Source organism: Oncorhynchus gorbuscha, linkage group LG10, assembly GCF_021184085.1.
Source record: "Oncorhynchus gorbuscha isolate QuinsamMale2020 ecotype Even-year linkage group LG10, OgorEven_v1.0, whole genome shotgun sequence".
NCBI lineage: Eukaryota > Metazoa > Chordata > Actinopteri > Salmoniformes > Salmonidae > Oncorhynchus > Oncorhynchus gorbuscha.
The window spans coordinates 30489516-30606399 of record NC_060182.1 but is presented as its reverse complement, the minus strand read 5'-3'; the positions used below and the strand labels follow the sequence as shown (position 1 = coordinate 30606399).

General features: G+C 42.9%; 3 protein-coding genes and 1 pseudogene across 8 annotated transcripts; 1 reads left to right on the top strand and 3 right to left on the bottom strand.

Moving 5' to 3' along the window:
- Positions 1-36640: 36640 nt before the first annotated feature.
- On the bottom strand, positions 36641-54150 carry LOC124046867 (annotated as a pseudogene).
- On the bottom strand, positions 52975-59237 carry LOC124045852 (transcription factor E2F1-like). The gene is made up of 7 exons (XM_046365576.1): positions 57773-59237; positions 57510-57612; positions 57160-57379; positions 56696-56848; positions 56495-56609; positions 56124-56352; positions 52975-56009 (listed from the first exon to the last, which is right to left on the bottom strand). Exons 1-7 carry the CDS (start codon positions 58016-58018, stop codon positions 55774-55776), a joined length of 1302 nt encoding a protein of 433 aa, XP_046221532.1. The 5' UTR covers positions 58019-59237; the 3' UTR covers positions 52975-55773.
- Positions 59238-59613: 376 nt separating this feature from the next.
- Positions 59614-67779, top strand: LOC124045851 (zinc finger protein 341-like). Its single transcript, XM_046365575.1, has 15 exons — positions 59614-59725; positions 60185-60295; positions 60464-60654; positions 60871-61020; positions 62706-62921; positions 63144-63327; positions 63465-63558; positions 63681-63907; positions 64086-64294; positions 65960-66168; positions 66343-66439; positions 66526-66658; positions 66751-66862; positions 67017-67087; positions 67221-67779. The coding sequence occupies exons 1-15, from the start codon at positions 59695-59697 to the stop codon at positions 67595-67597; spliced, it is 2412 nt and encodes an 803-aa protein (XP_046221531.1). The 5' UTR covers positions 59614-59694; the 3' UTR covers positions 67598-67779.
- Positions 67780-67966: 187 nt separating this feature from the next.
- Positions 67967-90707, bottom strand: LOC124045849 (E3 ubiquitin-protein ligase Itchy-like). Of its 6 annotated transcripts, none has more exons than XM_046365570.1 (24): positions 90587-90707; positions 90194-90339; positions 84028-84114; positions 83527-83668; positions 82352-82476; positions 79018-79155; positions 78830-78872; positions 78517-78719; positions 78130-78340; positions 77723-77818; positions 77384-77567; positions 76574-76643; positions 76368-76452; positions 76013-76141; positions 75321-75393; positions 75065-75136; positions 74900-74988; positions 70755-70914; positions 70509-70642; positions 70002-70332; positions 69771-69875; positions 69553-69649; positions 69376-69448; positions 67967-69293 (listed from the first exon to the last, which is right to left on the bottom strand). In XM_046365570.1, the coding sequence occupies exons 3-24, from the start codon at positions 84095-84097 to the stop codon at positions 69194-69196; spliced, it is 2730 nt and encodes a 909-aa protein (XP_046221526.1). In that variant the 5' UTR covers positions 84098-84114; positions 90194-90339; positions 90587-90707; the 3' UTR covers positions 67967-69193. The 6 variants fall into 6 exon arrangements, with proteins under 6 accessions (XP_046221526.1, XP_046221527.1, XP_046221530.1 ...); XM_046365571.1 differs by adding an exon at positions 89263-89366 and having other exon boundaries at positions 90194-90640; XM_046365574.1 differs by having other exon boundaries at positions 70002-70122; positions 70192-70332; positions 90194-90633.
- Between the last annotated feature and the right edge of the window lie 26177 nt (positions 90708-116884).

The window sequence follows — 116884 nt, the reverse complement described above, 5'->3', positions numbered from 1 at the left end:
TTTTACAGGACTTCTTTATTTTATTTTCAGGATTTGCAGCATTAATCATAATCATAATACTGTTATTAATTCAAAAATAATTACAGAGCAACTATGGCACGATGCAACACACGCACACACACAGTCACACACAAATACACTCTATACAGCCTTGTAGGTCCTCTAACAGAGTGTCTGTAAAATAAAAAAATAAAAGAGAAATCAAGATTCAGCGTGTGAGACAAGCAGAAAACCACCTTTTCAATCTGCATCATTCGGGATTTATGAGTGTTGTCTGGCGGGGGCCTCCATGTTGTCACTCTTCACTATGACCAGCGATCTGTGACAGTAGTGCAATAGCAACAATATCCAAACAGGAGGCCATTGTAAACCAGTCAAGCTTGCGATGCTAGCAACACAAGGGAAAAGAGAGGAGACGGGCAGTAAAATTCTAAGTTAGAAAACACAAGCACTTTGGCAAGGCAAAATTCTCACACTTCATGACGCTGTTACAATTGATGGACAATATGGTTGTTCTTGCCAATCCAGTGAAGATGACCCTACTATATAAAAGCCAAGCCGGGTGTTGATAAACAGGTGTTGATAAACAAAGAAGGAGAAAAGTGGCTATGGTCAACGGTCAGCAGTGTCTCCAAAACCCCCTGCTATGTAGGTAATTAAAATCTGTCTTACCTCACACTACACATGCTGTGTTTGAGATGGAAAATATACCATAAAGGCTCCAAGAAACGCTGCTGGAGGTGACATCTCTCATAACCTTGGCGGCCGTGAATGATGAGCAGTGTGTGGTAATGCTAAATTTAATGTAGGCTTTTTCCATTTCAAGGAGTCCACAATTGTTATTTTAATGTTCTCCATGGCTATATTACTTTGTCCTGTCTGGGTGTTTTGCTTGGTTGAAACTTTCCTGCGAAGACATAAGAGAACATTGCTACTGTTATTATGAAGACTTAAAGTCGGAGAAAGAACCCATGATTAATGGTACTGCATTACAAACCAGGCCCAAGGCACTTGGCCCTGGAAACCATTGGAACATCTATTAAACCTGTAAAATTAATGTTTGGCTGAAAATAATTACCCAGAGACTTAATTACCAACGATTTTTATGGCCCTCTTGTTGTTGTAGTTTTTCTATTACCTCCCTCCTAAAGCAATAAAACAAGGCCAGCTGTGGTGCTATTAAAAACTCTCTATCCTCCTCCAGACTTAAAACTTGATTAACTGCAGTCAAAACCTTGTTTAATCTTTAATACACAGATACAACATCAACTATTGTTTTAACGACGTTAACCTGTTCCTTAACACAAAGATGGTCAAGGAAAGGGTATAGGAAAGCCTATAACTGAGCTGTATTATATTAAAGGTACACTCAGTGAAAATTAAATTGCCACAAGCAGCACCGCAGATATTGAGATGAGCGAGATGCAAGTCTTCACTCTTGCACAGTCACACATCTGTGCATGTGCATGGGTTCGCTTCACACTGTTACAGCGTGGGAGCCACAGGACAAAACAGGAGAAGTTAAGTCTTGCGTTTCAATGCTCTTAGTTGATATGGAAATTGGCCCACTATGCGGTTTACTTTCTGCATCTACGTCATATCACTGAGTCTTCCTTTAATCAACATAAGATGTGGTTACTGGTTACAGTTTCCTCTACTTTGTCCTTATGGCATTCAAATCAACATGCAGGAGCATATTCCTAACAGTGGCTTTGACAACAATGTTAATCAACAACCATCTGCAAAGGGATCCCCTGACAGAAGGAAAGCCTTATCAGAACGTGATGTCTGCCTCAAAAAAAAATCATATTCAGCTCCTCTATACAACAAAGACATGACGCACATTGGATGTGAATACAAGTACTAGTAAAGGAGGCTGGTGAAGGAAGGACATTTCATAAAAAGGAAAGGAATAAAGTGAATGGAATGGTATCAAACACATGGAAGCCAGGTGTTTGATGTGTTTGAGACCATTCCATTAATTCTGTTCCAGACAATATTTGCCTGTCCTCCCCATTTAAAGTGCCACCTGCCACCACTGCAAGTATTATATAGGAATATGTAAACTTAAGGTAAAAAAAGACCTTGTCAGTACCATTAGGGATGCATGCCTGAGGAGTCAGTGAAAGGCAGGTACTGTAAAACATAAAACAGAAGATGTCACAGGTGACAGGTTTCCTCATGTCTGTTCAGCTGCAGTGCAGTCATCATGTGAGCAATGACTTTCAAGGACCATTTGCCAAAAAGTTTTTTTCAAAAATCTTTAAATCAATCAACTCTTGTTTCCTCCTGCTGAACCCCAATCCCACCATGAATCTCCACTGTTCAACAGAATTAAATTAACTTGTACCATGATCCCTGAAGATGCTGGGCTTTTCACACAGTGTCTGCTCACTGTGTTAATGACATCTCTTCCCCCCAATGTATTTGGGCTGTGCCGCTGGATCCTTTCCATTGAATTCCATCCGTTTCCTTTCATTCGGAGCAATATAATTTCACACAAGCTGTGAGAGCTGATTACACTAATCTGCAGAGGTCGCCAGTGATTGCATCGCAGCAGAGCAGCTACGCTGAGTGTGCCGGGCTCCACACTGTGACTTCATTATTTAACATCAGGGGGATATGGTGGCCTGACTTTGTGAAATACAAAGCATTGTTTGGCCCATGAGTCAGATGGTGCAATCAAATTAATTGCATAATTTCTTCTGAGATATTTCCACCACACACATGTTTCCCTCCACAAAACAATTGGTGATCATAATTGTTGTACCTACTTAAATAAAGGTTAAAACATATATCTTCTTTAATAATAAATGTGGACCTATACAGGTGTAGGATCTTAATTTGATAACTTTCCTGCAATGCATTTGAGGTTTAAAAAGGCTTCTGAAATTAGTAATTTGCACATAAAATTTCAGACTTGATTTTTCCCTCACAAAAAATGTTTCAGCCCATACATACAGTGCCTTGCAAAGTATTCACCTGCCTTGGCGTTTTTCCTATTTTGTTGCATTACAACCTGTCATTTAAATAGATTATTATTTGGACTTTATGTAATGGATAGACACAAAATAGTCCAAACTGGTGAAGTGAAAAAAAAAATGAAAAAAAAAAACTTGTTTCAAAAAATTCAAAAAAATAAAAACCAGAAAAGTGTTGAGTACATATGTATTCACCCCTTTGCTATGAAGCCCCTAAATAAGATTTGGTGCAACAAATTAACTTCAGAAGTTACCTAATTAGTTCAATAAAGTCCAACTGTTTGCAATCTGTGTCACATGATCTGTAACATGATCTCAGTATATATACAGCTGTTCTGAAAGGCCTCAGAGTCTGCAACACCACTAAGCAAGGGGCACTATGAAGACCAAGGAAATCTCCAAACAGGCCAGGGACAAAGTTGTGGAGAAGTACAGATCAGGGTTGGCTTATATAAAAATATCAGACACTTTGAACATTCCACAGAGCACCATTAAATCCAGTAATAAAAAATGGAAAGAATATGGCACCACAACAAACCTGCCAAGAAAGGGCTGTCCACCAAAACTCACAGACCAGGCAAGGAGGGCATTAATCGGAGAGGCAACAAAGAGACCAAAGATAACCCTGAAGGACCTGCAAAGCTCTACATGGGAGACTGGAGTATCTGTCCATAGGACCACTTTAAGCCACACACTCCACAGAGCTGGGCTTTACGGAAGAGTGTCCAGAAAAAAATAAGCAAACATATTTGGTGTTCGCCAAAAGGCATGTGGGAGATTCTCCAAACATATGGAAGAAGGTACTCTGGTCAGATGAGACTAAAATTGAGCTTTTTGGCCATCAAGGAAAACGCTATGTCTGGTGAAAACCCAACACTTCTCGTCACCCCCAGAACACCATCCCAGTGACGCATGGTGGTGGCAGAATCATGCTGTGGGGATCATTTTTCATCATCAGGGACTGGGAAACTGGTCAGAATTTAACGAATGATGGATGGAGCTTAATGCAGGGAAATTCTTGAGGGAAACATGTTTCAGTCTTCCAGAGATTTGAGACTGGGACGGAGGTTCACCTTCCAGCAGGACAATGACCCTAAGCATACTGCTAAAGCAACATTGAGTGGTTTAAGGGGAAACATTTAAATGTCTTGTCTAGTCAAAACCCGACCTCAATCCAATTGAGAATCTGTAGTATGACTTAAAGATTGCTGTACACAAGCAGAACCCATCCAACTTGAAGGAGCTGGAGCAGTTTTGCCTTGAAGAATGGGCAAAAATCTCAGTGGCTAGATGTGCCAAGCTTATAGAGACATACCCAAAGAGACTTGCAGCTGTAATTGCTGCAAAAGGTGGCTCTACATAGTACTGACTTTGGGGGGGTGAATAGTTATGCATGCTCAAGTTATCAGTTGTTTTGTCTTATTTCTTGTTGGTTCACAATAAGAAATATTTTGCATCTTCTAGTGGTAGGCATGTTGTGTAAATCAAATTATAAAAAATACAAATAAATCTATTTTAATTCCAGGTTGTAAGGCAACAAAACAGGAAAAAATGCCAAGGGGGTGTCACGTTCGGACCTTTATTTCCTTTGTTTTGTCTTTATTTTGTATTGTCAGGGCGTGAGTTGGGGTAGGCAGTCTATGTTTGTTTTTCTATGTTTGGTTTCTGTTTCGGCCTAGTATGGTTCTCAATCAGAGGCAGGTGTCGTTAGTTGTCTGAGAATCATACTTAGGTAGCCTGGGTTTCACTTTTGAGTTGTGGGTGTTTGTGGTTAGCATTTCTGGTTAGCATTTCTGCTAACCATGTGTATGTAACAAATAAAATTGTATTCGATTTGATTGGATTTGATTTTGTATAGCTGGCAAACATATTTCTGTTAGTTTGTGACATTATTCAGGGTGTGTGAATCGAGGGATCAAGGGGTCTTAAACCATAGGGAACAAAGTGTATCAATGATACAGAATCAATAAATACAGACAAGACTAGACCTTGTGGCCTTGTGCTGAAATATGTTTGCCAGCTATACTGTAAACATACAGAGGTTGGATATTTAAATGAGGTGTATAAGGACAGGGGGTTTGCCGTAATAAAACAATCTTAATCTGGAGCCTATGTTGAATGTAGGAATCTCCTTATCATCTCAGTGGTTGCAAAAAGTCTGAAATAAATCTACATTGAGAGCAAATCAGTCTCATCAAATTTGAATAAGTGAAACTTCCTGTCCATTCACATTTGTTTTGATGAACATGGATGAATCGGAAGTGACAGATGCATGCTTGTGTGGTGCTTTCTAGATAAGGATAGACAAGCCTTAATCGTCACCACACAACATTTTCTTTGCGATCCAGAGCAGGTTAGGAGCTGCAGGATTCCTGTGTCTAACACAGCAGTGTTGGCTGGTTTGCGGTAACACAGGGGAAAGCTAATGAATTTTATATTGGAACGAATATGTTTACTGCGATGCTACGGAGGCCTGTGCTTTGGTTGATCACTAAAGGACCAGGTGCAGTGCTTGGGGCAGCCAATGTGCACACACACACACACACACTCACATACTCACTCACTCACATACTCATTCACATACAGGCACCTAAAGACATATACAGGATACAAAACTTGTGTGTACAAAACATTTCAGAACCTCTTGCATAAAGATACATTCACACACACACTTCGGTTTTGTGGTAATTTCAGGCACAAGTGATGCTTATAAATCACATTTTCTTAGTCTTCAATATTCCCTATGAATAATTCTGAATAATCTCCTATGATGAACCCAAAGCATTCAGGGACTGAGCGGAAGACATGAGAGGAAGTCTGTATCCATTAGTGCCTCTCAGAACCAGAACTTGCATACCTCACCATAAATTTTGATAGAGGGATACGTACTGTAACATGCTTTGAAAAAGCATAAAGGTAGAGCAGCACCACAGATATTGAGATATGCGAGATGCAATACTTTTCTCTCACATATTCACATACAGTATCTGCGCATGTGCATGGGTTCCCATCATGCTGTTCACAGGCCACCAAAACAGCAGAGAAGTTGAGCCTCACACTTCTGCGCTCTTAGTGGTTGTGGAAATTGACCCACTATACAGTTTAGCCTACTTTCTGCCATGTCATTATGCTCAGCCTACCTTTTATTAACCTTGACTTCTCATTCACTATTACATTCACTATTACAATATAGAGGTAAGGTACCATCTATTGAAAATACCTATGATAGCCTGAATACCTTATGTATTTCAAATTATTACTCCATACATTGTCCCTGACTTCCAAAAGTACTAGTTCAATTTTGAATGCCCTGCAGGACAGACAAATGTGCCAATTCACACACTTATCAAGAGAACATACCTGGTCATCCCTACTACCTCTGATCTGGCGGACTCATTAAACACAAATGCTTTGTTTGTGAATTATGTCTGAGTGTTGGAGTGTGCCCCTGGCTATTGCTTAATATAAGGAATGCGAAATTATTTATACTTTTACTTTTTATTTTGATACTTACATTTACTTTTGATACTTAAGTATATTTAAAACTAAATACTTTTAGACTTTTACTCAAGTAGTATTTTACTGGGTGACTTTCCCTTTTACTTGAGTCATTTTCTATTAAGGTATGCAAAAAAATATATATACTGAACAAAAAAATAAACGCAACATGCAACAATTTCAAAGATTTTATTGCGTTACAGTTCATATAAAGAAATCAGTCAATTGAAATAAATTCATTAGGCCCTAATCTATGGATTTCACATGACTGGGAATACAGATATGCATCTTTTAGTCACATATACCTTAAATAAAAGGTAGGGGCGTGGATCAGTATCTGGTGTGACCACCATTTGCCTCGTGCAGCGCGACACATCTCCTTCACATAGAGTTGACCAGGCTGTGGATTGTGGCCTGTGGAATGTTGTCCCACTCCTCTTCAATGGCTGTGCGAAGTTTCTGGTTGGGAACTGGAACATGCTGTTGTACTCGTCGATCCAGAGAATTCCAAACATGCTCAATCAATGACATGTCTGTTGAGAATGCAGGCCATAGAAGAACTTGGACATTTTCAGCTTCCAGGAATTGTGTACACGCTTAGTTAAATAAATAAAAGGTTACATATTATGGTGGCGAACTAATGGCACGACAATGAGCCTCAGGATCTTGCCACAATATCTCTATGCATCAGCGGAGGCTGCTGAGAGGGGGGACGGCTCATAATAATGTCTGGAACGAAGTGTTTGATGTATTTGATACCATTCCACTGGTTCCGCTCCAGTCATTACCACGAGCCCATTTTCCCCAATTAATGTGCCACCAGCCTCCTGTTCTGTGCATTCAAATTGCCATAGATAAAATGCAATTGTGTTTGTTGTCTGTAGTTTATGCCTGCCCATACCATAATCCCACTGTCACCAATCTGTTTACAACCTTGATATCAGCATACACACAATGCCATACACGTGGTCTGCGGTTCTCAGGCCGGTTGAACGTACTGCCAAATTCTCTAAAACTACTTTTGTAAAGAAATTAACATTAAACTCTCTGGCATCAGCTCTGGTGAACATTCCTGCAGTCAGCATGCTAATTGCACTCTCCCTCAAAACTTGAGACATCTGTGGCATTATGTTGTATGACAAAACTGCACATTTTAGAGTGGCCTTGTTCCCAGTACAAGGTGCACCTGTGTGATGATAATGATGTTTAATCTGCTTCTTGATATGCCATATCTGTCAGGTGGATGGATTATCTTGGCAAATGAGAAATTCTCACTAACACGGATAGAAACAAATGTGTGCACAAATTTTGAGAGAAATAAGCTTTTTGTGCGTATGGAACATTTCTGGGATATTTTATTTCAGCTCATGAAACATGGAACCAACACTTCACGTTTATATTTTTGTTCAGTGTATATAAAACATGTTTCTACTGTTACATACACTGGATAGGTGCAGTGGAATGTGTTGTTTTACAGGGTCAGGCAGAGTAGCACAGCGCCTCTGGAGCAAATTAGGGTTAAGTGCCTTGTTCAAGGGCACATAGACAGATTTGTCAGATTCTCTACTCGGGTATTCAAACCAGCGACCTTTCTGTTCCTGACCCAATGCTCTAACTACTTAACTACCTGCCACCCTATTAATCTAACAGTAAAATTATTGTGTTGAGACTGAAAGCACTCCCTTATATAGAAAGGAAGCTAATTCAACAGATGCGAGAGGTCAGGGGTGAACACAGTGCTAACAGCTGCAGGGCCCAGGGAGCAGGTTTGAGGTGGATGGTAGGCTTGGATACATGGGAATCACACAGGAGCAGAGCTGAGAAAGTCAGGTGTGAGACCTTGATAAGAGCCAGAATTACATTTTAATTCAAAGTAACACAAATGGAGGCAGATAACACAAAAAGTCTAAAATACATGTTCACTTAAAAGTTCAGATTTTATGCCATTTTTAAAGCATCACCGGCATTATATATTAAACAACATGAGTCTTTGGTGAATCTAAACAAAGTCAGCAAGGTGCCCTCTTTGTTGATGTGAGCCTTGAGGTGACCTCCCCTCCTCTGAGAGCACGATCCAGGCACCTTGAAATCAAATGTTGACAGAGAATTGCAGACCCTATCAGAATGCTGAATTGAGGGCCATGGTGACCAGACCACTGTGGTTTACTGCCTGCCGTCATGGGGCTTTGAAGAGTGCATGACCTTCATGTAAATTAGCCCACATCTCATTAGCTCTCCACAGGCGTATGGAGGGAAGAAAAGCAGGTGTAGGTGGACATATTAGGACATACAGTACCAGTCAAAAGTTTGGACACAACTACACATTTAATGATTTTTCTTAATTTTTTACTATTTCCTACATTATAGAATAATAGTGAAGACATCACAACTATGAAATAACACAAATGGAATCAAAATATATTTTATCTTTTAGATTCTTCAAAGTAGTCACCCTTTGCTTTGATGACAGTTTTGCACACTCTTGGCATTCTCTCAACCAGCGTCACCTGGAACGCTTTTCCATCAGTCTTGAAGGAGTTCCCACATATGCTGAGCACTTGTTGACTGCTTTTCCTTCACTCTGCAGTCCAAGTCATCTCAAACCATCTCAATTGGGTTGAGGTCGGGTGATTGGGGAGACCAGGTCATCTGATGCAGCACTCCATCACTCTCCTTATTGGTCAAATAACGCTTACACAGCCTGGATGTGTGTTGGGTCATTGTGCTGTTGAAAAACAAATGATAGTCCCACTAAGCCCAAACCAGATGGGATGGCGTATTGCTGCAGAATGCTGTGGTAGCCATGCTGGTTAAGTGTGCCTTGAATTCTAAATCAAATTTTATTGGTCACCTACACATGGTTAGCAGATGTTATTGCGAGTGTAGTGAAATGCTTATTCTTCTAGATCTGACAGTGCAGCAGTATCTAACAGGTAATATCTAACAATTCCACAATAAAACCTAATATCTAACAAATTCCACAACAAAACCTAATACACACAATCTAGTAAAGGAATGGGATAAGAATATATAAACATAAAATATATGGATGTGCAGTGACAGAGCGGCTAAGATGCAATAGATAGTGTAGTATACAGTATATACATGTGAGATAAGTAACGCAACATTCTTAAACTGGCATTATTTTAGTGACTAGTGTTTCATTTATTAAAGTTTCCAATGATTTCAAGTCTGTAGGTAGGCAGCTGCCTCTCTGTGCTAGTGATGGCTGTTTAACTATCTGATGGCCTTGACATAGAAACTGTTTTTCAATCTCTCTGTCACAGCTTTGACGCACCTGTATTGACCTCGCCTTCTGGACGGAAGCAGGGTGAACAGGCAGTGGCTCGGGTGGTTAAAGTCCTTGATGGTCTTTTTTTCCTTCCTGTGACATTGGGTGTTGTAGGTGTCCTAGAGGGCAGGTAGTTTGCCCCTTGTGATGTGTTGTTCAGACAGCACCACCCTCTGGAGAGCCTTGCGGTTTTGGGCGGTGCAGTTGCCGTACCAGGCGATGATACAGCCCGACAGGATGCTCTCGATTGTGCACCTATAAAGTTAGTAAGTGTTTTCGGTGACAAGCCACATTTTTTCAGCCTCCTTAGGTCGAAGAGGCACTGTTGCGCCTTCTTTACCACACTGTCTGTGTGAGTTGACCATTTCAGTTTGTCGGTGATATGTACACAGAGGAACTTAAAACTTTCCACCTTCTCCACTGCTGTCCCGTCGATGTGGATAGGGGGGTGCTACCTTTGCTGTTTCCTGAAGTCCACCATCATCTCTTTGTTTTGCTGACATTGAGTGAGAGGTTATTTTCCTGACACCACACTCTGAGGGCCCTCACCTCCTCCCTGTAGGCCGACTCGTCATGGTTGGTAATAAAGGCTACCTCTGCTGTGTCGTCTGCAAACTTGATAATTAAGTTGGAGGCGTGCATGGCCACGCAGTTGTGGGGGAACAGGGAGTACAGGTGAGGGCTGAGAACGCACCCTTGTGGGGTCCCAGTGTTGAGGTGCAGCGGAGTGGAGATGTTGTTTCCTACCCTAACCACCTGGGGGCGACCCATCAGGAAGTCCAGGACCCATTTGCACTGGGCGGGGTCAAGACCCAGGGATTCAAGCTTAATGACGAGTTTGGAGGGTACTATGGTGATGAATGCTGTAGTCAATGAACAGCATTCTTACATATATATTCCTCTTGTCCAGATGGGTTAGGGCAGTGTGCAGTGTGATGGCGATTGCATCGTGTGGGGACCTCTTGGGGCGGTAAGCAAATTGAAGTGGGTCTAGGGTGACAGGTAGGGTGGAGGTGAAATGATCCTTCACTAGTCTTGACTAGCAATTCATGATTACATAAGTGAGTGCTACGGGGTGATAGTCATTTAGTTCAGCTACCTTGGCTTTCTTGGGAACAGGAACAATGGTGGCAATCTTGCACATGGGGACAGCAGACTGGGATAAGGATTGATTGAATATGTCTGTAAACACAGCTACCAGCTGGTCTGCACATGCTCTGAGGACGCGGCTAGGGATGCCGTCTGGGCTGGCAGCCTTGCAAGGGTTAACATGTTTAAATGTTTTACTCAAGTCGGCCACGGAGAAGGAGAGCCCACAGTCTTTGGTAGCGGGCCGTGTCGGTGGCACTGTATTGTCCTCAAAGCGTGCAAAGAAGTTGTTTAATTTGTCTGGAAGCAAGATGTCGATGTCCACGACGGGCCTGTTTTTCTTTTTGTAATCTGTGATTGTCTGTAGACTCTGCCACATACATCTCGTGTTTGAGCCTTGAATTGTGACTCCACTTTGTCTCTATACTGACACTTTGCTTGTTTGATTGCTTTACGGAGGGAATAACTACACTGTTTGTATTTGGCCATATTCCCAGTTGCCTTGCCATGATTAAATGTGGTGGTACGTGCTTTCAGTTTTGCGCGAATGCTGTAATCAATCCAAGGTTTCTGGTTAGGGAAGGTTTTAATAGTCACAGTGGGTACAACATCTCCTATACACTTCTTTAAAAACTCGCTCACAGAGTCAGCGTATACGTCAATGTTGTTCTCTGAGGCTCCCCGAAACATAACCCAGTCCATGTGATCGAAGTAATCTTGAAGCGTGGAATCCGATTGGTCAGACCAGCATTGGATAGACCTAAGCACGGCACTTCCTGTTTTAGTTTTTATCTATAGTAGGGAAGCTTCAAGATGGAGTCATGGTCAGATTTGCCAAAAGGAGGGCGGGGTAGGGCATTGTATGCATCGCGGAAGTGAGCGTATGTAACAGTACTCTTCTGGCGTTGTGTACAATCAGTCATCGACACGGAACTCCAATATGTAGCACCAGTCATGTAGCTTTATTCTGTTTTTGTTTTACCTCACGACAAAATCTAACCTATATCTAGTACACTGGTAAAACTCACCCTACTTATATCAGATATACATCAGAATTGCAAATAAACAAGTAACACAAAAGTTATCCTTTGTCTGTGAAGAGCCTCAGTCAGAGAAATCATCAATTGCAATAATAAAACGTTCTAGTGGCGCCATCTTGTGGCGAAATGCGATATCGCCAAACTGCACCAGCAACGTCTGATCTGATTCTTCAACAGCAACCACGGCGAAGTTCTGGTATGGAAATCCAGCGAAGGATGATCCGATCCAGAAGAACGGTCACGGCACCACTGTAACAGTATGACTTTACGTCCGTACCCTCGCCCATACCCGGGCGCGAACCAGGGACCCTCTGCACACATCGACAACAGTCACCCTCGAAGCATCGTTACCCATCGCTCCACAAAAGCCGCGGCCGTTGCAGAGCAAGGGGAACTACTACTTCAAGGTCTCAGAGCAAGTGACGTAACCGATTGAAAAGCTATTTAGCGCACACCGCTAACTAAGCTAGCCATTTCACATACGTTACACTCACCCCCCTTTTGACCTTCCTCCTTTTTCCGCAGCAACCAGTAATCCGGGTCAACAGCATCAATGTAACAGAATAACTTTACGTCCGTCCCCCTCGCCCATACCCGGGCGCGAACCAGGGACCCTCTGCACACATCGACAACAGTCACCCTCGAAGCATCGTTACCCATCGCTCCACAAAAGCCGCGGCCCTTGCAGAGCAAGGGGAACTACTACTTCAAGGTCTCAGAGCTAGTGACGTAACCGATTGAAACGCTATTTAGCGTGCACCGCTAACTAAGCTAGCCGTTTCACATCCGTTACACGTAGCAATGGTCGAGCATGTTGCTCGCTCGTATACTGCAATCGATATGCTGATAGAAATTAGGTAGCCTTGTTCTCAAATTAGCTTTGTTAAATCCCCAGTTACAATAAATGCAGCCTCGGGATATATGGTTTCCAGTTTGCATAAAGTCCAGTGAAGTTCCTTGATGGCCATCTTGGTTTCCAATTGCGGGAGGATATACACGGCTGTGACGATAACCAAAGAGAGTTCTCTTGGGAGATAATATTGTCAGCATTTGATTGTGAGGAATTCTAGGTCAGGTGAAGAAAAGGACTTGAGTTCCTGTATGTTGTTACAATTACACAATGAGTCATTAATCGTGAAACATACACCCCCACCCTTCTTCTTACCGGAGAGATGTTTATTCCTGTTGGCGCGATGCATTGAAAATTCCGTTGACTGTACTGACACTGAGAGCATGTCCCAAGCTAGACATGTTTCCGTGAAACAGAGTATGTTACAATCTCAGATATCTCTTTGGAAAACAACTCTTGCCCTGATTTCGTCGGCTTTGTTAATTATGGACTAGACATTAGCGAGTAATATACTCTGGAGCGGTGGGTAGTGTGCAAGCATCCGAAGCCTCACTAGAAGACCACTCCGGCACCCTCTCCTCCGCCGGCGTTGTTTTGGGTCGGCCACTGGCATCAGTTGAAATGCCCTGGGAGGGGCAGACAAAGGATCCACTTTGGGAAAGTTGTATTCCTGGTCGTATGCTGGTTGTGCTGATAAATTGACGTCTCTCTGATATCCAATAGTTCTTCCCGGCTGTATGTAATAACACTTAAGCTTTTCTGGGCTAACAATGTAAGAACTACAGTGAGGGGAAAAAGTATTTGATCCCCTGCTGATTTTGTACGTTTGCCCACTGACAGAAATTATCAGTCTATAATTTTAATGGTAGGTTTATTTGAACGCATGTCAAAAATGTTATAAATTTGTAACGGCGTTCGTCTGTTGAAGGAAGAGAGTTGGACCGAAATGCAGCGTGTTGGTTACTCATGTTTCTTTAATGAAGAAAAAACGGAACGATACATGAAATAACTATTAAAGACGAAAACAACAAACGGAACGTGAAACTTATTACAGCCTATCTGGTGAACACTACACAGAGACAGGAACAATCACCCACGAAATACAAAGTGAAACTAAGGGTGCCTAAATACGGTTCCCAATCAGAGACAACGAGAATCACCTGACTCTGATTGAGAATCGCCTCAGGCAGCCAAGCCTATACAACACCCCTAATCAGCCGCGATCCCAAAACTACAAACCCCAATACGAAAAACAACATATAAACCCATGTCACACCCTGGCCTACCCAAACATATAACAAAAACACAAAATACAATGACCAAGGCGTGACAGAACCCCCCCCCCTAAGGTGCGGACTCCCGGACGCACCCCAAACCATAGGGAGGGTCCGGGTGGGCATCTGTCCATGGTGGCGGCTCCGGCTCGGGACGTGGACCCCACTCCATTAATGTCCTTATTCCTCCCCTTCGCGTCCTGGGATAATCCACCCTCTCCGCCGACCATGGCCTAATAGTCCTCACCCAGATCCCCACTGGACTGAGGGGCAGCTCGTGACTCAGGGGCAGCTCGGGACAGAGGGGCAGCTCGGGACAGAGGGGCAGCTCGGGACAGAGGGGCAGCTCGGGACAGAAGCAGCCCGGGACTGAGGGGCAGCCCGGGACTGAGAGGAAGCCCAGTACTGAGAGGAAGCCCAGTACTGAGATGAAGCTCAGGCAGGTAGTAGGCTCCGGTAAATCCTGGCTGGCTGGCGGAACTGGAAGATTCAGGTTAACAAGCAGATCTGAAAGATTCTGGTTGACTGGCAGATCTGTAAGAGACTGGTTGTCTGGCAGATCTGGAAGAGACTGGTTGTCTGGCAGATCTAGAAGATCATGGCTGACTGGCGGATCTAGCTGCTCTATGCAGACTGACAGCTCTGGCTGCTTCTTACAGACTGATAGCTCTGGCTGCTTCATGCAGACAGACAGCTCTGACTGCTCCATGCAGGCTGACAGCTCTCTGCAGACTGGCAGATCCTGGCTGACTGGTACTTCTGGCGGATCCTGGCAGACTGGTGGATCCTGGCTGACTGGTGGATCTAACTGATCCTGACAGACTGGCGGCGCTGGGCAGACTGGCGGCGCTGGGCAGACTGGCGGCGCCGGGCTGACTGGCGGCGCTGGGCTGACTGGCGGCGCTGGGCTGACTGGCGGCGCTGGGCAGACTGGCGGCGCTGGGCAGACTTGCGGTGCTGGGCTGACTGGCGGCACTGGGCTGACTGGCGGCACTGGTCAGACTGGGAGCACTGGCGGCGCTGGGCAGACTGGCGGCGCTGGGCAGACTGGCGGCGCTGGGCAGACTGGGAGCACTGGCGGCGCTGGGCAGACTGGGAGCACTGGTGGCGCTGGGCAGACTGGGAGCACTGGCAGCGCTGGGCAGACTGGCGGCGCTGGGCAGACTGGGAGCACTGGCGGCGCTGGGCAGACTGGCGGCGCTGGGCAGACTGGCGGCGCTGGGCAGACTGGGAGCACTGGCGGCGCTGGGCAGACTGGGAGCACTGGCGGCGCTGGGCAGACTGGGAGCACTGGCAGCGCTGGGCAGACTGGCGGCGCTGGGCAGACTGGTAGCACTGGCGGCGCTGGGCAGACTGGGAGCACTGGCGGCGCTGGGCAGACTGGGAGCACTGGCGGCGCTGGGCAGACGGGAGACTCCGGCAGCGCAGGAGAGGAGAAAGGCTCTGGCTGCGCTAAACAGGCGGGAGACTCCGGCAGCGCAGGAGAGGAGAAAAGCGCTGGCTGCGCTGAACAGGCGAGGCGCACTGAAGGCCTGGTGCGTGGTGCTGGAACTGGTGGTACTGGATTGAGGACACGCACAGGAAGCCTGGTGCGGGGAGCTGCCACCGGAGGACTGGAGTGTGGAGGTGGCACAGGATGGGCTTGACCGTGAAGGCGTACTGGAGATCTTGAGAGCAGTGTAGGCACAGGACGTGCAAGGCTAGGGATGTGCACAGGAGGCCTGGTGTGTGAGGCTGGCACCAACTTCACCAGCCGACTAACACGCACCTCAGGTTGAGTATAGAGCGCTAACTCAGGTGCTATCAAATCCCCGACACGATCCGTCGGACGAACATCGTATCTATAGCACCAAGCTAGCAACTCCCTCATTACTCTCCACTCCACTTTCCCCATTAACTCCTTCACAGTCTCTGCTTCGCTCACCTCTAACATCGGCTCTGGTTCTGGTCTCCTCCTTGGCTCCTCACGATAAACAAGGAGAGTTGGCTCAGATCTATCTCCTGACTCAGCCATACTCTCCCTGAGCCCCCCAATACATTTTTTGGGGTGACTTTCGGTTTTCGCTCTGCGCCGCCTTCTCTTTTTTATTGACTCCATTCGCCTATAGCCCTCTTCGCATTGCTGCAGCGAATCCCAGGCGGGCGCCTGCACTCTCTCTGGGTCGGCCGCCCACCTGTCGATTTCTTCCCACGTCGTATACTCCATGCCTCTGCTGTCCATAACGTCCTCCTTTCGCTGCTGAAGCTGTCGCTATCGCTGCCAGTTTACACACTGCTCGGTCCGTGAGTGGTGGGTGATTCTGTAATGGCGTTCATCTGTTGAAGGAAGAGAGTCGGACTGAAATGCAGCGTGTTGGTTACTCATGTTTCTTTAATGAAGAAAAAACGGAACGATACATGAAATAATTATTAAAGACTAAAACAACAAACGGAACGTGAAAATTATTACAGCCTATCTGGTGAACACTACACAGAGACAGGAACAATCACCCACGAAATACAAAGTGAAACTAAGGCTGCCTAAATACGGTTCCCAATCAGAGACAACGAGAATCACCTGACTCTGATTGAGAATCGCCTCAGGCAGCCAAGCCTATACAACACCCCTAATCAGCCGCGATCCCAAAACTACAAACCCCAAAACGAAAAACAACATATAAACCCATGTCACACCCTGGCCTACCCAAACATATAACAAAAACACAAAATACAATGACCAAGGCGTGACAAAATTGATTTGCATTTTAATGAGGGAAATAAGTATTTGACCCCCTCTCAATCAGATAGATTTCTGGATCCCAGGTGTCTTTTATACAGGTAGCTGAGATTAGGAGCACACTCTTAAAGCACATTACGGTCCTGGAGTGGCCTAGCCAGTCTCCAGACCTTCATCTCATAGAAAATCTGTGGAGGGAGCTGAAGGTTCGAGTTGCCAAACGTTAGCCTCAAAACCTTAATGACTTTGAGAAGATCTGCAAAGATCTGCAAAGAGTAGTGGGACAAAATCCCTCCTGAGATGTGTGCAAATCTGGTGGCCAACTACAAGAAATATCTGACCTCTGGGATTGCCAACAAGGGTTTTGCCACAAAGTACTAGTCATGTTTTTCAGAGGAGTCAAATACTTATTTCCCTCATTAAAATGCTAATCAATTTATAACATTTTTGACATGTGTTTTTCTGGATTTTTGTTGTTGTTATTCTGTCTCTCAGTGTTGAAATAAACCTACCATTAAAATTATAGACTGATCATTTCTTTGTCAGTGGGCAAACGTACAAAATCAGCAGGGGATCAAATACTTTTTTCCCTCACTGTAAGACATTTAAAAAATCAAAATACTGCACAGTTTTCTAAGGACTAGAAGTGAAGCTTCCATCTATATCGGCGCTATCTTCCTTCTGACAGTGTCACCAGTAAAGCACCACCACACCATCACACCTTCTCCTCCATGCTTCACAGTGGGAACAACACATGCAGAGATCATTCGTTCAAATACTCTGCGTCTTTTCTTATTATTGGTGTCCTTTAGTAGTGGTGTCTTTGCAGAAATTCAACCATGAAGGCCAGATTCACACAGTCTCCTCTGAACAGTTGATGTAGAGATGTGTCTAATACTTGAAGTCTGTGAAGCATTTATTTGGGCTGCAATTTCTGAGGCTGGTAACTCTAACTCAGGGTCTTCCTTTCCTGTGGCAGTCCTCATGGGAGCCAGTTCCATCATAGCGCTTGATGCACTTGAAACTTTCAAAGTTCATGATATTTTCCGCATTGACTGACCTTCATGTTAAAGTAATGATGGACTGCTGTATCTCTTTGCTTATTTGAGCTGTTCTTGCCATAATATGGACTTGGTCATTTACCAAATAGGGCTATCTTCTGTATACCACCCTTACCATGTTACAACACAACTTATTGGCTCAAACACATGAACTTTTAACAAGGCACACCTGTTAAAACTTCTTGGTGACAGGGGGCAGTATTTTTACATCCGGATTAAATGCATGCCCAAATTCAACTGCCTGCTACTCATCCCCAGAAGATAAAATATGCATATTATTAGTAGATTTAGATAGGAAACACTCTGAAGTGTCTAAAACAGTTTGAATCATGTCTGTGAGTATAACAGAACTTATTTAGCAGGCGAAACCAAGAGGACAAACCAATCAAATTTTTTTTTTTGAGGTCACTCTCTTTTTAATGGGTTTTCATTGGGAATGCAGATTTCTAAGGGACCTTCTTGCAGTTCCTACCACTTCCACTGGATGTCAGTCGTTAGACATTTACATTTACATTTAAGTCATTTAGCAGACGCTCTTATCCAGAGTGACTTACAAATTGGTGCATTCACCTTATGACATCCAGTGGAACAGTCACTCTACAATAGTGCATCTAAATCTTAAAGGGGGGTGAGAAGGATTACTTATCCTATCCTAGGTATTCCTTAAAGAGGTGGGGTTTCAGGTGTCTCCGGAAGGTGGTGATTGACTCCGCTGTCCTGGCGTCGTGAGGGAGTTTGTTCCACCATTGGGGGGCCAGAGCAGCGAACAGTTTTGACTGGGCTGAGCGGGAACTGTACTTCCTCAGTGGTAGGGAGGCGAGCAGGCCAGAGGTGGATGAACAGAGTGCCCACCCCCCCTAAGTTTTAGATGCACTATTGTAAGTGACTGTCCCACTGGATGTCATAAGGTGATTGCACCAATTTGTAAGTCGCTCTGGATAAGAGCGTCTGCTAAATGACTTAAATGTAAATGTAAATGTAAATGGGTGTAGGGCCTGATCAGAGCCTGGAGGTACTGAGGTGCCGTTCCCCTCACAGCTCCGTAGGCAAGCACCATGGTCTTGTAGCGGATGCGAGCTTCAACTGGAAGCCAGTGGAGAGAGCGGAGGAGCGGGGTGACGTGAGAGAACTTGGGAAGGTTGAACACCAGACGGGCTGTGGCGTTCTGGATGAGTTGTAGGGGTTTAATGGCACAGGCAGGGAGCCCAGCCAACAGCGAGTTGCAGTAATCCAGACGGGAGATGACAAGTGCCTGGATTAGGACCTGCGCCGCTTCCTGTGTGAGGCAGGGTCGTACTCTGCGGATGTTGTAGAGCATGAACCTACAGGAACGGGCCACCGCCTTGATGTTAGTTGAGAACGACAGGGTGTTGTCCAGGATCACGCCAAGGTTCTTAGCGCTCTGGGAGGAGGACACAATGGAGTTGTCAACCGTGATGGCGAGATCATGGAATGGGCAGTCCTTCCCCGGGAGGAAGAGCAGCTCCGTCTTGCCGAGGTTCAGCTTGAGGTGGTGATCCGTCATCCACACTGATATGTCTGCCAGACATGCAGAGATGCGATTCGCCACTTGGTCATCAGAAGGGGGAAAGGAGAAGATTAATTGTGTGTCGTCTGCATAGCAATGATAGGAGAGACCATGTGAGGTTATGTCAGAGCCAAGTGACTTGGTGTATAGCGAGAATAGGAGAGGGCCTAGAACAGAGCCCTGGGGGACACCAGTGGTGAGAGCGCGTGGTGAGGAGACAGATTCTCGCCACGCCACCTGGTAGGAGCGACCTGTCAGGTAGGACGCAATCCAAGCGTGGGCCGCGCCGGAGATGCCCAACTCGGAGAGGGTGGAGAGGAGGATCTGATGGTTCACAGTATCGAAGGCAGGTCTAGAAGGATGAGAGCAGAGGAGAGAGAGTTAGCTTTAGCGGTGCGGAGCGCCTCCGTGATACAGAGAAGAGCAGTCTCAGTTGAATGACTAGTCTTGAAACCTGACTGATTTGGATCAAGAAGGTCATTCTGAGAGAGATAGCGGGAGAGCTAGCCAAGGACGGCACGTTCAAGAGTTTTGGAGAGAAAAGAAAGAAGGGATACTGGTCTGTAGTTGTTGACATCGGAGGGATCGAGTGTAGGTTTTTTCAGAAGGGGTGCAACTCTCGCTCTCTTGAAGACGGAAGGGACGTAGCCAGCGGTCAGGGATGAGTTGATGAGCGAGGTGAGGTAAGGGAGAAGTTCTCCGGAAATGGTCTGGAGAAGAGAGGAGGGGATAGGGTCAAGCGGGCAGGTTGTTGGGCGGCCGGCCGTCACAAGACGCGAGATTTCATCTGGAGAGAGAGGGGAGAAAGAGGTCAGAGCACAGGGTAGGGCAGTGTGAGCAGAACCAGCGGTGTCGTTTGACTTAGCAAACGAGGATCGGATGTCGTCGACCTTCTTTTCAAAATGGTTGACGAAGTCATCTGCAGAGAGGGAGGACGGGGGGGAGAGGGGGTGGAGGATTCAGGAGGGAGGAGAAGGTGGCAAAGAGCTTCCTAGGGTTAGAGGCAGAAGCTTGGAATTTAGAGTGGTAGAAAGAGGCTTTAGCAGCAGAGACAGAAGAGGAAAATGTAGAGAGGAGGGAGCGAAAGGATGCCAGGTCCGCAGGGAGGCGAGTTTTCCTCCATTTCCGCTCGGCTGCCCGGAGCCCTGTTAGAAATTGGTTGAGGTTCTTCCTTTGAGAAACGAAGAAGTAGCCCTGTTCAGAACGAGGGTCACTTTAGTGTACTGTTTGTTAGAGGCGCGTGGCCAGAAAGCGTGCTACAGTTTGTTTTCCTCCTGTATTGAACACAGATCATCCCGTTTTCAATTTTATCGATTATTTACATTAAAAAATACCCAATGTTGTATTACAAGAGTAGTTTGAAATGTTTTGGCAAAGTTCACAGGTAACTTTTGAGATATTTTGTTGTCACATTGCACAAGTTGGAACCGGTGTTTTTCTGGATCAAACATGCGCCAAATAAATGGACATTTTGGATATACATCGACGGAGTTGATCGAATAAAAGGACCATTTGTGATGTTTATGGGACATATTGGAGTGCCAACAAAAGAAGCTCGTCAAAGGTAAGGCATGAATTATATTTTTATTTCTGCGTTTTGTGTCGTGCCTGCAGGGTTGAAATATGCTTGTCTCTCTTTGTTTACTATGGTGCTATCCTCAGATAATAGCATTGTTTGCTTTTGCCGAAAAGCCTTTTAAAAATCTGATATGTTGGCTGGATTCACAACAAGAGTAGCTTTAATTTGGTATCTTACATGTGTGATTTCAGGAAAGTTTGATTTTATAGTAATTTATTTGAATTTGGCGCTCTGCATTTTCACTGGCTTTTGGCCAGGTGGGACGCTAGCATCCCACATATCCCAGAGAGGTTAATTGAAATGCATTCCAGGTGACTACCTCTTGAAGCTGGTTGAGAGAATGCCAAAAATGTGCAGAGCTGTCGTCAAGGCAAAGGGTGGCTCTTTGAAGAATCTCAAGGACACTTCTTTGGTTATTGTAGAATGTAGAAAATAGTAAAAATAAAGAAAAAAAACCTTAGTAGGTTTGTCGAAACTTTTAACTAGTACTGTACATGCTTGTCACAAACGTCGTCAGGTAAATGACCGGACTAAGGTGCAGCGTGATGAGTGTACATTATCCTTTATTAAGAATGTCGCCAACAAAACAAGAAACACCAAAAACGACCGTGACGCTGACTAGGGCTATACAGGCCACTAACACAGACAACTACCCACAACTAAGGTGGCAAAACAGGCTGCCTAAGTATGATTCCCAATCAGAGACAATGAGAGACAGCTGTCCCTGATTGAGAACCATACCCTACCAAAACATAGAAACAGAAAACATAGAAATAAAGAAACTAGAATGCCCACCCTTGTCACACCTTGGCCAAAATAGATAATAAAAGCCTTTCTATGGCCAGGGCGTGAGAATGCTATAATAATAATATGTGCAATTTAGCGGACACTTTTATCCAAAGCGACTTACAGTCATGCGTGCAAACATTTTACATATGGGTGGTCCCGGGAATCAAACCCATTACCCTGGCGTTAAAAGCACCATGCTCTACCAACTGAGTTAAAAAGGACCACTACATCAGATGAAACCTACAAGCTATGAGTCTGATGTAGCACGTATGTCCTAATATGTGCACATGCTATGAACACAGGGAGGGACTCCAGAGAGGGTCCACGGTGAGATGAGATCCCCTTCTATGACTACATGAGCCATCTAAAACAGACAGACAGGGAGAGAAGGAGCGCAGGTGTGATCTTGGCCATCTACTCTTCTGTGTACTTAGTCCTCCATATGCTGATTTCCTCTTCTTTCCCACAAGCCTGCGTTCACATCAATAAAACACAAGCACATAGCAAATATATGAATTATATTAAAATCAAATCCAATTGTATTTGTTACATGTACCGAATATAATAGGTGTAGACTTTACCATTAAATGCGTACTGACGAGCCATTTCCCAGAAATGCAGAGTTAAAAAGTAACACAAATTAGCACAAAATGTAAAAGGAAATAGTAACACAATAAAATAACAATAACGAGACTATATACAAGGAGTACCGGTACCGTGTCAATGTGCTGGGTGTACGAGATAGTTGAGGTAATTGAGGTAATATATACATGTGTCACGTTCTGACCTTTATTTCCTGTGTTTTGTATTTAGTTAGTATGGTCAGGGTGTGAGTTGGGTGGGCAGTCTATGTTTGTTTTTCTATGTTTTGGGTATTTCTATGTTTCAGCCTAGTATGGTTCTCAATCAGAGGCAGGTGTCATTAGTTGTCTCTGATTGAGAATCATACTTAGGTAGCCTGGGTTTCACTGTGTGTTTGTGGGTGATTGTTTCTGTCTCTGTGATTGCACCAGATAGGACTGTTTTGAGTTTTCACATTTATTGTTTTTTGTAGTCAGTTGTTCATGTGTACCTTAACGTATTAAAAAGAACCATGGACACTTACCACGCCGCGTATTGGTCCTCTGATCCATTTCGTCTCTCCTCTTCGGAAGAAGAGGAGGAAATTCATTACAACATGTATGTAGTGGTAAAAGTGACTACGCGATCGGATAGATAATTAACAGGGTAGCAGCGTATGTGAAGAGAGTGAAGGAGTGTGAAACTGTGTGTGTGCGTGCGTGCGTGCGTGCGTGCGTGCGTGCGTGTGTGTGTGTGTGCGTGCGTGTAGGTAGAGTCAGTGCAAATAGATGGAATAATAAATGATAAATAAATGCAATAATCAGGGTGGCCATTTGATTAACTGTTCTTCAGGGCAAGTCATTTAGACAGGTTACCTTGGCGTTCTTGGGCACAGGGACTGGTGGTCTGCTTGAAAATGTACTGCAGGTATTACAGACTGGGTCAGGGAGAGGTTGAACATGTCAGTGAAGACACTTGCCAGCTGGTCAGCGCATGCTCTGAGTACGTGTCCTGGTAATCCCTCTATTACAAGGGTTATTGCTGTTTGGACTACAGCGTCTCTGACTCTTCATTCAGGTATGACTATGTTATGTCCTCTATGGGTCGGGAATTGGAATATTAAATTGTATCTGTATTATAAATGCTGCTTGCATTTTCAGCCTTAGACATTTTAAAATACCAGAATTTGTTTACCAACTGAAATGACTGAGCAATTGCCTTGCAATACTGATGAAGTAAGGAGATTGGAAATTGGAAGGTTAATGAGATTTTCACAAAGTGTCCGTCTAGCGGTTTGAGCCAAGATTAAATTGACATACTATGATTAAAATTAATTGACCTGTGAAATGACTGTGTCCCTCAACAGTCAGAGATTGATGAATATGGGGGGGGGGGGGTAGAGATGGTTGCGAGGATAAAGCAGAGACATGGCAGTTGGCTGAAAAGCTTTGAACTCCTCAACAATCACCTAATGGGAGTGAGAAAGCCAGTGCACCAAGGGCACAGGAGGGACAAAGATGCTCCCATGCATCATAGAACAATCCAAGACATTACAGTTACCAACTATAAATAGATATGGAGCTCTCTGACATGGCATGGCTAGGATGACCCCAGTGGTTGAAGCTAGCAAAAAGTAAAGAATCCTAAAAATCGGACCTCTTCAAAGGAACTCGACACATCAAGTACAGGTATCCAGGCTGCATCACATCCGGCCGTGTTTGGGAGTCCCATAGAGCGGGGCACTATTGGCCCAGCGTCATCCGAGTTTGGCCGGGGTAGGCCGTCATTGTAAATAAGAATTTGTTCTTAACTGACATGCCTAGTTAAATAAAGGTTAATTTTTTTTAAAGTTCCACAATGGGACAAGGGACTGCAGAAGACATAGGAAGAAATCCAAGAATTTCTCAAAAAAGTCCTGGAAAAAGTCCCACTGTAAAACAGTCAGAAAATGGTTGTGATAGACAAACAACACAGGCAGAACGGTCAGAGCTGTGGACAGACTAGCATTGTCATAAAGGACAACAACAAAATAATACTTTTTAAACATTACAAGGAAAATGAGAGCAGGAACTATAGGCCAGTAAGTGGGACATTAATTTCATCTCTCTCTCTCTCTCTCTCTCTCTCTCTCTCTCTCTCTCTCTCTCTCTTTTATTAATTTATTCAACCAGATGTGCCAAAGCAACATTTACCCTGTGGACAACAAGTTGTAGCGACAAGCTACAGGATATTATTCACATCCAGACAATTATTATTTGTACGGTGCAACCTTTGCCACTACGACTTGTTATTATGCATATCACTTTTTTTCCCAGTTGGTGGTGACAACGCATAAAGTGAAACGTAGCATGAAAATATAATTAATATGCTAATCAGTCATGAAAATGACTGCTGTAGACATGCAGTATCGTCTCTGTCACATACCATCCTTTGGTTTGGTTGAAATTCAAATCCCCAGTTGGGATACTTATGTGACTGTGCGCCTCAGACAAATCTTCAAAGGAATGCTATTCATATCAACAGGCAAAAAAAAAAAAAACTACCAAGTTATATTTTTTATAAATGAGTGAAATCGATGAAAATGAAAATCATGCATAATATCCCACCAGGCACAAAAAAGTTGAGCCCACATTGTTTCAATGTTATTCCTCCATTTCTGAATGCATCATATTGGGTCAAGGTTTTTATTTAATTAAAAAAGTTATCAACACAAAGTACAGTGTTCTAACATCAATTTCACTATAGGTTTAATGCATGAAACTCCAAAATGATTTGACATAAAACGAGAGCAAGGGTACATGATGATCAGTTGTTGGCCATGTACTGTGTACTGTATTTACACATAACAGGAACCTTGCTGTGGTCACTGGTCTCTTCAGTTCAGTGGGGCTCTAGCTCCATGCAGCACTCCAATGCAACAAGGCAAAAGGCTGGGTTGTTGTTGCTATAGTAACATCTGCACAGACCAAAAGTCAGACAGAAACAATTTTCCATCCAGTTTTTATGTGAGTAAAGTCAAAATCATGACAGCTGAAATGAATGTTTCGGGGCAATTTTAAATTCGGACATAATTTGTTTGTTCGACATGGTGGTATTGGTGGAAATGCCTTTGTGCGTCTATATTGATATAATAACCACGAAGTAAACTTGGATTCACGGATGATATGGTGTGTGGTCCTCCCACTACAACTCGGGAAAGCATGCAGTTTATTAAGCTACAGATAAAATAAGTTATGATAAACTTCACAGGGTGGTGAAAGTCAACGGTGAGGAAACATTGCCCACAATTTAATGCAAATGCAATGGAAAATCACGTCAAACACTTATTATCAAAACAGTATCATGCTTTTAAAACATTGTTTTACCTTATTGTGATTGATCAATTTGAAGAAAGGTTGAAACTGAGTGGAAAACATGGTCGTTGCGGATGTTTTGTCAAAGCCAGACACAATGAGTGTGGGTAATTACACTGGGCCCTGTGTTCTAAGATGATGATTCATTCAAAGCATTTAAGACATGGCATGTAGAACACACAAACGCATATTGCAATTTATACAGACGTATAGGCCTATAGATGAGCCCAAAGCCCGAAAACAACTGAATTAAAATAATGATTGTGCAGTTATACAATACATAGCCTAATAGCTTGCTGCATATTACATAAATCATTTATCATTGAAGGATTCAGGGAATGTCTTACTGACACCATCATATATGGAGTGAAGAAATCATTTTCTACTTCAGTGCTTTTCGATTTGAGAAATGTGCGCTGCTTTAAAAATGATATCAGATAAATCATTCAGTATTGGTTGAAGTCTGGAGAGCTATATCATATCAAATCAAGTCAAATTGTATTAGTCACATGCCACGAATACAACAGCCCCTAACCAACAATGCAGTTAAAAAATATATGGATAAGAATAAGAAATAAAAGTTACAAGTGGTTAAAGAGCAGCAGTAAAATAACAATAGTATGTACATGTAGGTAGGAGTTATATTCCTACCTATGTCAGTAGGATTTAAACAGGGATTAAATGTGCTCATTTAGCTTTGTCTTACTTTATAGGCCTGTCTATTGTTTTATGATGTTGCTATAAACCTCGGTTAAAAATGACATTCAAAATCATTTTCAGTTTGTATAGTTTTGCAGCACTACAATGTACTTCATTCAGGCAGCATGCCGTTTTAAATGTACACTGAACAACAATATAAATGCCACATGCAACCATTTCAAAGATCTAAATGAGTTACAGTTCATATGAGGAAATCAGCTAAACAAAATCAATTCATTAGGCCCTAATCAATGGATTTCAGAAGACTGGGAATACAGATATGCTGGTCACAGATATCTTTAAAAAAAGGGCCTCACAATGGGTGTCAAGGTCTCTTCAAGGTATTTCTGTGCATTCAAATTTCCCTTGATTAAAGTCCAATGGTGGCGAGCTTTACACCACTCCAGCCAACGCTTGGCATTGTGCATGGTGATCTTAGGCTTGCATGCAGCTGATCGGCCATGTAAACCCATTTATGAACACTTCTTGTGCTGACGTTGCTTCCAGAGTAGTGATGGGTTGTTTGTGAATGAGTCAGCTCTAAGAGTTCCTCTTGTAGGTGAACGTTGGGAGCCGGCTCTTGAAGGTAAACGTTGGGAGCCGGCTCTTGTAGATAAACGTTGGGAGCCGGCTCTTGTAGATGAACGTTGGGAGCCGGCTCTTGTAGATGAACGTTGGGAGCCGGCTCTTGTAGGTGAACGTTGGGAGCCGGCTCTTGTAGGTGAACGTTGGGAGCCGGCTCTTGTAGGTGAACGTTGGGAGCCGGCTCTTGTAGGTGAACGTTGGGAGCCGGCTCTTGTAGGTGAACGTTGGGAGCCGGCTCTTGTAGGTGAACGTTGGGAGCCGGCTCTTGTAGGTGAACGTTGGGAGCCGGCTCGCATATCAGAAGAGCCGAATCTATTTGGAAAAATATTTCAAAATTATGATATCAATAATCAAAAGATTTAAATGAATAGAATTAACTAATTCAAAGAACGAAAAAATAAATAAAATAATGTAGGCCTAAATGCTCAAGCACGCACACATTCGTTCTGACTGTCTGCTCAGACTAACAGACTCACCTGTTAGCCTGTCAATCAGACACACAGTGTCAACCAATGAACAAAAGATGTGTGAGGGAGAGCGTTTCTGCTAGTGATAGTGGTTGATAATTGTTACATTTATATGCACTTTATTTATATACATTAAAAAAAGGTATACTTTAAATGCACATGTGTAATAGCATCCTTCTTTTTTACATTCATTTCAGTTTGTGGGATGTTGCAGTTCTGCAAATTGTCATTTATTTTTATTTGACATGGTGCAATATTCTATTATGCTGTTCAGATTGTATTAGTTTTGAATGGTTAGATTTATATGCACTTTGTTGATATACATTAAAAAGTTATACTTTAAATGCAAATGTTTAATAGCATTAAGGTAGAGTATAATTTCATTGAATAATTGAATTAGAATTGTTTCAACACCAATCATAGTCAAACTATCGCAAACTGTTTGACTTGAAAAAATACAAAACATATATTTTTTAAAGAGCTGTTTGGGAGCCAAAAGAGCCGGTTCTTTTTGGTGAGCCGAGCCGAACGAGCCGGCTCACTGAAAAGAGCCGGAATGCCTATCACTATTCCAGAGGCAGTGTTAGTGTTGTTGTTAGTGAGTGTTGCAACTGAGGACAGATGATTTTTACGTGCTGCGCATTTCAGCACTTGATGGTTCCGTTCTGTGACCTTCTGTGGCCCACCACTTCTCGGTTGATCCGTTTTTGCTCCTAAACAGTTCCACTTCACAATAACAGCACTTACGGTTGACCGGGGCAGCTCTAGCAGGGTAGAAATTTGACGAACTGACTTGTTGGAAAGGTGGCATCCTATGACGGTGCCACGTTGAAAGTCACTGAGCTCTTCAGTAAGGCCATTCTACTGCCAATGTTTGTCTATGGATATTGCAATGGCTGTGTGCTCAATTTTATACACTTGTCAGCAATGGGTGTGGCTGAAATAGCCGGATCCACTCATTTGAAGGGGTGTCCACATACTTTTGTATATATAGCGTATCTCTTTCAGCCAGGTGACCTTTAAATTAAGTGATTTGTACCTGGAAGATGAGGTTGCTATGGTCACTAAATTGAATTACACTTTAAGCACCCATTTGCTTTGTCCTTTCACTTTCTCCTTGCTGGTATTGTCATCGGCACAATACAAATTCCACCTCAAAAAACCAGCAGTGAAGAAATCATATTGCCCTCTGCAGGAAAGCCTTATTGGATGAGCATACAGTATGAACAGAGATACCAAGGTACGGTAGTCATGTAGTCATGCAATCGTGGACGACTGGAAGCATTCAGGAGTAGTTCAGCAGACATTTTCTGAAAATATGATTCGCAACAAAACATGACACATTTATCCCTGGTGGAATTGGCATTAGTGACGCACCTGAATATGTGAAATTGTTAGTGTCCTGTCTTCACAATGCCAAAATGATAATAGGGGAACCTTGTGTCAGACAAAACCCTTCAAAGAACACCAGCCCTCACTGTAAGATTCGTAGTCAGTGCGATTCACAGAAAATTATAAACAACAACCATAATGGCAGGGCATGAGCTGAAAATGGGTTTAGTGGATTGGACCAGCAGCATGAAGTCCCATATAAAACATACCCCCCTCTGCAGAGCTATCTGCTGGGTAGCCTAACCCCTCTGAGTGTGTACATAGTGGCAGCTTTGCAGGAGGAGAGGGGAATGATGGGAACACAGGGCCCAGTGTAATTACCCACACTCGACTATTGGACATGTGTTACACTGATAAGCCCTCTGTTCATTTATCTCTCTTAAAAATCAGTTGGCCTTCAGAAAGTTGGCTTAAGGGCTTGGCATGGACAAGATGCCTGGATTGGCATCACACTGAGCACAAACTGGTCTTTCATTCCATGGATCCCCTCTTATTCTTTCTTCCTCTCTTTCTGTTTCCATTCAGCGTTTCCATAGTTAATATGACTGCTGATTTCAAGGTCATCTGCAGCAACCGCTAGAGTTATCCTATTGCCCAGGGAAATACTGTATATTTCTAGCTCACTGCAGCTAGGCCAACACACAAGTACGTATATGTGTTGTCATTATGTATTCAGGTCATGTCACTTGTCTGACAGAGAAACACGAGTTGGAAGAACAGAGAGAGTCAAGCTAAATGAAAGAGCTTCGTAATGGATGTTTCTGGGCCTTCTAAGCTCTGTAGCTAAATTTCAAATGCATACTAATCTCTGCCATTATGAATTCCATGTGAAATGTTGATGAACACAAAACAATTCTCAAAAGTACCTCATCTTGAGAATCAATGCAGAAAGGGATAGAGGGATAGAGATGGCCAGCCTCCCAACAAGGCAGTCAAAGTCCATTCTCCTTAGAGCTATGGCAAACAATTACTTTGGTTCCAATTACTCTTGACACGTTCCCTAAATGTGATAAATTGCAGTAGTGGGTGGAAATAACATTCTAAACTTCATTAGATACATTTTGTTTTGTTCCCCCCAAAACTTTAAAACATAATGAATTGATTTGAAGTTCTCTCTGCTCTTAATTACTGTACTTTTTGGATGCTTTTAAATTAAAGATGTGGTTGAGGATGAATTGATTTATTTCCTGTAAGATTCTAAGCAGAATGAGCCAACCCACACCGCTCTCTCTCTCTCTCTCTCTCTCTCTCTCTCTCTCTCTCTCTCTCTCTCTCTCTCTCTCTCTCTCTCTCTCTCTCTCTCTCTCTCTCTCTAACTCTTTCTATCTTTCTCTCTCTCACACACACGCATGCAAGGATGCACGCAACACACACAGACACACCCTTGTGTTTTCTCTTTCAATACATGCATATAACATAATGATACTAACACCTGAAAAACAGTGTAACAATTTCATGCAGATTACAATAGAAAGGGGTTTCTTTCAGAGCTGCAGCGCACTGCGTGTTGAGTGTGACTTACTGACTCAAGTGATTCTGACAGTAGCGAAGCACACGGCAAAAGCATGAAAAGTGAAAGTGTTGATGCCTCATTGTTCATGCACAGTGGAAAACACTGCTCCTGCTCATTCACATGCATGAGCTTATCTGCCTTTGTTGAGACAGCAGCCCACAAGGATTCTCCTGAAATCAATTTACCAAGCCTGGGCCAAGGCGCTGATCAACAATTTAGAGACTATCGATTTAAGGGCTGCAGGGACTGGTTAACTGGTATATTAGGAGTCTTCGTGCTAGGCCGGTTCAATACTCCATATAGAGAAGGTATAGATTATGAACATCTCCAGATGCCGAGCAAGACAAGAAAAGGAGCATCACATATCTCCTGGGGGTATTTTAATCAGGGTTTGTTAGTGAATGCTGATTGCTATTGCACAACAAAAATGCCTCTATGAACAATTGTGTGATGAATTTCGACCTTCTGCTTATCAAACCAGTATGATGGAAATATCCTTTTTCCAACCGAGAGCTACTTCATTCCATGCATGGCTTTGACTCTTTGCTTTGACTCTCTTGCTCTCCCTCTGCCTGTGTGAGGGAGGGTTGCCATGCAACAGCCTTATAAAACAGAGATCATCCAGTAACGCTACCTGGCATTAATCAGCATACTCACTGAGCCATGAATCATCATCAGCCATGCATTACAGAGCCTTGAGACTGCCCTTCTTTACACCTACCTGAGAGGCTATTAGACCTAAGCCCATTGGCTATGCATGCTGGCCCTTTGCTTAGCTGCACACTCTCAGGGAAAAGTGTGAATCAAAAACAACACATATATTCTGAATTGAATAGTCAATGTGCTTGGAGGTCATGTGGAGCACAATACTATATAGATGTAGGATCTACATTTGAGCCAGTTTGCTACAGCAGGAATATAATCCTGCAGCAACAGGAAATGTGAATTATTCATATATATTATAATTAATGGATTTTTTTTTGTAGGGATTGATACGTTTTTTGTAAGTGGAAATTACAAACTTCAGAAGCCTTTTTAAACCTTAAATACACTACAGGTTTACATTTCCTGCATTTCAGGAAAGTTCTCCTGCAAGAAGGTGATCAAATGAAGATCCTACATTGGTAGCAGCCACACTTATCTCTTTGGTCGGCTAATTCACCAACCTGACCACTTTTCCCTGTCTCTCCCCTGCCTCCTCTTTGTGTAATATTGATCATTCGTGGCCCCTTAGTTCTTAAGTAAGGGTTTGTGGAGGCACAGGTGACTGTAGACCTTATCTGAATCCCACAGCTGTGTCCCCATCGCCGGCTGGATCATCTGTCGACAGAAAGTTTAGTTGGGGGTATTTAAAATTAGATTTAACATCTATCATTTCCCTGGGCTGAATGGGTTTGTGTCAGCGCATGGCAGGGGCAATCCTTCACCGGGCGTCCGTCTGTCCCGGCTCAATAGCCCATCAGTCAAGCCTGCGAGAGCAGCAAGGTGACAGAAAGGACCAGCTGTGAGAGGAGGGGCACGGGAGATAAAATATCACCACGGGACAAACCACAAACAATTTGAGAAATAAAACACAAAAGATGCCTCTGGACAAGTGAAGCAAATGTCAACGATATCAAAAGCTTCCCTTTGGAGCTCTCAGGAGAATCCACAGAAAGGGTCCTGACAGGTGTCTGTGGTCAATGGTTAGCTTGAAGATGGCAGGACAAGTTATGATTCCATGTGGAAGCTTCGAAAATAAACAGATTAGTGGAAGCAACGCAGTTGTTAACTAGTATAGCTGGTCCCAGAGGCATATCTGGTCCCAGAGGCATATCTGGTCCCAGAGCCATATCTGGTCCCAGAGGCATATCTGGTCCCAGAGGCATATCTGGTCCCAGAGCCATATCTGGTCCCAGAGGCATATCTGTTCCCAGAGGCATATCTGTTCCCAGAGGCATATCTGGTCCCAGAGGCATATCTGGTCCCAGAGCCATATCTGGTCCCAGAGGCATATCTGGTCCCAGAGCCATATCTGGTCCCACAGCCATATCTGTTCCCAGAGCCATATCTGGTCCCACAGCCATATCTGTTCCCAGAGGCATATCTGTTCCCAGAGGCATATCTGTTCCCAGAGCCATATCTGGTCCCAGAGGCATATCTGGTCCCAGAGGCATATCTGGTCCCAGAGCCATATCTGGTCCCAGAGGCATATCTGTTCCCAGAGGCATATCTGTTCCCAGAGGCATATCTGGTCCCAGAGGCATATCTGTTCCCAGAGGCATATCTGTTCCCAGAGGCATATCTGGTCCCAGAGCCATATCTGGTCCCACAGCCATATCTGTTCCCAGAGGCATATCTGTTCCCAGAGGCATATCTGGTCCCAGAGCCATATCTGGTCCCACAGCCATATCTGGTCCCAGAGCCATATCTGGTCCCAGAGCCATATCTGGTCCCACAGCCATATCTGGTCCCAGAGCCATATCTGGTCCCACAGCCATATCTGGTCCCAGAGCCATATCTGGTCCCACAGCCATATCTGGTCCCAGAGCCATATCTGGTCCCAGAGGCATATCTGGTCCCAGAGCCATATCTGGTCCCACAGCCATATCTGGTCCCAGAGCCATATCTGGTCCCACAGCCATATCTGGTCCCAGAGCCATATCTGGTCCCACAGCCATATCTGGTCCCAGAGCCATATCTGGTCCCACAGCCATATCTGGTCCCAGAGCCATATCTGGTCCCACAGCCATATCTGGTCCCAGAGCCATATCTGGTCCCAGAGCCATATCTGGTCCCAGAGGCATATCTGGTCCCAGAGGCATATCTGGTCCCAGAGCCATATCCCAGAGCCATATCGGGACTTGTTGTGGCATGGAGTTATGAGAATTGGAATTAGAATCCTCTTGGCTTAACCTTTGTCATCTTCAACCTAGGTCAATGAGAAACGGGAAGGGAGTTAAAGGATGTTATACGTCTGTTCTACAAGGCCTCAGCCCTCAGCCAAGAGATACATCACGGTAAAGGTAAAGCTTGTCTGAACCCTAATCCCAAGTGATAATTCTTCCCATCATGCCACCTCTCCTGGTACAGTTAAAAGGTAGATCCCCCACTTCCTATTCTTAAAGTCATCAGAATAGCAATCTATTTTGAACAGGATGGTTTTGTAAATCAGTGAGTTAAACATGCGGCTGTGTATGATCACAGATAGAGTATAATAAATATTAAAAGCCATGACTTTTCCCTGAAAGATACATTTCTTGATACTATGGGGAAACAGGTAGAATTCAACATTTTGAATTCAACTAAATCTGAACTACCGGTAAGATCTAGTCACTTCCTGTAAATCCTTCTAGCAGGTTCCACATGTAATGACCACTTTGTCTTTGCTCCCCTCTCTCTCTCTGCTGTACTCACAGAGGTGATAGATAAGAGAAGACTAGCGAGTATTTGAACAGTTGAAGCTACTGCAGTATATAGAGGTCTGACAGTATGTCAAAGCTGAGAAATGGATTATACAGAACTTGTAACTTAAATTAAATGTATGAATCTAGCAGCAGATCTCCTCAGAATATCATTATGAAAAAGTTTGCAGTGGTCTTTTGGTCCATCAGAAAGACATTTTTTTTTATGTCAATAGATGATTACTGTATATTATGTGCTATTTTTAACAATTATGTATTTCAGTGACATCAGAAAATGTATTCATTTGTACATGTAACTAGTTTGTTTGATGTTGTGTTTGTTAAATTGAATCTATCATAATATCATAATATGTCAACAAACAATATGTAACCAACATTAAGTTCCCTCTGCAGTGGATAGTGGATAGTGAGGACATCTCTCCAGTTTACACAATATGATCTAGAGTTATTTCACTCTCGTTGTTGCACATTCTTGATTTACAATCTGTGTGTGTGTTTGTGTGTGTGTGTGTGTGTGTGTGTGTGTGTGTGTGTGTGTGTGTGTGTGTGTGTGTGTGTGTGTGTGTGTGTGTGTGTGTGTGTGTGTGTGTGTGTGTGTGTGTGTGTGTGTGTGTGTGTGTGTGTGTGTGTGTGTGTGTGTGTTTGCATGTATGTGTGAGTGCCAGCCTGTCTCTATGCATCTCCTACAGCATCTGTAAGCTAGGTTTTTTCAATCCGTTGCTATGGAACATACATAAGATCAGCCTATTTTAACCTCAAGCAGCTTATTGGCTTTGTCTTGAGAGATGTGGCAGACCTGACAGGTTGTTGACATGGAGCTCAACATGCAGAATGAGTCCATGCCTCAGTTCTACTGAAGCCATGGGCTTTGTTCCAATCACCTTTGAGACTATAATGATTTTCTTGAGCATACATTCTGCACGGGTTGGCACTTCAAAATTGCCTTTTACACTGCTAATGACTTCATACGCATGTGGTCCTGGACTTAAACATTGCCAATAGATGTGATTAATGCATGATCGTTTAATGGCTAATTGCAGCTAATAAGTAGTCATTAGATCTTAGTTATAAGGCCATCTATCGTCAGAGAGTGTGAACATTAATCACCATGGTCAATAGATTAACTAGAGACTTCAATATCTATAAAACATTTCACAAAGGTACAATCACCTTCGGAACAGCTTGAGTTATTGAACTCAAGTAATTATGATCCCTTTGAAATTTCACCATGGCTATGGAGTTAAATGTTTATCTTTTCCCCCGATATTTTGACCTCATCTATCTAACTTGTCCAGAAAATGATAGCATGAAGTCCCCTTTGTGATAACCTATTGTGAGAACAGTTAGGATAGGAAAACATGGATACATCTGTTCTTCTGTTAGTCCAGTACCTGGATGTGTCACTCTCCACACAGGGCAACAAGGTCACTGTTCGCTAACCTCTCCCTCATTACTATGGTAAAACTTAAATGAAAGGCAGAAGGATGACTGACATACTCACGCTAAATGTTGTCTATATTTTGATTTGACACAAACACGCGCAGACGAACACACACACCAGCACTATCCATCTTCACATGTTCCTGACAAGCAGTTTACCTTTGGATCCATGTCAACAGCGTACAAGCAGAGTTGGCAAACGATGACCTTATGTTCTACAACAGAGACAGGGATGATTGATGACCTCAGCATGTGAGCAATACCTGCAACATGCTCGGTAAAATCCAACAAGCCATCCATCTACAGCTACATTATTCCAAAAGCCTCCCACTAAGTTGCCAGACATGCTTTGCACTTTAATATTTTACTCCAGTATTTTGCGTGCTTCTTTATTATTTGGTGAATGAACCAAATCGTACATTTCATTTGGTTGTAACATTTCAGTGGTTAGAGTGGACAGTATGTTGATTGAAACGGTTAAACCTCTATAGTGGTAATTACACAACATGAAACACTTGGATGATCATGCTGATTTGAGCCGATTTGCCCCCATTTCATGGCTTTCAGCAACAGTTACTACTACTCTCAGCTGATGTCTGAAAGCCAGAGGCCCACACAGATAAACCGGTTTTCCCTGTGATATACTCCCTGCAGTTTGAGCTTGTACTGCATAGGGAATGGGCAGGAAATGATGATGATATTTCATGTCCATTGATTTCAGAAGAGAGATTTATATAAAGTATAATGTATATTGATAAGAATGGATTGTTAGCCAGGGTTATGGGCTGGGCTGCTCCCACTCTCACTCCAGTAAAAACAAACTATTACTCTAGAGGGCCTAAATCAATGTCTCATTCATTCTCCTTTGGGTATCATTCTGCTGCACACAAATAAGAAAGTGAATACAAAGGTGGCAGAAAGCGCTCCATACTTTGACTTTTGTTTTAGTCTGTCGACTCTATAAATAAAAAAAAACATCCAAAGCAAAAGCAATTTTACAGATGTACATCTACAACTATTTCACACAACAACAAAATCACGTTTGAATATTGTATACAAGTCTACTTGTGACAATCCACCAAATTACTGGGGTGTTGAAAGACAGCCGTGAAGTAAGTGTAAACAGAAGCATTGTGGTCCAAAGATGTTTAATCAACAGCAGCTACTGACTACGAGGGGTGTTAAAAGGGACGTATTGTGAGAGACAGACAATGTGTGTCGGTGTTACTTGGGCTGTTGCAATGAACTAGGACGTGATTTGGATTGGGCATTTACACTATAAGACTAACCATTAGTATGCAAACAAAAGAAGATAATGTAATATACTTGCCTAGTTAAATAAAGGTTCAATAACAAATATACAATGAAAATATCGAATGTGAATACTTCCACGGGCAAAACCCATGGCGTCTGTTGGATGAATAGTAGGAATCGACAACAGACAGCAAAAACAACCAGGGAAAATCTGGAGTAGAATGGGTAATGCCAACAGTGATTTCCAGCTCAAAGAGGAATTGATATAGAATAATTCAATTGTCCTCCAGGCGGCTAGCTGGAATGAAGAGATTCTCCACTCTCTCTGTGAATTGGTTATTAAGACCAAACAGCATGGAGGCATCAACAGGCTGGACAACACAGAGGATATATTAATGGAAACAAAAGTGGAACATCAAACTTCCAATATCATATCTGACACAGTAGACAGAGCAAATGTCCGTTATTCCCCTTCTAAAGCAGAGGAAAACAACTCAGAGAGAGAGGACAAACAAAAACACATACAGTGCCTTGCGAAAGTATTCGGCCCCCTTGAACTTTGCGACCTTTTGCCACATTTCAGGCTTCAAACATAAAGATATAAAACTGTATTTTTTTGTGAAGAATCAACAACAAGTGGGACACAATCATGAAGTGGAACAACATTTATTGGATATTTCAAACTTTTTTAACAAATCAAAAACTGAAAAATTGGGCGTGCAAAATTATTCAGCCCCCTTAAGTTAATACTTTGTAGCGCCACCTTTTGCTGCGATTACAGCTGAAAGTCGCTTGGGGTATGTCTCTATCAGTTTTGCACATCGAGAGACTGACATTTTTTCCCATTCCTCCTTGCAAAACAGCTCGAGCTCAGTGAGGTTGGATGGAGAGCATTTGTGAACAGCAGTTTTCAGTTCTTTCCACAGATTCTCGATTGGATTCAGGTCTGGACTTTGACTTGGCCATTCTAACACCTGGATATGTTTATTTTTGAACCATTCCATTGTAGATTTTGCTTTATGTTTTGGATCATTATCTTGTTGGAAGACAAATCTCCGTCCCAGTCTTAGGTCTTTTGCAGACTCCATCAGGTTTTCTTCCAGAATGGTCCTGTATTTGGCTCCATCCATCTTCCCATCAATTTTAACCATCTTCCCTGTCCCTGCTGAAGAAAAGCAGGCCTAAACCATGATGCTGCCACCACCATGTTTGACAGTGGGGATGGTGTGTTCAGGGTGATGAGCTGTGTTGCTTTTACGCCAAACATAACGTTTTGCATTGTTGCCAAAAAGTTCAATTTTGGTTTCATCTGACCAGAGCACCTTCTTCCACATGTTTGGTGTGTCTCCCAGGTGGCTTGTGGCAAACTTTAAATTACACTTTTTATGGATATCTTTAAGAAATGGCTTTCTTCTTGCCACTCTTCCATAAAGGCCAGATTTGTGCAATATACGACTGATTGTTGTCCTATGGACAGAGTCTCCCACCTCAGCTGTAGATCTCTGCAGTTCATCCAGAGTGATCATGGGCCTCTTGGCTGCATCTCTGATCAGTCTTCTCCTTGTATGAGCTGAAAGTTTAGAGGGACGGCCAGGTCTTGGTAGATTTGCAGTGGTCTGATACTCCTTCCATTTCAATATTATCGCTTGCACAGTGCTCCTTGGGATGTTTAAAGCTTGGGAAATCTTTTTGTATCCAAATCCGGCTTTAAACTTCTTCACAACAGTATCTCGGACCTGCCTGGTGTGTTCCTTGTTCTTCATGATGCTCTCTGCGCTTTTAACCGACCTCTGAGACTATCACAGTGCAGGTGCATTTATACGGAGACTTGATTACACACAGGTGGATTGTATTTATCATCATTAGTCATTTAGGTCAACACTGGATCATTCAGAGATCATCACTGAACTTCTGGAGAGAGTTTGCTGCACTGAAAGTAAAGGGGCTGAATAATTTTGCACGCCCAATTTTTACGTTTTTGATTTGTTAAATTTTTTTGAAATATCCAATAAATGTCGTTCCACTTCATGATTGTGTCCCACTTGTTGTTGATTCTTCACAAAAAATACAGTTTTATATCTTTATGTTTGAAGCCTGAAATGTGGCAAAAGGTCGCAAAGTTCAAGGGGGCCGAATACTTTCGCAAGGCACTGTAAGTCACCAAAGTGAAGTAAATGAATCCAAACAAAGTATATAATTGTTCTAATTTACATAACCTCTGAAATTAACTTTTTATTCTCTCTTCTTTGTGTATGGCACGTTCATTCTCTCTGCTAGTAACTCCTGGCAGAACATTCAACGTTACATTTCCTCTTCTGGCTGCTATCAGGGCATTCAGCGTGAAATTAAAGGGAATGAATTCTGAGTCCAAAATAAATGTGCTCCTCTGATGAGGTTGGAGTTTGTCCAAGCCACTGAGATAAAATGCTTTTACACTTATTTCCCCATCTCCTGCTTATTATTGTTCAAGATTCATGACTCATTCTCTGCGGAAAGGGAACTGTGCCAAAAGGAGTTTACTGGAGGAAATCAGACTCATATTTTATTTCCAGTTTTTACACATTTCCATTTTTTTTATAGCAGTATAGCTCAGTCCCTAATTATCCAAGTCATCTTTGTCCATTGAAAATACAGATCTACAGTAGTAGCACACATCCAGTAAATTGTTTCTTTCGTGATATCCTATGACGTTGTATAATGATAAAGACTATCCATTCCTGCCGTTTCAGTGTAGCTCACCTCAACAGAAGAAATCACATCTGTTTGATAACTCTGTCATCATCTACAGTAAACTACAACAAATTTGGTGACATGTACAGTATGTTCTGACAATGATATAGATTTCCCTCTAGAAGAGGCAGATAGTCTTGCCAAGGCTCAGTGCAGTCAAAAACGAGATTTTACTGTGTTTTATATATATTTCCACACTATGAGGTTGGAATAACACTGTGAAATTGTGAAAATGATCATGCCCTTTTAGTGTAAGAGCTGTTTAAAAAGACCACCTGAAATTTTGGCCTATTTTTGTGCGAGGGAGTTTTGACCTTCCATGGTGACATCACCATGCGGTAAATTAGTTAATAGGCCAATAAGAAAGAAAATTCCAAACTTCTCTGCCAATAACAGCTCAAATTCAGTTTACCCTCCATACTCAAACCACTCCACAGTCCTAGCAAAATTCTTGCTTGATAAATTGCTCTTTGCTAAGAAGCTATTTTTTTTAAATATTTTTTTTAACCATTTTAATAAAACAATAGCAATTCGATACTAAATTGTTAACCAAAAATGATTTGTTATTGAGATTTAAAAAAAGGGCTGCATTGAACCTTTAAATACTAATTCAACTTTCCAGACGAGCTGTCACTGTGCAAATGGATGTCATAATACCCAGGGGTACAGGACTGATATACTGTAAACACTCATCAGGCACTGTTTGGCTCACCTGTCTAGTCTCTTTGTGATTCATAATCTATATATATTAAAAGAGCTGGGGAATGAATTACACCACATGGCATGCTGCTTCATTTGTACAGGTGCTGCTTATCCTAAAGGTTCCCTGATATTCTACTCGTGTAAAACGTATTACACTGTACTTATTTCTGTAGGAAACAGTGTGAAGTATTATTAGAATATTAATGAAATGTAGGGAACTTCATATAGAAAGGCTTGATCAATGCTCAATAGCCTACATGACCCAAAATTATCGATTGTCAATTTTATAGAAATGGATTTCTTACACTGATTTCAACTCCTGAAAAGATCATGCTTGTATTTGAACAGATGATTACATGAACACTTGGCTACCCATATTAGTTTGGATTAAATTGTTCATTTCTGGATGCCCTTATGCCTTGTGTATGTATCCTGTTTTGTCTTCATCATACAAAATGGTCTCAACACACAGCCCACTTACTGTAATTAATAGGGGTTGATCAATGGTCGGTCGGCCAAGTTCTGTGTTAGCTCTAGTTCTGCCAATCCTGCCATATTCATCATCCCCTGGTCTAATTGACTGATTAAACCCTAACAAGCATGCTGACTCACAAATGGCTAACTTGCGTGACACAGATGGGAAAGATTCAAGCTTTCTATTTCTCCACTCCTCCTTACAGTTCTAACAAGGCGGTAGCAGGTATGCTGGCTGTAATATTGGATTGGATCGCGTGACATGCTGCATGTCTTCCCGCGTGCTGCTATTCTACGGCATGCAGTATGATAGTGTGGAATGACATGACCCTCTAACATGTCCTGCTGTGGCTCTACAGAGAAGTAATAGCTTTAACATGTTGTGATTCAGGGCAGGACTAGGTGGGCTAGACAGAGGTCAATAACAGTTTGTGGCAAGTATTGATTTCGCCGTAAACATGGTGACATTTAATTTCAGGGGTATCATATTTTTCTGATACAGGCACTAAAACTCCAGATGCAATTCATGTCAATGCAGGTGACCATCCCAATCCTTTCCTCTTACAAAGAAACACAGAGACCTGGGCATGAATAGCAAATTCATCAATTAATTGTTCCTTTGGTATTTTCAGGAAACCAGCGAGAACGATTGCATTTGTCGCCTGGCCCCCCATCCTGCCTCTGATGTACAGAATGGTGGTAATAAAATACCCATTTCCACAGAGGTCCCCCCAGACCAGCCACCACAGCTCTTCAGGTGTAGTTATGGGGGCCACAAAAACCCTGCAGTAGCACTACAATCCAACTTCACCAGATACCAGAGATTCAAGAAGAGAATGTGGTTAGTCAACAACAGTAGCCTTTAAAACAGAAATAGTGTACCTGCCGCTTAGAGGCGTTGGAGAGTGGAACGACAACTATAGGATAGTTAAGGGCAGACAGAGGTAGCACACAGGAGCTATGTATAACATGTCTTTATTCTCTTGAAGCAACCCCCATCTCCATCAGTTCACATGACAGACAGGAATGTATAGACACAGGTCAGGCATTACTGATGAACATCTGATTGTCATTGTTACAATAGCATACTGAAGAAATACAAAAACAAGGTCCAAGAGAGGTAAGCTAAGAACACTGCAGGAACAATAGCCCACCTCTGCCCAGCAGACTGCACCATGGACACAGTAACCATGCTCATTAAAACAAGGCAAGCACAACAGAACACAGATCTATGCTGGGCCCAGAATACTTCTCCGTCAATCTGCACCTATGAGAACAGCCCCCAGCAAATCCACTCACATTACATAGCCTGACCAGGAGCCAAATCGGTTTGTCTAGGGGTAATTGCAATGACCAGAGGCGACCCTCTTTCGGCTTATGAAAGAATGCAGGTTTAGTAGGTGTCGGTAGCATTGGAAATATCCTCACTCACCTCACACGGAGATCAGTGGTGTGAGAAGAACCAATGCAAAGGCAATGATACAATCGCACAGCTAAATAAATGGATTGTTTCACCAATTGCGTGGTGCCTTTGGCACATTAGGCAATGTTAGTAATGAGCTATTGAAGCTGTGACCTCGGGAGCAAACCCATTAATGGGTGAAGATGGATGGGTCACTAGTAGATTAATTATCAGTCATCAAAATCTGATTACTCCCAGATCTCTTACTCAGGGCTGTTAGAGGACTATTATTACCACACATGCAATAGCTTGAATAATTTCTCCCTGACTTCCCCATTATATGTCCATATTTGCAATAGGTAACACATCATTTGGCAGTGAACCTCTGCAAAGGCTTCAATAAAACTGTTTTTGGAAAGATAAGGCATACTTCAATCATACACTAGGTTACAGAATAATGAAAAGTGAAGAGATATATTCACTCTTTTTTTATCCCAAACTATGAATCCGAGCACCCTCTCTGCTTGTCCATTGGAGCTGTTGGACTGACATTTGACTTTGCAGCTGCGTCATTGTTCATTTGAATTAAAAAACAATCTATTTGCTCACATTGTTTCCCCCCACTCCTCTGTGAAGTTCAACAACTTTACCTCTAGCCTATACAGTACCTCTTAAATCAAATTTGGTGTGACGCTCTTTAAAGCGGCAGAGGGAGGGAGAGAGAAGCCGTTAAGAATTTATGATCGCCTCAGCTTTTTAAAGCACCGGAGCGGTCCTGCTCCCCAGACATTTCATTTGTCTGAAAATCAGCAACTGTGCAGTCTGATTATTGCTCGTGTCTGCCAATGTGACTGCATGTAAAAGCCTTCCACGGCACCAAAAGAGAGTTTACAAGGATGTTCCATATATCAGTCAAACAATATGTAGGTAAGTATTGTTTTAATAGTCATCTTCTGATCCACCAGCCCCTTACTCACCATTTGGGTGAGGTTGTATTTCATAAGCTAAATCTCAGGATCTTCATGTGTGATCTAGGTGTTACAGATTGATGTTGACCAAAAAGGTCCAGTAGTGTTTCTTTTTATCAAGACACTCTCAGCACTGGTCAAATGTCAAGAGAAATAACTGAGGCAGATTAAATTAACTTTAGCAAAAAATCATGCTTATTGTGTTCTATGATTACAGCAGAACACTTGTCAAAGCAATGGCAGCATTCAAAGAACTACAAACATCATAACTTGTCATATTCACACAGAAGGGATACAAGGCAAACGCATACAGCTACAAGGGGGCCACATTAATTTTGAGGAACTTCAATGCTTCCATCTAGTGATGACCCAAGATCATAACAGGTAGGCCTACTACACAATAGGTGAGATGGGGGTAAGTTGAGGGTTTTACATTCAGCATCACTCTGTACAGGGAAATATATTATTATTTCCAAGATATCTACATATATTTCAGGATGTTGTGTATCCCTGGAAATAATCAGAATTAATCTAAAAATTACAGTTTTGAAAATATTGCTTGTCCAAAGAAAGTGGTATCTTGGCACAATTTACACCTGGTATGGGGTAAGTTGAGCCGCAGGACAGGATAAGTTAAGCCACCTACACATTTCTGTACTGAATTAAATATTACCACTACTTTTTAAAACCTAATCTATCTTTCTTTCCCAAACACAATTCAACACCATACATTTTGTCTTTTAATCATTTTAAGCATCATTTAACACAGGCTTAACAAACACTTTTACAAAATATATACAGTGCCTTGCTAAAGTATTCGGCCCCCTTGAACTTTGCGACCTTTTGCCACATTTCAGGCTTCAAACATAAAGATATAAAACTGTATGTTTTTGTGAAGAATCAACAACAAGTGGGACACAATCATCAAATGGAACGACATTTATTGGATATTTAAAAAAAATGTAACAAATCAAAAACTGAAAAATTGGGCGTGCAAAATTATTCAGCCCCCTTAAGTTAATACTTTGTAGCGCCACCTTTTGCTGCGATTACAGCTGTAAGTCGCTTGGGGTATGTCTCTATCAGTTTTGCACATCGAGAGACTGACATTTTTTACCATTCCTCCTTGCAAAACAGCTCGAGCTCAGTGAGGTTGGATGGAGAGCATTTGTGAACAGCAGTTTTCAGTTCTTTCCACAGATTCTCGATTGGATTCACGTCTGGACTTTGACTTGGCCATTCTAACACCTGGATATGTTTATTTTTGAACCATTCCATTGTAGATTTTGCTTTATGTTTTGGATCATTATCTTGTTGGAAGACAAATCTCTGTCCCAGTCTCAGGTCTTTTGCAGACTCCATCAGGTTTTCTTCCAGAATGGTCCTGTATTTTGCTCCATCCATCTTCCCATCAATTTTAACCATCTTCCCTGTCCCTGCTGAAGAAAAGCAGGCCTAAACCATGATGCTGCCACCACCATGTTTGACAGTGGGGATGGTGTGTTCAGGGTGATGAGCAGTGTTGCTTTTACGCCAAACATAACGTTTTGCATTGTTGCCAAAAAGTTCCATTTTGGTTTCATCTGACCAGAGCACCTTCTTCCACATGTTTGGTGTGTCTCCCAGGTTGCTTGTGGCAAACTTTAAATGACACTTTTTATGGATATCTTTAAGAAATGGCTTTCTTCTTGCCACTCTTCCATAAAGGCCAGATATGTGCAATATACGACTGATTGTTGTCCTATGGACAGAGTCTCCCACCTCAGCTGTAGATCTCTGCAGTTCATCCAGAGTGATCATGGGCCTCTTGGCTGCATCTCTGGTCAGTCTTCTCCTTGTATGAGCTGAAAGTTTAGAGGGACGGCCAGGTCTTGGTAGATTTGCAGTGGTCTGATACTCCTTCCATTTCAAAATTATCGCTTGCACAGTGCTCCTTGGGATGTTTAAAGCTTGGGAAATCTTTTTGTATCCAAATCCGGCTTTAAACTTCTTCACAACAGTATCTCGGACCTGCCTGGTGTGTTCCTTGTTCTTCATGATGCTCTCTGCGCTTTTAACTGACCTCTGAGACTATCACAGTGCAGGTGCATTTATACGGAGACTTGATTACACACAGGTGGATTGTATTTATCATCATTAGTCATTTAGGTCAACATTGGATCATTCAGAGATCCTCACTGAACTTCTGGAGAGAGTTTGCTGCACTTAAAGTAAAGGGGCTGAATAATTTTGCACGCCCAATTTTTTAGTTTTTGATTTGTTAAAAAAGTTTGAAATATCCAATAAATGTCGTTCCACTTCATGATTGTGTCCCACTTGTTGTTGATTCTTTACAAACAAATACAGTTTTATATCTTTATGTTTGAAGCCTGAAATGTGGCAAAAGTTCGCAAAGTTCAAGGGGGTTGAATCCTTTCGCAAGGCACTGTATATATACTTTGGCCAGGCCCTGTTGTTACCGCATATGCCAGCCATAATTATTTGCATTATGCCTGGGAAGAAAACAATTCAATTTGCTCAACTTGCCATTGGCTCAAATTACCACATGGCCATTGAATCAACTTACACCAAGGCAAACATTTAGAATATATTAGCCCGCACACCTGAAAGGAGGCGCTTTCATGCTAGGTTTAGGACCTCATATTGAAGCTTATTGAGACCACAAATGATGTACAGAACAAACTTAAAACAGTCTACTTTGGTTTTAGATACAAGCATCATGAAACCTCTTAACACAATAAATAATTTTGACTTGGTGAAAAGCCGTTTTTGGACCTAACTTGCCTACCACTTACTCCATGGTTCTTCCTTCATAGACTTCAGGTACTGATGACCTCTTCCTAAATATTTGATCATATTGTTAATTTTGTGTATGGTTTCATAGAAACAAGAGTGGGTTAACTTACCCTTCTCCCCTACACACAACCCAAGTCCTCTATAAGCTGATCTGTATCCCTTGTCCTAATAGGCTTGTTAAAGAGCACTGTCAAAATGTCCAATACACTCACCACCTACAAGAGCAAGCCAGTGAGTTCCTCCTGCTGGAGAGATGAATTTACAGAGCCTTCAAAAAGTATTCACACCCCTTCACTTTTTCCCTCAGCAGACACCCTTTGAGCATGGTGATGTTATTATTTATACTTTGGATGGTGTTTCAACACACCCAGACACTACAAAGATACCGGGGTCCTTCCTACCTCAGTTGCAAGAGAGGAAGGAAACCGCTCAGGGATTTCATCATGAAGCCAATAGTGACTTTAAACAGTTACGCAGTTATTAAATGGCCGTGATAGAAAACTGAGGATGAATCAACAACATTGTAGTTACTACACAATACTAACCCAACTGACAGAGGGAAAATAAGAAAGCCTGTGCAGAAAAAAAATATTCCAAAACATGCATCCTGTCTGCAACAAGGCACTAAAGTAATACTGCACAAAATGTGGCAAAGCAATTGACCTTGTCCTGAATACAAAAAGTGTTATGTTTGGGGCAAATCCAATACAACTGTCACACCCTGACCTTAGAGAGCTTTTTATGTCTCTATTTTGGTTTGGTCAGGGTGTGATTTGGGTGGGCATTCTATGTTTTGTATTTCTTTGTTTTGGCCAGGTATGGTTCTCTATCAGGGACAGCTGACTATCGTTGTCTCTGCTTGGGAACCGTACTTAGGTAGCTTTTCCCCACCTATGCTTTGTGGGTAGTTATTTTCTGTTTAGTGTTTTCTGCACCTGACAGGACTGTTTCGGTTTCGTTTATTCTCTTTGTTATTTTGTTAGAGTGTTCAGTTTTCAAATAAAAAGTCATGAACACTTACCATGCTGCGCTTTGGTCCAATTCCTCCTCTTCAGACGACAACACCCGTTACAACACATTACTGAGTATCACTCTCCATATTTTCAAGCATAGTGGTTGCTGCCTCATGTTATGGATATGCCTGTAATCGTTAAGGACTATGGAGTTTTTCAGGATAAAAAAGAAACGGAATGGAGCTAAGCAGAGGCAAAATTCTAGAGGAAAACCTGGTTCAGTCTACTTTCCACTAGACTCTGGAAGATAAATTCACCTTTCAGCAGGACAATAACCTAAACACGAGGCCAAATATACACTGGAGTTGTTTACCAGGAAGACAGTGAATGTTCCTGAGTGTTTGGGATGCTGGTTTTCTAGGCAGAGTTCCTCTGTCCAGTGTCTGTGTTCTTTTGGCCATCTTAATCTTTTCTTTTTATTGGCCAGTCTGAGATATGGCTTTTTCTTTGCAACTCTGCCTAGAAGGCCAGCATCCCGGAGTCGCTTCTTCACTGTTGACGTTGAGACTGGTGTTTTGCTAGTACTATTTAATGAAGCTGCCAGTTGAGGACTTGTAAGGCGTCTGTTTCTCAAACAAGACACGCCAATGTACTTGTCCTCTTGCTCAGTTGTGCACTGGGGCCTCCCACTCCGCTTTCTATTCTGGTTAGGGCCAGTTTGCATTGTTCTGTGAAGGGAGTAGTACACAGCTTTTGTATGAGATCTTCAGTTTCTTGGCAATTTCTCGCATGGAATAGCCTTCATTTCTCAGAACAAGAATAGACTGATGAGATTCAGAAGAAAGAAAGGCCATTTTGAGCCTGTAATTGAACTACAAATGTTGACGCTCCAGATACTCAACTAGTCTGAAGGCCAGTTTTATTACTTCTTTAATCAAAACAAGTTTTCAGCTGTGCTAACATAATTGCAAAAGGGTTCTCTGATGATCAATTAGTCTTTTAAAATGATACATTTGGATTAGCTAACACAATGTACCATTGGGACACAGGAGTGATGGTTGCTGATACACGGCCTCTGTACGCATATGTTAGATATTCATTACATTTACATTTACATTTAAGTCATTTAGCAGACGCTCTTATCCAGAGCGACTTACAAATTGATAACATGCTGTTTCCAGCTACAGTAGTAATTTACAACATTAACAATGTCTACACTGTATTTCTAATCAATTTACTGTTATTTAATGGACAAAAAAAGGTGATTTTCCTTTAAAAATAAGGATATTTCTCAGGGACCCCAAACCTTTGAACGGTGGTGTATACATTGGCCGTGTAAACATTTTTTTGCAGATGTTATAGCATGTGCAGCAAAATGCTCCTGTTTCTAGCTTAAGCTACAACTGTGCAGTAATACCTATCAATACAAAACAAGAAATTAAGAAATAGAACAAGCATTTTAATATTAATTTACCAAAGGCAGAGACATACAAAAAAGTGAGCATTGTGCAAAAACAGAGACTTTGTGGAAGCTTCTGATGGCTGTGGAAGTGTTGTTGTAAGCCAGGCTTGCCTGCACCAGTTTGGTGCCAGTTGTGGTGGAGGTGAAAGAAACCTTTCTCTCAATGGTCTGTCCTGGCTGCAGGAGGCACACCCTACGAGGAACAAAAGAGTATTAGAGAATAAACCAGGATGTCACGATAAGATCTTTAAGCTCCCCTATCCTTCCACTGTTGCTAAGACCCTATAGATGGGTAAACTGACAACTTCACAAAAACGATGTGTCCGCTTCCATATGGCAGAAGTCAGCGTGTTCTGGTTAACCAGTTTTCTATTAAAAATGACCAGAAACTGCCATGCGGAGAATCGGAAATGGCTCGTTTCCATCTTGTTTTTGATAATATGTCTTGTTTTGAGGTGTTCTGACTGATTTCATGTCAATGCAAATATGGCAAAAAGATTTGCTAGCTTGCTAACCAACAACTGCAACAATGTATTCGAGAGAGAGGTGCTCATTGTGCGAATGTATGTATGTTTTCAATAAACATTGGAGATGTAAAATAGCTTACATGTTCTCAACAATCCACCCCAACCCTGTCTGTTTTTTCCCACAGTTGCGCACACGTCGGTTTTGTTGCCAAACAACCACCCTGTCTATACCAGTACATATCTTTTGCATGTTGTCGTCTTACAGTCTGAGACAGGCATTACAACCTGTGTGACCTTTTTAGTGAGAGGTCAGATCTCATGATGCAACCACTTACATTCCGTTCCATGAAACTGACAATCAAGAAGAGCATACCTGGTGAATATCAAGACCACATTCTTTCCTCAAGCCACAGGAACAACAGGTTTTCCTTTGTCATTCAAACAAAGAAAGTGTTAAATGTGTTCCATATAGCTCAGCCAGAGCTTATTTGGTTTTAATCGGAATAGTTTAGAATATAATCAGTCTTTTGGTCTTCTGGTGGCGATCACTTACTTTGTCTGGTCTTTGCCCTCCAACAAGCCTGAGCCTTCCACTGTCAGCACAGCACTGCTCAAGGGCATAGCGAAACCATTAGTGAAAGAAATCAGGGCACCGTGCTCCTTCTTTTGCTGAATGTTATCCCCTCCAACGACCTGTGGAATAAAAGCACTTCAGGATCTCTGGGAGGTACGTCAGAGCCAGAGTTAGCACAATAAAGACTAGATATGTTGTTAGAAAGCAACCTGTACCTCTATAGAGATCTGTGGGGCGATGATGTTGAACTCTTCTGATGCTAGGACTCGCTCTTTGGTCAGCTCATCCTTTATGACCACCGCCACATTCAGCAAGCCCTCACCAACAAGCATGTTCTCATACTCAGAGTATGGGATCTGGTGATGAACCGATAGAACTGGAAGAAGCACAGTAACAATGTAAGCAGTGTTGAGCATAGTGTCTAAATCGAAACAGATTACGAAATATTTATCTGGGAGGAGGGACAAGGGAAATGTTGTGACTCATTACCTGCTCATGGTGCAAAATGAAGCTGCTTATCGGCCTCCCAAAACGTGCCTGGTGGGCTACCGTTGTATTCTTTGGTTTGAGCATTGACAAGATCTTTCAGAGCCTTGTGGACTTTAGCCCTGTTTGTGATGAACAAGGAAATGTTCTCCCCCATCGTTGGCACTTTGTCAATCTTCAGGGAAACCTCCAAACTCTGAACTGTTGCTACGGATAGAGAAAAGGCCAGGTGTGATAACAAACATCAACAACAACAAATGTCATGCATAACAAACAAATTAGAAAAATATGATGGAAAAACTAAAACCAACCTCTTTCACATGTTGCTTGAAAAAAAGACAAGTCCTGTCAGACCTTTGCATCTTGACAGCAGAATAATGTTTCTATAGTTGCGTGTGATTTCATGATGTTAGCGCAATCTTACTTTCATGACACTTGTAAGCACAGGTGAGGCTCTGGGGTCCATCAGAGCTCACGTTCTTAGTGAGGATGTGAGATCGGACCCTCGCGTGTCCACACTCCTCCCCAACACTAGCCCATCCCTCACTATCACAGTGACAACGTCCGCATTGACCGACGCATATATGAATGGAGCGTCGTACAAGGAGTCATAACGTCTCTTTCTGATTCCTTTCACTGGACACGGACCACAGCAGAATATTCCCACAGAGTGTTGTAGATGTTATCATTCTATTCACTTAAAGGCATGTCAGAACAATTGGCGGATCTGATCAATAGGCCCTCGGTTGAAAAGGCAAACATTTGACAATCAGATATTTCAGAGTCAAAGGTCTAAATGAAATTAAAACGGCACAGTCTTCAGTAGCTTTCATTTTAATGATCTAACAGAAAGTGATTATTGAATAGAATGAGGTATTTGACCTCCACTTTTCTCCTGGGGAGTTGTATCCAATACCTGCCACCCATCAAACCCTGGGCCCAGGTCTGGTCGTGACATCCAGCATTCAACCCACACATGGAAGTTCCTGGAAATAGACAGAAATCTATTTATTTATTTAGGACATAAACAATTGCACAAAATACTATAAATTGTTATGAAACCATCCAGATGACTGAGAGAAAACAATGTGCTCTTTGTTGCAGATCCAAACATATGACATGTAGAGATATTGAACACCAACCATATGCTGTCCTTGGACATGCTGATTCCCCCCCCCCCCCAGTGTTGGTGTAATATTCCTCGATGACCAGGCTTCCATTGGTGTCATGGGCGGAGTTAAAGATTGTGACAACTCTTGATGGGATCCCCAAAACTCTCAGAAGTGAAAAAAGAAAGAAGCACAGAAAGACAACTCAAGACAATGATATTTACTGTTGTATATTGCCACTGGAACGACCTCTAATTGTGAATAATTTTAAAATGGATTGTCAAATGTCAGTTACCTGTACACATGACTGAGGCAAAGACCCAGCACTGGCCGTACCGTACAGGGCTGAAATTGGATCGGCCCCAGAGCTTTAAGATGTCTGCGCTGCCCGTCCATTGCACCATATTTAAAGTTTCCTGACCAGTTCCCCTTCAAGACACCTCGATCCTCTTCACAATTGACCTGGTTATAAACAGTTATAAACACAGACACTAAACAAAGAAATAGGAGGGCATCACACAAAGTCATTGTGAGTGTGTGTGTCATAGACAGAGGGTGGTGTGGTGAGAACACACTCAGGTATTTTGAACATAACTGACTAGTATCTGCGGATATTTGAGGTCTTGTAACTATCAAAGTGCATAACAGTTTACACACCACTGCACACACAACTCTGCTGATGTAGACAGGGTCTGCATGGAGGAGGTCATCTCCCTGCTTGTCTTTGCTGTGCTGTGGGCTGACCTGGAGGATGTTAAGGCAAATCTCCAGTATCCCCTGGTCATACTACGTACAGGAGGAAGAGGAGATGGTGGGGATCGGGTTACTACTGTAGGTTCCTCAAGGAGACACAATGATTAACAATAAATTAAGGTTGCTTTTCTTTGCAGCTACTTACCTGGACAAATGACCATGGTCTTGATATGACATTGTGAGGAGTGCCCATGTACAAAAATCTTAAGTCATTTTTAACGTACTCATCTCTCTGGTCTTCAAAAGGGATGTACACTGTATCATCTGAAAAATACACAATCCCAGTAAATGATGATAACAGTAGTGGTCATCACCATCACCATCATCACCACCACATGAACCTACACTGAAGCCAGGGGTTGCACAGCAGGACAAAGCTTCCTATGGCGAAGCTGCGTTGCCCATCAAGACACACAATGTGGACTTGGAGGTCGTAGAGTCCCACAGGAGCCTTAGCAGGGGAACAGACGTGGACAGTAACCGACTGAGAATGCCTCTCCCCTGAGTGGATATGGGCACTCCACCGAGAAATAGACTCATCCTTTGACAACATGACAGGGATTTCAACAGACAGCCCGCCTATACAGCAGAACATTCAGAAAAGGTGAGAAATAGCCACAGGCAATAACCGGCAGAAAAAATATTTTCATCATATGTCCTGAACAGCTTTTAACAGAGAGGCGATAACAAATAACTGCTAGGAAAAGCGTAAAGAGTTCACATCAAATAGTGGCCTGTAGCCTACCCAGCAGGGCAGTAAAGATGAGTGTCTTCATCTGTGGGTTGAACACTCTTCCATGTAACAGCATGGTGACTTTGAAAGGCCTCCCGCGCCGTACCACCAGGTGCCTGGAGTTCAGGCCCAGCGTCTGGTTGGCCGTGTGGTTGTCATGGACTCCCAGATTGACATGCTTCAGCCTCAGATCTGCTCATGGGAATAAACAGTGACATCAAGAAGATGAAGCACACAGACAAATCGTTTCTCTTATCAAACAGCATAGACATGTACACTCTGCATGAAAACACACTGCTGGAGGGCAATGTGAGAGGGGTATGGGACTGTATATTTGCAAGGGAAACAGAGTGTGTCCGTGTTTGTGGGAGAAAGATTATAGGCCACACTACACTGCACTTTTGATAGCTATTCCAACTCAAGACTTATCTCCCTCACTAGCTTTAAGCACCAACTGTCAGAGCATCTTACAGATTACTGCACCTGTATATAGCCCACCTATAATTTAGCCCAAACAACTACCTCTTTCCCAACTGTATTTAATTTATTTATTTATTTTGCTCCTTTGCACCCCATTATTTTTATTTCTACTTTGCACATTCTTCCATTGCAAAACTACCATTCCAGTGTTTTACTTGCTATATTGTATTTACTTTGCCACCATGGCCTTTTTGCCTTTACCTCCCTTCTCACCTCATTTGCTCACATTGTATATAGACTTGTTTATACTGTATTATTGACTGTATGTTTGTTTTACTCCATGTGTAACTCTGTCGTTGTATCTGTCGAACTGCTTTGCTTTATCTTGGCCAGGTCGCAATTGTAAATGAGAACTTGTTCTCAACTTGCCTACCTGGTTAAATAAAGGTGAAATAAAAAAATAAATAAAAAAGACATCTTGTGACAAATGTCACATACTTCTCTGAAAACCTTTAGCTGCCTATAATTATAAAGAGCATTTAATGAATAACCTTCAGGCCTGTCGGAACAGTTTCTGGTGTAGTTCATTTATTAGCATCTCTCAATAAGAAGAGACAGTGCTGTTACCTCAAATAACAGCTGATACCTCCTTACATTTTTTCTAAATGTATTTTTTTAAACAGTTGCTCAATCATACTGTTGCTGAATGGCTATGACAACATTGTGTGACAGGAATGCAGTACAGCCCTATGTAACAAGGAATTGTGTGTATCTGTCTGTGCTGTGTGCAATCAGAATCAAAGGACAGTAGTGTTGCTCCTACAATATGCCATTGCCAGCCCAATATCCTTATAACAATTACATTGAATTGTAATCTCATGGATTTGATATTTGTATATTGCCAAATGCTAATAGGTGAAATAAAAACAATGGAATAACAATGACATACAGAAAATATATGACTAAATATTCAAAAGCATGGTTCCCTCATTGAACAGAATTTAACAGACTCAAAAGAGAATTAAACACAAAGCATGGATTTATGAGGATACATTTGATAAAGCACCACACTATCAATATATGCATTTATTTATCTACTTTACACTAAAGTTTCTGAACATATGAGAAAGACAAGTAGTATAGATGCACAGCAGGAAAATCAAAGGCAGAGTGTATTCAAGGTTTAAAGTAACTGTCCAGTGAAAATCTCACTTTTAAAAGTGAATGGTCTGTTAACTCAAACCTAAATAATGCTGTTGACTCTTCCTATACTCGTATTTGTGGCCAAAGCATAAATGGAAGGAAAAAAACACTTCAAACTTGTATCTCGAAGAGAACGTTTAAAAAATACTATGAGCTGGCCGAATCAGCAGCCGACTTGCATTGTTAATGACCGGTATGCATCCACACCATTCTGTTGGGGTACGCCTACACCAATCCAACACAGAAAAGCTGCTTTTTGACACTAATTGAGCATTTCTTGAAAGGAAAACTATTTCACTTATATTGTAAGTAATAGGTAATATTTCATAGAAATTTGGAAACACTGGACAGTTAGTTTATAAATGCTTCAACATTTTGTAATTTCCACTTAAAAATGTCAGATGTGATTTGCCCTAATGAAAAATGTATCCCCTATAAAAATGTTGATGAATTATAACCCACATTTCCTGTTGCTGCAGGATTATTTTCCTGTTGTGAGAAACTGATCAAACAGACCTGTTTGCTGCTGGTGTGTGTATCGCACGGTGAGCATGTCTTAATTCCCCTCGTTGTTTGAAAGTTCCAGGGACAGACTGCTCATCCTAGAGTGAGAACCGGTCTGTGATCAGAGAGAACTATGTGCCAAGACACTGTAGGCAAATGAGACATGACCTGCTACAATCTTGGGAGGGGACAATGGCAGGGGGCCAACATAGCATAGCATAAATTAACAGGTACTGCACATCCCCTCATACAGATAAACATCTTTATCAACTCTTAAGAGACATTGTTCCACTAGAAAATTAAGTGAACCGATGATTGACTGATTTATCAAGGCCTTGTGTTACTGATGTACATTTATGACAAGCCATATAGGAATGCTTAGAACGTAGTCTCATCAGTCCCTCTGCTTTGCCTCACTGAACTTCAGTCATATTTTAGTTGACATACATATTCTCTGCAGAACTTGCTTTTAACACATTTTGTAGGGTCAAATCAAAATGTTTTTATTCTTTAAAAAACAAAGTTGAGGCAAAGCACATGCTTGAAACCATTTGTTAAGATTGTTACAAGTAATTACTTTTACCACAGAATTTGTGGCATCAATGTTAATCTTGTAACATTGTTATAAAACAAAGCACAGAACATTGTAATTTTGACCACAGCTCAGTTTCCTTGTTTCCCTTGCGTGTTGTTAGCACAGTGGCTGAATTTTCAAGAACAGTAGCCTGACTGCCCCCCAAAATAGTCATCCACAACGTGCGGTTAAGAAATTCAAATCAAACACTTTCATAAACACCTCAACTTTACACACAGCATAACACCGGAATTCAATCCATCCACCAGACATCCTGATTGTTTTTGGTTTGTTTTTATAAGGCACTACATGAGTCTTGCAGAAAAGAGTTGTGATGAGGTTCATGATAATGACAAAACAAACAAAATACCTCACATTAAAAAATTACTATTAGTTCAGCTGCCATTTCAAGATAATCAAATTGAAGGCTGAGACAGTCCGACCATTAATGTGCGTGTGCCTTGTAATTAGCTTATGGGAGGGTTTGTAATAGGCACCCACAGGTCAGAGAAATAAATAACACCATGAGGGGAAATAAAACAATCTTGGGAATATAAACAGAGCATACCAAACATTAGGAACACCTTCCTAAATTTGCTTCAACCTGGATTCACCCATGTCACAGAAAGAGCAGGTGCTCTTAAATGTTTTGTGCACTCAGTGTATATCCTCCCATTACCATTTGCCAACATACTGCACGACTTTATAAAATGCATCTGAACTCCAACTCTTACTGTAAAAGTCACTGTTCCTTACACCTGAGACTATGGCTAAAATGTCTACTATAACAAATTCATTATTAGCATTACATGCTAATATTCCAGCTGATAATCACATCCATATCCCACAAATACACCTGCAAACCACTTAAAGAAAAAAAAGAAGCTGTACAAAAACATGATTTGTATATAAATAAATTAAATAGCCAACTAAAACTAAATTATTTTGCTAATCAACTTAAGTGCTAGTACAGTCTGTGCTGTACAATTCTGTATTTTAACCACTTGGGTATGCTTCTTTGTTCTGAGATGGTATGGGGTGTTCCCATAGAAACAGAACCTCATTCTAGTTCTTTGGGTTTTCCTTTCCACCACATTGTCAGAACTCCAGTGGGGTCAGGTCCCCAAAGTCACAGTCAAACAGTTCGCTGATGCCCTCGTGCTCCTCTAGACCAAAGTGGTAGTCTTGGCTCTGTGGAGGTGACAGGTTGATGAAGCCATCCAGTGGGTTCCCAAAGCACTCCCCACCGAGGAAGTCAGAGGACGGCAGGGGTGAAAGGTCAAAGTCCGGCAGCACTCCCAGGTTGGGGAACGGGTCGCCTTCCAGGAATGCTTCTGAAAGACAGAAGTAAAGGGAATGTACTTTTAGTGACCACAGCAAATCTTGGAGAAATCTTAGACATTCCTGAATCTCAGGGTGACAGTGTGACACTAGTGAGAGCAGCTTACCCGCTTCACGACATAATGGCAGAGGGGAGGAGTTCTGTTGGGACGCAGCTGTTGATGTAATTTCCTGTGTGGTGCTGCACTGTGGTTGTTCTGCATCCGGGGGCATTGTCTGGTCTGTGGCTTTAGTTGGGCTGATGCCCGTCACTGGGCTGCAGATACCAGAACTGTCCTCTGGACACAGGAAGACGTCGATGGGACCCTGAGTGCTCTTCAGGGAGACCTGATAGCCCTGCCAGAAGATGACAAAAGAATAACAGAAGACAAATCAATAGTTGTGGTTGAAGTTTAAACCACATTTACTGGAATACAGTATTTGGTCCAGAAAAAGAGTCTTGAGCAAGCGTCCATTGTTATTTTACCCTCCCACACACCTCACTGGGCTCTGAGACTTGCATCTGGGTCTGTGGAGGGGCTCTGATGACCATCACCAGCTGGTCAGGAGAGTCAAAAGACTTCCTCAGATCCTGGCACATCACATAACCCAGCGTGCCATTATGTTAAAGAAAGCGGCCCTATAATGCATATTCAAACACATAGAGTAAAAAAATTAAATGTAAAAGACAAAAGGATATTTCTTGTTCTGGGTATCCTCAGTGAGGAGTCTCAGCTGAAGGTTACACTTGGTAATGAGCTCGTCCAGTTTCTCCTCCGCCTGTGTGAAGTCAGAGACCTCTTTCTGTAGGTCCTGGTAACGGGAAACAGACGCTTCATCAATACGGTTCCCCCTGTGACCAACAGAATGACCTCATAGTTAGGATAATGGAAAAAAGTGTTTCTAATACAAATATGCTGTGGAATCACTGATGTATGCATTGACTCATATCTGTAGAGGCCAGCACAATAAGGATTGTAAGTGTAATCGATGTGAAATGGCTAGCTAGTTAGCAGTGGTGTGCGCTAATAGCGTTTCAATTGGTGACGTCACTTGCTCTGAGACATTGAAGAAGTTGTTCCCCTTGCTCTGCAAAAGCCGCGGCCAGAAAGACCAGAACACATATTGTCATACTGCATGTACAGTACAGGAGTTCAGACTTACAGCCATTGTATGTTGTTCTTTGATTTCTTGGAGATGAGCTGGATACCCTCCAGGACATTGGTGATGTCATAGATGCGTCTCTTCTGCACTTCCAGGACCTGCGAGGCCCAGTTGAGGTCCACCACCCCGTCAGGAGACTGGGCTAGCAGGTCCAAGAAGCGCTTGGTGGTCAGGTTCAGAGACGTGTCATAGCGAGACTTCTCTGTCGAAGGCTTTGGAACTGAGAGCGAAAGGGAGACAGGTAATAAATACAAGTATTTTCATTCTTTTGGCCAAAATTATAATAGTTATAACTGAACTATCATTAAGTTATATTTAAGTTGTGAATGTAAAAACAGGGTGTCTTGTACCTCTAGGAGGTGCTGGTGTGGATGTTGGGGCTCTCCCAAGAGAAGGGGGGCGAGAGGTGCTCACATATTGGTGATCACTGTCCAAGTCCAGCTTCCTCTTCACCTGAAACACAATTTATAAAAGGGGGGGGATAAGATCAAATGTTAGTATAGACGCACACAGATAATTATTTCTCACACACTTTCTGTACTCAGTGTACAGGGATAACCTTATCCTAGTCACACTCCGGCCAACACCCATATCAAAATGGTCAGTTAACTACCGGTGGTCGTCCCAGAGTTGGCCGTCGCTGGTCCTGGACCACATCTGCAGGGCCTTGGGGGGTGGCGAACAGAAGGATCTCTCCAGTGTTGCTGGGGACTGCAGAGTTGAAGCCCACATTGCTGGGAGTGGAGATTATGACTATTTGGTTGTCCTCTGAGAGGCCAATACTCCCAGCATTCAGAAGAGACTCAAAGTCTACCAATAGATCCTCCGACGTCTGACCTGATAGGAGTGTTTCTGACATCGCACACACAACTGGGGTGTTCTAGTCCCCTAGATCGTGTTGGGGGCAGAATTCAAGTCCAATGGCTTGGTATGGTAGTATTAGCACCTTTTGACATATGTCATCTCTAATATATGTGCATAATAGTGTACATGTATTGAAAGAGTTGACTTTCAAATACTCAGGTTAAACATGTCTAATATTAACAGTATCTTGCTGACAATCAAGCTTCAACAAAGCTGACTCATTCGAAAATGTATGGTCAAAGGTCAAATATAGGGCGTGATTCCTACAAATTAGCCAGCTATAAAAATAACGTTGAGACAGTGGTTGAGGTTTCTGACAGCTTCAGTCTAATATACAGTAGTTAGTCTGAAACCATACAATACAGCAACACTTATGGTATATTGATAGTTGGAGAAAGTGTAATAAACCAGCACCACGGTCAGCTAGCGTGCTAACTTGCTGCGAAGTTTTTCTAACTAACGTTAGGTATTTTCATCTTTCCAATGACTGCGGCGAGGCCACATACAGCAACTCCTTCCCTTTGTCCATTGTAGTTAGCTAGTTAGTTATTTACTGTAACTAACGTTGATTTACATCAACGTTAGTTTGGAGCAAATTGTAAACATAATGATAATAATTTGCTTACTGTGTTGCTAGCGAACAGAGTTAATTGAATAATGTATCCAACGACCTAGAAAAGTTGAGCGAGTTAGTTAACTAGCTGGCTTGCTAGTATTGTTAGCCAAGAAATTGGGTTGTGTTCGCTTCAGGGTTAACTTTGAACACAACTCAAGTTTCATACGAAGCTCACAAGCAAAACATCAGCTACAACAAGTCAACAATCTAAACACTTATTACACTTCCTAACAAAATTGCACTACCCAGAACGTATAGTTTCCCTTGGAAGAATAAATAACCTTATTTATATAATGCGTTCTTTCAAAATGACAAAATTTGGTCAAGTTAGCATGCTAGCGAGACACAGTACTAGCAAACTCAGTTCTTCACCCACTCGTTTTGGTCAACACACCCAGGAAGCAATACCGCAAAACTGAAATAATGACAAATATTCACCCCAAAAATCTACATATCCGATCAACGAATCATATGGATCGTTTCAATGAACACCTTGAATATAATCCGTGCACAAAATGTATCATCTGAGCCCCAAATCAACTATGATATTTTGTGCTATTATCCCAGCTGATCAGAACAAGAGTTGAGGTTTACCCGCCAAATCCTTTAGCCGCGAAACTGGCATGTGCAGGAATATCACGATTTCAATTGGCTGAGTGAATGCGCCCCGCTAAAGTCAGACTTGTCATTGGTTCAATGAAGTGCCACTCTCTGTGATACCACGCGTTTCGTTGTTTTGAATGGGAAAATATGTTTTTGTCAGATAAAATGTAAGAAAGTGTATATTAGACTATATCCTAACTCATTTGATTCACTTTATTATTTGGTAACTATTTTGTGATGCAAATCAAGAGTGGTGCAGGAGTTACCGCCGAGTTACCATAGCCATTAACACCTGACTTGGGATCAGCCTGTCCTACCCAATCCCAAAGTAAAAAGACAAGACAAATTATGTTGGAACTGGTCCTGGAACAGCTGTTGGGAATCCGCCCACCTAACTTTTGTCGGACACGCAGTCGTATTAATTGAGCGCCTACACACAGAAGAACTACAAGATGGCGCAGGCTATATTTGAAGTCCTGGAAGGTATCAATACATTTGATCATATTCACACTTTTATTTTAGCAACATGCTAGTGGGTTTTAAGACAACGCTTTCTAGCAACAGTGCGGTTATTTTAAGTTATGTTGGAGGTGAAATTATGTCATTGTGGTATGATAAAGACATTATAATCGATGCCAGACAGTTAGCTTGCTATTATTTCGTTGAGCGAATTTTTATAATCTTCCATGGATTCTTTAGATTTGCTTGTGGTAATGCATTGCTTTTCCCTTGGTTTGGTAATTCGTTGAGAATAAACAACTGCCACTTGAGATCGCAATCATTTTACCACCACCAGAAAATGGCAGGAATCGGCAGTCTTGTAGTCGGAAAGAGCAGTGGCGCACCAGTCCTATCACGCATTTTGATTTGTTCATGTCGTACTGAGGTATATGCACCATGATTTGCACCGTTCTGACCCCCAGTTATATTATTATGTTCCAGGGATGGACAACCAGACAGTTCTGGCTGTCCAGTCTCTGTTGGATGGCCAGGGAGGTGTGCCTGACCCAAACAGCCAGAACGTCTCCGGCTCATCTGCCATTCAGTCAATGGGTGTGCGCTTCTCTTCACTTCCCCTTTCTCCTCTTGATCAGTGCATGACTGCATTGTGTTGGTCATAGAGAGGAACTACTCTAATACACATCAAACATGCATTCTGCATCTCCATTTATTGCCATTGAAATACTGAAGTGTTGATATATCCCCAATTGTTCTCTACAGACGACGAAGACGTATTTCTTTGTGGGAAGTGCAAGAAACAGTTCAATTCATTGCATGCCTTCATGACCCACAAGAGAGAGCATTGCCAGTCCAATGCCCCCTCCCTGTCTACAGTATCACTGGCATCTAGTAATGCCTACACCCCTGTGCCCTCCATTAGCTCTGTGCCACAGACCCCCGCCAACAGACAGGTGGGTACTGGCTTCTTTTTTATTGTTAGCTGAGATGTTTGTTATTAATTAGTCTCTTCCCAAAGTGGAGTGCCATGAGTGAGAAACTAGTTACTCATCTCCTGTATGGGCCAGTGCGTCGTACCATAGCATCCTCTCTAGAACAATAATTTGCTTGCATTGTAAAGGCTGGCTAATGCGGTCTTCCTTTTTTCTTTGTTTTGCCATCCACATCAGGTATCCACATACATTACAGTGCCTCCATCTCCTCTTACTCACACACTTGTCCAAGGCAATGTTTTAGTGAGTGATGATGTTCTGATGTCTGCCATCTCCGCCTTCACGTCCATTGACCAACCCATGGCAGCTTTGCAGCCCCCTATTCAGGTAAGTGGTGTTCATTGAATTAAGATATTCTTCTGGCTGTATTCACTATAAACAGTTGAAGTTGGAAGTTTACATACACCTTAGCCAAATACATTTAAACTCCGTTTTTCACAATTCCTGACATTTAATCTCAGTAAAAAATCAATTTCTTAGGTCAGTTAAAATCACCACTTTACTTTAAGAATGTGAAATGTGAGAATAATAGTAGAGTGATTTATTTCAGCTTTTATTTCTTTCATCACATTCCCAGTGGGTCAGAAGTTTACATACACTCAATTAGTATTTGGTAGCATTGCCTTTAAATTGTTTAACTTGGGTCAAATATTTTGGGTAGCCTTCCACTAGCTTCCCACAATAAGTTGGATGAATTTTGGCCCATTCCCCCTGACAGAGCTGGTGTAACTGAGTCAGGTTTGTAGGCCTCCTTGCATGCACACACTTTTTCAGTTCTGCCCACAAATGTTCTATGGGATTGAGGTCAGGTCTTTGTGATGGCCACTCCAATACCTTGACTTTGTTGTCCTTAAGCCATTTTGTTACAACTTTGGAAGTATGCTGGGGATCATTGTCCATTTGGAAGACCCATTTACAACCAAGCTTTAACTTCCTGACCGATGTCTTGAGATGTTGCTTCAATATCCACATACTTTTCCTTCCTCATGAAGCCATCTATTTTGTGAAGCACACCAGTCCCTCCTGCAGCAAAGCACCTCCACAACACGATGCCACCCCCGAGATTCACGGTTGAGATGATGTTCTTCGGCTTGCAAGACTCCCCCTTTTTCCTCCAAACATAACGATGGTCATTATGGCCAAACAGTTCTATTTTTGTTTCATCAGACCAGAGGACATTTCTCCAAAAAGTATGATCTTTGTCCCCATGTGCAGTTGCAATCCGTAGTCTGGCTTTTTTATGGCGGTTTTGGAGCAGTGGCTTCTTCCTTGCTGAGCGGCCTTTCAGGTTATGTCGATATAGGACTCGTTTTACTGTGGATACATAGATACTTTTGTACCTGTTTCCTCCAGCAGCTTCACAAGGTCCTTTGCTGTTGTTCTGGGATTGATTTGCACTTTTCACACCAAAGTATGTTCATCTCTAGGAGGCAGAACTCCGGCTGCGTGGTCCCTTGGTGTTTATACTTGCGTCCTATTGTTTGTACAGATGAATGTGGTACTGTCAGGCATTTGGAAATTGCTCCCAAGGATGAACAAGACTTGTGGAGGTCTTTTAATATTTTTTTCTGAGGACTTGGATGATTTCTTTAGATGTTCCCATGATGTCAAGCAGAGAGGCACTGAGTTTGAAGGTAGGCTTTGAAATACATCCGCAGGTACACCTCCAATAGGCTAATTGACATCATTTGAGTCAATCAGAAGCTTCTAAAGCCATGATATCCTTTTCTAGAATTTTCCAAAGTTTTTAAAGGCACAGTCAACTTTGTGTATGTCAACTTCTGACTCACAGGAATTGTGATACAGTAAATTATAAGTGAAATAATCTGTCTGTAAACAATTGTTGGAAAAATTGCTTGTGTCATGCACACAGTAGATATCCTAACCGACTTGCCAAAACTATAGTTTGTTAACAAGAAATTTGTGGAGTGGTTGAAAAATGAGTTTTAATGAATCCAACGTATGTAAACTTCCGACTTCAACTGTAAATCTTGTTTACTTTCCCTTCTCAGAGTAACCTGAGTATGCACACAGGTGCATCCTACCTCCAGCACCATCAGCAGTCCTCCCACTCTCTCCCACCTGGACAGTCTCAGCCTATGTCCTCCCAGGTGCTGTCCAGTATCAGCAACTCAGTGGTCCAGGTCTACAGCACTATGCCTCAAATGTCTGTGAGTGGTAGTGCAGAGATTCACACCCTGGGCTTGCAGCCGTTCCAATCTGTACAGGTGAGCTTTTACTAAGGCAATCTGTAATTTGCACAGAATGAGGAGGATGACAGACTTGTTTATTTACATGTCTGTACTCTGCAGTGTTTGGGCAACATCCTAAAGATGTTGGACCATTAGTTCACGTTCATGTGTTATACATGGCCAGGTTGCAGTTGTAAATGTGAACTTGTTAAATTAAGGTGAAATAATAAAAGAAAATGTATTATTTCTGCCCCACAGGTCCCCAGTCAGTGTGTGGAGAGCCAGTCATTCAACACTCCTCCAGTATACAGTCCTGGGAAGCAAGGCACCAAGACCAAAACCTGCAGCATCAATGCAAACCTAACTGAGCTTGAGGAGTTTGACAAGGTGATCATTCCCAAACAACCAAGAAATGGCAAGAAAGGCCAGGATGGAGCAGCAGGTATGATTTTGAGAAACAAATGTCAATATACATATAGGTCTGTATCCTAAGAAATTATTATTTATTTTTTATATGACATGTTTCTCATTATTGGCTAAATAGAATAATGTTGTCCGTTCTATGCATCGGCTTTTCAGCTGAACAAATGAAAGGAAAGTCCCAGAAGCTTAAGTGCAATTTCTGTGACAAAGTCTTCTCCAAAAACTTTGATCTCCAGCAGCATATCAGAAGGTTAGTTTCACAATTCGAGTTCACCAATCAGCCCAAATAAAAAAGCACTATCCATATGCATTGAATCTACCCAGGATAAGAATATCACATGTTTTATATTATAATCTTGGATGTCTCCACAGTCATACAGGGGAGAAGCCTTTCCAGTGCATTGTATGCGGCCGGGCCTTTGCCCAGAAGTCTAATGTGAAGAAGCACATGCAGACACACAAAGTGTGGCCCTCTGGCGTGGCCAATTCAGTGTCCAGGCTGCCCATCACAGTCAAGGTGGTACCACTGTGTGCAGAGGAGGTCATAGAGCAACAAGAAGAACAGGAGGAACAACAACAGGAAGAGGAGGAGCAGCCAGGTAATCACCTTACTGTCTAATCATGATCAGTTCTCTATAGGCCACTAAGAACTTTTAAGGATGACATACTGGCAATAAGTAACGATTACCAAAATCCAAAGTCAATGAAATATGTAGTAATGTATAAGGGCTTAAGTATGTATTATGAATGTAGATTGTGTACTGAATGTGTGTCCAGAAGCCCCAGGTGAGCCCGAGGAGAGAGACTGTGACTCCCAGACTGATGTGGACAGCTTGGGAGATGGTGACTGCAAGCAGAAAGGCCAGCAGGCCCAGACCAAGCAGATTATCCTGATCGACAGCTCCTACCAGTGCCAGTTCTGTGCCGGCAAGTTCAGCACCTACTTCCAGCTCAAATCTCACATGACCCAGCACAAGGGGGAGCAGGTGAGTCCACATGGCCAGAGGGAAGGATCTACCGGGAACAATAATGAAGCATTCATGCACAAGCCTTATTATGCACAGGGGCAATCAGTGCTAATATTATTTGGCAAACTTTTTTGTCCTCCGATGCACAGTTATTCAAATATGAATCTCTCCATATCCCAGTCTACTGTCCCCACTTGCTTCAAGATGTCCACCATTGTTGCTGTACCCAAGAAAGTGAAGGTAACTGAACTAAATGACTATAACCCCGTAGCACTCACTTCTGTCATCGTGAGGTGCTTTGAGATGCTACCTGAGGACCATATCACCACCTTACCTGACACCCTAGAGCATATCGCCGCAACATATCCACGGACGACACAATTGCCATTGCGCTGCCCATACCACCCGGACAAGATAAATACTTATGTAAGAATGCTGTTAATCGACTACAGCTCAACCTTCAACACCATAGTGGCCCTCCAAGCTCATCACTAAACTCAGGTCTCTGAGTCTGAACCACTCCCTGTACAACTGGATCCTGGACTTCCTGACGGGCTTATCCCAAGTGGTAAAGTTGGGCAACAACTCCTCCGCCACGCTGATCCTCAACACGGGAGCCCCACCGGGTGTGCTTAGCTCCTTCTTCTACCCTGTTCACCCATGACTGCGTGGCCACGCACGTCGTCAACTCAATCATCAAGTTTGCTGAGAACACAATAGTGGTAGGCCTGATTACCAACAACTATGAGACAGCCTACAGGGAGGAGCTGAGAGCCCTGGTGGAGTGGTGCCAGGAAAATAACCTCTCCCTCAATGTCAACAAAATGAAGGAGCTGATCGTGGACTACAGGAGACAGCAGAGAGAGCACATACCGATCCACATCCACGGGTCGCAGTGGAGAGGGTCAAAAGCTTCAGGTTCCTTGGCGTGCTGATAACCTGAAATGATCCCTTCACACAGACGGCGTAGAAGAATGTGCAACAATGTCTCTTCAACCTCAGAAGGCTGAAGAAATTCAGGCCCTCACAAACTTCTAGAGATGCGTCTTTGAAGCTATCCTGTCGGGCTGTATCACCGCCTGGTACGGCAATTGCATTGTCCTCAACCGCAGGGCTCTCCAGAGGGTGGTGCGGTTAGCTCAACGCATCACAGAGAGCACACTGCCTGCCCTCTAGGACCTCTACAGCACCGGTGTCACAGGAAGGCCAAGAAGATCATCAAGGACCTCAGCCACCCGAGCCACAGCTTGTTCACCCCACTACCATCTAGAAGATGGAGACATTACAGGTGCATCAAAGCTGGGCCCAAGACACTGAGAGAGGTCCTATCTCCAGGCCAACAGACTGCTAAAGAGTCAACACAAGCTGGCCTCCACCCAGTACCCGGTACTCAATGCTGCACCTTAAAAACTACTGCCCAATGTACAGTCATGAACACTGGTCATTTTTTAATAATGTTTACATACTGTATTGTAGTCATGGCTCATCCTATATAACTTATTTTAAAATATTTCTGGATTATGTGTAATTTTTTTTATTGCTAGGTATTACTGCACTGTTGGAGCTTGAAATCTGCGATAACATCCGCAAATCTGTATACACTACCAGTAAACTTTGATTTGTGTCAGATGTCTTAGAAGGATGAGAACCGAGCTTCTAATGTTCCTTCCTGCTGTGTTTCAGGTATATAAGTGTGTGGTGAAGACCTGTTCCCAGACATTCCAGAAGCTGGATCTGTTCCTGGAGCACATCCGGACGCACCAGGAGCAGCTCACCTACCGCTGCCACCTGTGTGGCAAGGTGTTCCCCTCGCTGTTTGAGCTGGGGGTGCACCAGTACTCCCATTGCTTCTGTCCCCAGCAGAACCCACGCAAGGAGACTACTTTCTATAGGTCAGCTTCACCATCTCCACTCTTTTAATTAGGCCATCCTAATGCTTACAAAGTTCAGTCAGTGGCTTTGGTTAAACATTTTTATTTTCAGTGTGATCACAACTTCTCTCTGTGTTATGACCTTTAGTTTGACCCCAGGGTTAGTGGTTTCACAAGTGTTTCTATCACACTCAGGTGCATGAAATGCCAAAGCCGGTACGCCACACAAGAGGCCTTGGAGCAGCATTTATTAACTGCCTCCCATAACTTCCCCTGCCCACATTGCCAAAAGGTATGGTCTAGAAAAGATGGTTGTCATTCACTGCTAGGTTAGCATCTAATTTCCATGTAGTTACTCTAAAGAATGAATTTTGTCAGGTTTTTCCTTGTGAGAGGTATTTCCGACGACACCTGCCCACACATGGTATCGGAGGGAGGTTCAAATGTCAGATATGTAAAAAGTTCTTCAAAACCGAGCACTACCTCAAACTGCACACTCGTATCCACTCAGGTAAGGCATGCAGACACATTAGCCCATGATGCAAATAACTTTCACTCAATTCTCTTTGCTGTGCTTATGGCAACACTGTCATTTCATTGCAGGAGAAAAGCCATACAAATGTTCTGTTTGTGAGGCCATGTTCAACAGGAAAGACAAGGTGAAGAGGCACATGCTCATTCATGAGCCCTTTAAGAAATACAAATGTCCATTTAGGTAAGTGAGACTTCTGTTCCAACAGGTCATAAGTGAGGCAATTTGGAATGCTGAGCCACAAAGGATTCCAACAAAAAGCTAGGGATACCTTTGACGTCAATGAAACTAAGCTCTGCTTTATTGGCGTATTCAAAGCATTGTTTTGTTCTTTCAGGACACATGTTGGCTGCACTAAAGAGTTTAACAGACCAGACAAGCTGAAGGCACACATATTGTCTCATTCTGGTGAGTGTTTCCAGTCTGTTGTAAATTATTAATAGTCAGCTGTAAACATAATAAATCTTGTTGCAGGTCTTGACAGCCATTTTAAAGTTAGGGTTCAAAACAATAGAACCATACCTCTTTCTGTCATCCCAAGGTATTAAGCCCTATAAATGTGGGTACTGCCAGAAAGCTTTCAGCAGAAGAGCCCACATGCTGGAGCACCAGCGCTCGCACACAGACAACTATCGTTTCCGCTGTGCCACCTGCAACAAGGGCTTCACGCGACAGAAGTACTACAGAGACCACAAGTGCCCCGTGGCTGCGGTGAAGGACGGGGCGGAGAAGAGAGTGAAGAGGCAGGGACACAGGACAGAGGGGAACCAGGAGTCAGAGCATAGCAGGGAAGAGGTGGATGAAAGGGAGGAAGAAGAGAGGATTGAGGACCCTCAGGCAGTGGAGTCAAGTGTCCCAGTTGAGGATCAGTCAGAGGGAGGAGAGGCAGAGCAGGAGGAGCACTTTGGAGACTGCTGAGTGACACTGGCTGTTTACAGCAGAGCACCCATGTTTAGAGACAATGGATTGTGGCCTGAGTTACATTCAAGCCAAATTTGATCTTGTCCTGAGACTACCTCTGCATGTGGAAGAGATTTGAATCTCACTATCACCAATTAAAAGGTGTTTCTATACGTTTTATATTAAAACATTGAAGCTTGGCACTTTTTCCTGTTAGTGATTGTTATTCAGAACAGTGAGATGCCTCATCCGTGACCAGACATGTGATAATGTTTTCATCCTAATGAAAGCACTTTGTTGCCACATGTACAGTCACTCTATTGTGGACATTCCTGACTACCTTAGGCACTAATTCTATTTTGTGAAACATTTTATGTAATGTATGAATCTTGAGGCATGCACTTGATGTTTATTGAATAAATTAAGCTGCATCTATTCAAAATTGATAGCCATGACTTTAAGCAGTTTCACTCTACATGATTGGAACATTATCATTTGAGCAGAAATCTTTTGTACATAAATCAACAGCATTTCACCATAAACCCCTTTTTATAAGGAAATTCATTTGTTATTAACAATTTACAACATGGTTTCATATACAGGGATAGCAGTTACGATACATCTGGAGACAAAAATAAAAGGGTCTGGCTTTTTATTTGCAATGCAACAAATGATTATTTACACATTTACTTCCCTGGGATTTCCATTCATAATCTTCCAGGGAAAAAAAGATGTATTCCCATGCCTTTGCCACAGCCAGAAAAACATCTCCCATTACTATAAAAATCTATAAGTTCGTATGCTAAAAATCTCCCAGACTATTAAAAGCTACATGTATATCTAATCTCCAATGTGGTTAAATCTCATATCACCGAAGACATCAAGGCAATATTCTAGACAAACATTTCAGAATACTTTAAAAAAAATGTTGATCATGTCACAATGCCCTATAAAACTAGGGCCATAGTAGATTCTTGTACCATAAATATAGGGGCCAATATTGTCCCTTGCAATATTTTATTGATTCACAGATAAATGCTAAGGAGCTTTGAACAGAAGGACTGTTCTATTTTGAAGCATGTGCAGTGCAACTTCTGGATCTGGCCATTGCCTGATCAGAGGTCTTCATTTTCCTCAAAGTCAGTGTTGGGATTGTCAGAAATAGTGGTGGGTCAATCAAAGGATGATGGGACCGATGCTTCTGATATCCCTGTCCCATATATGTTATTGATGGTGGGTTTCCAGCATTCATGCATGATGTGGGGGACATTCTGAGAGAAGGGAGCAGCTTACTGTTGTGGATCGATACCCTCAAATATTCTTCCAGTATTTTAGAGCAAGTTTTCTCCAACAGCACGCAGTGTTTCCCCCTAGGATTTGTTTCAGCAGAGGTGGCAGAGTTTGGAGGGGTGGCGGTGAATGGGGTCTTCTTGGGGCATCTATACAGCCACATAAAATAAAATAAAACGTAAAAAATGCAGGAGGTAGCATTGGTGCGCCACTGCTAAATGCATAGGGGAAACACTGGCAAGCACACACAAAAACACACTGGTCTTCAAGAGGCACCCTGACAAACGAAGACCACACTCCTCTGTCTATTGAGCAGTTGCTGGATCACTCCTGCCCAAAGCCCTCAGTCTCTTCAATCGCAAACATCAATTTCTCCTTCAGCTGCTCGTAGCTTTTGTAAGGAGGCAGATCCAATCGATTGAAGCTAGAGAAGGGGAAGATAGAGGCAGGTTAGTTATCTGTCGAGTGAAGCATTTACTCTGTTGACTCTTCCATACAGTACTCACCAGGTGTGACTTCTGGGTAGCCAGTTCTCCTTTCCCACCTTCTCGATGCAGAACTTCTGCGGTCCATTGCTCCCTACAAAACCAAATATGTAAGTCACTAACCCATCTAACTTAGAGGTAAAAATGGCTAAATGTTATATTTCATGAACTTTTACCCGTACAGGTTAAATTCCTTACCCAATAGGTCTGCAAAGCCTCCGACAGGAAGCCGGCAGGTGCCTGTAACGAACTGGAGGAGCCTCATCCGCTTCTCATTGTCCATCTCTTTGATGAGCTGGAAGGCAAGTCCAAGAGGGTACAGTATGTTCATAGATGTTCTTTGCTACACGAATGTAATGATACTGAGATGTGGCACCTGACTGTAGCACTGGTGAGGAGAGATGTGTAACACTGACCTGCCAGAACCAGAGAACCTGCTTGCTGCTGCGTGCATAGTGTCTGTAGATTGTGTTCCTCTGCCAGTCTGCCAGGTCGATCTCCTGCATCCCACACAGCATGACCTGCAGGAAGTTGACAAGTAACAATTGGCTCACTGGTACATGTGAGTTGGAACAACAGCGGCCATCTTTCCCAGAGTGAATATGGTGAACCTGGTGTAAATAAGTGTGCCAAACTAAGACTCGTACCTCAAGTTCTTTGGCATCAAAGTACTGCAGGTACTGCTGTGGGAGGACCTCGTTGAAGCCCTCAAAGAAGGCCTGGGTCTGCTCCTCCACACCTCTGGACAACCTCCACTCTGCTACAAGCCTTGGAGAAACACAGACCATCAAGGCACCACAGACCAAGAGGGGAGGGGGTGTATATGTTGAGACAGACCTGATATACTCCTCCTTGTTCTCCTCAGTGACCAGGACCTCTCCTCCGTCCGGCTTGAGCTCATGAGTGGTGATTTCACCCAGAATCTCTTTGTCCACAGAGAAGTACATCTCCAGGCCACACTCCTCAATGTCGTTCTCCCTGAAGTGCACAACAGATGACAAAGACACATATCAGTGGCCCAAAATGGAAAACTCATGTTATCAAGAAAGATGGGGCCATGAAGTTAAGTGTGTTCATCACAGCCACCAAAACATTAAACAAACAATATTTACTACAACCAAAGTTATTTAGTACAGCTTCCTCAGAAGACTCACTTAATCCAGATGAGAGAATTGTAGAATTCTGGGTCAATGGACTCTAGATCTTTCAGTGCCCATGGCTTGTTCAGCATGCGCTTGTAGAACGGTAGTGAAAAGCCTGTGTCAATGAACTTCCCATGGAAAAGAGCCTGCGAAAAGAGATCAGGAGGTTAACATTTAAAAATCCAGAACTGCATCAGCAGATCTTTACACTCGCAAATGTCACACTGCAGTTGAAAAACAGTGACTAAAAATAATCACCATGGCAATGAAGCGTCCGATGAATTTGAAGTACTTAAGGTGATCAGGGTTGATGTAGGAGGCAGGGTTGATCTGTAGGCAGTAGTTGTCCTTTCCAGCATACTCAAACAGGCAATACATGGGATTCAGCACCTCGTGAGACAGCAGGAAGAACCACTCCCTACAAAGAGAGAAATATATAATAGTTCATAACACTCATCACAATACAAAACCAGTTAACAGGATCCAGTTAACACCACAGTTCATAACTGGCTCAAATATCAACGTGTAGACAAACACTTATCTAGGATGTTTTAAAAGGTAATTAAAGTAGCTGAACCTTAGACCAGGGGGCACAGAAGGTTCCGTCACCACTACAATAACTCCTCTGAGGAGGACCATTTCATTAAAAAAGTGAAACAAAGATGCACTATGCAGAAATCGCTCCTCCATTTTCTGGTTGCTAAAATTCTTAAAAAGTTGACTTAGTCTCAGTTTGTGTGACAAATCAAGTATAGTGTAGAGCTTTCAAACCCAACTCTCATTGTTCCCCTCTAATCAGGGACTGATTTAGACCTGGGATACCAGGTGTGTGCAATTAATGATCACGTAGAACAGAAATCCAGCACCTCTGGACCTCGTAGGGTAAGGGTTGAGTACCCCTGGTGTAGAGAATAATTAAACAGCTGTGAAATATATTTTCCATAACCAAAAATGTTGTATTTTCAGCTGTTTGAAGCTGGTGTACAAACAAAACCAAAAGATGCAAAAACAAAGCTTCAAAACGGGAAGCATAGAAATAGCACACAGAACAGATCTACAGCTTCTTAGACATGTTTTCAATGACAATTATAGATCTATAACTAACACTTCTGTGAATTTTGTCAGGTTGCCCAACAAGTTACATATTGCAGCTTTAAGTTATTTTCTAGACAAAAACTATAATAAATATATTCACGTCACCACATAACTGATTAAAACACAGTTTTGCAATGGTCTACAGTAGCCTCAACAGCAGTAGGGTAGCACCATGGTTTAGCCGGTGCTACCCCTGGCTACATTGATTTCAATACAAAACCTAAGAGGCTCATGGCTCTCACCCCCGTCCTATAGACTTACACAGTAACTATGATGACTTCCAGAGGACATCCCCCAACCTATCAGAACTCTTGCAGCATGAACTGACATGTCCATCTAATCAAAGGATCAGAGAATGAATCTAGTACTGAAAGCATAAGCTACAGCTAGCTAGCACTGAAGCACATAACATGTGGACAAAAAAAAAAAGAATAGTGGAGCAGTTTTGAACAAATTAATTTCTTAAAAAGTTGAGGAGAAACAGCAGAGATATTTTGTAACATGTTATTTTAGTTGCACTTTCACTTACGCTAGCTAATGCAGCTAATTTTGCCTACTCAACAACCTAACTCAAACAGAAAGGAATGGTATTCATGTTAGCTAGCTGGCTAAGGCTATCCAACACTTCAATTCAAGGAAAGCTTTCGGTTTTATACTGTAAATGTATTGCCACTGGAGGCCGCCGGTGTAACTGCAAAACTGCTTGCTGTATGTACACTACTGCTTGATAGTAAACCTGATCCATGGGTACAAACACATTAACTACTATAACTATGTTGACAGCAAATATGGTGACGTCGATGTAGGTTGTGTGTAACGGTTATTGTATGAAGGTTTGGCTTGGAGTTATTTTTTTTGCATGGTGACAGACAGCTAGTGTTGTGCACTGAAGTCCACAAGTGAAGGGAAAATGTTTTAATGGCTGCTAATGAAAGGGAACTGTGGGTGCTGGTGATTGGATGTATTCATTCCGCCAATTCTGTTTCAAAACATTTCTTAAAGAAGCAAACGGAACAAAAAGTGGATGGACTGGGGCTGTTACAGTGACCATATTACCGCCACACCAGCGGTCACGAGTCATGACAGCAGTCATATTCTACGTGACTTTTTAGTCACGTTAATTAGGCTTCTCCAAGCTCTGATGGTCATTAGTAGCCTACCAAACTTGCTAACTGCCTGGTACTCAGCACTCTATTGTCTCTCTAATCAATCTGACATCAATGAAAACACTTCATGAGAGCCTATGAGCACATGTTTCACAACATTTCTAGGCTATGCATTTGCGTGAGAATTGTGATGGCCTCTATTAAAAAGAGGAAGATCCCATCAGCTCTCTATAGGCTAGGCCTGCTATATTTATTTCTCAACTGTCCTAATATTAAGCACATTGCTTCTCTTTACAACAGGATTATAGCACACCTGCCAGGCATGAAAATGAACCCTGCCTGTTTCTAGACAGGTGCATGATAATGATCCATTCTAAATTAAAACTAATTTCACACATATACTAAATAATATATGTAAAGACAAGACTAAACAAGAATAGTCTGATGGGTGACAATATTAGCCAATCACTTGTGAATGATGCCCAGCTTGTGTGCAGTAAGGAAAGAAACAGCGCAAACCTTTTCAAATCATAGTTGCACACCTCTTGTAGCCTAGCCCATAGCGTATATGTTTTGATATGGTTTGCATCACAACTAAAGTGGCCAAATAACTTCATAAAATGAAGCACATTAATCCGCTTTACAATGGGTGTAGAGCCTAACTGGCATACACACGCAGTTTGTGAGTTTCAAGTTTGGAGAAGATAATTTCCCCCATAAAAATGCACTTTTATAATAATAATAACTGCATAATTGCATTTGCAGTCACTTTTGAGAATGGTGTTTTCCCACTAACTGACTGTATTTTGGAACATGGACACCTATAGCCTACTGCCATGTGCGCATTGCTGTGCGCACAATAGTTTATCGACAAGTTAAACATTCTGATCGATTCTGTCTGCCTCGTTGCTTGAAAAAGTTTTTGGGATGCTAGTGGCTATGTTTGGAATATTTATGTCTCGCACAGAATAGGTCATCTTCCGTGCTATAGGGGACAGTAGACTGATATATGCTAGTGCTTCTGCTGTTCGTTAGGCCTACTCATCTTGTTGAACAGTGTGAACAGTTCTTCCAATATCTTCAATATGCACCTCGGAATTGGATAAGGACGTACGCAGTTGCGTCCCCGATGTGTCCATCTTCACTTGTAGCCTGTGAGAAAGACCCAACCACATGACGGCATTGGCTAATAACTATTGAGCGACAGTATCTGAGAGAGCCATACGAGTGAGAAGTGCTTCGGCACACGCAGCCGGGAGAAAGGAATTATAATATTCAGCCCAAGGGCACAGCCACTGGCACTACGGCCACACAAAGCGGATGCCGCCGGGAAATTCAAGGCATTATTATTATTAAGTAACTAAATGAAGCATATAGGAGGACCGGTTTCTTTGTTAACGCTCAACACAGACTAGCCGTGCGCACTCCCTCAAATCATTTCGCGAAAATATTATTTATATTTTATTCCTCTTTGTTCAGTTGTATTCTTCATACTATAAAATAATGCCACAGAATTCTAAGAAAATCTTGCCTGCCAAATGAAGTAGTGAAACCCACAGCCATATGGCATAGCCAGATCAGGGCCTAACATAAGGACAACTCAAGAGTATGCCATTCTGTTCCTCTGAAATAGACTACATTTTCTTCATATCATGTTTCTATAGACCCTTCCAAAATAAATAATGGATTTATTGTAATTGTGTAGTAGGCTATATATCATGGATTCATTTTACTTTTATAATGTAGATGCACCTAATATCTGCATCAGTGGCTTGTAGGCTGTGTGTGGAAGCCAGGAGATGCTAAATGTGTTTGTTAAGTAACGGTCAATACCATGAGACTATCAGTTTTTTGCTTGGCAATCAGTCACCATGATTACTCCAGTTTGTCCCTCTACCGGTGCACCTACGTTGTAAACTTGAATTCGTAGGCTAAGTTATAGCAACCTCATGATGGGTATAGGGAAAATTCTAGTATCATGTAGTAGCCTAAACCTATCACTGTTACTTTGAACTGGGTGAATGGAAAATGAATGAGGCAGTCATCCAATATGCTGTAATAGAAATAAGGTCATGCTCATAAAAAAATAAAAAACAATGTCCTGACCTAATCTTAAACGACATATAATGCCACTGAATGACTTATTTATTGGGGTGCAATAACTGCATGGGAGCACTTGAAAAGAGTACATTATAACTTTACCTTGCCACCCCTCCATAATCAAGACCTTCTTCCCCAGGGAATATGATCCATAGTCTCCTGCGGAGGTCCTGTGCATTGAAGCTCATTATCTACAATGGAGAGTCAAATTAATATGGACAACATAGGTCAGTGTCAACATGCTCATTTGGGAGGATGTTTACTCACTTGTTGGAACGAGTCCTCAAACAGGGTTTTGCGGGTGACAGTGATCTTGATGTGCTGAGGCATTGACAATTGCTGGACAAGAAGAGGAAATCATGTGATTTTGAAGCATGCGACCCCCCCCACACACGTGCCAACAAAAATAGCAGGTCATTGTTCATTTAATTATGTCACTGTGCATTGGAATTCATGTTGTTCTGTTGACCATAAAGACAATGTCACTGTTTAACCACTCAAACTCAGAAGGCATGAGACCTACCTGGCACCAGAATCTGAAGTACTGGACTTTGGCTTTAAAGTCTCGAACATAAGTTATCTGGGGCCCATTTTCACTGTTGGAGAGAGAGAGAGAGAGAGGGAAGGAAAGGGCACATTCAGTCACGCATCATGGACCAAATACTGAATCAACTTTGTCAGATTATCTGGCTTTTACTATATTGTATTAGTACTACACAATAATGTCAAACCATAGACCCCAGACAGTCAGAAAATGTTATGTTCTCACTACTCTGCACAGACTAAACTGATAATGATAAATGTTTAAGCCAAAGCAGGTTACAGGTGAGACGACTGAAACAGCATTCCTGTGAAAGGCACCACAGGTTATTCCTGTTAGTTGGGGAATAGAGCACAGCCAGAGCATAGTCACTGTTAAACAGAGAGCAGTCATGTTGACAGTACACCAATATCGTCACTCAGGTGTGGCTCATTAGAATACTGAAAGATACACAGACAGTACATTATCTGTTCAGCCCATATTAGTCATCCTAATTTGACGGTTTGGGTACAGAAAGAAAGCGTTATTATTAGCAACAGTTCCATTACTGGAGTCAAACTAGTGCCTAGGAAACAGACCCGTGTTTGCTACAGAGTCTAATTTTAGTCTAACATGATGCTTAGTCAGAGAGGTAGTCCAATGCTTTGATAAGTGACTGCAAAGTTGGTACGTACAGTGAAGATTTTCCAGTACGAGGGTCGATGTACGTAGTGGCTCTCCTGTTGTGGTCCACAAAGTATGGGATGCCGTCGACTGTAAACCTCATCTCCCAGCCCTCTGGAAGAGGCTTCTCATTCAGCAGCCTGAGGGAGGGAGAGTGTCAACATAAAACAGGGACATACAGTAGGATACAGATTTGCACAATGTCTGAATTTACACAATTCCAGTGTATGGGCATGTGTAGAGTACTAGATCCAGGGGCCGCGCTAATCTTACACGGTTCTAGGTGTTACAGGCTAGCACCCACTGACGTTAAAAGTAGCTGTTAGGATAAATCTATACTAAAAGTAGTCCAGATTAACTTCTCACCCCTGAGTGCGAGGGTCCTCCCACTGTGTAGTCCGTGTGGTGTGTTGAACAAAGTACACTCTCCCGTTGCTGTCAGTTCTTTTCTCTGAGAATGTAAATGGGATGAAACAGAACAGTTTAAGTACAATCCTAAATTCATTCAAAAGTCTAGAAAACAGATTCATATGTGACCTTTTCATGTGAGATGTGATGTAGTGAGGTCTTACCCCATCCATGTGGCAGCGGGCCCAGGGGATCAAACTGCTTATTCTCAGTGGCTGGAACCTGATCCTGGAGCTTCAGTGCACAAGAGAAGAAAGATAATAATTACCAAACAAAGTTAAAAATCAACTGATAAAGAGTGGTTAAATATCCCCAACTGAAAAAGGATAAACTGTTTACAGTCTAATATGTAAAACAGAGTTAAGAGAAGCAAAATGTTTTAATAAAGCTGATTATATAGTCAAACTCTAACTGCTAGGTTAACTGCATGGACCATCTTAGAGAGAAGCTGATAAGGCTGACACCCAAATACTATAAAATATGGTGTGGGCACTACACTAAGGCCCAATTAATTACATTTAAGAGTTATAATATAATTTTCCTAAAACAGCTCTGTATGGCTTGCCAGCTCGCCAAATGAAGCGAGGGGTGAGGTAAAGTGTCCCTCTAGTTCCTTTGTTCCAAATAGACTTCCTGTAATTACCCAATCCATTTGATGGCATTATCATTTCACACAGTGCAAATAGCAGCTGACTGAGGTAGTTAGCACAATGACTGGAAGTCTATGGATACCCATAGACTTCGTCATTGCACTAATGCTACTTAGCATTGGCTTGCGAAACTCTCTCTTCCTTCATACTGGACATAAAAATTGTATCCACGAGTTCATCTGACTCTGGGGAATTAAAGGGCCTCATTGCCAAAATCTCAAAGTATCCCATTAAACTCATCACTTGTTGAGTGTTTCACATCGGTTCAGTACTATTATTGTAAGAGCTGAGCACTTGGTTTGACCAGTCAGAGTTCCCACTTACCCCATTCACTCCAAATATGAAGCGCTGGTTGAACTGCTGCATGGCACCCTGTAGCTGGTTGCGTTGGTGCTGCCACTGTTCATAGTTCCGCACCGTCTCCATAGTGGGCCGTTGCCATGTGGTAGTTCTGGTGATGTGGTCTACAAAGTAGACCCTGCCCATGGGGTCCACTCGCCGCTCCCACCTACATACAGGGCAAAGAGGAACAGGGGAGACTATATAAAGAGCTTTGGCATTTAGTATCCTCTAGTAACAGACACACTATTCTCTGCTCGTCTTGTGAACTGGTGGAAATACGTGGATTGGAAAAAGACGCAGGATATGTAAAGGGGGAGTTACCCAGAAGGTAGAGGCTCAGGACGCTCCCACGCGGTCCTCTTTTCCACATGATCTACGAAATACAGCCTTCCGTTCTGATCCACCCTCTGCTCCCATCTTCACAGGAACATGTGATTCAAAGAAAATTAAAATATTTACAACATCAGTCAGCCAACTACAAAATTAAAAAATGCAAGTCACAGCAGGTAGGGTAGAGTTTAATTATAAAAGTGATGAGACCACGTAACCCAGGAGCAATAACAACAGGTCATTGCAGACATGACAACAGCCAAAGCCACATTCTAATCTCTTAAGTTTAACAAAGCATAACAGGAAGATGATCCTGAGGGTGGAGTTGTATTGACACCACGAACCGATTAACAGTGTGTTTCTGCCTGCCAGATCACCATGGACGGTTTGACCCTTACCCAGGAGGCAATGGGCCTGCAGCGACAGCGGGGGCTCTGGGGGGGCCTGGGGTTACACTGTCTGCTTGGCTGGCTGCTATTGCTTGGCTCTGGTCGTGTGTAGGGGGTGGGGCGTTGGGGTCTGGTACTGCAGGTGCAGGTGTACTGACTGGGGTATCTGAGCTGGGGCCATCGCTTTCTTCAGTTGGAATGGATCCATTAGAGGATGCTGCTGTGAACCAGTGAATGAGAAAAGAAAATGGAGTAATTTTGAGAAAACAAAACCACCTAGTGTCATTTTCTGACAAATACTTTAATAGTAGACATATAAAGCTAAATATTATACCAATAAATCCCCAGGAGCATTGCTGTTGGTCTGAAGATGGGTTATGAGTTTGACCGCCTCACCTGGAGAGGAGGTTGGTCTGCGCGGGGTGGGTGGAGGGGGTCGGGAGGGCCTGGGGGGGCGTAGAGGATTCCCCCTGGAGCCCCCTGCTGACTGAGCGGGAGACCCTTTGCAAGACCCTGTGCCATTCACTGCGACCGCACAACCATTTGGGGAAGCTCTGTGCTCCAAACCATCCACAGAAGGAGAGCTGTCTCTACTCCGCCTGCCACAATATCAACTATTAACTTTGGAGCACTGACAAGACAGTGTCGATATACAAATATAAGCAAGAATATCATTACCACAGTAACCATGAATAAATAATATGCTTACTTCACATCATCCCCGTTTTGTTGCGATTCCCCATTCGATGTACCTGAGATCCAGAAACACAGAGTTGGGAACTGGATGTACTGAGGGGAAGGTGGAGCTTGTTTTCTGGGCAGGATGGGAAAACCCTAACTCTCCCTACAAATCCATACAGATAACACTGTGGATAACATCGCACAGAGCAGACTCACTTTGGGTGTTAGCCTCAGCAGCAGACGCAAACATCTGTGGGTCCACTTGCATGCCATCCAGACAGACAGACAGGTCCCCCACGACATCGGTCTGGTCTCTGTCTGCACTCAGCTGCAGCGTCTGCACCACCTCAGAGACTGGGGGGGAAAAAACATGGAACAAAAGCATTGGTTATGGAACAAAAGCCCTCCTTCCACTCAGCTCTTCGCCTGTCAAAAGCCGTTATCGGCCCTTTGAATCATCCTTATCTGCCACTTTACACCAGGACTCGAACGAGTTTGGGACATGAGGGACAGTACTGCATGGATAGTACACTACAAAGACTATGACCAATGTTTCTCTCTGTTATCACCTTATCAAATATACCTTCAACAAACTAGTGGATGGAAAAAGTAATGGAGAGAGAATCCCCATAAAACGCAAGCAAACCAACCAATCAAAACAGAGGAGTTCTGTTAGCAAATATACACTTAAGATACAGAGTAATTATCCTATTTCAAACCAAAGTTACCATTATTTACCGATCATCAAAATAGGAGAGTGATGTGATATTTCCTATCTGGTTTGGCTTAAATGTGTTTAGAAAATAAGGATAATAATGTGCCACCGTCGCGGCCCGCGAAGAAGGACTTGATTACCAACAACGACGAGACAGCCTTCAGGGAGAAGATGAGAGCACTCAGAGTGTGGTGTCAGGAAAATAACCTCACCCTCAACAAAACAAAGGAGATGATCGTGGACTTCAGGAAACAGCAGAGGGAGCACACCCCTATCCACACCCCACATCAAAGGGATAGCATTGGAGAAGGTGGAAAGTTAAGTTCCTCGGCGTACACATCAAAGACAAACTGAAATGGTCCACCCATATCCAGAAGGCCAGGTCAGTACAGGTGCATCAAAGCTGGGACCAAGAGACTGAAACCAGCTCTATCTCAAGACCATCAGACCGCTAAACAGCAATCACTAACTCAGAGAGACTGCTGCCTATATTGAGAACCAATCAATGGCCACTTTAATAAATGGATCACTAATCACTTTAAACAATGCCACTTTAAATAATTGCACTTAATAATGTTAACTAATATCACATGTACAGTGGGGAGAACAAGTATTTGATAACCTGCGAAATCGGCAGTGTTTCCTACTTACAAAGCATGTAGAGGTCTGTAATTTTTATCATAGGTACACTTCAACTATAACAAAAATCTAGTTAAGTAATTAAGTAATTCATTTTCATTTTATTGCATGACATAAGTATTTGATCATCTACCAACCAGTAAGAATTCCAGCTCTCACAGACCTGTTAGTTTTTCTTTAAGAAGCTCTCCTGTTCTCCACTCATTAACTGTATTAACTGCACCTGTTTGAACTCGTTACCTGTATAAAAGACAACTGTCCACACACTCAATCAAACAAACAGACTCAAACTTATCCACAATGGCCAAGACCAGAGAGCTCTGTAAGGACATCAGGGATAGAATTGTAGACCTGCACAAGGCAGGGATGGGCTACAGGACAATAGGCAAGCAGCTTGATGAGAAGGCAACAACTGTTGGCGCAATTATTCGAAAATGGAAGAAGTTCAAGATTAAGGTCAATCACCCTCGGATTTGTTGTAGATTCTGTCTTTCACAGTTGAAGTGTACCTATGATAAAAAAATTTAGACCTCTACATGCTTTGTATGTAGGAAAACCTGCAAAATCGGCAGCGTATCAAATACTTGTTCTCCCCACTGTATATACTGTATTTTATACCATCTATTGCACCTTGCCTATGTCGCTCGGCCATCGCTCATCCATATACAGTGGGGCAAAAAAGTATTTAGTCAGCCACCAATTGTGCAAGTTCTCCCACTTAAAAAGATGAGGCCTGTAATTTTCATCATAGGTACACTTCAAGTATGACAGACAAAATGAGAAGGGAAAAAAAATACAGAAAATCACATTGTAGGATTTTTAATGAATTTATTTGTAAATTATGGTGGAAAATAAGTATTTGGTCACCTACAAACAAGCAAGATTTCTGGCTCTCACAGACCTGTAACTTCTTCTTTAAGAGGCTCTTCTGTCCTCCACTCATTACCTGTATTAATGGCACTTGTTTGAACTTGTTATCAGTATAAAGACACCTGTTCTCAAACAGTCACACTCCAAACTCCACTATGGCCAAGACCAAAGAGCTGTCAAAGGACACCAGAAACAAAATTAAAGATCTGCACCAGGCTGGGAAGACTGAATCTGCAATAGGTAAGCAGCTTGGTTTGAAGAAATCAACTGTGGGAGCAATTATTAGGAAATGGAAGACATACAAGACCACTGATAATCTCCCTCGATCTGGGGCTCCACGCAAGATCTCACCCCGTGGGGTCAAAATGATCACAAGAACAGTGAGCAAAAATCCCAGAACCACACGGGGGGGACCTAGTGAATGACCTGCAGAGAGCTGGGACCAAAGTAACAAAGCCTACCGTCAGCAAGGGCATTGAAGATGAAACGTGGCTAGGTCTTTCAGCATGACAATGATCCCAAACACCAAAGGAGTGGCTTCGTAAGAAGCATTTCAAGGTCCTGGAGTGGCCTAGCCAGTCTCCAGATCTCAACCCCATAGAAAATCTTTGGAGGGAGTTGAAAGTCTGTGTTGCCCAGCAACAGCCCCAAAACATCACTGCTCTAGAGGAGATCTGCATGGAGGAATGGGCCAAAATACCAAGCAACAGTGTGTGAAAACCTTGTGAAGACTTACAGAAAACGTTTGACCTTTGACCTCTGTCATTGCCAACAAAGGGTATATAACAAAGTATTGAGATAAACTTTTGTTATTGACCATAATTTGCAAATAAATTCATAAAAAATCCTACAATGTGATTTTCTGGATTTTTTTCTTCTAATTTTGTCTATCATAGTTGAAGTGTACCTATGATGAAAATTACAGGCCTCTCATCTTTTTAAGTGGGAGAACATGCACAATTGGTGGCTGACTAAATACTTTTTTGCCCCATTGTAGCTATATGTACATATTCTCATTCACCACTTTAGATTTGTGTGTATTACGTAGTTGTTGGGGGAATTTTTAGATTACTTGTTAGATATTACTGCACTGTCGGAACTAGAAGCACAAGCATTTTGCTACACTCGCAATACCATCTGCTAACCATGTGTATGTGACCAATAACCTTTGATTTGAAAATTGGCAGTGGACTGAATTTACTTTTATGAGGGGAAAGTGGTGCCTGTGCAGTGTGTGTGAGAGATAACTAGCACACAGACACAGTACAGGCCTTCATCACATAGCCAAGCAAGGTATGCATAACATGATACAAGGAAGGCACTCACTTTTCATGTCGTTGGCTTTGAGTGTTTCGCTGACCTCGAGAGCTGCCATGCCTAACAATATGTCCGACTTCAAGGTCTGGTGACTCCATACTCGGAAGATTAGCTTGCTAAAAGGAGTGACAATTCTATTGACAAGATGAAAGACAGACAATGAATGACAGTTAAATCACTAAATATAGCAGATATTGTAGGTGAGAGGCAATATATGAAAGCGTCTATGTTATTTTTCTACATTTGTTGTATTTTTTGTTGCCTTAAAGCACTTTGATATTCTTTATGTAATGAATAGTGCTATAAAGGCTGAGACTAGAAGCAAGTGTCCATGCCTACTCTAACAGCTGCTAGTTAGATCCTGAATGCTTGCAGGAAAACACAGTTGTGGGAGCCCATCAGCTTACTACACCATTGTATGACTGCTCTGAATACACCACACAAAGACATACTGAAACAGAAGAGTGGCCCACTCTAAATTAAGAAGGGCCAGTAGAGTAATAGTCCAGAGCTATATAATGAAGGGATTGATTATGTGGATGTGTTGGCACTTGCAACTACTACAGGTAACCGCCAAAATAATGTAAACACTTGAGTAAATGAGGAACACAAAGTATATTGAAAGCAGGTGCTTCCTGCTTCCTGAGTTAATTAAGCAATTAACGTCCCATCATGCTTAGGGTCATGTATAAAAATGCTGGACAGGCCATTATTTTGGCAACCATTGGTACGTCCCCAGGAGGTGACATCCACAGGGCACGAGTGATCACTGAATGGTTTGATGAGAATGAAAATGATGCAAACCATATGCCAGTCACCAGATCTCAACCCAATTGAACACTTACGGGAGATTCTGGATTGGTGCCCAGGACACCGTTTTCCACCACCATCAACAAAACACCAAATGATGGAATTTCCCGTGGAAGAATGGTGTGGCATTCCTCCAATAGAGTTCCAGACACTTGTAGAATTTGTCGAGGTGCATTGAAGCTGTTCTGGCTTGTGGTGCCAAACATCCTATTAAGACACTTTGTTGGTGTTTCCTTTATATTGGCAGTTACCTGTATATCATGAGTGGATCCTCAGTAAACCCTGTACACTTGCCACTTGTGTAAAGAATTTGTACTCAAATTAAGAAGTTCTTCTCAACACTGACTGTCATCAAAAACACAACGACAACTTACACTGTGAGCGGCTGCTTCCATTTGGGACTGTGGGTGTTGTTGCATTTCTCTGTCTTTTTGGACTGTCCATCAACGGCCACTTCAACATATGGACTGGGGCCAAACCAATTCTTCCTGTTTTCTTTCAGTTTTGCTGACAGCACTGAGGAGATGTAAAAAGTGTCAATTAGGGCAGAGCTAAAAGTTAGACGGTCTGGTAGGAGTTAGTTTGATAGTTTGATAGTACTTCGGGTCTATTCTGTTTTTATGAGTGTAGACAAAATAAACAGTCCACACCCTGAAAAACTTTTTTACTAAGGACTAAAACCTTATACTACAATCCAAAACATGGCTATGCAACAGACTTCAAAACCAAAATAAAAAAAGGAAATATAAAAATCAGACACTATACGTGCATCCTAATTCTCCAAATGTCACCTTTTCATTTCCATTCTGAAGAAATCCAAAATATGACACGACATAGACTACGTATTATGAAAATGACAGAGATCATGAACAAACCCATAATTTGCAGTTGTGCCTTCATGGGGTAGCCATTCCCAGGGCCTGGTTTAGCAACACTGGAGGCCATGACATAGGGCTGGCTACCTGCAACAAACAAACACACATTCAGTAAACCATTCATTCAAAGGCTCAAAGCACATTCCATACAATGCAAGTCATAGCCTTTCCATCCTTACTTCTAGAAATTATATTTTTGTTCAATGCATTGTGACAAATGCTTTACAATGTTATAGACAGAGGGCTATCTAATCTTTACAGGCGTAATGGAACAAGAACATAAAATATCATGGTCAGCATTATATTAGATAACCACCCAGCGACTAAAACACATTGACCTATTTTGAATGGTAATAACATGATATTGTTATAAAGCATAAAAGATTATGCTTGTACCAGGCATTAGCCAAGTAGTCCTCGCTACAAGGTCAGAGTCTGGGTGTCCAATTAATCCATCCGAGTTACGAAAAAAGAAAAACGGATGAATAAATAATTAACATACAAACCAGTACCTAGATGTGTGATCGATACTATGATTCCTAACAACAAATAACTCTGCAGTATGAGTTTACTTACACCTATTGACATCTACAGTGCATTCGAAAAGTATTCAGACCACATCCCCTTTTCCACATTTTGTTAAAAGTTAGCCTTATTCTAAAAATGATCCCCCCAATCTACACACAATACCCCATAATAAAAAGTGATTGTTTTTATGTTTGCAAACATATTAAAATAACAAAAACACCTTATTTACATAAGTACATTTACATTTACATTTAAGTCATTTAGCAGACGCTCTTATCCAGAGCGACTTACAAATACACCCTTTGCTATGAGACTAGAAATTGAGCTCAGGTGCATCCCACTTCCACTGATCATCTTTGAGATGTTTATACAACTTGATTGGAGAACACCTGTGGTAAATTCAAGTGATTTGACATGATTTGGAAAGGCACACATCTGTTTATATAAAAAGGTCCAACAGTTGACAGTGCATGACAGAGCAAAAACCAAGCCATGAGGTTGAAGGAATTGTCGGTAGAGCTCCGAGAGAGGATTGTCAAGGCACAGACCTGGGGAAGGTACCGAAAAATGTTTGCAGCATTTAAGGTCCCCAAGAACATGTTCTACATCAATTTTAAAAGGAAGTTTTTAACCACCATGACTCTTCCGAGAGCTGGCCCCACAGCAAAACTGAGCAATCGGGGGAGAAGAGCCTTGGTCAGGGAGGTGACCAAGAACCCGATGTTCACTGACAGAGCTCCAGAATTCCTCTGTGAAAATGGGAAAACCTTCCAGAAGGACAACCATCTCTGCAGCACGTCAACAAATCAGGCCTTTATGGTAGTGGCCAGAGAGATGCCACTCCTCAGTAAAAGGTACATGACAGCCCGCTTGGAGTTGGCAAACGTCACCTAAAGGACTGTCAGACCATGAGAAACAAGATTCTCTGGTCTGATGAAACCAAGATTGAACCCGGACCTAAATGCAAAGCATCACGTCTGGAGAATACTTGGTACCATCCCTACGGTGAAGCATGGTTGTAGCAGCATCATGTTGTGGTGATGTTTTTCAGCGCCAGGGACTGGGAGACTAGACAGGATCGAGGGAAAGATGAACAGAACAAAGTACAGAGAGACCCTTGATGAAAACCTGCTCCAGAGCACTCAGGACCTCAGACTGGGGCGAAGGTTCACCTTCCAACAGGACAACGACCCTAAGCACACAGCCAAGACAACGCAGGAGTGGCTTCAGGACAAGTCTCTGAATGTTCTTGAGTGGCCCAGCCAGATCCCGGACTTGAAACCGATCGAACATCTCTGGAGAGACCTGAAAACAGCTGTACAACGATATTCCCCATCCAACCTGACAGAGCTTGAGGGGATCTGCAGAGAAGAATGGGAGAAACTCCCCAAATACTGATGTGTCAAGCTTGTAGCGTCATACCCAAATAGACTCAAGGCTATAATCGCTGCCAAAGGTGCTTCAACAAAGTACTGAGTACAAAATTCTCAAAAGTCTAAAAACCTGTTTTTGCTTTGTCATTATAGGGTATTGTGTGTATATGTATTAGAGGTTGACCGATTATGATTTTTCAACACCGATACCGATTATTGGAGTAAGTTCCTTGCTCAGAACATATCAAAGCTGGGGGTTCCTTTTAACATGTGTCTGGGGGTTCCTTTTAACAAGAATACCTAGGATAGGATAAAGTAATCCTTCTCAACCCCCCCCCTTAAAAGATTTAGATGCACTATTGTAAAGTGGCTGTTCCACTGGATGTCATAAGGTGAATGCACCAATTTGTAAGTCGCTCTGGATAAGAGCGTCTGCTAAATGACTTAAATGTAAATTTCTTCAATATTCCCAGGTAAGAAGTTTTAGGTTGTAGTTATTATAGGACTATTTCTCTCTATACCATTTGTATTTCATATACCTTTGACTATTGGATGTTCTATTAAGTAATTTAGTTGTGCCAGGCTAATCTCAGGAGTTGATAGGCTTGAAGTCATAAACAGCGCAATGCTTGAAACACAGCAAAGAGCTGCTGGCAAACGCAGGAAAGTGCTGTTGGAATGAATGCTTACGAGCCTGCTGCTGCCAACCACCGCTCAGTCAGACTGCTCTATCAAATCATAGACTTAATTATAATATAATATCACACAGAAATACGAGCCTTAGGTCATGAATATGGTCAAATCTGGAAACTATAATTTCGAAAACGTTACATTTATTCTTTCAGTGAAATACGGAACCGTTCTGTATTTTATCTAACGGGTGGCATCCCTAAGTCTAAATATTGCTGTTACATTGCACAACCTTCAATGTTATGTCATAATTATGTACAATTCTGGCAAATTAATTACGGTCTTAGTTAGGAAGAAATGGTCTTCACACAGTTCGCAACGAGCCAGGCAGCCCAAACTACTGCATATACCCTGACTCTACTTGCACAGAACGCAAGAGAAGTAACACAATTTCCCAAGTTAACCTGTTACTCCTACCCCCTACTTTTTAAAAACATTCTGTTAAAAATCGCGCAACATTTCAGCACCCTGCTACTCATGCCAGGAATATAGTATATGCATATGATTAGTATGTGTGGATAGAAAACACTCAGACGTTTATAAAACTGGTTAAATCACGGCTGTGACTATAACAGAACGTGCGTTTCATCGAAAAGTGCAGGAAAATCTGGTCACTGAAAATGGAAAAATATATCCCTGCGCGACTTGAACCCATTGATTAAGGTCAACCACATTTAATGGGGCTGAGGTTTTTCCAGACGGACAGCTATAGAATATACTTAGTCTTGTGATTAATTTGATCGCTTATTAACGTTTACTAATACCTAAAGTTGCATTACAAAAGTATTTCGAAGTGTTTTGTGAAAGTTTATCGTCGACTTTTTTAATTTAAAAAAATGACGTTACAAGACGCTATTTTTTTCCGTTTATCACACAGTCTTCATAGATCGATATCTAGGCTATATATGGACCGATTTAATCGAAAACAATACCCAATAGTGATTATGGGACATTTAGGAGTGCCAACAAAGAAGATGGTCAAAGGTAATGAATGTTTTATATTTTATTGTGCGGTTTGTGTAGCGCCGACTATGCTAATTATTTTGTTTACGTCCCCTGCAGGTCTTTTGGGGTGTTACATGCTATCAGATAATAGCTTCTCATGCTTTCGCCGAAAAGCATTTTAAAAATCTGACTTGTTGCCTGGATTCACAACGAGTGTAGCTTTAATTCAATACCTTGCATGTATATTTTAATGAACGTTTGAGTTTTAACTAGTACTATTAGCATTTAGCGTAGCGCATTTGCATTTCCAGATCTCTAGATGGGACGCCTGCGTGCCAGGTAGGAGCAAGAGGTTAAAAGAAATTCATGTTTGCAGGCAATACTAAATAAATATGCAGGTTTAAAAATATATATACTTGTGTATTGATTTTAAGAAAGGCATTAGTGTTTATGGTTAGGTACACATTGGTGCAATGACAGTGCTTTTTTCACAAATGGGCTTGTTAAATCACCCGTTTGGCAAAGTAGGCTGTGATTAAACGATAAATTAACAGGCACCGCATCAATTATACGCAACACAGGACAAGCTAGAAATATCATCAATCATGTGTAGTTAACTAGTGATTATGTAAAAACTTCTTGTTTTGTTGAATTAGTTTTTCAGTAGGACCGATTGGAGTAATGGCTACCTCTGTATTTTACGCGAGAGTCACCCTGGGAGCCATCAGGTGACCACTTACGCAATGTAGCCGCCTACGGCTATTCTCCAACATAAATGTGTAAAACTACCTCACAATGCTGTAGACACCTTGGGGAATATGTAGAAAGCGTAAGCTGGTTGATAGCACATTCCCAGCTCAATAGGGACTCATTGGAACGCAGCGCTTTCAAAGTATGGGGCACTTCCGGATTGGATTTCTCTCAGGTCTTTGCCTGCAAAACCAGTTGTTATACTCACAGACAATATGTTTACAGTTTTGGAAACGTTAGTGTTTTCTATCTAAAGCTGTCAATTATATGCATATTCTAGCATCTTGTCCTGACAAAATATCCCGTTTAAAACGGGAACGTTTTTTCCCAAAAAATGAAAATACGCCCCTAGAGTCGCAACAGGATTTGTTAAGATTGATAGTTTTTTTTTTTTATTATTTTTTTTTTTTTTACAAGAGTTTAATGCGAGCAAGCACCTTACCTTGGTTCCTTGCTGCATTCGTATTACAGGCAGTCAGCCTGTCACACAGTCTCCTCATGGAGTGCAATATAATCGGCCATAATCAGTGTCCAAAAATGCCGATTGTTATGAAAACTTCGGCCCTAATTAATCGATTAATCGGTCGACCTCTAATATTCATGGGGGAAAAAATGATTGAATCCATTTAAGAATAAGGCTGCGACATAACCAAATATCAAAAAAGTCAAGGGGTCTGAATACACTGTATAATCATGCTTGCTCTCTGGAAAATGCCACAAAAGAATATTAAACGGGTGAAAATAGCACCAGGAAGCAGAGCCTAGTCTTCTTTCCTGCTTTGTGGTAACTTCACTGTGCTTCTGCATAATGTATGTTCCCCCGCCTACCTCCCCTGTGCAAATGAGAGAAAGAGCTCTGGATAAACTTTCACATTGACTGTACCCAGAGTTAATAATTTATCAGTACTGATTCTGTGGCCTACAGAGAAAGGATCTGTGTGTTACTCACAGTGATGGACTGCTTTGCAAGCCAGCTAAATGACTCACAACAAGTCAGGAGCTCATCAGATGAGACAAGGAAGAAAGATTCACCATCAGCCAATGACTGTGTTTCTGTGAAAGTGTCAGATATTCCATAAACTAATCAAACAGTGAATAAAATATGCTATTATTACACTTACCACAGAACTGACAAAAATCTACTGATATACACATGTTTGTCTGTTGTTTAAAAACCATGGAATGGTTACAGAGCAACATTACAAAAGGAAGAGCTCTGAATCTTGAAGAAATTAACTTATAAATACTCTATGAACTTAATACTACTGTCTTACCCATCATAACACACAGTGCATTTGTGAGAGGTTAACTACATTTACCCAGCCCCACCCCTCAGCTCACAAAACAAAGTGTAAAGGTAAGGCTGGTGAAATTACAGAGTATGCCGTTATTTACACAAATGTGGCCAGATGACAGCAAGAGATACCCAACTGCATCTTACTCAATAACAATATTAGTATAAACACAGATAATAATGGCTGCATTTAGTTTGCCATCGTTAGGATTTGACGTTATAGTCAGGCGCATGACATTGGCAAAAGGCTTAGTGACGACCTGTTTGATTGACAAGGAAGGAGGCTAACGTTAGCTTAGCTAGCTGAGTAGCTAGCTCGGTCTCAAAATGAGTGAAATGACAACCTTGAAACTCAAAAATCTGATTGCCAACTAAATGTTATTTACATATGCTGCATTCAACTCCGGGATGCAGAGTTTGTATTCAATATATTTGAAACGGTGTTGTTGTTTACGTGTTAAATGTCATCTGGCAACTGATCGCAAAAAAAGCTAGCTAGCTCGTGTCATGGCTGGCTAGCCCAGTGGAAGAGTGAGTTTGCAAAATATTGTGGTTGAGGACTTTCCACCTCGGTCCTTTCGCTTACCCGAATCCAAGGGCAGAAGAAGTACAAGACGTGACGTTACAGGCAACTTTCCGCAATATCCCTGTCTGTTTTGGGTTCTTTTGCGGCTTCACTTCAAGAAAGAAACTTCCACCATCTTCGTAATCGTCTCACGTGACCAAAACCATCTATTCGAGGAGGACATAAAAACCAGCGAGAAATGATTAGAATCGTACAACGCGCCACCCAGAAAGACTGTCGACCAATCGTGTTCACGGTGTCATGCAGCGTCACGCGGTTGCTACGATAATCGTCAGGCAATCCCTTCTGAAAGTAAAGGTATGAGTCGAAAAACCTGCCTATTTTCCTCGACTCTACGTAATGTCACGCCTTCAAAACTATACGATATTACAGAGAACAAGTTCATTATCTCACATTTGGGAAAACATTTGTAATCTTGTACATGTTGTTCACGCTATTCATGCTTGATGTTGGGTTTTTCAACTAGCGCCCAATTGACTCCCATTCTCTTCTTGAAGGACTGATCTCCTTGTCCGATAATCACCCAAAATGCACCTCGCGTCCCAATGACAACGCATGGGTAACACAATGGGAGTTATGTCGCATTCATGTGTCAGTCGGAACTAGAATATGTGGAAATGTCCGACTCCGACTTCCTAACTGCTTCTAATTAGTTATCCACGTGCCGTGGTAAACAAATCAGAAAGTCTGAAATGTTCGAGGACCAACTAGTATAGTATATAGAACGTGGCATTTATGCGATTCCAATGGAGTTCCCATCTCCTCAAAAACATGTTTTATTTTTTTATTTTAATTAACAAATCAATTCAGAAAGTATATGGGGTAACAGAAGTATATAAACATGATATACGAAGGGCAATTGGGCTAGGGGGTACAATTTCACAGTACACAAGGACCTCAAGGGACATACATACACTTATCATTCTAACAGCTTTTTTGTTAGTAGAGTATTTGAGTGTCTTAAAATATAGTTACATTTCTTTTTGTAAGAAAATGTGGTGTTTTGTTTGTAAATTTACATTTGTGAATATTAAATTTGGCCAAAAGTTGAATGAAATTAATTACATAGAAATACGTATTATCAATAAATCCATTCCAATAAGGCATGACATAAGGTTTAGATACAACATCCTATTGAAACAAGGTTCGTATCGCTCTGTTGTTGAATGGACCAAAAGAGAAAAATCAGTCAATAGGGTTAATGGAAGGTAGGTTCGGAGGATCAGGTCTTGACATGCTCCTGAATAATAAAGCAACAACTGAGGGAATGGCATCCAAAACAATTGTAAAATCTTTAAGTGTTAGAGGGATCTTGTAAAGTGATAAGAATTCCTTATAACTAAGTTTTAAAAAACACTGCATTTACAAGTTGGCTCATCAATAGGATATTATTTCGGAACCCATATTCTAAAAACAAAGAAGCATTTTTATACAACATATCCCGATTATTCCATATATAATATCTGTGTGGAGAAAAAGTATGCTTATAAGATAAGAAAACCAGCCGAGTTTCACTGGAACTTTGTCAATATTATAATATTATAACAAGACAAAAACACACGTACCACCCTCGTCACACGCTGACTTAACCAAAATAATAAAGAAAACAAAGATAACTAAGGTCAGGGCGTGACAGTACCCCCACCCCCGCAAAGGTGCGGACTCCCGGCCGCAAACCTAAACCTATATGGGAGGGTCTGGGTGGGCATCTAACCTCGGTGGCGGCTCTGGTTCTGGAGGCCGCCCCCCTTCCCCACACTGAGTCCGCTCTTGTAGCACAGACTCATCGTCGGAGGCTCTGGGCCCCGGGCTGGGGACCCTCGCTGCGTGGATCATCGCCGGATGTTCTGGACTGGGCACCGTTGCTGGAGAACCCGGACTGGGGACCGTTGCTGGAGACCCTGGGCTGGGGACCGTCGCTGGAGACCCCGGGCTGTGGAACGTCGCTGGAGACCCCGGGCTGGGGAACGTCGGAGGAGGTTCCGGACTGTGGCCCGTCGGAGGAGGTACCGGACTGTGGCCCGTCGGAGGAGGTACCGGACTGTGGCCCGTCGGAGGAGGTACCGGTCTGTGAACTGTCGCCAGACGCTCTGGACTGGGTAATGTCGCCGGACACTCTGGACTGGGTACTGTCGCCGGACACTCTGGACTGGGTAATGTCGCCGGACGCTCTGGACTGGGTAATGTCGCCGGACGCTCTGGACTGGGTAATGTCGCCGGACGCTCTGGACTGGGTAATGTCGTCGGACACTCTGGACTGGGTAATGTCGCCGGACGCTCTGGACTGGGTACTGTCGCCGGACACTCTGGACTGGGTAATGTCGCCGGACGCTCTGGACTGGGTAATGTCGCCGGACGCTCTGGACTGGGTAATGTCGCCGGACGCTCTGGACTGGGTACTGTCGCCGGACGCTCTGGACTGGGTAATGTCGCCGGACGCCCTGGACTGGGTAATGTCGCCGGACGCCCTGGACTGGGTAATGTCACCGGACGCCCTGGACTGGGTAATGTCGCCGGACGCTCTGGACTGGGTAATGTCGCCGGACGCTCTGGACTGGGTACTGTCGCCGGACACTCTGGACTGGGTAATGTCGCCGGACGCTCTGGACTGGGTAATGTCGCCGGACGCTCTGGACTGGGTAATGTCGCCGGACGCTCTGGACTGGGTACTGTCGCCGGACGCTCTGGACTGGGTAATGTCGCCGGACGCCCTGGACTGGGTAATGTCGCCGGACGCCCTGGACTGGGTAATGTCACCTGACGCCCTGGACTGGGTAATGTCGCCGGACGCTCTGGACTGGGTAATGTCGCCGGACGCTCTGGACTGGGTAATGTCGCCGGACGCCATGGACTGGGTACTGTAGCCGGACGCTCTGGACTGCCGAGGCGCACTGTAGGCCTGGTGCGTGGTGCCGGCACTGATGGTACAGGGCTGGGGACACGCACCTCAGGGCGAGTGCGAGGAGCAGGAACAGGGTGTACTGGACCCTGGAGGCGCACTGGAGGCCTGGTGCGTGGTGCCAGAACTGGTGGTACCAGGTTGGGGACACGCACCTCAGGGCGAGTGCGGGGAGGAGGAACAGGATACACTGGACCGTGAAGACAAATTGGAGATCCAGAACGTAGAGCTGGCTCAATACGTCCTGGCTGGATGCCCATTCTAGCCCGGCAAATGCGAGGAGCTGGAATAGAGCGCACCGGGCTAGAATAGCGCACTGGAGACACCGTGCGCATCTCACGGTGCCTGACCAGTTACACGCTCCCCATGGTAAGCATGAGGAGTTGGCTCAGGTCTCCTACCTGACTCAGCCAATCTCCTCGTGTGTCCCCCCCCCCCCCCATTTTTTTATTGGGGCTGCCTCACGGGCTTCCGTGCTAGCCGTGTACCCTCATATCGTCGCTGTTCCTCTATTCTCCGGTTTTTATCCTCGTTGTTTCGCCGTTCTGCTTTCGCTGCCTCTAACTCCTCCTTAGGACAGCAATACTCCCCTGGCTGCGTCCAGGGTCCTGCTCCATCTAATATCTCCTCCCAGGTCCATCTCCCCATTAAGCGCTGTTCCTCCTTTTCACGCTGCTTGGTCCTGGTTTGGTGGGTTATTCTGTCACGTTCGTCGTAACGAGGAGACCAAGGCACAGAGGGATATGAATACATTCTTCTTTATTAAAACGAACACTAAACAAACTAACAAATAACAAAACGAACGTGACGCTATATAACACAAGTGCTAACAGGCAACAACACATAGAAAATAACCCACAAAACCAAAAATGGAAAATGGCAACCTAAATAGGATCCCCAATCAGAGACAACAATAAACAGCTGCCTCTGATTGGGAACCAATTCAGGCCACCATAGACCTACATTTACCTAGACAAACCAAAACCCCATAGATATAAAAAAAAAAAACACTAGACAAGACAAAACACACATACCACCCTCGTCACACCCTGACCTAACCAAAATAATAAAGAAAACAAAGATAACTAAGGTCATGGCGTGACAATAAGTGTCAACGGCTTTTATTGACGATTACATGAAGTTGATGCAAAGAGTCAATATTTGCAGAGTTGACCCTTCTTTTTCAAGAACTCTGCCCCAAAATATCAATGTTTTGTTCCCCGAGCCACTAAGTTATCACTTTTGCCTTTTGGCTAGGTGCTCCATCCTGCTGGAAAATACATTGTTCATCACCAAACTGTTCCTGGATGGTTGGGAGAAGTTGCTCTCGGAAAGTGTTGGTATCATTCTTTATTCATGGCTGTGTTCTTAGGCAAAATTGTGAGTGATCCCACTCCCTTGGCTGAGAAGCAACCCCACACATGAATAGTCTCAGGATGCTTTACTGTTGGCATGACACAGGACTGATGGTAGCGCTCACCTTGTCTTCTCCGGAAAAGCTTTTTTTCCGGATGCCCCAAACAATAGGAGAGGGGATTCATCAGAGAAAATGACTTTACCCCAGTCCTCAGTAGTCCAGTCCCTGTGCCTTTTGCAGAATATTAGTCTGTCCCTGATGTTTTTCCTGGAGAGAAGTGGCTTCTTTGCTGCCCTTCTTGACACCAGGCCATCCTCCAAAAGTCTTCGCCTCACTGTGAGGCAGTGAGGCTATTATTTGTGTCATTCTCACTATTTGTGTCATTCTCAACTTTTGGCCACGATTGTATATCATTTTCCTCCCTCATGATGCCATATTTTTTGTGAAGTGCACCAGTCCCTCCTGCAGCAAAGCAAAGCACCCCACAACATGATGTTGCCACTTCCATGCTTCATGGTTGGGATGGTTTTCTTCGGATTGCAAGCCTCCCCCTTTTTCCTCCAAACATAACAATGGTCATTATGGCAAAACAGTTATATTTTTGTTTCATGTCTCCAAAAAGTACCATCATTGTCCCCATGTGCTGTTGCAAACCGTAGTCTGTTTTTTTATGGCAGTTTTGGATCAGTGGCTTCTTCCTTGCTGAGCTGCTTTTCAGGTTATGTCGATATAGGACTTGGTTTACTGTGGATATAGATACTTTTGTACCTGTTTCCTCCAGCATCTTCACAAGGTCCTTTGCTGTTGTTCTGGGATTGATTTGCACTTTTTGCACCAAAGTAAGTTCACCTCTAGGAGACAGAACGCGTCTCCTTCCTGAGCGGTGTGACGGCTGCGTGGTCACATGGTGTTTATACTTGCATACTATTGTTTGTACAGATGAACGTGGTACATTCAGGCTTTTGGAAATTGCTCCCAATGATGAGCCAGACTTGTGGAGGTCTACAATTTTCTTGGCTGATTTCTTTTGATTTTCCCATGGTGTCATGCTAAGAGGCACTGAGTTTGAAGGTAGGCTTTGAAATACATCCACAGGTACACCTCCAATTGACTCAAATGATATCAATTAGCATATCAGAAGCTTCTAAAGCCATTACATAATTTTCTGGAATTTTCCAAGCTGTTTAAAGGCACAGTCAACTTAGTGTATGTAAACTTCTGACCCACTGGAATTGTGATACAGTGAAATAATCTGTCTGTAAACAATTGTTGGAAAAATGACTAGTGTCATGCAAAGTAGATATAGTTAACAAGTAACTATAGTAACTATAGTTTGTTAACAAGAAATTTGTGGTTTTAGGTTGGAGTTCTAATGACTCCAACCTAAGTGTGTGTACACTTCCGACTTCAACTGTACATATATTGTGGCAGACCAGGGGGTTTGGTCAAGACATTTACACAGATCAGACACAGACAGAGTATGATTAGCTCGGTTTCAAGGGTGTTTATTAAATAATAAATCAAAAAGAAAAGAACAGGTCTCCCCCATGAGACCCTCTCCTGGGCGCCAGGTCTTCCTGTATGATACACAAACTCAACTCCCTCGTCTTTGCTCGGGTAACCGTATCCAACCACCTGGAAGTCACCTCACTTCCCCTAGTCCTCCTTATGTGCTGCCCTTCTGGCACCTTTATGGGCCTCGCACAGCTGGTGAGCAATCCGCCCCAATTTGTCCTGTCCAGAGAGCCTGTCAAGAACTGGCACGTCCAGCAGATGGAGCCACCGCCTCGTGATGTATACTCCATCTGTTATATATATATATATATATAAATATAAAATCCAGTTTATTTTATCTATATATAATCAAGTTTATTTAGTCTATATATAATCAAGTTTATTTAAACTAAATATGTTATCCAGTTTATTTTGTAACTCAATCAGTTCCATCTTCTCCTCCCCCGACAGGCCAGCTGGGGACCTCTGAGAAAGGGAGGTTATCTTAATGATCACATTTTCCTCCTCAGCTCTTCTGGTCTTAACAAGATTACTACCATATTTTCTAAGATATTTGGACACCTAAAATTTAAATAGCTCCCAGTTCTTGCGAAAATATTTTTCTTCACAAGGCCTTTCCCAAAAGTGTGAGAGCAAATATTTAACCTCAAACTTAACTATATCATTATTTAATAATGAGTTATTTAGCTTCCAGTAGGATGCCATACCAAGGTTAATATCAGGGGTAAATATTTTCATATCAATGTAAATGGCCCTATGGTCTGTGAGGGGAGTAGTACAAATATTTTTAGTAACACACTCACTATCAATACATTTGGATATAAGCCAAAAATCTATTCTGGATTGTCTGGAACCTGTTTTGTTACTCCAAGTGAATGATCTGTCGGCCGGAAACCTCTCTCTCCATATATCAGTAAGATCAAACTGTTCCATAAAAAGTATTAACCCAAAATCTGACTGGTTTGCCTACCTGTTGGCCATCTATTAGTTGAAGTATCTATAGTAATGTTAAAGTCCCCTTCTATCAATAATAACGAATTGGGAAATTTACATAACCAATTAAGCCTGCGTTTCTCTACAGATTCAAGCAACTCATTCTTCTCATGTTTGGTGTTGTACCCGTAGAAGTTTACAGTAAGGAGCTTAAAGTCATTGTAACTGATCACAAGACAAATAAAGTGACTATAAAGGGGTCACATTCCAAGTGTAGAATATTACCACCAAAGGTATTTTTCATTGTAGTGACACCAGCGGAGCGTTCAGATCCATGGAAAAGCCACATATCGTTGCCTCACTGTGACCTCCAGAAGTTGGCATAAGCAGAAATTGAGTGAGACTTGAAAAAAGCAAAAATCGTTTCGAAATTGTTTCGCGCTTCACATTGTTTTGTAACCCCCTAGCATTAAGATTAACTATGGACAAAGACAAAACAACTAAGATAATATAAAAGTATAAGCTGTAGGATGAGACAAAAACTTAGGAAAAGTGAATGTAAGTGATAAGGAACCAAGATCTGTACCATTTATGCCAACTTAAAGTGAAAATAGCTTATACCATAAACTCTGAGCTAGTTGTTATCTGGCTTTCAAAATTCAACTCAACAGAAAATGATGTTCAAGACCAAACCAAGGGTTCTCTGTAGTAAGAGAGACTAAAAACCCTCTTTAGTGTAATCAGGAACTATTCTGGGAAATAAACATGAAATACAAAATAAGTGCATATGAAAACTGATCATAAAAAAAAGAGTAAAACATGTTTTACATATTCACATTCCTAAGACCTTTTTCACATGGAAATAATTATTAATAACTAAATAGAACAATAATATGTAAAGTCAGAGCAGACCTGTAATGCCACTTTAAATAAGGTGGGGCGCACGTCATAGGATAATCCTTTGGGGTTTCTCGCTGGGATGAAAGTCCATCCTCATAATTCAATTTGAATTTAAGGGGATTTTTTGGCATGGGAAACATATGTTTACAATGCCAAAGCAAGTGAAATAGATCATAAACAAAAATGAAATAAACAAGAAATGTACAGTAAACATTACACTCACAAAAGTTTCAAAATAATAGATATTTCAAATGTCACATTATGTCTATATACACTGTTGTAATAATGTGCAAATAGTTAGAGTACAAAAGGGAAAATGAATCAAAATAAATATAGGTTGTATTTACAATGGTGTTTGTTATTCACTGGTTGCCCTTTTATTGCGGCAAAAGGTCACAAATGTTGCTGCTGTGATTGCACACTGTGGTATTTCACCCAATAGATATGGGAGTTTATCAAAACCCTCTCTCCTCCGTGACCCAGAAACCGATAAGTGGCAGAGGAGTGTACCTCGGGACCACTTCCATTAGACCAGTAAGAATAAGCAAGACCTAGGCTTCCGGTCCAAACACTTAAAAGACACACCCTATCCCCTCAGTCCTTTAAAAAAATGTTTTATTAACAACAAATCAATACAGAATGTATTGATGTATTGGCTGAAAACACAATCATCGCGGGATGAACAACGAATTTCCATGTAAGGACGGTCCATTTAAAAATCATTCCTTTTTTATTAACAACAATTCAATACAGGAAGTACATGAGGGAACACAAGTATATATATGGATGATATTCAATGGACAATTGAGCTAGGGGGTACAATATCACATTAAACAAGGACCTTAAGGGACATACAGTGGAGTCAAAAAGTATTTAGTCAGCCATCAATTGTGCAAGTTCTCCCACTTAAAAATATGAGAGAGGCCTGTAATGTTCATCATAGGTACACTTCAACTATGACAGACAAAATGAGAAAAAAAAATCCAGAAAATCACATTGTAGGATTTTTTTATGAATTTATTTGCAAATTATGGTGGAAAATAAGTATTTGGTCACCTACAAACAAGCAAGATGTCTGGCTCTCACAGACCTGTAACTTCTTCTTCAATAGACTCCTCTGTCCTCCACTCGTTACCTGTATTAATGGCACCTGTTTGAACTTGTTATCAGTATAAAAGACACCTGTCCACAACCTCAAACAGTCACACTCCAAACTCCACTATGGCCAAGACCAAAGAGCTGTCGAAGGACACCAGAAACAAAATTGTAGACCTGCACCAGGCTGGGAAGACTGAATCTGCAATAGGTAAGCAGCTTGGTTTGAAGAAATCAACTGTGGGAGCAATTATTAGGAAATGGAAGACATACAAGACCACTGATAATCTCCCTCGATCTGGGGCTCCACGCAAGATCTCACCCTGTGAGGTCAAAATGATCAAATGAACGGTGAGCAAAAATCCCAGATCCACACTAGGGGACCTAGTGAATGACCTGCAGAGAGCTGGGACCAAAGTAAAAAAGCCTACCATCAGTAATACACTACACTGCCAGGGACTCAAATCCTGCAGTGCCAGACGTGTCCCCCTGCTTAAGCCAGCACATGTCCAGGCCCGTCTGAAGTTTGCTAGAGAGCATTTGGATGATCCAGAAGAAGATTGGGAGAATGTCATATGGTCAGATGAAACCAAAATATAACTTTTTGGTAAACACTCAACTTGTCGTGTTTGGAGGACAAAGAATGCTGGCTGGGTCTTTCAGCATGACAATGATCCCAAACTTACCGCCCGGGCAACGAAGGAGTGGCTTTGTAAGAAGCATTTCAAGGTCCTGGAGTGGCCTAGCCAGTCTCCAGATCTCAACCCCATAGAAAATCTTTGGAGAGAGTTGAAAGTCTGTTTTGCCCAGCAACAGCCCCAAAACATCACTGCTCTAGAGGAGATCTGCATGGAGGAATGTGCCAAAATACCAGCAACAGTGTGTGAAAACCTTGTGAAGACTTACAGAAAACATTTGACCTCTGTCATTGCCAACAAAGGGTATGGGAGTGTGATTTTCTGGATTTTTTTCTCATTTTGTCTGTCATAAGTGAAGTGTACCTATGATGAAAATTACAGGCCTCTCATCTTTTTAAGTGGGAGAACTTGCACAATTGGTGGCTGAATAAATACTTTTTTGCCCCACTGTGTATATATATATATATATATATATATATATATATGATAACAATAATAAGATGTTCCTATTCCCTCTCCTAGAATATACTGGAATGCAGCCCTAGGACAAGTGAACTGGAACAAAATATTGTTGTCTGGCAAATATTGTACACCTAATAAGGTGAAGGAAGTACAAACATAGAATCTACCCTGTAAAGACCTTTGTTGAACACAGATTCAAAATATCTATTTTGGAGTGAGTTAGAAGACTTTATTTTTTTTAAACTACTATTAATGTTACTTTAAAATACTCAGATATTATGTTTTATTTTGATCCAAATTATATGGGCCCTGATTTAACTTTCATTGTTAATTTGTTTATTTTTCATGGACGATTCTTCATCCATAAAATGAAGGGGGCGGTGAACAAACCCCTGATCACATTGTTTAAAATAGAATTTAAATATTATTATTATTACTATTATTATTATTATTATTTTGAAATTATCAGTAAGTGTAAAAACAAAAAAGCAATAAAACTTTTTGACTAATTTAAAATGTATCTTGATTTGTAATACCACCGTCTGTTAGGTTTCTGTTTCTGATTTTGTATTTGTTTTATCGTTCATAATTATAATTAATAAATAAACTAATTAAATAACAAAATAAAATATATTTCTCTACACAGGCTAAGGTTACATGTGTGCCACCAAGTCAAAAACAGTAGGCAAAGTTCTGAGGCGGAAAGGGACCACATTATTAGGGTGAGACACACAGGCTACTAACAGCTACACAACATACACTTAGTATTACTTTCTTAGCTACAGTATACATATCTCCCTGGCATATTACATAATTTCTGCAGCAGCATACAATATATTTTTGGACTCACCTTGTTGTGCTCAGGAAGGTGGCACAGCGGTTCTTCTTGTGGGCATATTTTATCATCCAACATTGTCATCAAAGTCTGACATTCTCTGGATTTATGGTGTTTTCAAGACAACATCAAATCATGACGTCAGTGGCCTCCCGGGTGGCACTGCATTGCAGTGTGTGCCATCAGAGACTCTGTGTTCAAGCCCAGGCTAGTCTAGTGACTTCTGTGGTGGGCCGGGCGCAGTGCATGCTAACCAGGTTGCCAGGTGCACAGTGTTTCCTCTGACACATTGGTGCGGCTGGCTTCCGGGTTGTATGCACGCTGTGTTAAGAAGCAGTGCGGCTTGGTTGGGTTGTGTTTTGGAGGATGCATGGCTTTTGACCTCCGTCTCTCCCGAGCCCGTACAGGGGTTGTAGCGATGAGACAAGATAGTAGATACCATGAAATTGGGGAGAATTTTTCAGTGATCAGAGATCTTCAGGTCGGAGCTCTAGCTAGAGGCCCGAGTTGACCCTTCTTGGATGGGACCTTCTAATGTAAATGTAAATCTATGGCTTGAATTTTCTAGCTCTCCCCGTCGATTTTGCAGTGACGTAGTGTCCCCATGACTGACTGATGCAACTCACTGATGCAACTAGAACATTACCAACCTGCGCCACCCGGGAGGCTACGCTCCGTATTTTCTGCTGGCTGCCCCACCACCACAGAAAGCATGTGACTTTATTAACTAAAATACTTTTATTGTACATTGTTTGCAAACTGATATGTGACACGTGTTAATGCCAAAATAACATGCTAAACAAGTGGGGCTCAAAACAGGTGGGGCTCTGAATGGTGGGTCACCACCGTGTCCGGCTAAGAAAGAATGGTTAAAGCACAACCCTGAGCATGTTTGTAGTTGTAGAGGATCTGAATGGGAGCAATATCTACATAAGACTTCTTCTCCTTCAGAGTCACGACTCCCTCCGAAGGTGGCCCCCCCTGCCTGTTCGGGCGATGCTCGGCGGCCTACTTGCCGCCACCCTTTTTCCTTTTCGTTTTGTCTTATTGGTTGCACCTGTTCCCTGTTTCGTTTCTTGATTTATGTCTATTTAAGCCTGATAGGTCCACCTAGGTTTGTGCGGGATTGTTACTCTGTTGGTTGTGTTTGCGTGTTTGTTTTCTCCGGACTGTTTTGTCCTGTGTTTGGGCTGGTCTGTTTTATGCGCCCTGTATTTTGGCGTGACCGTTTTGTGCCAGAGAGCCTGCATCCAACCCACCACTCCTAGTAAACTCTGACATTCAGTTTGTCCATGAGGCCCCTCTTTGCAAATTTCATACAAATAAAATCACTCCATCTGTGTTTTCATTATTCTTGGGCATTTAAAAAAATATATGCAGGTCATCTGCCTTCAATTCAAAACCATCAAAAATTAACTGTGTGACCAGTAGTGCCCCTTTTTTGCGGTTTTGCCTGAGTGGCATATACCTGATCTCCATCTGTATGCCTGCCTGTTGTTGCCAACTGGAATGTCAATACTACGAATTTAGGATATCAGATCTCGCCTAACTGATTTACCATCTGAGGTAAGTTCACTTGAAGGATAAGAATATCTGGATTGGCAGCCCACCCTGTTTGTCTGCCTAGCACTAAATAACATTTTCTACATGTACTCGATGCATCCCCCTTGTGAATAAATGCTGGAAAATGTCAGCAAAGGATTCTGTTGATATACTAACTTTATAAACAGAAGCTGGAATGCAATTCTGCAAAAAACAGGTTTTTACATTTCTCACAGTTATATATGTATTTGACATTGACAACAGTTAAGGCCCAAATCATGGAGTCACGACATTAACTTATCAGTCAAATCTCGCAGATCATTACATCAATCTATTAACAAAGATGAAACAGTTGTATTGATCTCAGTCAAAACATTTCTCATCTCACCATGTTGGACGGTGTGGCCAGGAGTCTGACTTGTAGACTGAAGTAAAAGAGCAAAGTTATCTTTTATCTGAGTTTTACTGGTAATGATTTGGTTGTCAATTTTTTGAATGTTTTCTTCACTGCCTGGAGATGGAAAAAAGGACTGTAAAGATGAGTATAGCCTACAGTTTAAGCTTGTTTGGTGGGATTTACGTATGTCTCATATAACCACACTCACTGAATCCTGGGGTGATCCTAGATCATTTTGTACAGTAGGTTCATTCCTGTTCTATGCTTCTGGATGTGTTTTGTGTAAACTCTGTGGATTTGGAAACTAGAAGTGCTCCTGAGTAGAATGGATGCCCCTTTTACTGGGACACAACATACAGATAACTTTGTATGGTGCAATATGTATGTCCTATATGAAACAACTATTGGATCTAAGTTGATGGGTTACTCTTTTGCAAAATGAGCAGTGAAGCTTCTCTGGGTGTAAGCTCCATGGATTTGGTAACTAGAAGTGGTCTTTTTACTGCAACACAATGTACAGGAAATTGTGTACTACAGTGCAGCATGTCCAATGTGGAAAACGCATCGAACATCATGCAATATGAATGGGCTAATTAACAATGGGATTTAATAGTGGTTTCTAAAGTCGATTAGGCTATTATAATGATAATAATATTATCATTATTGTTATTATTATTAGTAGTATCATTATAAATAATATTTTGTCTCAGGTCGCCCTCAGCCTGTGCCGAAAGGGCTGAGTTCATTTGAGTGAGTGGTGAATGTGCTGCTAAAAAGGCAAATCCAGGAGGTAAATCCGGAGGACGCAGGCGAACATAACGAATCAAATCAAATCCAATTTGATGTCACATGCTTCATAGACCACATGTGTAGACTTAAAGCCAATTTATACTTGATCTGCAATGTGGTCGGATGTTTAGAATGGAGAGTGTGTGACGCAAAGGCAGAGCCTCTGGAGACATGCAGAGACCAAATCGAAGGTTACGTATGTAACCACGGTCATGTGAGCTATTGGATCACTCCTATATGGTATCCTTCCACGCGGCAGGATACATTCCAAGTAAGAATTTCTGATAAGTCCTGTGTACCGGGTAGTGCTGTGGCTGACCCCCATAAATAGCTGCCGAGGTGCAAATGTCATTGAGGGGAACTCCTCTGAGCAGTGCCCACGTTGTAGCTACGCCTCTAGTAGAATGCGTCACTACATCAGACGGCAGAGGCCGGCTGGCCAGCCGATATGCTGTAGTAGTAGTGTCCACAATCCAGTGTGAGAGTCTGTATCGATAGGCTTTGGCCCAGAACTCTCTCACCATAACAAACAAATAGCCAATCAAACTGTCGTATTGCCTGTGTCTGTGTAATATAAGTGTCCAAGGCCCTGACCAAGGCCCTGACCCTGGGCAGAGCACACTTGGGGAAAATAACACCCAATTCACCCACAGGGCCTTCGGCAAAAGTGAGGAGTTAAGACGAAGGGTGACACTCCTCTTGTCTGGACCCATTCAGAAAAACATTCAGTGCTCACTAAAAGTGCATGAAATTCACTCACCCTCTTAGTGGAGGTAATTGTCATGCGGGTGAAAGAGGACCCAAAAGCGACTTAACAGAAACAGAGTTTATTCAAGTCCAAACAGGGAATAACAGAAATCCTCTAGTCTGTAGAGGGGAATAACAGGAGAAGCGGCCACAGACTGCAGGTCGCTTCGGGTAGGCGCAGGCCGTAGCTGACAGAGACACCTGCTCACACGCAGCATCTGATGAAGGCAAAAACACGACAGGACAGGGCGATACACAATCACAGCACGGTGAATTCTAAACAAGGAACCGACAGGACAGGAACGGAACACAAAGGAATAAATAGGGACTCCAATCAGGGGAAAGGATCGGGAACAGGTGTGGGAAGACTAAATGATGATTAGGGGAATAGGAACAGCTGGGAGCAGGAACGGAATGATAGAGAGAAGAGAGAGCGAGAGAGTGAGAGAGGGAGGGGGAGAGAGAGGGATAGAAAGAGGGAAAGAACCTAATAAGACCAGCAGAGGGAAACGAATAGAATGGGGAGCACAGGGACAAGACATGATAATAAATGACAAACATGACAGTACCCCCCCACTCACCGAGCGCCTCCTGGCGCACTCGAGGAGGAATCCTGGCGGCAACGGAGGAAATCATCGATGAGTGAACGGTCCAGCACGTCCCGAGACGGAACCCAACTCCTCTCCTCAGGACCGTAACCCTCCCAATCCACTAAGTATTGGTGACCCCGTCCCCGAGAACGCATGTCCATGATCTTATGTACCTTGTAAATAGGTGCGCTCGACAAGGACGGGAGGGGGGAGGGAAGACGAACGGGGGTGCGAAGAAAGGGCTTAACACAGGAGACATGGAAGACAGGATGGACGCGACGAAGATGTCGCGGAAGAAGCAGTCGCACAGCGACAGGATTGACGACCTGGGAGACACGGAACGGACCAATGAACCGCGGAGTCAACTTACGAGAAGCTGTCGTAAGAGGAAGGTTGCGAGTGGAAAGCCACACTCTCTGGCCGCAACAATACCTTGGACTCTTAATCCTGCGTTTATTGGCGGCTCTCACCGTCTGTGCCCTGTAACGGCAAAGTGCAGACCTCACCCTCCTCCAGGTGCGCTCACAACGTTGGACAAACGCTTGAGCGGAGGGAACGCTGGACTCGGCAAGCTGGGATGAGAACAGAGGAGGCTGGTAACCCAGACTACTCTGAAACGGAGATAACCCGGTAGCAGACGAAGGAAGCGAATTGTGAGCGTATTCTGCCCAGGGGAGCTGTTCTGCCCAAGACGCAGGGTTTCTGAAAGAAAGGCTGCGTAGTATGCGACCAATCGTCTGATTGGCCCTCTCTGCTTGACCGTTAGACTGGGGATGAAACCCGGAAGAGAGACTGACGGACGCACCAATCAAACGACAGAACTCCCTCCAAAACTGTGACGTGAATTGCGGGCCTCTGTCTGAAACGGCGTCTAACGGAGGCCATGAATTCTGAATACATTCTCAATAATGATTTGTGCCGTCTCCTTAGCGGAAGGAAGTTTAGCGAGGGAATGAAATGTGCCGCCTTAGAGAACCTATCGACAACCGTAAGAATCACAGTCTTCCCCGCAGACAAAGGCAGACCGGTAATGAAGTCTAAGGCGATGTGAGACCATGGTCGAGAAGGAATGGGAGCGGTCTGAGACGACCGGCAGGAGGAGAGTTACCCGACTTAGTCTGCGCGCAGTCCGAACAAGCAGCCACGAAACGGCGCGTGTCACGCTCCTGAGTCGGCCACCAAAAGCGCTGGCGAATAGACGCAAGAGTGCCTCGAACACCGGGATGACCAGCTAACTTGGCAGAGTGAGCCCACTGAAGAACAGCCAGACGAGTGGAAACAGGAACGAAAAGGAGGTTACTAGGACAAGCGCGCGGCGACGCAGTGTGCGTGAGTGCTTGCTTAACCTGTCTTTCAATTCCCCAGACTGTTAACCCGACAACACGCCCATAAGGAAGAATCCCCTCGGGATCAGTAGAAGCCACAGAAGAACTAAACAGACGGGATAAGGCATCAGGCTTGGTGTTCTTGCTACCCGGACGGTAAGAAATCACAAACTCGAAACGAGCGAAAAACAACGCCCAACGAGCTTGACGGGCATTAAGTCGTTTGGCAGAACGGATGTACTCAAGGTTCTTATGGTCTGTCCAAACGACAAAGGAACGGTCGCCCCTCCAACCACTGTCGCCATTCGCCTAGGGCTAAGCGGATGGCGAGCAGTTCACGGTTACCCACATCATAGTTGCGCTCAGATGGCGACAGGCGATGAGAAAAATAAGCGCAAGGATGAACCTTATCGTCAGACTGGAAGCGCTGGGATAGAATGGCTCCCACGCCTACCTCTGAAGGCCAACCTCGACAATGAATTGTCTAGTGACGTCAGGAGTAACGAGGATAGGAGCGGACGTAAAACGTTCTTTTAGAAGATCAAAAGCTCCCTGGGCGGAACCGGACCACTTAAAACACGTCTTGACAGAAGTAAGAGCTGTGAGAGGGGCAGCAACTTGACCGAAATTACGAATGAAACGCCGATAGAAATTAGCGAAACCTAAAAGCGCTGCAACTCGACACGTGACCTTGGAACGGGCCAATCACTGACAGCTTGGACCTTAGCGGAATCCATCTGAATGCCTTCAGCGGAAATAACGGAACCGAGAAAAGTAACGGAGGAGACATGAAAAGAGCACTTCTCAGCCTTTACGTAGAGACAATTCTCTAAAAGGCGCTGTAGAACACGTCGAACGTGCTGAACATGAATCTCGAGTGACGGAGAAAAAATCAGGATATCGTCAAGATAGACAAAAACAAAGATGTTCAGCATGTCTCTCAGAACATCATTAACTAATGCCTGAAAAACAGCTGGCGCATTGGCGAGACCGAACGGCAGAACCCGGTACTCAAAATGCCCTAACGGAGTGTTAAACGCCGTTTCCACTCGTCCCCCTCTCTGATGCGCACGAGATGGTAAGCGTTACGAAGGTCCAACTTAGTAAAGCACCTGGCTCCCTGCAGAATCTCGAAGGCTGATGACATAAGGGGAAGCGGATAACGATTCTTAACCGTTATGTCATTCAGCCCTCGATAATCCACGCAGGGGCGCAGAGTACCCTCCTTCTTCTTAACAAAAAAGAACCCCGCCCCGGCCGGAGAGGAAGAAGGCACTATGGTACCGGCGTCAAGAGACATAGACAAATAATCCTCGAGAGCCTTACGTTCGGGAGCCGACAGAGAGTATAGTCTACCTCGAGGAGGAGTGGTCCCCGGAAGGAGATCAATACTACAATCATACGACCGGTGAGGAGGAAGGGAGTTGGCTCGGGACCGACTGAAGACCGTGCGCAGATCATGATATTCCTCCGGCACTCCTGTCAAATCGCCAGGTTCCTCCTGAGAAGTAGGGACAGAAGAAACGGGAGGGATGGCAGACATTAAACACTTCACATGACAAGAAACGTTCCAGGATAGGATAGAATTACTAGACCAATTAATAGAAGGATTATGACATACTAGCCAGGGATGACCCAAAACAACAGGTGTAAACGGTGAACGGAAAATCAAAAAAGAAATAGTCTCACTGTGGTTACCAGATACTGTGAGGGTTAAAGGTAGTGTCTCAAATCTGATACTGGGAAGATGACTACCATCTAAGGCGAACATGGGCGTAGGCTTCTCTAACTCTCTGAAAGGAATGTCATGTTTCCGAACCCATGCTTCGTCCATGAAACAACCCTCAGCCCCAGAGTCTATCAAGGCACTACATGTAGCACCCGAACCGGTCCAGCGTAGATGGACCGACAAAGTAGTACAGGATCTTGATGGAGAGACTTGAGTAGTTGCGCTCACCTGTAGCCCTCCGCTTACAGATGAGCTCTGGCTTTTACTGGACATGAATTAACAAAATGTCCAGCAACTCCGCAATAGAGGCACAGGCGGTTGGTGATCCTCCGTTCCCTCTCCTTAGTCGAGATGCGAATCCCTCCCAGCTGCATGGGCTCAGTCTCAAAGCCAGAGGAGGGAGATGGTTGCGATGCGGAGCAGGGAAACACCGTTGATGCGAGCTCTCTTCCACGAGCCCGGTGACGAAGATCTACCCGTCGTTCTATGCGGATGGCGAGAGCAATCAAAGAGTCCACATCTGAAGGAACCTCCCGGGAGAGAATCTCATCCTTAACCACTGCGTGGAGTCCCTCCAGAAAACGAGCGAGCAGCGCCGGCTCGTTCCACTCACTAGAGGCAGCAAGAGTGCGAAACTCAATAGAATAATCCGTTATGGACCGTTCACCTTGGCATAAGGAAGCCAGGGCCCTAGAAGCCTCCCCACCAAAAACTGAACGGTCAAAAACCCGAATCATCTCCTCTTTAAAGTTCTGGAACTTGTTAGAGCAATCAGCCCTTGCCTCCCAGATAGCTGTGCCCCATTCTCGAGCCCGGCCAGTAAGGAGTGAAATGACGTAAGCAACCCGAGCTCTCTCTCTAGAGTATGTGTTGGGTTGGAGAGAGAACACAATCTCACACTGCGTGAGAAAGGAGCGGCACTCAGTGGGCTGCCCGGAGTAGCAAGGTGGGTTATTAACCCTAGGTTCTGGAGGCTCGGCAGGCCAGGAAGTAACAGGTGGCACGAGACGTAGACTCTGGAACTGTCCAGAGAGGTCGGAAACCTGAGCGGCCAGGTTCTCCACGGCATGGCGAGCAGCAGACAATTCCTGCTCGTGTCTGCCGAGCATGGCTCCTTGGATCTCGACGGCAGTGTAACGAGCGTCTGAAGTCGCTGGGTCCATTCCTTGGTCGGTTCCTTCTGTCATGCGGGTGAAAGAGGACCCAAAAGCGACTTAACAGAAACAGAGTTTATTCAAGTCCAAACAGGGAATAACAGAAATCCTCTAGTCTGTAGAGGGGAATAACAGGAGAAGCGGCCACAGACTGCAGGTCGCTTCGGGTAGGCGCAGGCCGTAGCTGACAGAGACACCTGCTCACACGCAGCATCTGATGAAGGCAAAAACACGACAGGACAGGGCGATACACAATCACAGCACGGTGAATTCTAAACAAGGAACCGACAGGACAGGAACGGAACACAAAGGAATAAATAGGGACTCCAATCAGGGGAAAGGATCGGGAACAGGTGTGGGAAGACTAAATGATGATTAGGGGAATAGGAACAGCTGGGAGCAGGAACGGAATGATAGAGAGAAGAGAGAGCGAGAGAGTGAGAGAGGGAGGGGGAGAGAGAGGGATAGAAAGAGGGAAAGAACCTAATAAGACCAGCAGAGGGAAACGAATAGAATGGGGAGCACAGGGACAAGACATGATAATAAATGACAAACATGACAGTAATAGCCAACAGGAATGCTACATTCATAGATAGGTGCTTCAAAGTCAAAGTCATCGACTCTAGGGGTTCGAGAGCGGCTTAGCAAACGCTGACAGCACTACGTCAATGTTCCAGTTTGGTAACGAGCAAGCCATTGTTGGACACAGATGTAAAACTCCCTTCATAAATTTGGAGAGCAATGGGTAGCCAGCCATGGGTCCCTCTTGGCCATAGTCATGGAATGCCGAGATAGCAGCTAAATACACTCTCAATGTGGATGCCACTCGGCCCGTATTAAGCAGTGACTATGAAAACCATAAAACAGGTACAGAATATGCCGCACCACATTTGATATGACGCAAACCATGGCACTCCGCAACGTGTTCACCACGTTGTCCTGAAGTCCTAGACTGGTCCACTAACACCTCTGAGGCCAAGCCCGAAGATGGCAGTGTGAGTCCAAATGCCACAGTGTCCCCCCAGCCTGAAGAGAAGTTTGGACCTCAGTGGCAGCTGCCACGGGGTCCCCGAGAAGAAAGACGACAGGAGGCTAAACCCTGGTGATCTTGGCCAGCATGGAGCTATCAAGATGGCCCTGTCTAGCTTAGCTGTGATCAGGAGAAATGTTGGGAAAGCTTAAAGTGGTGTTGCCGGCCAATCGCGAGCGAAGGCGTCCAGACATATAGGATCCGACATTGAGATCCAGCTGGGGCAATGAGTGTTCTCCTGAAATGCAAACAGGTGTGCTCTCCTGAACCTGTCCCAAAGATGTAGCACCACCTGAGGGTGTAGACTCTAGTCCCCCCTGAGATAGATCACCTTCCTTGAGGAGGTTAGGTGACTCTTCTCCTCATTTAGGGTGAGGCCCACTCAAATGTGGTTCAACAGGGTCCTCGTGTCTGTTGTGGCCTGTTCCCTGGATGGTTCAAACTATTCAATCATCCAGGTAAGGCATTTACTCCTCCAGTAGAATATGCCACCACAGCAACAGACAAAGGACAAACGCCTGCGGGCCAGATGAAATGCTGCAGTAACAGTGTCCACCATGCAATGTGAGAGTCTGGTCAGATAGGCCCTGGTCAAAAACTCCCTCACCATAGTTAACGAAAACTGATAAAGCTTTCATATTGCCTGCATCTGTGAAAATGGTCAATTGCCGTAGCCTGGCACAAGACACTGGGAGAAGCCCCTAGTTCACCCTCAACAGCGAGAGGGGCGTGTGTGAACAACTGTAATGGCCGGTTAACGTGTCTGTCAGACAGAACCTTTGGCCAGAATGAGGGGTTTGGATGTAGGTTGACACTCCTTCATCTGATCTCATTCGGAAACATTCAGTCAACCAGGGCGTCAACAATAGAAGACCCTTGCAACATTTGATGAGCCAGAACTATAGCATTAACCAGCATCGGAGTTGGAGTTCATAGCCTTCCATCACTGTATACAGTGCCTGTGGGGACTCAACTTGCCTCATAGTTTGGCCTTTGGGCGAAGGCCAGAAACGATCAATGCCAGCAGCAAGCACCTCAGGATGACTGCACAGTGCCATCCTTCTTAGACGCAGTCCGCTGCCTGTTGGCAGGGACACCCCACATTTATCAGAGCAAAAAGCTATATTGGAAATGATTGTTTCTCTTTGTGGGAAGAAGAGATGGGTAGTATACCCTGCAGTATAAAAAAATATATGTTATAATATGTAAGTAATATGAGTTCCGCTAGTAACCCACCTCGACAACATCAGGTGAAATTGCAGAGCCGCCAAATTCAAACTACAGAAATATAAATATATAACATTCATATAAATAAAAGTGTAATAATCAAAATAAAGCTTAACTTCTTGTTAATCAAGCCGCTGTGTCAGATTTCAAAAAGGCTTTACAGCGAAAGCACACTATACGATTATCTGAGGACAGCGCCCCGCATACAAAAACATGAAAAACATTTTTCAACCAGGCAGGTGCAACACAAAAGTCAGAAATAGCTTACCTTTGAAGATCTTCATCTTTTTCCAATCCCAAATGTCTCAGTGACACAATGAATGGTCGTTTTGTTCGATAAATTCCTTCTTTATATCCCCAAAATGTCCATTTATTTGGCACATTTGATTCCGAAATAAACCGGTTCCAACTCGCCCAACATGACTACAAAGTATCTAATAAGTTTTTTTAATTTTACCTTTATTTAACTAGGCAAGTCAGTTAAGAACAAATTCTTATTTTCAATGACGGCCTAGGAACAGTGGGCTAACTGCCTGTTCAGGGGCAGAATGACAGATGTGTACCTTGTCAGCTCGGGGGTTTGAACTTGCAACCTTTGAACTCGGGGGTTTGAAGTCCAACGCTCTAACCACTAGGCTACGCTGCCGCCCCAAGTTACCTGTAAACTTGGTCCAAACATTTCAAACATCACAGCACCTCCACGAAATGGCACAGGAGCTCTTGCTGTGTGCTCAGACCCGCTTAACATCACTGCGGGCAGTGCACATTCCCAGGGTCTTGAACCGGGCAGCAGAGACGCTTTCGAGAAATGGCATGCCGGAGAGGGACTGGAGTCGCTCTGGATAAGAGCGTCTGCTAAATGACTTAAATGTAAATGTAAATGTAATGAGTCTGCATCCTGAGGTTGTGATACAGCTGTGGGAAAGGTTTGGGAGAGCGCAGGTGGACCTGTTTGCATCTGTACAGATCAAATTAAATCAAGCATTATTCATACAGCACATTTCAGACATGGAATGCAACACATTGTGCTTCACAGAAAACAAAACAAAAAAACATTGAAAATAACTGAAATATTTAACACACAACAAACATTAGGATTTTAAAAAAGCATAACAGCAAAAACGGAATGACTAAAAAGCACCCCAAGGAAAAGCAAAGCTAAAAAGATGTGTTTTAAGATCTCTGTTAAATATGTCCACTGTTTCAGCCCTCCTCAGGTTCTCTGGCAGGTTATTCCAGAGGCCCTGAGGGACCTACTGGGTACATAACGTAAAAGCATATCTGACATGTATTGGAGTGCACAGTTGTGGATGGATTTAAAAACCAAATGAATACTCTTAAAATGAATTCTAAAACTCACAGGCAGCCAGTGCAGAGACATTAAAACCAATGTAACGGGTGTTCTTCGTCTGGTCTTGGTCAGTACCCGCGCTGCAGCATTCTGTATGTTTTGCAGTTGACCAATGGCTTTCCTGAGTAGACCAGACAGGAGAGCATTACAGTAGTCTTTCTGTATCAGCCTGAGAGAGAAATGGCTGCACCTTGGCAATGTTCCTCAGGTGGTAAAAAGCTAATTTGGTCACAATCCTAGTGTACGATTCGAAATTGAGTTCAGAATCTCTAAAAATACCTTGTTTTTTTACCTGGCTTTTTATCTTTATTGCCCGTGATCTCAGCTTAGAGAGGAGAAGCCTTGTGAGGTGTTGGTCGGTCACATACTATGAAACAGTATTGGTCGGTCACATGAATAAAACAACACGGTTATGATGCATTAATTGTGCCAAAATCATGGAAATATAACTCTGTGTATAGCAATATATAAGACAACTGCTGGGTCTGCCCAGGGCGAGCTCCTGATTGACATGGTGCATTGAGTTGGTTGGAACCTCTTCAGCACACTGACAATAAACAATGAGTCATTTAAGATTGACTTCAAGTGTCCCTGTGTAAGAATTTTTCCACAACAGCACATTTCATAAAACTTCTCAACAGGTCTTACTTGACTGACCTCCCACCCTCACCTACCATCAACCAATCATGTCAATGCAAAGGTATACTGAGCCCTCCGCCTTGCTGGAATATTTGAGACGTGCACAGCGGTACAGAGCACAATTTGGCCTCTGCGTGCCTCTGGAGGCTCCTTATTTGCATCACACCAGCCAGCATAAACTGTCTCTTACTGACAATGAGGGAGAGGTTGTTGTTCTGACATCACACTGCCAGGTCTCTGACCGCACCATCTGTGGATCTGTTGGGGCAGTATACAAATTGGAGTGGATCCAAGGTGTCTGGGATGATGAGCCATGACCAGTCTTTGAAAGTATTTCATGGCTACAGATGTGAGTGCTACGGGGCGGGGCGATAGTCATTTAGACAGGTTACCTGTGACTATGGTGGTCTGCTTTAAACACAGAATGGGTGAGGGAGAGGTTGAACATTTTTGTGAAACAGTTGCCAGCTGTCAGGTAGCTCGTCTGGTAGACTCGTGTTACTGGGCAGCTCATGGCTGGGTTTCCCTTTATAATCTTTGATAGCGTGCAAGCGCTGCTACATCCGACGAGCATCAGAGCCGGTGTAGTAGGATTCGATCTTGGTCCAGTATTGACTCTTTGCCTGTTTGATGGTTTGTCCGAGAGTGTAACAGGATAAGCGTCCGGGTTAGTGTCTCGCTCCTTGAAAGCGGCAGCTCAAGCCTTTAGCTTAGTGCAGATGTTGCCTGTAATCCATGGCTTCTGATTGGGCTATGTACGTATGGTCACTGTTGCGACGACGTTGTCGATGCACTTATTAATGAAGCCGGTGACTGATGTGTTCAACTTCTCAATACCATCAGATGAATCCCTGGAACATATTTTAGTCCAGAAGAGGTAGCGAGAGGTGTAATTCAGTCGAAAAATCGGACCCCCTCCAGCAGGTGCCGTTTTTTCAGTATTTCACCCACCAAGCAAGGAGTTTTTCTAAGGAGGTCAATAAGAGAGTGTTGAATTTGGCAAAAAAAATGAATGGCTTATTTGCTACATGAGGTTTATTTGATCGAATATACGTTTTGTAATGCATTGAGTTGGTTGTTGTGAGTTTAATGATATAAGAAGGACACGTGACATCCTGTCACGCCCTGACCTGAGTATTCTTTGTTTTCTTTATTGTTTTGGTTAGGTCAGGGTGGGACATGGGTGATGTATGTGTTTTTGTACTGTCTAGGGGTTTTGTAGGTTTTGGGGTTTGTTACTATCTAGGTGTTTATATATGTCTATGGTTGCCTAGATTGGTTCTCAATTAGAGGCAGGTGTGTATCGTTGTCTCTGATTGGTAACCAAATTTAGGCAGCCATCTTCTTTGGGTATTTTGTGGGTTATTGTCTATGTCTAGTTGCCTGTACTAGTATTATTATAGCTTCACGTTCGTTTGTTGTTTTATATAGTTTGTTAAGTGGTCTTTGTCTTCATTAAAAGTATGTATTCATCTTACGCTGCGCCTTGGTCACCTCCGTACAACGAGCGTGACACAGCCCAGCAACTGAGAAAAAACATTTTATATCGACGTTGTCTCGAGATGGCTATGCATATTCATGGCATGAGGCTAGTAGAATAGCATATCTCTCCATTGAATACAAGCAGAAGACGTCAACAACCCTCATTGAATATTAAAAAAGGATTACAATAATGAGATGTATCCACTAATCGAAAGAAAGGATGGGTGGGAGCTAGCGAGCCCACTGTGCTGCTATGTAGACAACGACTCCCATTGTTAGGGCGGAGAGACGTATCTTGTCAGTATCCATAATCTTTCGTAAAACGGATTGCAATTTTACTGAATTAAAATCATCGGCAACTCGGAGCGCTGCAGCTTGCTATTTATAATTACACTCGTTTGCAGAGGCAGGCGAGATTAGAACTCAGTCAGATCAAGAATATAAGCGTTCTGAGCTTTGATCAACGCTGGGAGCAATATTTAGATGTTGACCCATAATTGATTTTCTTTATTATGTACAATATATGTATGGTTTTCTTTATTGTGTACATTGTATATATTCTTGATCTGACTGAATTATATATACAGTACTAGTCAAATGTTTGGACATTGTAGAAAAATAATGAAGACATCAAAACTATGAATAACACATATAGAATCATGTAGTAACCAAAAAAGTTATATTTGAAATTCTTCAAAGTAGCCACCCTTTGCATTGATGACTGTCACGCCCTGACCTTAGTCAGGAGTTGAGTTGGGGTGGGCATTCTATGTTGTTTTTCTATGTTTTATTTTCTATGTGTTTGGCCTGGTATGTTTCCCAATCAGAGGCAGCTGTCTATCGTTGTCTCTGATTGAGAACCATACTTTTCCCACCTGGTGTTTGTGGGTAGTTGTTTCCTGTTTTGTGTTTTCACCTTTCAGGACTGTTTCGATTTTCATTTCTTACGTTCACTTTGTTATTTGGTATTTTTGTGTTCTGTTACAATAAATAATCATGCGTTTTGGTCCGATCCTTCCTACTCCTCATCCGATGAAGACGAATATCATTACAGATGACAGCTTTGCACACTATTGGCATTCTCTCAACCAGCTTCACCTGGAATGCTTTTCCAACTGTCTTGAAGTAGTTTCCACATATAGTATGCTGAGCACTTGTTGGCTGCTTTTCCTACACTCTGCGGTACAACTCATCCCAAACCATCTCAATTGGTTTGAGGCCAGGTCATCTGATGCAGCACTTCATCACTCTCCTTCTTGGTAAAATAGTCCTTACAAGCCTGGAGGTGTGTTGGGTCATTGTTCTGTTGAAATACAAATGATAGTCCCACTAAGCGCAAACCAGATGGGATGGCGTATGGCTGCAGAATGCCTTTGGTAGTCATGCTGGTTAAGTGTGCTTTGAATTCTAAATAAATCACAGACAATGTCACCAGCAAAACATCGACACACCATCAAAGCTCCTCCTCCATGCTTCATGGTGGGAACTACACATGTATAAATAATATACTCTGCATCTCACAAAGACACAGCAGTTGGAACCAAAAATATCATATTTGGACTCATAGACCAAAGTACAAATTTCCATCGGTCTAATGTCCATTGCTCGTGTTGCTTGGCCCAAGCAAGTCTCTTCTTCTTACTGGTGTCCTTTAGTAATGGTTTCTTTGCAGCAGTTCGACCATGAAGGCCTGATTCACGCAGTCTCCTCTGAACAGTTGATATTGAGATGTGTCTGTCACTTGAACTCTGTGGAGCATTTATTTGTGCTGCAATTTCTGAGGCTGGTAACTCTAACGCTTATCCTTTGCAGCAGAGGTAACACTGGGTCTTCCTTTCCTGTGATGGTCCTCATGTTAGCCAGTTTCATCATAGTGCTTCATGTTTTTTTGTGACTGCACTTGAAAAAACTTTCAGGTCTTAAAGTAATGATGGACTGTCTTTTCACTTTGCTTATTTGAGCTGTTCTTGCCATAATATGGACTTGGTCTATTGCCAAATAGGGCTATCTTCTGTATACCACCCCTACCTTGTCAGAACACTACTGATTGGCTCA

What these genes read in the sequence shown, in the direction of transcription:
- LOC124045852 (XM_046365576.1), bottom strand. Translation starts at nt 58,018, where the DNA reads ATGTCAGAAACACTCCTATCAGGTCAGACGTCGGAGGATCTATTGGTA. An exon ending in AAGAACAACATACAATGGCT is followed by an intron (nt 56,849 to 57,159) that starts GTAAGTCTGAAC and finishes TGTTGGTCACAG; the next exon opens with GGGGAACCGTATTGATGAAG. An exon ending in GCCATTATGTCGTGAAGCGG is followed by an intron (nt 56,010 to 56,123) that starts GTAAGCTGCTCT and finishes TCTGTCTTTCAG; the next exon opens with AAGCATTCCTGGAAGGCGAC.
- LOC124045851 (XM_046365575.1), top strand. Translation starts at nt 59,695, where the DNA reads ATGGCGCAGGCTATATTTGAAGTCCTGGAAG. An exon ending in GGAAGAGGAGGAGCAGCCAG is followed by an intron (nt 63,908 to 64,085) that starts GTAATCACCTTA and finishes ATGTGTGTCCAG; the next exon opens with AAGCCCCAGGTGAGCCCGAG. An exon ending in CCCAGCACAAGGGGGAGCAG is followed by an intron (nt 64,295 to 65,959) that starts GTGAGTCCACAT and finishes GCTGTGTTTCAG; the next exon opens with GTATATAAGTGTGTGGTGAA.
- LOC124045849 (XM_046365570.1), bottom strand. Translation starts at nt 84,097, where the DNA reads ATGGCCTCCAGTGTTGCTAAACCAGGCCCTGGGAATGGCTACCCCATG. An exon ending in GGCACAACTGCAAATTATGG is followed by an intron (nt 83,669 to 84,027) that starts GTTTGTTCATGA and finishes ACATCTCCTCAG; the next exon opens with TGCTGTCAGCAAAACTGAAA. An exon ending in CCCGCTGCCACATGGATGGG is followed by an intron (nt 76,453 to 76,573) that starts GTAAGACCTCAC and finishes TTACATTCTCAG; the next exon opens with AGAAAAGAACTGACAGCAAC.